Source organism: Chelonus insularis, unplaced genomic scaffold (genome assembly GCF_013357705.1).
Source record: "Chelonus insularis isolate UGA/USDA-ARS -01 unplaced genomic scaffold, ASM1335770v1 contig_337_pilon, whole genome shotgun sequence".
Lineage (NCBI taxonomy): Eukaryota > Metazoa > Arthropoda > Insecta > Hymenoptera > Braconidae > Chelonus > Chelonus insularis.
This window is the reverse complement of record NW_023276503.1, coordinates 1-143,234: the sequence shown is the minus strand read 5'-3', so window position 1 is coordinate 143,234 and position 143,234 is coordinate 1. Positions and strand designations below refer to the sequence as shown.

Here is a 143,234-nt window from a genome sequence, read left to right as displayed (position 1 = left end):
ATAATAATAAGACTTAGTTTAATTAGAAATTAGAACTTTATTTATCAATGAATATATTATTGAACCGTAATAGACGACCAACTTGAATCAAGTGAAGAGCACGACGAGAGACGTTAGCCGAAAGGCTACGGGGGAAACCGATTAGGGCCGAACACTCGTACAGGCCCTATACACTCAAATATGTCGGAGACGCTGATTTCCAACACTCCCTCCCGTCTTCACATATTTGCGTCAAGTCTCAAATCTCAAATACAAAATATGATATGTTTACAAATATATATGAACTTTTTAACAATAACAAACTTAAATCCAGTTATAGGAACAGATTCAGTCTTTTGGTTCCTTGCTTTGGCAATTGGTCGTCTCATTAACTTCTGTTTCTCCTCTCGTTTAACTCTCATTCTTTAGATTGATCAGATCCATTACCTGTAATTAAAACAAATTAATTTTCAAATGGTTTCAGTCGTTACATTCGTCACTCAGTATTGTCACTCGTCTTGTTCAACACAATTTCTGTCAGTCGTTTAAAAGTCCCATAGGGAAGAGGTTTAGTAAATAGATCTGCTATTTGATTCCTTGAAGGAATCCAGCCTATTTTAATGAAGTTTCTTTCTACACACTCTTTCACATAGTGTTCTCTCACTTCAGTCATATGTCTCAGCTTATTTCCACCACTCGTCTGTGCACTCGCCTCAGCTGCTTTGTTGTCACACCATAGTTGCATTGGAGTAAATGATTGATCCAAGATTATTTTAAGAGAATTGTTCATAGCAATCAACTCTTGACTTGCTTCGCTCATCGCAACGTATTCTGCCTGACAAGTCGATAGTGCTACATAATTTTGTTTATGAGACTTCCAGGCTATTGTATCTCCATACAGTTGTATTAAAAATCCACTCGTTGTGATGGAGCCTTTGCAATCAGCAAAGCTAGCATCCGAATACGCTCTTAGATCATCCTGATTAGACAAATAATTCAGTCCTACATCCGTCGTTCCTTTTAAATATCTAAACACTCGTTTCACCATTTTCCAGTCATTATCCACTGGATTTATTTGATGTCTACTTAGCACATTGACTGCATAAGCTATATCTGGTCGTGTTGCACCAGCCAGATACAATAGACTTCCAACAGCTTCTCTATACGGAATATTTTCATTCGTTTTTGTCACTCGTAGCAGCTCTGGATCCTCACTCTCTTCTCTAAGCTTTCGTTCTCTGTTGGCCGCCTGTGTTGTAATCATAGGAGTTTTCTGTGGATGTGATTCTGAAAAATTAAATCTCTTCAGTATCTTCTCTATGTACCGTTTTTGATTCAGGACCAATATTTTATTTTTCCTATCTCTCGTTATACCAATACCCAAAAATTCTTTTGGTACACCTAAATCTGTCATTTTAAATTCACTTTTTAATCGTTCTTTCACTTCTTTCAGTTTATTCTCATCATTACTTGCAACTAAAATATCATCAACGTACAACAGTAAAATCAAAAACTTCTTATTATTCCGCCAGGTAAACAAACATGGTTCTTCATTGCAATTAATCAGGCCTATACCTAGAGCTACTTCTGTAAACCTTTTGTTCCAACGTTTTGGACTTATTTTCAAACCATATAACGCTCGTTTTAGTTTGCATACTTTCTCTCGTCTGTCGGTATCACTTATTTCAATTCCATCAGGTATTTCCATGAAAATTTCCTCATCAATCGTCCCATTGAGGAAAGCAGTTTGCACATCTAGCTGACAAACTTCCAGATCATATTTATTTATAATGGCCAGCACAGCTCGAACTAGTGGTAGTCTGGACACCGGAGCATAAGTCTCTTTCAGCTCGTAGACGTTTCTGTCTTTGAACCCTCGTATAACCAGTCTTGCCTTGTGTCTTATTTCACCATCATCCTTTACTTTCCTTTTAAATACCCATCGAGAATCAATTATATTCGCTCGTTTACCATCACTCGTTAGTTTTGGTCGATCAATGATTTCCCACACGTTATTTTCCGACATTGATTTCAACTCATTATCTACTGCTTCTTTCCAGTAAATAGATTCACTCGATGACATGGCTTGTCTGTAGGTAGCAGGATCCTCATTTATTCTTGCCAGCATTGCACAATACATTTCATCTTCTAGGTTTTCTATTTTTCTATCATAGTCGTCATTTAGTTTAGATGTAAACATAATTTTACCTTCAATTTCTCTATCACTCATGCTTAATTCACTCTGCCCATTATTATTTGTTATTATGTTATCACTCGTCACATTCGTGTCTGTTATTACAGGATTTTTCCTAGGTCTTCCTCTTTTTCTTTTTATTGGAATCTCTCCCTCCGTTTTTAACTTATCAGTACATTCGTTTATATTTTCAGAGAATTCCACAAACCATTTGTCTTTTTCTGTTTTCCACTCTTCAATTGGCCAGTTTCTAATGCTGTCTTTACCGTATTTGTCGCCATAAACCAATTTCTCGTTAAATCGCACATCTCTGCTCTCGTAAAATTTTCCTTCTTCAGGTTTTAAAAATTGGTACCCAGTGGGAGTATAGCCAACTAACACCACTCGTCTTCCTTCGAAACGGAACTTTGGTCCAGTCTTCCGTTGAACTTTAATGTAGGCAATACAGCCAAAACGTTTAAGTTGGTTTATATCAAAATTATGATTTGGTGCAAATCTACTCATAGGAGTTATCATGTCATTTGCTTTATGAGGGGTCCTATTATAGGCATAGACAGCTGCACTCAAAGCCAAATCCCACATGTTCTCGGGTAATTTTGCATCATACATGTAGGCTCGCACCTTCTTCTGTATAGTCTGATTAAACCGCTCTGCAACACCGTTATGTTCAGGGGTATCAGGACTAGAGACCTGTAACTCTGCACCTAATTTATTTAAAACCTCTGTCGTATAACCACCTTTAAATTCAGTTCCCTGGTCAGAGCGTAAATAGCACACTTTGGCATCTTTTCCAAGCAGATTTCGCGCACTCTTCACAAATGCTTCAAAGCAAGCACCCGTATCACTCTTAACTTTCATCGCATATGCCATTGCCAATCGCGAATAGTCATCAATGAATACAGATATAAATTTGTATCCTTTAGGATGAGAAGGTGGACTAATTGGTCCCATCGTATCTGAATGTATAATCTCCAGTGGAGCATTCGCTCGTCTACGCACTGTTTTAAATGGCAACTTGTTTATTTTAGAAACCATACAGATCTCACAATCCATGATCGATTGATCGAACACGATCTTCTGAAGCTCTTTATTCTCGGGTAATTTTCTTTGCAATGCCTTTAAATAATTTACTGAAGCATGCCCCAGCCTGACGTGCCATAACATTGCTTTGTCATAATTTGTTTTATTATTACACTCGTTTAATGGAGATTCAATATCTGTTGTTTCTGTTACTGGCAATTCATTTGGATCGTTAATTTTCCTATCCCATATGGTTGTTTCAAAGTTAAAGTTTTGATACATTTTATTTTTCATGTTTACATTCTGATCATCAGTGATACTTGACTCAGTGTATCCAGTCAGAGTATTACTATTGGTCTTCCTTTCTCTGTCTTCAGTCTGTACTTTGTTCTCCCATTCGTTCACTCGTACCTCTTCACACGCTTCCACTCGTTTGTTTTCACCCGTTTTCTCTTGCCTGCTCTCAATCGTTTCCACTCTTTCTGTACCGTCTATCGTCTCATCTGTTGTTTTTGATTTCTTTGCTCTCGTACACTCATTATCATTTTCGCTCATATCTGTTCGGTTAATAAAATTTTCCTCAGCACTCGTTTTGTCTTCTGTCGCAATGTTTCGCCACATACATCTTGCTTCATTTACAGTTGTTTTGTAATCACTCGTCAAGTCAGCTAAAATATATTTGTTAGATCTTTCGCATATATTACTCTCGTTTCCAGCCGTATCTCGATTGATTTCCAGTTCAATAATCCAATAGGGTTTATTATAAACACCTGTAATGAATAGCTCATTCGAGACTGGATCAAATATATTTATCCTTTTCTTATCTAAATATATTGCTAATCCCATTTCAGCGAATTTTCTCAGGGACATAAGATTATCAGAAAGAGCCTCCGCAAATATAACGTTATCAATTTTCATAACTTTGTTATTGTCCAGGATTACTTCAACCTGGCCTACTCCCTCCGTTCTCAGGTCCGCTGAAGGATTTTTATTAGCACATTTTATTGTACCGTAGTCTTTTACGTCCAGGGTCTTAAAAATTATTCTAGAATTTGTGAGATGTTCTGTCGCACCTGAGTCGGCTAAGAACTTGGCTACTAATCTACCTTCGTTATTTACTCTTTCTCTATCATCATTATACTCGTGTAAAATATCATCGTTTCTTAACTTAGAGTTAATATCAGCCAAGAATGACTTACCCTTTGCAGTATCAGCTGATTTCTTATTCCCATCATTATTTGATTTGGGCTGTTTGAAGTTCTTATTAACATATTTGTAGCCACCTCGACCTTTATTTTGATTGAATCTGCCTCTCTTGTAATTATAACCTCTCGTATTATCGTCATTTCTCCTTTTCAATGTCTGTCGTCTGTCGTTAATCTGTCCAGATTTTTGTAAGTTTTTATTGTAATTATACCTGCCATTACCTCTTTTATAAACTCGACCACTCGTAGATCCTTGCTTCTTTAGTCTTTCCTGTCTTTGAGGACACTCGTCAGCCTTATGGTTTGTGAACTTATTACACTCGTAACATTTCACAACACCTGTTCCTTTTCGGGGGCAATCATAACTGATATGACCAAAATCAGAGCACTCATAACATCTCGCACTCGTACCTTTCTTAACTGTCATTGCTGCTCTGGTCTCTCCTGATTTTGTCTGATTTCGATTTGCCTCTGCCTGCATCAAAAACATTTTCAGACTCTCATAATCTAAACCCTTACCAGTCCCACTCACTCTTATAAACTCAACAGCTTGAACCGAAGGAACCGTGGTCATAATAGCATTATAAAATGTGTCGCGTTTTTCCTCCTCAGAAAAGGTCGCAGTGTCTGAGATATTCCCATAATCGCGTATGCAGTTTTCAAACCTTTCACAAAACTCAGAAGCACTCTCTTTATCTGGTGAATACTGCATGGTGTGAAAATTCCTTCTAATCATACTAGTAGTTAAATTCACCTCATATCGTTTTAATTCTTTTATTTTATTTAGTATTTCGACAGGATCTTTTAAATGAGCTACCTTTGTGTGATAGTATGACTCTAAACGATTTATGAGAATATCACGCACTTTGAATTTATGTTTTGTCAAAGTATTTGCATCATAATTTTTAGTCGGTTTTTCACTCGTGTCAATTACATACAATAGTTCAAGCGATCTCAATTCTGAAGAAAAATAATCGTAAAAGTATTCAAATTTCGTTTGATTAGTTAATTTGTAATCACGGCGCGTACCCACATCTTTACTTATTATCTCATACTTTATTGCATCTTTAACATCATCAGCTCTAACGTATCTGTCGTCATTCTGTCTTACATTGCTATTTAAATTGTGACCACTCGGTTCTCCCAGATTGATGTCTGAGCTTCTGTTCTGGGTCATGCAACTCACATCAGGTTCACACTCTTTTACCTGTTTTATATTACACTCGATTTTCTCTACTTGTTTACCCAGATCACTCATATTTTGTCGGTTACGACATAACTCTTCCATAATTTCTGATTGCCTTTTCTCCATGCTTTTCATAGTTTCAGTTAAGCTAGCCAACATTTTGGACTGCTGCAACAGCATATTGTCCATGGCATTGAAGCAAGGTATCCAGGCAGTCGCCTTTTCGTCAGTCTTTTGTTTAGTTTCTGTATTTGTGTCATCTAAACAATTTTTATTGTCAGATTTATTCAATAGTTTAGGAACGTTAAATTTCTTTAGAGATATTTTTACCGGTTTTGTCTCAATTATTTTAGGTAGACCTTTACCTTTTGTCTCAGTGGCCAACTGAGTTATATTATCTCCTTCTACATTATGAATCATAGCTCTCGTTGTGTTGACACTCCTCTTATAACTAGTTCCGTCATATCTAGTTCCCTCGTCACTCTTTCCGTCGTCACCACTACTGTCGTCATTCGTTCTGTCGTTACTGATTCTCTCGTCACTCTTTCCGTCGTCACCACTACTGTCGTCATTCGTTCTGTCGTTGCTGATTCTCGTAGCCAACCATTGTTCCTCTACAGGATCAACTATTTCCTGTTTCTTTACAGTACTCGGCAGCACAGCTTTCACACCCTGTTTCTTACATTTGTCCAGCCATACTTCTAGCGCTTTCAACTCCTCTTTGGTAACAAATGTTTTAGCTGCAATATATTGAGAAAGAATAAAAATCTGACATTTGGCAGGATTTTAAATCATGTCGTTAGCTGGATCCACCGAACACAAGTTTCTCCAGACTAAGACGAGCAAGTATACATTTACCCGAACACAAGGTTACACATATACAAACTCTACTCTCATACATAGTAGCCAAATGCACGGCACTCAACCACCAAGCATGAGTAATTTGATTTTAATGGTTTAAAAATTATTATTTAGAATGTCTTCAGACATTCATAGGTCTTTTATTATTCGTGCTTTAAATATGCACAGTTACTCGAGATTTTTAATAATTAAATTTACGATGCATCTTAATTATAATTTCATTTGTATAGCTATACATATTTTCTTGGAAATATTTCAAAAATAAAATAAAATACCCTTCGCTCACCTGCTTTGTACTCAACACTCGTCTGAGTTTTTAGTGAAATATAATTTTCATGCAGGGATAACTCAATTTCCTCATTTGGGTGGTTTGCTTTAAGCATAAACACACCCTCCAGCTTGACCATAACATTTTCAAATGTCATGTTATCAAGCATTTCATTTAACGTGTCTATTTCAAGAGCTGTAGGAATGAAAAGAATTGTTAGTTTACATGCAAACATATATTTTATAGTTGATCAACTTTTATTTAATTTAGTGTAGCGAGAATTTGGCCCGTAGTTCGAGACAAAGAGCCAGTAATGCGTCTTTCATTTGTTTGTTTATTATTATTTTTTTTTTCATCTACATTCCTTCGCTCGTTGTCTAGCACTCGTTTTCCCGTTCAACTGTCTGATCATGCGCACAACTCGTCAATTGTCGTCACAATGGACTCTCAAATTCCCGCCAAGCCAAACCTCGCCGCACGATCGTGCTTAGTTTCTAATTTATTTGTACTTAATCATGATTTTATTTTTATACTAGGCCTAGATTTTAAATAACCTTTATTCAGTAAAATGAACAATGATTTCTTTGTTTTAGCTAAACATTGGACACTCGTTGACTATTTTCCAAACCGTGTCATCACTCGTCAAACCGCCTTTCATTTAATAATGTATACATTAATTTTCTTGTTCATTTTACTTTAAAAGAATTGATACTAACTCGACGACACTGTCGATCCTTCTTTGTCTTTGTTTTCAGCCATTGAAACTGCAAGTCTTCTTTGTTAGATTTTCCAAAATCACTTACACGTTTCTCTATACTACACCTTTTATAATTTAACAAACACTTTATTAATCTGCTCAGTGAAAGCGAGCTCTGGGCCCATAACCTGTTAGAGGTTATGTGGATTTAAACAATAATAATAAGACTTAGTTTAATTAGAAATTAGAACTTTATTTATCAATGAATATATTATTGAACCGTAATAGACGACCAACTTGAATCAAGTGAAGAGCACGACGAGAGACGTTAGCCGAAAGGCTACGGGGGAAACCGATTAGGGCCGAACACTCGTACAGGCCCTATACACTCAAATATGTCGGAGACGCTGATTTCCAACATAAATATTTTAAATAATTTTTTTTTATATATTAAAAAATTCAATTCTTACTTGTAAGGCAAGTTTTCGATATTAAAAATAAAATTATAGTTAGATTCCTTTGTATAATGTACTTCAATACGAAAAGTCCAATCAATGGTAACGAAAATTTCTAATAAAATTAAAAATAATGATTATATATAAGAATACTTTATAGCATAAATCTGGCTTTTTAGTCTAAGAAAACCGTTGATTTTGAAACTCAAAAGTTTATTCAACATCAAGAAATAATTACAAATGCACTCATATAGCTACTTGAAAATTATTCTATTCCTACTCTCTCCTTTTCTTTAATAACGAATGAAAGCTCATTTCCATTTTACCATGATAATTTTAATAAGATTGACTTCAGCTCTAAATTTGCGAGTAAGCAAAGCTCTCTTGCTCATTTATGATTAAAATATAATGAAAACAGCGTTTCTATGCACAAAAGTAATATGATATTGTAGACAGTTGCATATAAACGAAAATAAGAAAAATGAAGATATTTTTCACATTTAATTTTAGCACAGTTCGTTTCTCTTAAATTCTTTTTGTATTTATTTATTTATTTATTTATTTATTATTATTATCATAGTACTTTTTATTTGTCTTTCAAATAAACTAAAATGAGGTGTATGTAAAAAAAGCGACTATATCAGTAGTGTTCACACTCTCGAAGCTTACGTAAAAGGACTGCGGATTTTCACACAAAGGGGATGAGTTCGTTTCGTGCAAACAATTCCACGTCGGCGTCGTTTGGTTTGAAAATGTAGATATATACCGACAACGTGAACACGACGACTAAACGAATAGGGTTGAGTTGCTGTCACTATATACACAACACAGGTGTCGAAAAAAAAAAAAAAACTTTCTTTAATTTTTTTATACAATAAAATAAAAGTTTCAAGTTATTTCAATTGTTTTTAATTAAACACCCGGATGTATTAATACTACTGGAATTTTTTTTCTCAGTAATATTATTGTAGTGGATATTATTACTGTTAAAAAATACAATAGAGTATTTTATATTAACTGATTTTTTTTATTATTTTCTTATTAAATTATTTAAACTATTTTCCTCGCTAAAATAAGACGTATCTGAAAGCACATCAAATTTTTATTATGAATGATAAGATAAACATTAAATAATATTTATTTATAATTAATATGATATTTTAATTATAAACATGGAATGTTAACTAAAAATAAATCTTCTTTTTTATGAACGTAAATAAAAAAATCAGTTTGAATTTATTAAAAAGAAAAATTAATTATTTAATTAATTTTGCACATTTTTTGCTTAATTACACTCGACAATTTACTTATAATCTTATGTAAATTATACAAGAAAAATTAATTTCCTCTTTTTTTTTAACAAATTACATTTTACAAGCATTATAACACAGGATTTATTATTATTATTATTTTAAACATGGCCCACTTAAGGGTTAAGACACTTTGTCTGACATGGCACTTATAATTATTTATTTAATGGGTAGTTCTAAATTGTTATCAAATAATTCAATTACACTATGGTATACCATAGCAAAATATGGCCAAGTCATCGGTGGCCATATTTCATAGCTACTCGGGTATATTAATTTTTAATAAATATATTCATAACATAATAATAAATTCCAACAATTGGTAGTTGCACAGCAGACTACAAAAATCGAACATAAATAGGTACGATTCCAAAGGTTCACCATTAAAATAATTTTATTGATTCGTACTCCAAGTATGAGCCACCTCTTTTATAGATATTAAGTATTCCGGATATAATCATCACTCTTATCCTGGAAATACATTAATAATTAAACAGTTAATAAAACTGACGATCTATAAAATTATTATCAAAAGAGTCATCATGGAGTTCTAATCCAAAAGAACATTTATTTGATAGAGAAGTGTTTTAATTTATTATAGTACTTTCGAGGTAGTATCAAAGTGATAATCATCATTGCTATTTTTTTTTCTTCACTGACTTTTTTAGTTTACACACATTGTTATCCTCAATTTTTAGCTCACACAAAATTCTGAGTTTATTTAAACCAAGCAATGTTTAGTGTAGAATTGTTGTAGCTTAAAAAAATTATGGAAATGTCTTGAGGATATGTGTAAATCATCCAGATGCTTTTCTTTTATGTGCAGCAAAGTAACTTTCAGAATTTAGAGATACAACTTTACATGACTACTCTTGCAGAAATATTATAAGAATATTGTAGAGAGACTAGAAAATGCTCGTGGTTCATGCATATAAAAGATGTATGACTGGACTACTTCGATTCTATCGAAATAAATCCAAATATTTTCCACGAAAATAAATTTTGTTATAAAATATATCATTGTTAAACCTTTTTTTTATTGTATCGATGATGAAATGCTTTTGAAAAAAAAAAAAAATCAGAAGTGAAAAAAAAATAGTTGTCTGTGATGTATTATCTCCTTTGTGTGAAGAATTTACCAGTGAAAATGTTTAAAAGCTCAGAAAACTGAATAAGAATCTCTACGAGATCGTGTAAAGTGGATAAGAATAGTTTTTGTTACGTTTGTAGAAACTTTGAGATATTGAGGAGAAGAGTAAAAGCTATTACGTGGAGTAAAAGTTTGAGTTTTTTTGAAATGCAATAATTTCCACTCCATAACATTCTTTTATAAAATTCACTTTGCCATCACACCTCACAATTGAGTTCATATTGCTTATTGTTACGATATTACAATCAATTTACTTTCAGTCAATCACTCTAAAAATAATGTCTATAAATGCAAACATTTGTTAAAATATATTTTAAATTAAAAAAGTTTGGTCTAGGTGTGACCCGGAAGGTCTACATGATTAACTTTCCGGTGACAAGTAACAAAATATTGGAAAAACACATGAATTGTAAAAATTGGTTAGTTTGACTTTTTTTATTCTGTGCAAAAACAACTTGGCTGATTTCTACTCAAAATTTAATCAGTTTTAAGTTACATAGTAATGCATTAAATAAAACTAATCCCATGTCAAGATTATCATTTGTTCGCTAATAATTTATAAAATATTTTATTTAATTAATTGCTTATTAAATATTATATTCAATTAATTATTTATTTAGGAAAAATATTCATTTATTTAATCCTACAATAATTATATTCACTTAATACTACAATTTTTTTGTACATCAGTAAGGATCCACCCCAATTTCAAAGTAACAAAAATTTTTAACGTCTTATTTGGTTTTAAGTTTATATAAATAGACTATTCATGTCGGGGGAAGCCATTTGTAATAATTATTTATAATAAAAAAATTTTTTTTTTAAATATTTTTTCAATTTAGCAATCTTTTATTAACAAATTTTCAGAAGCTCCATTTGGACATGGGTTTATTTTTAAGTTATAACATTGGTTTTTGTTATAAATAATCATGAAAACTGGCTTTCTCCATCATATATTTTCCGGTCATTGGTAGTAAAAAATGTGCCTATCGTTAAAAAAATTTCTGGACTGAAATTGGGATGGAGTCCTACTAATGCAAAATTACCAAAAATATGGATAATATTTTAAATGACAAAACCAAATCTTAAAATAAAGCAAAGAAAATCGTCATGTCAACTTCAAAATTCCAATGAATGATTCCTTAAAGTTGAGTTTAATAGTTGAGTGTAACAACTGACCCTTAATGTCATAATTAGAGTTTAGTTAGCCAAGTAAAGTGCTAAAGCTATTCCCGAACAAGCTTCTACAAGCTGCTACACTCCATCGAATGATGAGCATTCCTTTAGTTTGTGCTTTAGAACTATACGCAAGTTCAGTCATTGTGCCAGGAAAAAGGTGCTCGTGCGGAAAAAGACCGGGTATATTAAAGGGTTAGACTGGTTAGAGAGGGTACGAAGGAAGCACTAGAGTGGCAGAAGAGCAGTGAGTGTTACCTTATGCATACCAATAAGCATTAGAAGACATGGTCCTACCATCTTGTTCGTATGTTACCAACTTTCTCAGTATACTTATTATAAAGACTCTTGTGAATGTACTGTAATTAACTAAGCTCTATACTTTAGGGTGAGCTTTACACTCCTGTGAATTCCATTTGCAAAATTCAACCAAAGAATTTAAATGATTTATTTAGAGAAAAACATTCATTTTACAAACACTGAAAATTTCTATAGAAGTATAGTTTTGAAGTGTTTTATTTCAATACACTTCAAGTGTTTTAAAATAACATCACAAATTTGTGAATATTTATTTATTTATGAATATTTATTAAATAAGTGTTGTTATTTTAAAACACTTTTAATGTATTGGAATAAAACACTACAATTTGTAGTAAAGAGTTGGAATTTTTTACTCACACTTCATTGATTTAATTGAATTAAATTTATTTGTTAATATCTTGAATTAATGTTGGATATTGATGAGTATTTTTTATAATTGCCAATATATTTAGATAAATAATGTTATTTATTGGATCTCTCTAATTGAAATAATTAGCTTGTAATAAATATATTTAATACAGATAATCCAGGAGCTGTTTTATATTGATAATACTCACCGATATTTATTGCCAATTAGTGAAAGAAGAATCAGAACGATAAATTAAACTCATTTACTGTTTTACGTTCATGTATATTGTGTGAGAAAATTTACATTGAAATAATCATTTAATGTAATCGTTTAATGCTTTTTATACATTACTTCAACTTCTCTAACTTGTTGCTGTATAAAATGAGCTTACTGAAAATCTAAATGTGTTGTATAACATATAATTTCAACACATTTATCTGTATCGTTTCTATCTAAGTACATTAGTCTCTTTTTACTGATCCATAACCGTACAAAAAATCTATATCCTTATAATTTACTTATAGTATGTGAGCTGTAGACATTTCTTATAGCATTCTAGAATACGATAGAGTTTTTGCTTTAACTTATCCTCAGGCAAGGAAAATTATCGTATGTGGTGTTAGTTAATTACAGATTGGTGTTTCTCATTATGATAATGGGCTTTTGAAAATATACAATCAAGGTAAAAACATTATTTGGTAGGAATCACTGCTAATTAACTGTATTCTAATATACATCAAAATAATATTTCATACTTTATATTTAAAAAATAGTAGAATTTTATTTTTTTTAATGAAAAAAATTCTTTTCTATTCTGTAAAATGAAAAATGATTTTACAACCCTAGAATCGCAATCCTTTTTTTAGAGCTATTGAGTGTACATTAGGTTGAATACACCCCTATGCTATGTTCTCAAGCTTTAATATCTCAGAATCCATGGCATTTTTTAAAATTTATCAAGGGACATTTTTTGTAGCTAAGAGGATATTTTTTGTAATGAAATTACTTTTGGGTTGAAAAAAATCCTCTTTTATAACAATCTGGACTCTCATTAATTATATTTTTCTCCACAATTTTTTAAATTCTATTATTATTATTATTATTATTATTATTATTATTATTATTATTATCATCTTGCGATTCGTCAGAGGTGTCTGGCCAGGGATCCCAGGGCTCCGACCCACCTGGGGCCTGACCAGACGGAATTATCCTGCAGGCACCTGACTCCCTCAGGTTTGAGGGTGAGCCGGGGCTGCAGCCGTTCAGTCATTTGTTACAGTCGTCTCAGGATTCGGAGAGAACCAAGGATGACCGCTTTCTGCATACGAGCCGCGAGAATCTCAGCCGGACTACGGCAGACTGGTATTGTTCGAAGCTCTGTCAGAAAGCGGTCCCTCATCCCTCCGAGGGCGCCAATCACCAGGACTATCACGTGCGCTGTGTTTTTTTAGGCCGTAAGAGGGACGGCGGAGGTTGTACAGAAATTTGTGCCTAATAACTTGTGTGCCACTTTGTGTGATGAGATTGATTACTACCGGATGTACGCTCAATACCAAGATCTAGCGTTAGAGAGTAGAGACTAGAGACCCGCACCTAATCTCTAGTACCTAACCTCTTAGTACCTAATCTAAAAGTGGATTTCTGAATTAATTATTGATGATTTTATATTTTTTTTATTTTTTATTTTTTTATTATTATTATTATTATTATTATTATTATTATTATTATTATTATTATTATTATTATTATTATTATTATTATTATGAGTATTATTAAATAAATAATTTTATAACAATATAATTATTTTAAATAATTAATAAAAATGAGCTAAAAAATCCAAAGTTGGTTTGAGAAATTGAATTCCAAACTCACGAGTTAGGATTTGAAATACTTTATGTGTGCCATCAGGATTAAAAGAATTGAATTATATTTGTATACAAGGATTTTCCAAATAAATTAACATTAACTAAACAGACACCTATAACAAAGCTTCTTTACATTCCAGGTAATCCTGATGCCTCATAGCCACACAGATCCAGGATGGTTGAAAACGTTTGAACAATATTTCCACAGTTCAACTCGTGGTATCCTGAACAACATGGTGGCAAAGCTTCAACAGTGGCCCAATATGACGTTTATTTGGAGCGAAGTTTCCTTCCTATCTCTGTGGTGGGAAAGGTAAGAACACAATATCGAGATTTTTTTATATCAACAAACTATTATCAACAATAATGTCACTGAACTGATTACCAAAGTGAGTTAGAATTTAGAGGCATACAACGTCGTGACAATTTACAGTTCAGTTTATCGCATCCGTTCGTTCGCTCGTTCTCTTGCAATCTCCGTAAAGTAACTGAGTGTTTTATCCGCGAGCGAAATTGCAGTTCAGAGTACCAACGAACGTATCGCAAAAGGGATTGTCATGAAAAGAACCATTAAGAGAACCTCTGGTATAAAATGTGAATCCAGATACTAAGAACAACGACGAAGAAAACGAAAATATAAAAAATATATATATAATAAAGTATGATAAGGCCACAAAATTCTCTCTTGTGATATTGGCACTTCTACAAGATCATGTTAAGACACCGTCGACTCTAGTGACGTTAAAGAAAAAGCAGACGTTAGAATTGTCGTGTTGAATAGCAATAAACAGCTTGAGTACAAAAGACCGGATAAGATAAATAAAACGAGTTTTCTAGTGTGTTGAAAGTGATCCTTCTTTAGTTTCATTTTTTGCTAAAATCTTTAAAAAAAGGTTTTAAAAAAAAATGCAAGATATTGTTTTTTTTTTGCTCAAACGTCTGTTATAGACATAGAATATTAAATAAAATCTCGTATTAAAATCGACCTTTTTATTGAAAAAGTTTAATAAAATTCTCCAGGTGAAATCTATTGTACTGATTATAATTAGAATTTCATTAAATTTCATACTGTCTGAGGTTCGACATTGGTTTTACTGTGAAATGATAAAATAGAACTCAGGAATATTTGTTTTTCCTTTAAACGAATATTATTGTTGAGTATTATCTGAATATAATATCCCCCAAGCACAATGAGCTTCAAGTACTTAAGCCAAATTAGCTTTAAAGCTTGAACAATTGTTCAGTATTCATAATTCATTTATTGTTTTTATATTTCATTATTTTCATTTTCATCAACAATAATACTGTTAACAAAAATTATTTGCAATAAATCAATCAATTTTCAACATAAATTATATTATTTTCATCATAATAAATATATTTTCATAAAATTGAAGTAAATAACAACCTAAAAAGTAGCATTAAAGAAATGACAACATATTTTTCTACTCAAAAAAAAAAAAGTTTAAATTTCCATGGAGCTATGGAGCTATTGCAGTACTTGCACAAGCTAAAAATATTTATCTTAAAATATATTAAAATGTATAAAAACTCCATTGCTCTGAATTGCTCATAAATTTGTTGACAATCTTATTTAACTTGACTTTATATATGAGATTGTATAAAAAAAAGAAAATAGATGACAAGAAAAAATATAATAGGGTATGGTGGTGAAATGTGGTTGATGGATCTTGTCTGTTTATTGGTTCCAGTGCTCACCCAACAAAGAAAGCAGTGGTTAAACGTCTGGTAAAGGAGGGTCGCCTCGAAATGACCACTGGTGGCTGGGTGATGACAGATGAGGCAACATCTCACATTTACGCGATGCTTGACCAACTCATAGAAGGTAAGCCTCATTTATCTATCTACCATTTTGAAATGTATCATGAACTTTAAACAACAACACGTTCACCAAAGAAAATTTTTTCAATAAATTATATTGAAAGAAAATCTCTAACTGACGAAGCAGTATTTTATTTTCATTCCTTAATATCATGTCAATTTGGGAAAAATTAAAAAAGAAAATGTGAAAAAACTTAGTTACTTTGTGATCTCCATTATTTTCTAAAGTACTTCTGACAATTTGATGCTATTGACATCCTAATGAAGAAAATCGATCGCTTGTCGTTGTGGAAAATTCCAGAATGTTCAAAATACCAGAATGATCGAACGGTGTTTACCTTGTCACTTGTCAGTGGATAAATGTGGAGTTACAACAGAGGAAAAGGTAATATAAGAAGAAAAAAAAAGGAAACAAGAGGATAGAAAAATACGTAGGTAAATACTTTCGACTTTCCAAACCCTTCTCATATATTTCATCGTTGGAGTTTCTATGACTAAAATTCACCTTATTTTCTTCCTGAACACGAATAAAAGAATAGTTCCTTTTTTATTGATATATAGAGGTAAATCGAGGAAGAAGAGTCGAAGTTTTATTGGATTGGTTTATTGATCTTCTTTAGATAGAAAATTAAATTGAAATGACATGTCAGAAGTCTATTTGTTTCATTTTTTCGTATTATTAAATTTTTTAAATTACTCTTGTCAAGGAAATTTTACATTTCTATAATTTAATTGTGAATTATCATATCAACATTGAAGAAGTTGCTTTAAAATCTAGATTATTTGTAGATATATAGACTATCTAATTTAATTTCAATTATTGGATGATTAATTTTATTTAACATTGACAAGATAGAAGAACGTAAGATAATTATGCAAAAGTAGAACTCCTGGTGACGTACAGGCTTCCTAGACTTTTTTGTGCTAGATTTAGAGGGCTAAAACCGTCTTATCGACTTATACAAGATTAGGAACGAAAAGGGAAAGAGTCACTTTTTTTTAATCTTAATCGTTTTATCATTGTTATTGATCCTTTTGACTTGGGATAGTTTTAAAATAATTTTCATCATGTTGATGCTACTGAAAAAAGATTTTATCAAGTAAATTACTCACTTTATTAAAATTACTCATTAAAAGGTTAATTATTACTCTAATTGATCATTCAAGCACTTAATTTAAATATATCCATATAGTAATTAAGTTAATATTTACTCCATACTTGGAAATATTTGTTTAATTCAAATTTAATCAAATATTTACCTGATGAGTCTTTTTTTCAATATGTCAATCTCCACATCCATCAAAAAAATTTTTTTTTAATGAATATTTAAATGTACACAAACTAATCAAGTTTATTTCATCACTCATTTTTTGCTGATTACATCAATTTTTTGGAAAATATATTTCATTTTATGTTAACTTAAACTTTATCATCAAAGAAATGTGTTACAAGTTGAAAGCCACTTTGGTTCATCGAATTTAAAAACTATTGAAGCTTGTTCAATATTTCTAATGAAAATGTCTCTCTCTCTTTCTCTCTCTCTCTCTCTATCTGCAACTACTATCAAATGTAAAAACTTTTTCTTTTTCACTTTGCTAAACTTTGATGCAATTTTTTAGCTTCAATCAATCTCAATTATTCAAGACAAAATTTTCTATAAAATTGGTACGAAAAGGTTTTTGTAAACATAAAAGCATATAAAAAAGTTCATTTCATCATGTTGAAAAATTATCAATATTTGATAGAATTTATTATCAGGCATGGCAGTTGGAAATCAAAGCTACAACCAAAACGAGAGGGTGAGAGGTAGGCCTGGCTTATAGCATTCGTATCGTCTGGTGCTTGCATACATCTGCAATTATAATGTAATCAGGCGAACTTGGGATTATTCTGTTGCCTCGTTGGCAGCAATTCTCGTTGCACAATTTGGAACTAGCTGGCCAATGAGCTACCCACGTTATGTGCCACCTGACACTTGGTATAGTTGTTTTCCTTTCCAAGTATCATCTCTTCTGAAGTAGGGCTGTATTCACTGAGTCAAAAATTCAGTATAATACAATATGACGGTTGAATTAGATACCACGAGTTTGGTGGTGGAGCTTTTTTGTGAGATTTTTTTTTTATCAAATTTTATGATATGAAATTTGTAAGAGTGAAGGAAACCAACGGATGTAAAAGAATATTACAATTGTTAGCCATTCCAGCAGAATACAGCTATAAAGAGAGATAAAAAAATAAGCTGGAATTAGTAAAGGTAAAAAGTTTCCATTTTTTTTACGGTTATATAGATTTTAACTGAAACTCGGAATAATTTTGATTATTATTAACAATTTAAAAAAGTTTTTATATTTAATTTGATTAAATATTAACAGATTTTCGACAATTGTGTAAACTGACTATCTATTCTTTATGCAATCCAACGGATGTATCTACTTCTTATTAAAGTTTAGCATATTTTTTGTATTGATTATTATAAAGTAGCAGAGAAACGACAAGTGCAGAGAGACTATCGTGATCATTAAAGATTCAGTTGCAAGAACATGAATAAAAAAAAGGCATAAAAATGTAAAAAAATAAATAAAATTTATAAATGGAAAAAGGAAACGTTCGTTTCTAGCGACAAAATATATCCATCCGGTAGTCCTCAAAGAATTCATATCGAATGCAATTCGAGGCTAATGGCAGAGAATCCAAGGCTTCAGACACTCTCATCCAATCCCTCTTTCCACATCTCTTTCTTCTTTGACTATACTTCACATAGCCTCATTTGCATTGAAATACACGTGTATTATGAATGTATCTTTGTAAATTTTCTCGGCCTATTTTCAAAAGTCAAATATATATCAAAACGAATAATCTACATTTTGACAGATTAAGCGCATGCCTATATAAAATCTTCATTCACTGTCCTGCAGGCTTCATATTACTTCACAAAGACTTCCATTACTATGTAAATATACTCTCTAAATTTCCTTTGGCAAATAATGGAATTAACTTAACGTTTATCTTTCTGTAACAGTAAATTAATTACAACGGACCTAGCTATTTTTACTTTTGTATCTGTGGATGAAGGTTTAATATGAAAATTCAATTTTACATGATATAAATAGATAATAATGAGAAATAAGAATCGTTTAAATTGTTTTAAATTTTTATTTATTTCTATTTTTTCATTACATGTAGCTTCAATTACCATTCTAATTATTATTACTTACCTTTTTTACTCCAAAAATAGAGATCTCGAGTCGAAATATAATACCTAGTTTCATCCTGCTTTTATTGGTTTCAATTTAATTTTATTTGAGATTCAAGTAATTTCATTCTAATAAAAACATTATTATTCATAATTATTCATTTTATTTTAACACTCATTTGGCTCTTCATTAGCATTATTATCATAAGCATTAAAATCATATATATTTTTAAAAAAAAGTCTGACTGTAATGAGAGTTATAATATTGACCATGTTCATATTTGAAAGAGCAGTTTCATTTAATTCATTATTAAGTTGTAAAAAATCATTTAAAACAATTCAATTTTCAATAAATATAATTGTTGGAAAATTAATTCATTATATAAATCGTGACCTTATTTCAATTATTTCTAAAAGTACTACTAAATATAAGCAAATCAATTTATAAAGTTGAGATCAGGCTATTCTGTCTAGCCTAGAAGGATAAAAATAGTATTAGGATTAAAAGGTTAAAAGTAGATCTTATCATCCTAATTTTTATCTACTCAAAGAATGAAATATAATAATATCAGGATAAAAAGGATGAATCTAGGATAGGAATGATATGAAAAGAATAAATTTAGGTATTATATTTTGACTTGGGTACATAAAGAAAAACATTTTATTTATCAACTTCTTTTCTTTTCTTTTTCTTATCATTTCAAACTCCAAAGAATAATAGTTTTTTTTTCTCACAAAAGGCATTGAGAAAATTTGAATTTTTTTTACTATTCTGCCGGAAGCGGTTTCTTTTTTCCAAGGAAATTGCAACACAGAGCTCTGCTAATTAGGCTTGAAGCTTATAATCTAGAGCTGAAGATAATTTTTTTCTTATAATCATTTCTCCTAAATGAATATTTCTAAAATAAATTTTCAAGTATACTTCTGTAAATGGTAGGTATGTGTGTATGTCATGACTTAGTATGAGGGTGTTGGCGTTAACAATATCTCAAGAGCAGCTCTACGAATTTCATTTAAAGCCCAGTCACCTCTAGACCACTCGAACCCAACGATTGAAGCCTTGTTGAGTGGAATTGCTCTAATTGTATTCGAGATGTTATCATCAAAGCTTTGATGATCATGTACAGCAAAACTTCGTTTGACAATGTCTCGACAGTGATGGGAGAACAGTTTTGGTCAATAATCAGTTTATTGATATATCTTGAAGCAGTTTGATGTTAATGAAATTTTAATCAAAATCTATTGTTTCAATACAATAAGGCCATGTTGAAAATATTTATCAGAAAGTATTCTCTAGATATTTTGCTCCAATTCCTGTGGGTTCAATAACTTATAACTTATTTTTAGTGAATTTAGTTTATTAGAACTAAGATTTTAAACTGTCTTAAAGTATTTGAAATAAGTCAGACTAGAAAGCTTCCAAAGTTCACATGAAATTCAAATAACTCTTTAATGCTTTTTGATGTATTTTGTATGCAAGCTTTTAGAGCTTTTTATATTTTATAAACAACATTTGTGACTTGTGGCTTCTATAAAATACTTTTTATTGAATTTATTTTTTTTTTAATGTTTCCAAGTTCTGAATGTAGATATTGAGGTAAATATTATAGTGGGTAACCCTATCTCTATTAGTAATTGCAGTAATTATAGAATGAATAGATAGGATAGAGACCCCTCGAGGCTGTAGGATAAGATGGATCAATATCATGAGACAACATCTTTTGAGTTAAACTTCTATTCTTTTATACAAAGTTGACATAAAAGAGAGTTCTAAATATAACAAACGTCATTTTTATAAAATTTATATATCTTTTTAAAAAAATCATAAATGACATTTGCCTTATTTTTTTTTTTGTTTTTTGTTATCATCTCATGAATTAATGAGATTGAAATATTTTTCGAAAAAAGTAGAAAGAGAGCTCTCATCATCGTGAGCTTAAACAAAAAATTAAATTACTTTTGTAAATTTAAAAATTCTTCTCATATTTTTATGCCATAATCTGATGAAAAAAAATCACTGAACATGCAGGAAGATAATAAATACATTAAACAATTATTCGCTTCATTACAAAGCAAGAAAAATTTAATTAATTAATTTTTTTTTTCATCTAAATAACATTTAATTGTCAGAATATATTGAATACTACGAAATAAAAAATTAAATTATTGTTTTACCTCAAAAATAAAATTACACACTACATTTACTTATATCTATATATCTGCTAATATCTCATGTTCTCCAAGCGATTTAGATGCGATTAATTAAGCGGAGTGAATTGAAAAAAAAAAACTCCTTCTTTTACCTCTTCCTCACCGGAATGAACTTAATTAAGCACGAGTGCGTTATTCATTTGTCTTCCGCAAATGTTCTTTTTGTCTTCTCTTATTTTACTTTTTCTTCTCGTTTTCGAAAAGAATGAAATATAAATCCTAGCGACAAAGCTTTGCTGAGCAGCATTACCTACGGCCAGCTTGTCTAAGGACAAAATTTATCACTTTACTATTCTACTTGAAAAGCTGATTTTTTTTTTCTTATTTTATTGTTTTCTTTCATTTCATCGTAAATAAAATTAGCTGAAAAATTTTACACCTACATGAATGATTAATTCTTGGAACTACAAATTAAAACATACTTGAAAATATTTTCCAAGGCATTTTTTTTTGTAATTTTTTTGTTTTTTTTAATTGCATATAGATGATGGTAATCTAGCTGGATCGATCTTCAAGTAATTAAATTTTCTATCGTGTTGTTGGGAAGCCCAATTTCTAGTTTGTGATCAGCACAAGCTCATAAATTCACATGAATCGAAGCCCCTCATAGTATATCTATCTCGAAGAAAGCATGAACGAAATGAGACCATAGTACCAGTTGGTTTTACGAGCAAAAAAACGTCCAACAAACCTTAGAGAGAAAGATATGAGCAAGGGTAAATGGTGTCTGCGTCTCTTTATTGGAGATTGTAGTTATCCCTGATGCTGCTTCAATAGAACTATTTTATGTCTCTCGCTTAATCAGAAGCTAGCTATGTTTTAGAGTAAAAAAGTGCAAGGAAAGACACTCTCCTCCTAAATCTTTCGACAGAGAAAAATTTTTATTGGCTTTTTCACTTTGTTAAGTGGTCTTGGTGCTGGTGCTTCTCCTATTTCTTCATCTAATTAAAAGATATTACCTTGATTCAGTTGTAACTTGGATCATGTCAAATATTTCATTAGAAAAGATGATTTAATAATAAAAATCAATCTTCTAAGATAAAAAATACTCTAAAAGATTGAAGAATAATTTTTTCTCACATTTAAACAATAGTATTTTTTTAAATAAATATAATTATTTATGCAAGTCCAAGAATACTTTTGAGTAGTTGTAATAAATAATTATTAAATAGCACAAAAATATTTTATATCCAAGGGAATCATTGAAAAAAATCAATAATAATTGATATGTTATTTTTTATCGACTTTTTATCAACAATAAAAAAAGATCCTCTCTTAATATTTCATCTCATATCCTCTATTCAACCCTCAGATAATTAATTTAATCGATTAAAGCAGTGTTCCCTCGCCGAAAAGAGATTTTTTTTTAATTTCAAAAGAAAAAAAAATTTTTTAATATTCAAAAGCACTGTAATAACGTTGATAATCAAGCAAATAACGTCGAAAATTCTAATTTCATATCACATTTGAAAGATAATCTTATGCGAGCGAGACAATCAAGTAATTTAATCTCAGGAGTATAGACATCAGTACTTGGAAACCCTTCTCGTCTGAGCCACAATGATCCCCAACTGGGCTAGGATTAGCATAATTTAGAGGGTTGCGTAACTGCGGAATGTAATAGCCTGCATTCTGATATAACCGACATTGATTACGCACCGTCGACAAATCAGCTAGGCAACCAGAACGAACATTATATACTGCGTATGTTGAATACAACCTATGGATATTACGATCAATGGGGACATCGTCAATTTTAGGAATTAAATGATCCAAACTACAACGGTTCAATGTATTGCGAATGGTTTATATCATGATTAGATCGATTTGGTCGTTTTCCTCACAGCAACAGAAATGTTTCGGCATCAAGATGACGATGAATTGTTTCCGTACAGCCGATAGATATCATTTGTTCCGAATAATATTACGCTTATAGCCTGGTAGCGAATAAGAACATTCAGGAGTGAAGGAAAAGGAAGTCAAAGGGTAGAAGCTGCTTGGAATAAAGCGCTTGAGACGAAACGATCGATCAGGAAGACGTTCGTGCAACAGACCGCGAAATGGGAACTCAAGATCAGTAATAAAGGAATACCATGCTTTAGACAAGAGCTCTCGATAACAGCAGACATATAAGAGATAATAGAGGAGATCATGTATGGATTTGGAAAGACAGAAAATGTTAATAATAAGCCAACTTGCTTGAGAAATAACATTGAGGGTGATAAAACAATTACATCTGCCTCTAGTTAAGTACATGATCAATTCGTAACCTCTAAACATTCATTACATTTATTAATGAGATTTTATTTAAATTTGCTGCATTTTGTTTATTTACTTAAAAAAAGTGTACATTTAATAATTGTTTCACATTTTAAATCATGATTAAAAAAAAAAAAATGATAATGTAAATAAAAGTAGAAGATAAATTTCAGCATTATTTGTTATATTAAGTAAATATGGTACATAGTTTAATTGGTCAATATAAATGATTACTGAAGAAATTAGTTAAATATACTGTTGGTAAAATGTACTCATTTCACATTTGATATTTAAACCATCGAAAAATTATTTAACTGAATAAACTGTTTGACGATCGTATTTTTGCATGTGCATAAAACATGCGAATAAATAGGAATGTACAACGATTCACCAATTAATCAGATATTTAGAGAGAGAGAGAAAAATTATTTACTTTTTTTAAGCAAATATGTAATAAAAGAATTGAATTGTTTATAGATTTATTCTACAGACGTTTAAAGAGAATTGTGAGCCATTTAATTTTCTAAAAACTTAAAAATAGATAACATCTAAAGAATTCCAATATGTCATTCTTTTTAGTATCAGGAAGAAATCGCTTGAAAAACTATTCGTGCGTTCAACGACCTCGACCTTGTGTTTTGAATTTTCTATGTATCAATGAATTGTAGCAATACGATGTAAATACTTGGAATAATCTTCAATAACTTTATACTTGCAATTTTTTAAACCTATTGTTGATGTTTTTTATCGCTTTCTCTCTGTCGCAATATCTTCTTATCTGCTATTTACATTCTTATTTTATTCTTTACTTCCTCTTTCTACTTTTACTTTCATCAGTTCGATAAAAATAAATTCTTTTTTTATCGAATTCGATCTACTTTTCTTTTAATATTTAAATATCGTGAATCTTTTTAAGTGTTTTCAATAAATGTTGACTTTTGATAAATATATAAATAATTTTAAATATTTATTTAAATGAGAATAAGACATTTGAATAATTAATTTGGATTGAAAATTATATGATGAAGATGCAGAGATAATTGAAAAAAAAAAAGAAAAATGGTTTGTATAAATTTTAATTGTTTTTTAATTAATATTCATTTGGTCGCATATTGATTATCTATTATGATATGATATTAGCTGTAATGAAGTGATTAATGCATACAATGATATAAAAATTGAAAGCAATTTTATAGGTAATTGATTAGAGAATTATAGTTGAAATTATTATTCAAAGCAATTAAACTTTTTTAATTATTCTCACGTCACATTAATCAACGCTTAACGAAACTCATCTTCATTGTAAGTATTTTATTGATTGCAGAAAAAAATTTGAACTGATAAATCAACTCTAGTATTTTTATTTCGTATCACAAATGCAATTATAATAAGATGTCCATCTTTAACGAGATCAATTACTGCTTATGATTGTTTTAAATAGATTATGACTACTGAAGAAGGTTCCCGTATAAAAAATTTCATTCCCCAAAGGTTCCCTGACGTTCCCCAGAGTTCCACGAGGGAAACGATGGGGGAGGACATTTTTTTTTTTTCGAAAATTTACTCTCCCCCTCCGAACGTACATTAAATGTTTTCTATTTGCGGAAATAAATATGGATAATGAAATTAATGAAATAATGATATATTGGCGAAAGACTGTACGATATGAAAATGAGCATAACTTCTGTACTAATTATGCTATGGGGTTGATCGAGGGCTCATATGAATGATCTAGACGACAGGAAAACAGTCGATATGAATAAAATGATAAATAGTGTAAAATTTATGCTAAAATTCGAGAGAGTTCCCGTTTTACCCCATTTTAGGGGTGAAGAAATTAATTTTTTATATTTTTGACCTGATTCCGCATTTCTACTCATTGAGACGAAGAGAATGAGTGGTCCAACTTGCAAATCGGACAACTTTGATTTTTCACCCCGAAAAAATGGCAAGTGGTACCCCTTTCCATTTTTTTTGGCCAAAAAATAAAAGTACTCCGATTTTCAAGTTTGACCACTCATTCTCTTCGTCTTGATGCGTAGAAATGCGGAATCGGGGCACCGCCCAAGAAAATCCACGTTAACACCCTTAAACAGGGGTAAAACTGGATACAAATTACGAATCATCATCCCCTTGACTTTAAACCCTTATAACTCATGAACGGACAATCCAATAACTGTTTTTAAGGACGTTTTGGAAACCTTAAAATCTCAGCTATCTGACAAAATCCATAGATTTATTTAAAAAAATTTCCTTCACCCTTAAAATCGCTAAAATATAAAAAAAAGTCACATTTTTATGGGGGTTTGCCTACTTCTTTGGCAATTTTGAGGGTGAAATAAATTTTTTAAACGTTTTTTATGGATCTGCATCTGTAGCTAAGATTCTGAACTTTCTAAAAACCCCTCAAAAATCATTATTCGGTAACTTGTTCAAGAGTTATAGCGGTTCAAATTCAAAAAGTAGATGATTTTTTACCTTTAGTTCAACTTTCAACCTTTATAACTCTTGAACAAGTCATCGAATAATGATTTTCAAGGGAACTATGGAAAGTTCAGAATCTTAGCTAAAGATACATATCCATAAAAAACGTTTAAAAAATTATTTCACCCTCAAAATTGCCAAAGAAGTAGGCAAACCCCCATAAAAATCTGATTTTTTTTCATATTTTAGTGATTTTAAGGGTGAAGGAAATTTTTTACAATAAATCTATGGATTTTGTCAGACAGCTCAGATTTTTAGGTTTCCAAAACGTCCTTAAAAACAGTTATTGGATTGTCCGTTCATGAGTTATAAGGGTTTAAAGTCAAGGGGATGATGATTCGTAATTTGTATCCAGTTTTACCCCTGTTTAAGGGTGTTAACGTGGATTTCCTTGGGCGGTGCCCCGATTCCGCATTTCTACGCATCAAGACGAAGAGAATGAGTGGTCAAACTTGAAAATCGGAGTACTTTTATTTTTTGGCCAAAAAAAATGGAAAGGGGTACCACTTGCCATTTTTTCGGGTCGAAAAATCAAAGTTGTCCAATTTGCAAGTTTGACCACTCATCCTCTTCGTCTCAATGAGTAGAAATGCGGAATCAGGTCAAAAATATAAAAAATTAATTTCTTCACCCCTAAAATGGGGTAAAACGGGAACTCTCTCGAATTTTAGCATAAATTTTGCACTATTTATCATTTTATTTATATCGACTGTTTTCCTGTCGTCTAGATCTTTCATTTGAGCCCTCGATCAACCCCATAGCATAATTAGTATAGAAGTTATGCTCATTTTCATATCGTACAGTTTTTCGCCAATATATCATTATTTCATTAATTTCATTATCCATTTTTATTTCTGCAAGTAGAAAACATTTAATGTACGTTTACAGTAAAATTGAAATAAAAAAAAATTTTGTTCCCCAAATATTCCCTATAGTCCGACGAGAGAAACAAAATTTTTCTGTAAGGGCTGTTATTAACAAGATCATCAAATATCTATGCTTTTCATATTTATATAAATTCTATCTAAACTTCTTCAACAAATTCTCTGCTTAAGAATTATGTTGAAAATATTCCCAGATCCTTACCAACTATTAATTAAAAATGTAAGAGAAATTTATTAAACAAAGAATTCACAATAAAAAGTTTTAATACCTCCTTCTTCTTTTTACAATGTAAACTTTTTCAAATATTAAAAATCCTCAAAGAACAATCGCATTAATAATCAAACACAAGCGGATTATTTTCGGACAAAAACCAAAGTTGACACAAAATTATACTCTTCATCGAAAATGTTACTTTGCTTCACAGCTTTCCAATTTTCGAATGAATTCAGTCTATATAATATCTGTAACTTACTTAATGCATTACAAACTTTCTATTATTTTCATCCCCCCCCAACACCATTTAATTTAAAATAATAGTAAAGTAGATTAAACATTGGTAACAACTGTTAACAATTTTCTACCACTGTCAGCCCGCATTACAACCAGTTCTGACATCAGTTATATCTAAAGATTATGAAATTACTCGAGTTTACATCTGAGTACATTCTTTGTCTTCGTAATTGGACATTTATAGTCGACTTTACCTATTTTGCACTAAACTATCTAAAACCAGTAGAAACTTTGTTAATGATTACATCTTCTTGTATATATTATAATAAACATTATTTTAAATTTATATGCATGTCATGTGCTATTAATTAGTGTTTAAATAGCTTCTGGAATTGTTTACTTTCCTCAAGTATTAACATACTTATCTGGTATTTTTACTGTAAAAAAAAAACATTTGATGAAGAGATAGAAGTTATCAAACTTTCTTATATCAAAATTCTAGGTTACTTTGACTTTAATATCATGTATTTTATGACTTTAATGTTTAAGTTACTGCTGGAGATGAAAGTCTTTTTATATTATAGAGATCCGACATGGAGAAAATAGCAGAGTCAAATGCGAAACAGAGTAAAATTATCTTGTAATGAAGTAATGCTAAAGTACTAGAATTTTTTATTTGATAATTCCCTTTTGCGGGTGGATAATATGATATTTTTTTTTGGCGAATTCCATTTCTTTTTGCAAATTTAACTTTTTGTGAAGCAAATATTATTTTTATGACTTTTAGAATGAATTCCATTTAACTATTTTCGTAAATCAGTAAAGGAAACCTTTGATATGGCTAAAAATAATTTTTATGATAAAAAAATCGATTGGTTGTATGAACATTCTCATTCAATAGAATTGTTTTGGGGATATTTTTGCACCAAAAGCCACAGTGAATTTAATCATAAAACCTGAAAGAAAAAAAATAGAAGGTGAAAAATTGTTAGGTTTGAAACCCTGAGGGTTGAGCAATTAATTATTTGTTTGTAAAATGCTTCGTTTTTTTTTTCTCTCTCATCTTTTCTACGTTTTCCAATTCAATTCAAAAAATAATCAATAAAGTCAATGGATTGAAATTTTTCCAAAGTTTCATCGATAATAAATTTCTGAAGAGAGCCTGGAGTAAAATGTCATTGTCTATCGACCATAAAGTTAAATCCGAAGGTCAGGAAATTGTCGTTCTGTTCATAATTTATTGACGACAGACTGTAGAGTAAAGAAAAATAGGGTGAAAAATAATAAAAAAAAAATGGTAGGAAATGTGGAAAGAGGAACAAGTGAGTTAGTCACAACTCGACGATTATCGATTGACGATTGAAGTGGTGGACATGGGTACACCACACGACAAAGTGATTTGTCCTCTTCTCACTTGACCACCATTGAATTTTTCTCTCTTGGTTTATTTTCTTTTCTTCCTTGACTCCATTTGACATCAATACCCACAAAGGAATCAATTGGTAATCCATCAAAAGATGAGAATTTTTTAACAAGTATGATAGGATTATGTTTGAGATCATTTAAATGTCCATTAAATCACTGACATAAAAAGACAATCTAGATGTTTACTTAAATGAATATTGATGTATTGCTCATCTGCAAAATGTCATCATAATTCTCCTATCTCATTTCTCCTTTGTCTCTCTCAATCCTTTGTTGTTATTTTCTGAATAAAAATAATAATCCTTCTTTTATGTTATCAATTCAAAATGAATTCTAATTAAAATAACTTTTTATTGTTATCGAATGGAGAGAATAAATATGAATTACTCATTAAAAGGGAAAAAAAAATAGTAGAAAAAACTTAAATGCATGGTAGTGACACTATTTTTATCCTTTCAACTACTGCACTCCTGTGAGATAATAAATTTAAAATTGGTATGAGCTTTTTATATAACCCAATCTCTTTTTTATACATTCTTTCTTTATTTTCCTGTTATTTTCTAAATCTTTCGTTGACTTTTGCTAGTTTTCTAGCATCCAAGTTACATTTATATTATGTAATTTCATCGTTTATCACAATACAGATGAATGATAAATAATTTTAAATTTAGACTCGAGAGATTTAACTCGTGCATAAAATACAATAAAAATAAAAGAAAAACAGTATAAGATATATTGTATAACAACATACCTATTTTATTTATCTATAAATAATAACTGATGAGAAAAATTTATTTAGAATAATGAATAAAAAAAAAAATACATCCTTTAAGATAAATTTAAATTTTTATAAAATATCAAAACAATGTTTATTGTTTATTAAATAAAAAACAATTATTACCAATTTCTATAAATCCTATAAAATTCATAGAATATATTTCAACAATGTCACACAAAAACTTATTGTTTGTATTGTATAAGGATTTATTTCTGCAGATTTATATAAACAATGATTGTGAAATGAAAAATGTTGACTGAAAAAAATTTTTTTTTCTATTTATCAATTGATTGGTGTTGAACACAATAGACTCAATAACTAAACTGCTGTTAAATAAAACGAAATGTTAAAAAAATTATTCGAAAAAAAACATGAATAAATAAGCAATGAATTTATTGGAATATTCAAGTCAAATTAAATAAAAAAACAAACAACGATTAAATTACTTGAGGGCGATTATATGACTATTAAATAACCACAAAAATAGCCTAAAGCTGATAAAGATAGAATTATATTCAAAATTTTACAATAAATATACACTTTGATCACTGTAAATTTTGGTGTTTTATTTTAAAACATTAAAAGTGTTTTAATACGACGAATTAACACTTAAAAACTTTTTAAAATCTAGACAATGTTAATGAAATTGGTGACGTCATATTAAGGTAGATCGATCGAGATTAATGTTTTCTTAGGATTTTTTTTTTACTGCATTAAAACGGAAGATTATTAGAAAATAAAACGTTTATTTAAATAAAAAAAATCGATTCACCGTTTAGAACTCGAGTTATTTGAAATCAAAGTTCACTCTTCTCTCCATTTAAACCAATAATTAATAATTAACTACAATATTAGGTTTTTTAACTTTCATTCAAAAACGGTTCTTTCAATTTTCGTAAAAAAAATTATATAATGTAAATACATTTATAACAAATATTCTGTCAAAAAAAAAATTAAGTTTTATCGTACCGTTCCTAAAAGAATAAGTTATTATTAATAATTTTAGTCTAAACATTCATATAAAATAGGCATTAACCTTCTTTTTTGAATCTTTTTTATAATAGAAGACAAATTAATAAAGATGCAGAGAGCTAGTGTGTATACTTCATAAAAAAAATTAATTTTATTTCAAAGGGCCCTGGGTCTTTTTTTTATACGGCCCGGAGCGAATGAACTACCGTAAAACACTTTAAATGTTTTAAAATAAAACACTAAAATTTACAGTGAATTGTATTGATGATATTTTGGACTGCTAATGAATAAGTTAAAAAGTATTTTAGGTGAGAAAAAAATATTTATTTGATAGGAATGTAGTATTTATTTGCAGCAACAAACTCTCATGCTGAATACAGTGGATAGAAAAAAAAATAAGCTCCATCGAATGAAGCTTGTTATTATTATTCACAGAGAATGAACTCTGTAGCAAATTGAAAATTTGTCGAAATTCAAGGGAAGAGAGCGAGAGGCTTTCTCACGATTTTCCTAGCTGAGAACATCAGTACCCAAGAGCTCTCTCAGCCAAAGCGGCGAAATCTAATTAGAACGTCCCGCTGAATTACTATCGTTGGACAATGTACCGCAACCTGGTAAATGTGGAGGTCGTGGTGAGTGAAGATGGAGAGAAAGATAGAGAGGGGTCATAGTAAGAGAACGAACGTTAGCTTACAGTCTGGAACTCGTGGATTTCCGAAGTGGGTAACCTCAAGAATGATAATTTGTTCTATGAAATGCGAGCGATGTAACTTGTGTACAACCACATACTTCACCTTTTCTTCAACCCTTGATAAGACTCTTAAAAGCAATTAACTTCGTCAAATGTTTTACACATTGGTTATTGATAATGATATTGTGTTGATTTAATTATTCAGACTACATTTGAAGTAATTTTCAATTATGATAAAATAAATACATTTTTTTTTCAACAAAAGAAATCATTCATTTCTTACTTAAATAAAAATAATTTTTAATTAATTGTAATTTTAAAAAATTAATTCTACGAAAAAAAATAAAATTGTAAGATATTTCAAATTAATATGAGCTTAATAAATAAATATATTTAAATGAATCATTTTTTTTTATATAATTAAGGTTTAAATCCTATTGATATTTTTTAATATTTTTTTTTTAGATTAAATAACTGATTCATGAATATTGTAAAATATAATTTTATTATATAAAATATAAAATTTGATAATCCATAGTTAACTACATCTGTCCTAGTTTGAATAAAAAAAATATTAAATGCTTTGAAAATTTAATGAAGAATTAATTCAAAACTAACTCTTCTATCATATGATAAATTCAATTAATAATAAATTAATCTCGATTTTCATGAAATATTATCTATAATTATTGAAATACGAATAAAGAATATGCAGAGATTTCAATTGCACCATTGATACTGGAAACAGATCCTGTGAAAATAATTCATACATCGCAATTTCAACTAGATAATTTTCCAACACTCTTCAGAACAAAGCACAGCATTGAAAACATCATCTTTCCTCTGAAGATTAAATTACTTTTTGTGATCAATATACAATTCATCATAGACTGAGGAAGGAATTTCATCTTGTATATTAGGTTGACAATATTACATCCAAATAGTTGATAAATTAAGAATCCCAATGGTTTGGAAGGCTTTTAGTAATTACTACAAATCTGAAATAGATGCTCAAATGCTTGATCCAAAGTGATAGTCTATTGAAATTCCTAAAGAAGGGATCGATGTACACAAGTACTTGTGAGTACCCGTATAGAGCATCGGCAACTTTGTGGCACGAGAGATCTGGATTAACTTGGTGAATTCCAGAAGAGAACCATTGATAAATAGCAAGCGATTACGCCATGTTGACCCTAACCACGTATTGAAACCTAAATTCCATTGAGGTCAAGATATCAAAGTACTTGCAAGTATTAAGATAATTATATCTCATTTATCAATTGTTAATAAAATTTCATCTAGCATTCTATCTCTAGCAGCTTTGCCATTTAATAAATATGCCAAAAATAAATGAATCTTTGATGCTGGTGTTTTAATCAAGCAGCATTCTAGCAACTGGTATAAAGTGTTTTATTATTGATGAAATAAATGTAGAACACTTTTTATTGATCAACTTGATTTTTTATTAAAAATTGGGGTTGAAACTTGATAGTAAATACATGAATTTTTTATTTATTTAATATTAATAGGTAACAATTGTTTATCTTGTATCAGACACTTCATATTCAAGATGTTGGTGGGGAAACTGTGAGATAGTAAATGATGGAGAGAAAATAAAAGCAGATAAAAAAAAATAGTGTAAAAGAGAAATAAATATTTTAAGTAAACTTTATTTAGTAAAGTGAGTGCAAGAGTGGCTCAAAGTGCAAGTGTAAGTGTTGTTCGAGTTTGATGTAAAAAAAAAGAATTCTTGAAAAAAGATAATTTCTAAAATGGAAGATGAATCTTCAAATCCATCTAAATAGACCTAAATTAACTAATTTCATAAATCAACAATTTTAAAATAAATTAAACAAAAAAATGAGCATTTTTTTTTTCATACTTCACTCAAGTTCGTAATTCATTTAAGTATAATTTTAAAATTTTTTATCATATTAAATTAAAATTCATAATATATTTAAACTAATTTTAAAATTTTTATTAAGGTTAATATTCCAATTTTTTACTCATGATCTAATTGCAGCTGAGTAAACTTCATTTTTAGATAAAAAGTTTAATTTTTTTTTATATAAATATTTGAAAAATAGAAATAGTTCTCAAATTTTCCAGTTATTTAATGGAATTATTGAATAAAAAGTATGTAGACGAAAGATAATATTATTATTAAAGAATAAATATTTATTAAACGAAAATAAAGGCATGAACGAAAATGGGAACGTTGACCTTAATTAATGTACACTGTACAGTAGGATTATAAAATAATTAAAAATCAAAGAAATCTAAAAAATAAATTTCAAAATGAATGAAATATATATTTAAAGGGATTTAAGTCAATTAAATGAGCAAGTTTTGTCAGATGGATTACACATATCGATTCGCAGTTGATCCTCATGGAATTTTAGTTTAATCTTAGTTACGATCATACGATCTTACTGACACGCGAAACCACCGTGAGGTTGCATCGACCTAGAACGTCTTTAATTCAGAGGCCAATGGATTAAACTATCCCGAAGCGTACATCTAGGTAACAGTTGCAAAACTTTGAAGGCGATGAACATTGAAGTAGATTAAGAGATTACTGTCTTCTTAGAGTTTTCAAAAACATCTAAACACCAAATATACGAAATCTGTTATTATGTATCATACGATACTGGATTTTATTTATTTATTTATTTATTTATTTATAACTTGATAAATCAAAATAAAGATGGACTCCATTCAATCTTTATCATCTTTATGAAGTAAATATTAATCCATCATAAATTCATGTTCATTGGAAACATATTATGAATGGTGATCATCATAGAGCTGACATACATTTGATAATAATAAATTCATGTTGAATTTACATTCGAAATTACATTTTGCTAAAAAATTCTGAAAGGAAGTTATTTTCTTTCAGTACACATATTGATCCTTATGCATTTTATATTTTAGCTTACGTAAGAAATATGCTAAGGAATGAAGAGTTTGTAAAGTTTCTTGTAATAAAAAAAGATTTTTCAAATAAAGATAAATCATGCAGAACTAAGGAGAAATTTTTTTATGGATCACATTATATCTCTTTCAGATTATAATTGAACTTCTAGATTTAATATTATTAATTTTTGATAGATGAATTGGAATATTTAATTTATTTATGAACCCGTATAAAAAGATTTTAGCTCCCTACTCCGAAGGTACTTTGAATGTTTTTTAGTTGCAGAAACAAATATGGATAATGAAATTGATGGAATAATGATATATTGGCGAAAAACTGTACGATATGAAAATGAGCATAACTTCTATACTAATTATGCTATGGGGTTGATCGAGGGCTCATATGAATGATCTAGACGACAGGAAAACAGTCGATATGAATAAAATGATAAATAGTGCAAAATTTATGCTAAAATTCGAGAGAGTTCCCGTTTTACCCCATTTTAGGGGTGAAGAAATTAATTTTTTATATTTTTGACCTGATTCCGCATTTCTACTCATTGAGACGAAGAGGATGAGTGGTCCAACTTGCAAATCGGACAACTTTGATTTTTCACCCCGAAAAAATGGCAAGTGGTACCCCTTTCCATTTTTTTTGGCCAAAAAATAAAAGTACTCCGATTTTCAAGTTTGACCACTCATTCTCTTCGTCTTGATGCGTAGAAATGCGGAATCGGGGCACCGCCCAAGAAAATCCACGTTAACACCCTTAAACAGGGGTAAAACTGGATACAAATTACGAATCATCATCTCCTTGACTTTAAACCCTTATAACTCATGAACGGACGGTCAAATAACTGTTTTTAAGGACGTTTTGGAAACCTAAAAATCTGAGCTATCTGACAAAATCCGTAAATTTATTGTAAAAAATTTCCATCACCCTTAAAATCACTAAAATATGAAAAAAAATCAGATTTTTATGGGGGTTTACCTACTTCTTTGGCAATTTTGAGGATGAAATAAATTTTTTAAACGTTTTTTATGGATATGCATCTTTAGCTAAGATTTTGAACTTTTAAATGACCTCTAAAAAATCATTATTCGATGACTTGTTTAAGAGTTATAGTGGTTCAAAGTCGAAGAGTGCATGATTTTTTACTCTTACTTCGACTTTGACCCCTGTTTAAGGGTGTTAACGTGGATTTTCTTGGGCGGTGCCCCGATTCCGCATTTCTACGCATCAAGACGAAGAGAATGAGTGGTCAAACTTGAAAATCGGAGTACTTTTATTTTTTGGCCAAAAAAAATGGAAAGGGGTACCACTTGCCATTTTTTCGGGTCGAAAAATCAAAGTTGTCCGATTTGCAAGTTTGACCACTCATTCTCTTCGTCTCAATGAGTAGAAATGCGGAATCAGGTCAAAAATATAAAAAATTAATTTCTTCACCCCTAAAATGGGGTAAAACGGGAACTCCCTCGAATTTTAGCATAAATTTTGCACTACTTATAATTTCATTCATATCGACTGTTTTTCTGTCGTCTAGATCATTCATATGAGCCCTCGATCAACCCCATAGCATAATTAGTATAGAAGTTATGCTCATTTTCATATCGTACAGTTTTTCGCCAATATATCATTATTCCATCAATTTCATTATCCATATTTGTTTCTGCAACTAAAAAACATTCAAAGTACCTTCGGAGTAGGGAGCTAAAATTATTTTCCTCGGGAACCTTAAAATATCTTCAATGAGGTTTTTTTTACATTGAAACAATTATTTTTTTTAAAAAAATTTTTTAGATTCAATTGAATATGGAATTTAAGCAAAAAATTATCAAGATACAAATAATTTGATGTTAATAAATAAAATAAATTTTATATCTAAATTTATATGTAAATCCTAGATTAAAACATAAATGAAAAATCATTCCTATTATTGAAGTTCTATAGTCGAGAAATAGTTATTTGAAAACTTCTTGGTTTGTTGAAATGAATCGAGTCACGACTGTTATCGTACAAATATTTGTAGTAAAATAGTGAATTCTCTTGGTGAAATAATAAAAAAAATATATGAATAAAAAATAGAAAAAATGTTGATTATGATTTCCGGACAATTTCCTGAAAAAACTCGATTTTTCCGATAAGCTGCGACGGTTGGTTGGGTAGTGTTCATTGATGAGAAACAGAGAGCAGAGTAGGAACGAATGAAACCCAGGCTGTCGTTGAACCTCGGATAATGGAACACGTCTCTCGATCCGTGATAATTGGTTATCGATTGACAGCCGGCACAAACCGTTCTCGATAATCCCAGAGATGCGAATGTATCAAAAGGATCGGGCACAACATTTTATAAGTGTATAGATATATGAATACTTTCAATAACTAAAGAGAGAAACAAGTGGTATGATCTAAAAAAAAGGAAAGAAGAAAGGAAAGGCTTATCGATGATCCATTAAAACATAAAGCACATGAAATATTAGAAATATAAAGAAGGAAAAAATTAATCAATTTTTTATTGGAAATTGTGAAATACTACTTCAGCTAGATGAATGCGTAATCCAATGATTTATAGGTTTTTTCATCATATATCAGTTTTAATCTCAATCCGGTTTTTATCTATGAAGTTAAAAAATATTGTTTTTTTTTTTACTAAGCGTGCATGCCAATAAAATAATGAATTGTAACGGCAATATTGTTTTTATCAAAAGATGTTTATCCAGTGATTGAAATTATCAAGTCTATTTATCCAATTTAAATAGCTTTCTATGTCAATGTTTTTGATGATGAACAGGAATACAACCTAACAATTCTTTCATTTATGTGCAAATTTGTTTTAGGAATGAATAAGATATTTTTATATTCAAATAATGAAAATTTAATCACAAATCTTGAGTATCAATTTTCCAACAATCAGTTTAAATGATTGCAATTAAGTTAATTAAGTGTATATTTTTCTTACAGGTCATCAGTGGTTAAAATCAAACTTGGGAGTTACTCCGGAGTCCGGATGGTCAGTAGATCCCTTTGGGCATGGCAGTACGATAGCATATCTTCTAAAAGCCTCCGGTCTATCTGGAACAATAATTCAAAGGATTCACTACGCTTGGAAGCAGTGGTTTGCCAAGAAACAATACGGAGATTTTATCTGGCTACAACCGTGGGATCAAATTGGAGCACACGACATGCTGACACATAATCAACCATTTGATATCTACAACATCAAGCACTCTTGTGGTCCACATCCCCATGTCTGCTTGAACTTTGACTTCCGGAAGATTCGAGGTGAATATACTGAGTACTCTGTTCGTGCAGTCGACATTACGCCTAACAATGTCAAACAGATGGCTGAATTGCTACTTGAACAATATTCACGAACTGGCTCTCTATTCACTCACAATGTCGTACTCATGCCACTCGGTGATGACTTCAGGTACGACCATCCTGTCGAGTGGGATCAACAATACACCAATTACAAGATTCTCGTCGACTATATAAATAGCCGTAAGGATGAATATAATGCTGAAATAGTATTTGGAACTCCAAAAGACTATTTCCGAGAGATTGAAAAAAGGATGACAAAATTTCCAACATTGAAGGGTGACTTTTTTGTATACTCTGACATCTTCAGTGAAGGTAGGCCAGCATATTGGAGTGGATATTTCACAACTCGGCCATACATGAAAATTTTAGATCGTGAACTTGAGGCGAATTTGCGGTCTGCTGAAATTCTTTACACAATCGCTCTAAATGTTGCTCGACAAAGTGGAAATGATATTAAACTTTATGAAACTTATTTTGAAAAGTTAGTAAAAGCACGACGAAATCTTGGTCTCTTTCAACATCATGATGCAATCACTGGTACTTCAAAATCTTTTGTGATGAAAGATTATGCATTAAAATTATTCGAGTCAATATCAGATATGAGTAGTCTGCAGAGTTTTGCTATCCAGTCACTGACGGAGTCTTCAGCGAAAACAAATTCCATCTATGTATTACCTGAATCTGATAGAGACAGTTTTGAGAAACTTCCAAAGAAGATTCCAATCACGGTGAATAGCCGTGAATCTCGGAAAGTAATACTCTTCAATCCTCTTGCACAACCACGACAAGAAGTCATCAGTTTGAAAGTTAATTCTCACAAAGTCCGGGTTTTAGATCCTCAAAAAAATCCAGTACCTTATCAAATAGCACCAGTGATGAATGCCACAAGTATAACTCATGACGTGTATGTTTTACTCTTTGTGGCAAACCTCAAGCCCTTAGCGATTGCAACTTATCATGTGGAACAGGTGGACAAAGTTCCAACAGAAGCGATTTCAACCGTTTATTGCAACAGGTGTGGAAAGGACAACGTCTTTCCGATAAAATCAATGCCATCAAGTGACATTCAGCTGGAGAATCATCGAATGAAGCTGTTGATCGATGGACAAACGGGATTATTGAAGCGAGTAACCAAAAAGTCAACTGGAAAAGTCATGCAATGTAATTTACAGTTTGCTGCTTATGCCTCTGCACAATTTCATAGCGGAGCATACCTTTTTATGCCCGACCCAAACCTCAGAGACACTGACAAAGACATTCTCGATGCTTATACACCTCATCAGAAAATTTATATTGTCTCTAGTAGTTTGAGTTCACGATTAACTGTGGAATATGGAAAGCTATTAACTCACCACATCACAATATTCCATCATGATGGACCTTTAGCAGAGGCAATTTACATTAGAAACGTGATTGATTTTGAAACACCACCTAAAAATAGGGAAACTGAAATGTTCATGAGAATACAAACAGATATACTTAATGGAGATCCTCCAGAATTTTACACTGACCTAAATGGTCATCAAATGTTGAAGAGAACCAAAATAGAGAGAATTGGAATTGAGGGTAATTATTATCCAATTACAACCATGGCTTATATCGAAGATAATGCTCATCGATTAACTCTCTTAGTAAATCATGCTCAGGGAGCTGCTAGTTATCAACCAGGATGGCTTGAAGTAATGCTCGATCGAAGAACTTTATATGACGATTCAAGAGGAATGGGTGAGGGTCTTTTGGATAATCGGAAAACAATTTTAAAGCATTGGCTCTTATTAGAAGATATTACTGACGAAAAGGATGAATATTCAAAGCCTTCATTATTTGCTAATCACTTGAGCAATGCTTTGAATTATCCTATTAATATTTTTGTCGTTGATAAAACAGAAAGTGATGTGAAAATAACTCCAGAAGTGAAATTACTTAGTCAAAGTTTTCCATGTGATTTACATCTATTAAATTTGAGAACTAATCATGATCAAAAACTTCCTCATTTCCCTGTAAGTAGTGCTCTTATGGTTCTTCACAGACAAGGATATAGCTGTTCAGTTGGTGCGGAAATTACACTCAAACATTGTCCATTAAGTGAACGACCTAATTTAGGAACATATTTTTATAAATTAGGTAAAGTGAATGTTACGAAAATGTCACTTACAGGAACTATTGTTAAAAAACATTTAAAAGATGGATTGCAAAATATTAATCCAATGCCCATGGAAATTGAGACTTACAATGTTCAATTTGTGAAGTGATTGACTTATGCTAGTGATAATTAATAATAACAATAATAATTGATAAATGAATTTGATAACTAATTAATTGAATATTAAACTAAGAAACAAAATGACTGATTAATTTGGCAAATGAATTAGCAAAGAGTGCGAAAACTAACGATTGATGTATAAGTTCAATTATGAATGAGATCGTCTCAGATACTTCTTTTCTAGTTGATTTAATTAAATATCAAAGAGTTGAAATATATATTTCCATATTTAATGAAAATTGACGAAGAAAGAATTTTATTGTTCAATTAGTAATACGTTCATTATCAGTTAAATCATTCAATGAATTTTAATTAATGGATTGAAAATTTGAATGTTTAAAATTTGAGCAATAATTAATAATGACGTGGAATATTAATTTTCTGAAAATCTGGGACGACTGCACTTGCAAAATTGAAATTATAAAAAATTAATTTATGAATTGTTGAAAGAATTTATGTATATTTGAAATTTTTATTTCAAATTTCTATATAATGTTATTTTAAATAATTTCATTAACGATCAAAAATTGTAATTGAAAACAAATATTTAAAAGTTAATAATTAAAAAAGTAAGTATTGATGAAATGACAACTATAATAATAAGGAAATGTTTAAATATTAAAAATAATTGGAAAATCTCGGGGCAATAGCAAAAAAAGACTTAATTATAAAAAATAAAAATAGTTAAAAAAAAAAATTAATTAATTAAGAATATAGAAACATAAAAAAAAAAATAAATAATTAATATTTAATAAGTTGAGTAAAATCGATTAAAATTATCCTAACATTCTCTCATAAAAAACAATTAAATTTTACCTATTTTCATATTTCCAATGGCCTTCAACGACTCCATTTATCTTGCAATTAGGATCATGCAGCTTTTACGCAATTAAAGTTAAAGTAGAATTTTTCAATGTCATCATGTAGAAAAAAAATTATTCTGATCATACATAAAGAATTAATGAATTTAATAAAATTTGTATAAATTTCACATACACAACCACACCTATTTCTGCATTCTTAAACCAAGATAAATTATACAAAAACAAATTTTTGTATTCATTTAAAGTGACGACGTTCACAATGTTCTTCCAATTTTGATGTAAACGCGAAGGACCTTTTGTAAAGTGCATTTCAGAAGGATAATAATTGTAAATAATAAAATAATAGTTCAATTGAATGCTGATGAGTGAATAAATGTTTATAATTTTTTCAAAAACAATTAGCATTTAATTTATTCCAACGCAATTTTAGAAAAAATTCAATTCTTCGGATTGACAAATAATTGTTTTATTGACTAATGATTCAATGAAACAATTTAGTATAAGTAAAATAAATCCATTATAATTGTACTCAATCATGATTGTTTATTCTGTACTTTAATACATTTGTACTCTTATTTGTAATTATTAAATGAAGATGATAACACTATTTAATTATTGAGAATACAAAAGATGTTATTACTGTTGAATCAAGCACTGTATATCAAAAAGTAAATTTATTACAGATTAAAATCAATTACAGAGAGATTTGATGTTTTAAATAAACGACGTAAAGCTATTAATATTGAAAACGAACATATTACGTAGTTTGCTAACTACATTTTGCCAATACAGGACAGCAAATGAATAAGTGTGTACCCCGTAAAATACATGAACCGAGTTTGTAAAAATTTATGAACTGTCGATCCTGCACCTGTATTGTGTTGTTCGATTGTACGTTGATTCAAATTTCAGACAATGTATTTCCACGTTACGGTTATTTTATTTTCAAACTAATACTCTCATATATTTCACTATCTACTATATAATTCATTTTTCGCTTACATAACTTATTACATTTCTTTTTTAAATTCATTTTTGAAAGTTCAAACGATACGAGTGTTTAAAATATTGCAGATATTTTAATATATATTATAGAACAGTCTTTGTATAATAAATAATGTATTATATTAAATGTTTGTGCTCTTTAGAAAAGTCTGAGAGATTGAGTGAATCAGAGAGATATATTATATATAAAACAAATATATATATAAATGATTATAAATATATAAATAGTTATAAATACAAAAAATTATATATAAAATGTACACTTGGAGAAATATATGAATATATTGTAATTTTAACTGTTTGCAATTATGCATAGCAGTCAATAAATTACAATTTATGATTTATATTTATAATTCATTCTTAAATAACATTTTTGGGTCTTTTGTGTTCTTTTTTTTTTTAAATTATTTTATATTCTCTCATCGATTAATTAAATTAATTATTCATTTAATTGTCATTTTTCGATCATTGTATGTCAATTATCATCAATGTAATTATAATTCATACATTAATGTCAGTAAAATGATAATAAAAATCATTTTTAAGCATAACATCATCTATCTTAAATCATTTTATTAACAAAAAATTTTCGGAGCATAATAGATCCACGAATGTCATTTGGAGGTTCTAAAATAAAGGGTATCGTTGAAGAAATAAAGTAATTAATCAACATTGATTGAGTTCGATGTAACACCATATTTATTAAATAAAACTATCAAATCGTATTTTACACATTTGATTATAAATTACTTTTATCAATTTATTTTATAAAAATGATATTTATTTTTATGTTTCATCAATGATCTTAGTATGATTTCTAGAATTATTGATAACTATCAAATGTTAATAGATAAATAATTTGATCAAAGTGTCTCGATCAACTTTATAATTAATGTTTCAACATGGATTACTACCGAAAGCTGATGATATTATCGATGATCTAATTATAACTCTGTAACAAGCTGTCGTCAATTTCAAACACCATGTTTCTGACAAGTCTCGAGTCCCTTTTCCTATAGCGATTAACGTCCTTGTACGCAACGATATCGAGTTCGTCGAAGCTTAATTGAATTTGGAATAAGCTCGTATCTGCGAGTGAGATGGTAAGTACCACTGGCAATGAGGTTAAACGCTGTGTGCTATAAACGATAATTAAATTATATCTATCTCACTCTCTCGATCTAGTTCTCGATTACTTGAATGTACTCTATCGTTAAAGAACCATTATGTTTATATCAAGAATTAACTTAATTCCATAATAAACTATCTTTTTACCTGCTATCAAGGCTCTTATGAAATAGTAATGAAATTTACCTTTGATGATATTAGCTAATAAAGATAGAAAGGAATATCTGCAATATACCAATATCGACTGTTCGTTCTTCCAGATAATTCAATAAAAACGCCCTTATATGATCAATAATATTTTATGATTGCATTTCATACAATATAATTGACGCATGTTCCTTTCTGTCGATTTGCAATTGAAATGAAAAATTGATTCATGATAGAATTCAAATTATTCCAATATGTTAACATCTGGCAATCATGATTTTTCGTAAAAATATAGCTAAAATAAAAATGATTATAAATGTGATTCCAAAAGATATATCTATTTTTTTTTTCAAAACGAACTGGAAATGGATAATATTAATTCTTTGATAAATTTCCTAGACATACAATTTATTTCAATTTATTGTAACACTTGTCGACATTAGTTATAATGATAGTAATTTAGAGAGAGAGTTAGAATGAATTGATACACCAGGGTCCGATAATACATCAGTTATATTTCAGAATGTACTAACAACTAGGAATTCTTTTTTGCGTTGAAATAACGACTCTGAGGGTGCTATTTATTGGTCTCATTGGGATCTTATTTCAAAACAAAAACTTCATTATAATTTTTTTTTTTTCAAATGATTATTTTACTAAAATCTATTAACTTATCTCTGAACATTATTGAAATTAAATTAAACATCTTGTTTCTAACTAGTTTATAGAATTTTAGCAAACTGTACCAACCTATTATGAACTCTAACTACAAGCCATGTAAAATCTTGCTAATTAATTAATTTAATCTTTCCACCAAAATATCAGTGGAAAGTATCAATAACATTGTATGATACCAATGTACAATGTTCATTGAACGTCTACGGTTCTCTCAATATAACTCAAACGATATATTGTGCTATAATACCTACATACTGGCCAATATGTCGTATATTGCGTATATAACTGGTAAACAAATCTTGATCGATTTAGTATGTAGCATGAATGTTCAATATATTCACTTGACGATCAATGCCATTGTACATTGTCAAATATTGTGCAATGTTATTGAGCACGTGTATGATAGAGTTTACCATAGTAATTCTTCAATGATCAAAGTCAAAAGCAAAAGTGGTCTTGAATAAAAATTTAATCACTACCACACTTAATTAATTTTTCGTTATTAAAATTTTTTAACAACTTTTTTTAAAGTCATAACTGGAAATTTTCGATTCAATGCTTTTTTTCCATTTTTGTTATTGCAATATGTATAAGGATGTTCAAAAACATGAGATATGGAGATTTAAATGACTGTGTTGATAAATATAGAAAGTTTAAAGGCTATTACTGACGTCTTTTTGGTATTAATGAGCTCATTTGTTTGCTGATTGTGTACACAATACCTGAAAAAGTGAATGATAAAAACTATCTATTTTTTGATTTATTAATTGGTTTCATAAATAGTCTAGTAGGAATCTAGAATTAATCTATTAGTAATGTTAGTTTAATGAAAATAAATATATCCATTGCAACTTTGATGAATATTCAACATTTTTAATTATAATTAAAGAAAAAAATAAATTATTCGATTACAAATTTTAATGATAAAATGTCTATAGTTTTTTCAAGTTTTAAATAAAATTATGTATTTGAATAATTTTGAATAAAATCCTCTGGATAATTTTCATCTCTAATTTATATTTAAACTTCCCATTAACAATGTTTAAAGTACTTTCATTGAATTAAAAAATAATTCTTGTAATTGAAAGTATTATCATGACAAAATGATAAAATAAAAATGTAAAGCGAGTTATAAAAAATTGAATAAACTCTAAATATTCGTTTTACAGAACAAAATGTTGTCTCATTAGCTTTTTAATTTTAGATATCATTTTCATTTATTTCCCACGAATATTCTTTCATTTTTTTTTATCTATTTATTTATTCTCATACAGAAATATGTATTCATTGACGTCGATAAAATTATTAAATCTCATAAACTGAACATAAAATATTCAGTTATACTCAATTGAGAGATGTAAACTTTCTGATACCTGTTATCACATGCAGAAGAAAGTTCATTTCAGCCAGTTATCAAACGTATGTCGCCATCTGAACATTAGCAATCCAACTCTATTTGGGTTGATGTAATTTTGTAACTGTTTTATGCTCGATCATCAATAAAGTTACAATCAAACATAAATTCTAATTTCCAAGGCCAACTGGATCTTTGAATTACAAGCATCACTCATATCAAGATTGAGAATATGGCTAAAGAATATATCATTTCATACTTGTACCAATGAGCAGAAAAGCACTTTTCTAGACTAATAATGACTAACAATTAATAAAAATTACTTCAATTATACATAATAATCGTGCAATTGGAAACATGATTTACAGAAACAATCAATTAATCGAAGCATTTCGAATGAAAATTGAAAATAAAAATTAACATTAACATATCCGGCTAGTAATGAAACTGATAATCTATTTAATGATGGAGATATTTTCTGCTTGAATAAAAACAAAATAATTCATTCTTATAAGCAATAAAATTTTCATCAAAAACCATAGTATAATTAATTTTTTGTATTTTTGTAATTTACCTTGTGAAATTTATTTGTCTGAATAATTAATTTTTTTTGTTTTCTAGAAAAGTTCATATGCGTCGAAAATCTTTGACCTGTGATATGACTTTGGCAATTTATGATCATCTATTTCAATTCATTACATTATTCGTATAATTAAAATTCTATCTATGAAGTTAAGTAATAAGAAAAAATTAGAAAACAATGTATAAAAATTTTCACATAGACACGTGTTAAGAAATTCTACTAAAACATTATTTTATCATCACTACATCTTTTATTATAATAATATTACTTGGATTTTTTTTTTATAAACTCTAAACTTTTAATTATATCTATCATACAAATAATAACTATGTAAATTTTTCTATTCAGAATTAATAAATTGAACAAAATATTTTGAATAAAAAAAAACAATCTTATTATATTGATTAAATTAGCAACTAAAAAGATTACAGGAAATTCAACTTAATATTGCTTATCTCTTATTTCGAAATCTTATATTATTTTTAATATAATTTACGCTTGTATTTATTTATTAATTGTAAGATAATTTAACTCCAGAAACATTATAACTTATTGATAAATTAAATTATTTTTATACTATATGGATACATGTATGAATGATGAATATGTATAATTATAAATTTAATAAAAAATAAAATTAATCAATGTAATTATATTTCAACTAAATTATCTTAATCACACAATAAACATGAATATTCATGCTAAAAAAAATGTATAAATATGATTGAATAATCAATCATCTTTAATAATTAATTGATAACATAAAATGTAATCACAAATTTGATATTATTGTATTATGATTTTTCTGTTCATTATTATATCTATGAAATGAAGAATGATTTTTACTTGCTTCTTCTTCGACGTAATTGAACGTATAAATTACAAGGAAATTGAAGAAATGATTGAAGTCATTTACTTTGATAATAAAACAAAATTGTAGGAATATCAATGTCATCTCAAAAAGCTTGTTATCTCCATTGACATTGAATTGAAAAAGAGATATGTGAAACATCTACATTCTAGATAATAGTAGTAAACATTATTATTCAATTCAAGTTTTATCGATGACTTGGGAATAGCGATAAGAGTACTTATCGATACAAATTTTAAACAACTTTTTTCTGACAGTCTTCCTGACGTCATTCCTTTTACTACTTATTCTTATCATTCAACCAAATGGTTCCAACTCATTTGCATGACAATTATGTATATCCAATAATGATTCGAATTTTTTTTTTTTTTTGTTTACTCAACCGAGTAGAGAAAAAGTTGGAATTATTTTCAATGTAATTCAACACTTTCGAATAATTAAGTTAGTAACATAGTTGATAGCAAAAAAAAAAAAACCAACTATAAGTTGACGTACTTAAAATGGACACACTTTGAATGTATTTTATGTGACTTTGGAGTAGCTAGACTGTTTAGAATAATTAATGATAATATATACAATAGTTTAATAAAGCATGATTAAAGTTTAAGCATTTCCACGAATAAAATTATACACTAGACATTTGAAATAGACATTAAAGACATTGAAAAAATTTGACTGATTGACTTCAGAGAAAATTGAATAGGAAATTTAGTTATCTGTATATTATTAGTTCACTTTTTCTATCTTTAAATTAAATGTTTCGTTTTTTTAATGAGCAAAACAGTAGCCATAATTTACACAAAGTATATGTTACTTTTTTTAATGTTATTAACAATTTGTTACTTATAATTTATTCATAAGCAAAAAAAGTTATCCTTGAACTCATAGACAAAAAATTATGAATTGACAATTATTTGAAATTAATTTTAATAAAATTAACAAAAAAATAACAATGAATACTAAATTCAATCTATTAGTTATTATAAAAAATGTATCACAAAAACATAATAATTGACGATTTCAATTCAATTAAATGACTCACAACATAATATGCTTTGATACTCTGAATGTACAAAGTAATGTATACAGAATATTACATCATGATTTTGAAAAAAATACTCACCAAATTACATAAAACAAAAATAAAAATAGAAAATAATTAGAATTTTAATTTTAAAATGTCAGTGTCATTAATAATAAATAATAAATTGCTTATCTTTAACGAAAGAAAAAAAAAGAAAAAAAAAGAGAAAAAATTTGATTATGTAGTTGAATTACTACCACGTGTATGCGCATTCCACATGACAACTAAGTAATGACAAGTGAAACGTGAAACATTTGCACACTTTGCGATTGGCTGAGTAGCGAAGGCTCGGCCTAAGCATTTAAAAATAATTCAATGATCGCCTGTAGCACTCTCACAAGTTAAATTGAAACCGGCCAGTGCACTCATGAATCGTCACATGCTGTGTTTCATTATTAATAACATCGCCGGCACATTGACGATGTAACGTGTGCGTTTGTTGCGAGTGTTCAGTCCACGCGTTCGTAACGGAGCAGTTGTGAATTATATTTAATTACACGAAATAAAAAATATTATTTCAACAACAATAAAAACAGTTAAAGATCACCGTATGCTTACGAACACGTGTAGCTGGTTTAATGATACCAACTTTCATTCTATTGTGAATACATTTGGTGTAAAATTCAATAAGAAGTGGGACAAATTGCACTGCACTGCAGACATAACCTAAAAATTTATATTACGACGAAAATCAACGTAAGTTAGTGCGTCGAAAGCAAGTTATTTTAGTGATTTCAAGTGTTCTACAATTAATATTCACTTATATATATATCAAGTAACAATAATCCATTTTCAACAGTTGTTTTAACAGCGAAAATAATCAATTAAAGTTGTCGAGTTGAGAATGAAGTGGCAAGAATTCGAAATACAATCAACTTATCAATTGATTGAATGCTCAACCAATCTTATGATTGTAATTGTATATTAGCTGTCGATGACCTTGTCGCTAATTTTATATATTCGTGATTTGCTTTAGGGTCATCTGTTATTTCTTGTTTCTTCGTACATATTACGTCGTCCATGTTTACCATGTCCATTGCCTGTTTACATGTCTTAGTAATTCTGTGATGAAACCCGGTAGTTGTTTGTGAATAAATTGCAAATTTATTCAACGTATTATATCACAATCTCAAATATACATTCAACATAAGTGCATGATTATATTTTATGCAACTACGTCAGAATATAATATTTAAACAAAATGTTCATCATCTTGGTATTTTTCTATTGTTAATTAATATTTTTTATTAATTATGACAAGTTTGATAATGTGAAATTTTGGTAAAATTTTCAGCAATTGTCGATTTATTTCAGGTAAAAAAATACGTGAGGCTGGATAGAACGAGAAATGTTAGCTAAGTGGCCGTGAGGCGAAATGTCCCGAAGCCTGCCAGATAGAGTGGCAGGGCTATATTATGCCCATGGCCTTTTCTGTTCATCTCATCCAATTGCAGTTCTTTCTCTAGCAATTACTGTCATTTTACTATGTTGGTATGTTACTGTCAGATTATTTAATTGTTAATCAATCAAAATTAATCACTGAATTCTTCAATTACCAAATGTAATCATTATCTAACTGTGTTTTCAGCATTATTTTTGTTATTAGAAATTAATTTAATATTTATTTATTAAATTTTATTCAATGATTAATAAAATTATCATTATTAATGCTGTAGGAAACTAATTTTGGATATTTTACCATTATTTATTTACAGTTATCCTTTGGTAAATTTGCCAATGCCTGGCAATGTACCAAAATTTGTAATAAATCAGACTGTTGTGCCTTCAAATGGTTCGGAAAGTCCAGCACTATATATACAACAGGTAACCCTGAGAGTTGGAGTAGTTCCTTGGGCAGAGGATTTAACACTCGCTGATGCATTCAGGGGACCGTTATACGAAGTGTTTAATTTATTAGAAATTATTCAGAATTATCAAGACCCTGAAACGTACGTAATATTTACACATTCATAATTTAATGAATCATACTAATTTCCGCTTTTATGAATCTTTAATTAACTTGTTCATGCTGTAGGTCACAATCACTTGGTCAAGTATGTCTTCATGTGGAAGCTATAAAAAAAGAAAATTCAAAAAAATCAGAAATTTTGCCTGAATATAATTGTTTAGTTCTATCTCCTGCTAATGTATGGCAACAAAGTATTGAAATGTTTAATCGTGACAATGATCTCATAGGAAAAATCTTCTCTTATCAGGTAATAATTATCTCAGTGATTAATGTTTTTTCTAAAATCAGTTAATATTTCTCTTAGAAAAAAAGTAATATCTGATGATTGTTTCTGTTTATAGAATCTTCAAAAAGGTAAAATAAGTCTTGCCGAAATCGTTTTTGGAATGAATTTAAAAGAAACAGGAGTTAGAAGATATCCTGTTCGTGTTCGGCAAAGGATTTTACAATATGCAGTGACTGTATTTCTGAAAGAATATAATCCTAGGTAAATGAAATATTAAATCAATAGAATTTTTATAATAAAATATCTATGGCAATGTTTCTATCTAGAATATATGTTCTCAAGAAATATTCATTAGACTAAATAAATGATACATTTTTTATATTTTTTCAGGTTCATTAATGGACTTAAAAATCGTCTGACAACATTTTATTCTCTCCATCAACCGCAAGACACAAATACCACAAGTACAATTCCGACAGACGAAACATTACATATATTTTATCCTGGTGAATTCAACTACAATGACTTTTTCCCTCTTATGATGACGTTCGTTGCTTTATTTTTTTACATGTATTTTTCAGTCAGAAAAATAGAACTGATTAAGTCTAAGATCGGAGTAGCATTTAGTGCTACATTCGCTGTGATATCATCACTTTCAATGACCGTTGGAATATGTTTTTTTTTTGGATTAACATTAAGTCTAAGTGGCAAAGATGTTTTTCCGTATCTAGTAGTAATTGTTGGATTAGAAAATGTACTGATATTGACAAAAAGTGTCGTAAGTACACCAGCACACTTGGATGTAAAAATCCGTGTTGCTCAGGGATTATCTAAAGAAGGGTGGTCTATAACGAAAAATTTACTTACTGAAGTCACCATCCTTACAATAGGATTATTTACGTTTGTACCTGCAATTCAAGAATTTTGTATCTTTGCTATTGTTGGTCTTTTGAATGATTTTTTTCTGCAAATGGTATTTTTTTCAACAATTCTAGCAGTAGACATTCGAAGAACTGAATTTTCTAGCGATAGTTCCAAGTTTCATTTTACAAACGTGCCGTCAATGCGAAAGCAACACTTTTCTCCTACAATTCCTAGTAAAAAACCAAATATATTTCGATCGAAATCACATCCCAGATTGAATGGTATGACAATGGGACCAACAAATGTCATAGCACCAACGTCACAAAATACCTATACATTGGTAAAAATTCCAAAACGACTCAGATTAGTTCACTTCTGGGCGAGAACACGAATTTTCCAACGTGCTTTTATGGTATGGATGGTCGTATGGATTAGCATGATCATTTATAATTCTGGCATTATTGAACATTTAATCCACTTGAGTGATACATTGAAAACGGATTCTGAAATGTACGGATATACAGTTGACAGGCCGAGGACATTGAAGAGTTATGTTGATTTGAAGACAACAAAATTTATATCACCACAAGTGACATCCACATCAACAAATATGCCAAATGTGCTAAAGGAACAGGTTCATACCATAAATAATGTAGCGGAAGAATTGAATAAATTGAAACCTGTCGATTTTCCACCATGGAATCGTCTATCTTTGTATCATTGGTCATCAATACTCGCCATGTATAATATTTCTATTGCTGGACAACATATAACGATCCTTCCGACAATAAAAATTGCACATGCGGTTAGTCCTCAGGTAGCTCGGCAACTTAGTAATCCCAATGATGTGCAACAATTCCAATGGCAGAGTTTGGCTACCGCTGCTCTTGATCCATTAGATTTTTCAGGTTTGTATTAATATTCTCTTGAATCAAATTTAACTATCCATCAACTATTTAATCGAATGGAAGTAATTTAAAGGATCTTTTTAATAATTTATTCTATGCTAATGACATTAGTAAAAAAATATTCTCTTATTGAAAATAATTATCTTTGAATTATTTTAATTAGCATATTTACTTTTAAATTTCAGACATAGAAGTGCCAACAAGGTCAGAGAGCCGTGGATTTAATACAGACGCTCCATTCGTGCCATCTAGTCCCATGGAAATATTCTTAGCAGCCGTGCTCTGTTTAATCAGCGTCATCGTCGTTGCTTACACAATGGTCGTGTTATACCGGTGCATTTGTACCAGGAATTATGCAGAGTGGCGAGCAAGCTGGCATCAACAAGAGAAGACACAGGACTCATCAACGCAGTTAGTTCTAGAAGCTTTGCCTCTAGTTTTAGAAGGCCACTCACAAGAAATTGAATGCCTTGCAACAGATGGAAACACGATAGCCAGTACTTGCTTAGCAGGACATATTAAAATTTGGGATTCAACTACCGGAGATATGTTAGCTCACATAGATAGAAAAAAATTCTTCAGCAGCCCCAAGAGAGATTTAATTAATACGACTCCGGACCCTGATGAGTTAATGTCTGATTATGAAAGTGGATCTCCACCATCTAGAGGTGAAATTGATGCTACCAACTCATTTGGTTTATTTTCTACATCACCAGCAAATCAACAGAAATCATCACCAGGATCTAACAATTATCAACGAATGGAGCAATCAAAAAAACGGTTTTCTATCAATTCATTAGACTATGATTATCAAATCAATGAATATTCAAATGAAAGAAGAAAATTATCGATAAAAAATTCCAACTATACCTTTGATTTTCCTGATTTACGTCCATTGATCAACACCAAGTTTTCTGCATCTACTTATGTTCCTAAACAAATGAGTTTCGAAAATGGTTTTGATTTTGGAAACGATTATAAGAAACTTTTTGATCAGTATGCTAAAAATTCCGATGATATTCACAAGTGTGAAAGCAGTGAATATTTGAATAGAAGCTCAGGAAGATTAAATAATCATGATCTCACAGATAGTGCCAACTCTTTGAATACTAACAGAACTTTACAATCCAATATTGCACCAATATGGTGTGTAGATTATCAAGAGAATATTTTAGTTGTTGGATGTGCTAATGGCGTTCTCGAATTTTGGGAAGGTACTACAGGTAGCTTTAAATGCTTTTTTGATGATGGCTCGGGCTTGGGTATATCTGCAGTGAAATTAGTTTATAATAGAGTTATAGCAGCCAAGTTAAATGGTTCTGTAGACTTTTTAGAATTAGAACGACATAGTGAAGGTCATCAAATTGGATGGGGTTTTACATCGGGTCGAAGGACCCATGTAAGAACTGGTAGTGCTGGTTCTCCAATGGATATAAATAATTTACCACCAGCAAAAGAAGACTTACGTTGCATTAAAAAAGGCTCTCACCGAGCACACCAACAAGCAATTACTGTTCTCGACAGCGAAGGTGGTCGAGTATTAACTGGAAGTCAAGATCATACTCTTAAGGTCTTTAGATTAGAAGATCAACTTCCACTTTATACTTTACATGGTCATTGTGGACCAATATCATGCCTATTTATCGATAGAATAAGTCCGATGACATCTGGCAGTGGTTCTCAAGATGGTCTACTGTGCGTTTGGGATTTATTAAATGGTATGTAAAATTTTTTAATTTTAAATAGATTCACTACATTCATTTTTATCTTAAAATTGTTTTAAAAGTTGAATTCATTCATTAAAAACAATCAATTGAAATAAATATAAATAGGGTTCACTGTTCAATTGTATTAATAAACATAATTAATTGCGACCTTTTAAATTTAAATTTTATGTATTCATGTTAGTAATAGTTAAATTTATTCATTTTTCATTCAGGTACATGTGTATACAGTATACAAGCACATGATGGAGCAATAGCTGCAATTACGTGTTCTGCATCATACGTTATCAGCATTGGCACGGATGAAAGACTTTGTGTTTGGGAACGTTTTCAGGGACATCTTTTACACACTTTACCTGCACATCGAGCTGCTTACAGTTTACAATTAGTCATGCTAACACATCAACTACTCATTACAAGCAATCAGGTATGCTATTTTTATTATTCATGAATACCTAAACATCTGCAGAATCATATATCATTTTTTTTTTTTCAATTTTAAGTTTGAAAGAATTATCTGAAATTTCTTCTTAAACTAGATACAATTTATTTTATTGAACTCATCATTATTCTAATCAATTTCAAATTAATTAATTAAGAAATTAATCCTGAAATTAATAATTAATAATTTCTTTACCAGGGTTCTTTAGTTGTTTGGGATGTGAGAACTGGTGAACCTATGAGGGAAGTGCGATTAGGACATAAAGACAGTTGTGTCTATGTGAAACAGATGCTTGCATTAAGGGATAGCATTGTCTGTGACTTTGGTCGACAATTGTGTATTGTTAGATTTCCACTAGTTTCTGATAAATTAGACTGAACTCATTATTTATCTATTATTATGTATATAGTGAATATCAATCAAATTTTTTTATTCTACGTGACTATATATCTTAACAAAAAAAATAGTTACTTGACGAGAAATCTTTCATCGTAAACTCATGTTAAAATGAATGCCACATTTTTTGACTTGTTATTTTTCATCATAAATCAGACATCATTATAAGCACTGAAGTTTTTCACAACATTATCATTTTTTCGCGTACAGTTAATGAGTTATGGCGAGATGATTAATTTATACTCGTCGAATGGCTGTGCTACAATCTTTCAACACGTAGAAAGTTATTTGAAGAAACAAAAGTTGAAAATAATATTTGTATATAGTGATGAATTTACTTGACACAATGAGGCTGGTTATAACGTTTATAAAAATCTTTTAAGTAAATTAACAAAATCAATTTAATAACTAATGACTAATAGTTAATCTATCATTATATTTTTAAATAGTCTATTTGATAAATTACAATATTCAGAATACTATATATTATTTCAAAATTATTTTCGTTGTATAGGTTTAAAGAAAAAAAAATTATCGTTCACCTATTGAAATATATACATTTATAGAAACGGTGCAATTGGACTAACAAACATTAAAATTGTCCTGCAATGTTTTGAGTGCCTTCATTACGTCCATCATAATTGTCCTTAGCTTTATCAATGAATCATATTCGATGAATGAGGATGTATAAAAAGTAGAAGAACTATGTAATATAATTGTGAACTATTAAACTATTTTATTCGTTATCCTCACATCAGATAAATTGAATATATCTCGATGGTGTATCAATTAATAGCATTATCAATTAATCAAAATTTATTAACCATTAATCATGTTAAAAATGATATTATAATATCTGTTATATAAAAGTCCTTTCATAGATTTTTCTACGACAAGAAAAAATTTGTACGTTTAGTTTATAATATAAATTTTATGAATAAATTTTTTATTATAATTAAAATACATAGTTAAATTATATAAAATAATTATTGACATGTTTTTATATTTATTCTAACGTAATTAAAATTTTTATTTTCGACAGAACGTATTCTGCTAAATAGAAAATTTGTGAAAGGAATTATAGAATAATGAAATTTTTTTATCTGAATAATATAGCTTTCATTGGTCTAAATAATAATATTTATTTTTTATAAATATAGAAATCATTATTAACTAGCAGTAATGATAATTTTAATTACTATAAGTCTTATTGAAGTATTTATCAAAGTATAAGACTTAACTATTCTTTAAATTGTCAAATTTATGGCATATATTTTTATATATCAATTCTTTATTCTAATTGATAACAATTTACAGTACTAAAATAAATTTATAAAGTCTTGAAATATTTAGACATCATGATAATTGTGTCATTAATCGATATACCAATGAATTACTTTTAGAATGTTCAGAATTGCTAGGTAACCAATAAAATAGAAATTTATTTTTTGAATAATTATGTATGCAATAAGGAAAATTGCTTTTGATAATATTTAGTCATAATAATCAATTGACAGTTCATTATTGATCCATTAATCAGCATGTAAACATCCAAACCACATGACTTTTATATTTATTATTTAATAATAAATTATGATCAGATAAAAAAATTTACTGCAGACTTTTGTTATGATTAATTTTTATTTTAGCAATAGTTCATTAATCACCATATTTTTTACCATAATATATTTGTGATATTAATATACTCGGAAATCATTCTTAGTGATTAGAAAAATCATCGCGGCTATCATCATTTAATGGATTATTTATCATCACTTTACGATTGGTTGTGATTAATATGATGTTAGAATATCGAGGTAATTGTGAATAAAATATTAATTGTTTAAGAATCAATCATTAATTTCTGATACTATTTTATTAGTTTTCTCATTACATGTAAAGTTTCGATGACAATCTTTTTCTACAACTGTAGTATTAGAGATAGAAAGTAAATTTAAAATGTGTGTTAATTTCTAATATACAGATATTTTTTTTTTCTATTTAAATTTAAAATTCAGAGACTTATACTTTCCACAAGTATAATAAAATAGTACTCGGATGAATTATATATATATATTTCCTTGACACATTTACACAGTTTTTTTAAAATCACAATACTGTTATCCGAGGTATTATTTACATGGATTAATCATCCAAGACAATTAATCAGTCATTAATTATCTTATTTCCACTTTTCGATTTATATTATCCTACAATTATAGACTAATTTTATTTACCTTAGAAATTATTGAATAATTTTTAAAGTACTTTTTGCTCTCATGTAAAAAGAAGACTAAACCGAGTTAACTCGAGCTACTAAACAATTGAGATAATTTAAGGACTAATAATTATCGCTATTTGTAAGTTCAAACATGTTAAAACTGAACACATATTGTTATTAATTGTTATGTATATTATTGAATAATTTTATAGTATAAGTTGTCATACGTTCACAAATTTTTTAATCGGTACTTGGAAGAAAAGGATTTTTATTTCTTACTAATCTATTGGAAATAATCCAAATAAATAATACTTTAAGATGTTTAATTATTCAAAAATCTTATATACAATTGACTCTTTGCATAGTCATATCTGCATATTGTAAATTTATTTAATTTCATGTATAAAAAAAAAGGATTTTTTAAGTTCTTTTATCTTATGAGTTACAAGAACGAAAGAGAAATTAATAATTATTATTATTAATTACTAAATACTTTGTAAAAATTATAGATATTAATTACAGAAGATTTTTCACAGGTACTACTAGTTTTAAAAAATATTTTTCTTCAACTTTGAAAAAGAAATAAAATTTTTCTCCAAGTACAGCTCCAGAACAAGCTCTAAAGAGTTCTGAATAAATAAAATAATTAATTTAATTTTGTTCTCAAGGATAATTTTTTCAGGAAAATGCTCTGTGTATTTAGCTGATACATTTATTTATATCTTCTGGCTTACTTTTTTTTAGATAAAATCATCATTGAAACATTTATTTAATACCAAAATCAAATAAAAGGTACAATCTTATCAAATATTATTACTCAATATATTTAAATATAATTTTGTATGATACTTTAATGTAATTTTTTAGCAGGAAAATAAAAATGGTGAAGTGATCTTAAACACTTTGGAAGATTTACTTTCATGGATTATGACTTGATAAAGCAGAAGAAAATATTTTTATTAGTCTGCTAAGATCATTACAGATTTCACTGATTGATGGATTAGTTGACAAGATTAAGAGCAGAGCAATAAGATTTCGCACTTTACGTGGCAGTGAAAAATGTGGTTCGAAATGATGAATAGAAAAATACAAAAACAGAATTGGTAAATAAAAGAAGGAGGTGGGATCATCAACAAGTTGGAGGGAGAGACTGAAAGTACAAATGCCCGTGGCTTTGGTTGTACAACCAGCAACATAATAGTTATACACAAGTGTGTATTCTGGTTTGCAATAATAAAATCGGTTCTGTGCTGACGACAAAAACATTAAATATACAGACATTGTGGAGATGTCGCATAATAGTCGCGAGATCATCACGAGTCTACATGTGCTTTGGGAATGTACCGGTAACAATTACACTCTTTTGTGTCTCTAGCATATGAAAGGGATATTAACTGATGTAACTAACCCAAGACTTTAAGTTTAAAACAGTTTTAATTTAAAAACTCTACAAGAATTATTTTTTAATTGAAAGTGAGTTTTAATTAATTTCATCATGACTCAGGACCTTCCAGAAGTTGAAGCAAGGTGAGAATATGTTAAATAAGTACTCCAATAAATGAAAAAGTAAACATCTTACTAAGTTTCAAATTTTTTTATGAAAAATGGATATATTTCATTTATAAATCATTTAGAAAATAATCTTGCCGGAAAAAAATAATTATGATTTATCAAGTGTTTTATTTGATAATTATTGATAATTTATTGCTCGATTTATTATTGATGCAAAATGAAAGTGTTATGACAACGAAAAACAGTAAAAAATGTATTTTTATAACAAACATAGGGAAAGTGGCGTTTATTGATTGAAAATAAAATCACATAAGAGTCAAAGTATCAAAATAATTAGTTATTTATGGTGTAATACTTTGGCCAGTGAAAGTCTTACTTTATTAGTATTTGTCATGTGTTCATATTGTATATACATACTAACACGTAACTATTTTCAGGTCATCTTGAGTGTCGTGATTCAGATATATACTTAAAATTGAATAAGAGCGGAAATTCAATTGTACCTGCGTGTTACACATATTACATGAGAGAGTATTTAGGATAAGTTTAATTGATTTATACTTGAGTTTAAAAAGTTATTTAGTAAAAATGCCTTTGAATTCGTTATCAGCACTTTAAATGTTTATTATGTTCAGAGAAAAGTTTTTTTTTTCAATCATAAATAAACAAATGATTCCTGCACATTTTTAATCATGGATGTAAAAATATTTTTATTCAACAATGAACTTGATTTTTCAGAAGTAATTTTTTCTACGACGCTTAGAAAGTCATTAAATTTACTTACGAGAAATTAAAATTCACTGCTGAACAGAAATATTTTTACTTCTTAGTTTGAAAACATGCACGAGTACTTTTTAACTTTTTAACTTATAATAAGAAAAAGATTCTCTCTTTATAAAGAACCTTTATGCAAAAATATTTAGATAAAAATGACGGGAACATTTTATGGTAAAATTAGTCTAATTAATGATCTTTTGTTTAACACGATAATAATTATATCTGTATGACAATCACGATAAATAACAACAGGTATTGCTCACAATGTAAAAGAATACTTCACTTACATATGACGTCAGAAAAAAAAATTGAATTCTTTTAGTAAAAAAATTTTTTTGTCATTTTATATTGAGCGATTATTCAGCTATAAATTGGCATAGAGCATTTAATGTTTCAATAACGAGTCGCATCACTTCAGAACATGAACACAACATTATTTACTATCTAATAAATTTCGATTGCAATAAAATAACGCTTTTAATACATGTACTGAAGAAAATTACCATAAATAACTTTCATTTTAATTTTATGCAATGCACAAATACTAGTAATTTTCTCTTCAATTAATTGACTATTCATTTATCCAAGTCTAATAAATTTCCGTGCAACTAAAGATCATTTTTTAAAAATAATTAATTATTAAAATATTTCTTTTTATTACTCTGTTTTTTTATTTGAATATAATATAACACATAATATTTGTCATTGGAATTTTTAATATGCTTTTTAATAAGTTTAACTGAAAAAAATTAGATAATTGTAACGATGACAGTGTATGAACATAATGGATATTTTGTAAAAATTGAAAACATTGTAGTAATTGTTATTCGTGTTATGGAACATAATTACTTTACCGTTTTATATAGTAGAATAAGATGATTATAGTGAATTTATTGCTTCGATGAATTCTTGAGGAATAATCGCCATTACGAGTATTGTCAATTATATTTTATTATAACATCCTTAATTTAGTTCTATGATGTTTATAATAATTTGACCTTCTTTTATTTTATAAACTTATTAAATATCATTATACAAAATTTATTGAATATTCATGATTTTAGTAGAATTGAAAAAAAATATATTTTATAAAAGTATTTAAAAGTATTCGTAAATTTAATAAAAGACTAAATTTGCACGCTCATCAAGTACAAAATTCTCATTTAAATATTCAATTTTTATTTGCAAAAATTATACAAAATAGAAAAGATAGGATGAATTTTTAATGTAATTCTTTGTATTGGACTCGAGGAATATACATTTTTCTCATTATTACCCCTCATTTGCATATTAATGATGCTGATACTCATTATCACTGTTTCAATATTTTTATTCTTCGATATCGCAAACTCATATACCCCCTAAAGCTTATACATTATCATAAAAAAACGAAAAAATTGTCAGAGCAAAGATAAATGTTTTTGAAATTCAAGTAGAATTCAATTAATGAGTAAATTAGTACAGAAAAATATTTAAATATTATATTATTATTTATGAATAAATAAAGTTTCAATTTTTTTTTGTATGTTAGATCTTGAATTAAAAAGGCTCCATTGAGATAATTTTAATTTTAGATTTTGAATCATCATTTAATTGTTCTGATCATGAAACAGATAAAAATTGAATAACAATTAAATTACTATTCTTTTTAATTATCATATTCTAAATGGTTGTGCAACTTGATGTGCTAAATATTTCATTAATACAAAAAATTCATAAATGTCCTGGTATTTTATAATTTCATTCTGTATATAGAAGGTAACTTGATCTAATTAGCTAATAACAAAATGATAATTGAAATCTAGATCTAATTATATCGAAGAAAAGATTTAAAAAAAAAAAAAAACTAATCTTGAGGAAAACTTTAATACTACCAATTATAAAACAATAATCATTATTTAATTGAACTCAGGCTAATAGTAATGTTCTCGATCAAGTTCATTGACTACAATTACGTCCAGGAGAAAAGCAAGAGTTTCATTTGCTGATGGAAATCCCTGACATAATTTATATCCTTAGAATTTAAAAAAAAATTTCTAACGTCATTTTCATGAGGAAAATTATTCAAATCTTTACATTATTGATTTTTAATAATTTTAAATAAACTATTTCAATAATTAAATTATGTATAAGAAAATGTCAATAAGAATCTTCTCGATCAAGATGATACATAATACAACCTAAACCGGTTATATACGTCACACGTCGTGATTAGTTGAACCATTAAATAATATTTTTATTAATAAAAGTCCAGTTATCAAATTGACAATTTCGTGCATCATAGTGACAGAATGGGATTAAATGTATGAAAAAATAAGAAGAAAATTCTATATTTTTATAGTATGTTGTGTGGAATAAAACGTGAATTCATAATGAGAAAAACATAAATCCTCTTATAAGATTAATCTCATTTTATTTTGCACTGCCTTTCTCTGATAATCAAGATTACTCAAAGCTTTCAGTATTTTCATAAACGATACTGACGTTGAAAAACAATATTAATATTCTTTGTATATACAGTCAATTAATTATTTAAATTCATTATAAGAATTTTTTGTTATGGAATTTTCCACTCTTTAATATTTACCTTTTTTTTTAAATTGTAATATCATAATCCAAGTATCAATTTACTTTCATTTTTTAGAAAATTTATCACTGAATATATTATTATGATATCATTGTAATAATAATGTATATAATAATTATCATATTTAATATTAAATTCACCAGCATGCTTGAAGAAATCAGATCAATTTAAATCTTGACGTTTATTTGAAATGAGAAGAGGTATTTTGCTCACTGACTTATGCATCTGACTCCAAGCAGTCAATTTTCTAGAAGCAGCCCTTTCTATCTTAAAATGCTCTACAAGGCCTCAATACGTCTAGTCTCTTCTGCTTACTGCCATAATCTCCTATGTAGGTGAAGGCAAAACTTGAGAATAAGTAAAGTGAATGGAAATTTTAAATCGAAATAAAAATTAGGTAATAGAGAGCATTAGACCACTGAGATGTTCTGGTATCATAAAAGTTTATCGGTTATTGTATTTCAAGTAAAAGTATTACCTAACTCATTCCCATAATATTGTATATAGCCATAATTATAGATATTATATTATAAGGAAGAAAATCTATAGATAATTGAGATTGATAATAAAAAAGAATGATTAATAATTTTCAGGATTGGAAAAATAAACTCGTCGTTAGATACAAATGGTTACTCAACAGAAAAGAAGGAAGTTTCTAAACTAAGAGTAGCATTCCCACAAGTATGTGCAGTAAGTGCAAAAAATCTTCTTCTTTTGACTTTTGGAACAACTTTGGGTTTCTCAACAATCCTTTTACCAGCTTTGCAAAAAGAAAATCCAGATGTAGCAGTAACTCGTGAAGAAATTACGTGGATCAGTAAGTTTTCCCACAGATCTTCTTATAAATCTATTCTTCAAGTTTTTTCTTCTTAACTTTTTATTTCTAAAATCAAAAATTCAATAAACTTTTAAAATTTGACTTCCAGGTAGCATCAACTTATTTATGGTGCCTCTAGGATGTATAATAAGTGGACCAATTTCTCATTACCTAGGACGAAAGCGAACAATGCTAATAGCAAACATCCCCTTTATCACTGCCTGGATAATATTATACTTTGCCACCTCGGCACCATACATCTTCATGGCTCTAGCTTTGACAGGCCTAACAGGTGGTCTTTGCGAAGCTCCAGTGTTGACGTATGTTGCTGAAGTGACGCAACCACACCTTCGTGGAATGCTTTCTGCGACCGCGTCGATGGCCGTGATCGTTGGTGTTTTTACACAACTATTAACTGGCAGTCTTACGGACTGGAGGACAGTTGCATTAATTAATTTGACCTATCCTGTCATGTGTTTTGTTGCTCTCTGTATGATGCCGGAAAGTCCTTACTGGCTAGCAGGTAATTTATTATGCATTAATTCCTAGAAAGTAGTATTTAAAATAGTGTTAAAAGTACTTATTGAACCAACTTTCTTTTTCTTTTTTTTTATTCACATTTTTTTTTGCTGACATTGACTTGAATAATTTATTAGCATGGTTTAAAAAACATTCTTGTATAAATTAAACTAAAAAGAATATAATTTATGTCAACATTTCTAAACATTGATTCTTAAAACTCTCTACGACTATTTCTAACTATTGATAATTAATAAATGAACTAATTACCGATGAATATTTTAGGAAAAGATCGTCTAGAAGATGCAGAAAAATCATTATGCTGGCTAAGAGGATGGGTAAAACCGTCTCAAGTTCGTGAAGAATTTGCAACAGTCTGTCAAGTAGTGAAACGACCACTTGATAATGAAGAAAAACAAAGCTGCTGGAGGATATTCGGGAAAAAGACATTTATATCTCCCTTTATTCTCGTAAGCTTATCATTTTTTGTCGCAACATTTGGTGGTACAGCAACTCTTCAAACATTTGCCGTCTACATCTTTGCTCGCATGGAAGCACCGTTGAACAAGTACACAGCAACTGTATTCCTTGGCATTGCTGAAATTATTGGTACAGCAGTTTGTGTGTTTGCTATTCACTTTACGGGAAAACGGAAGATTACCTTTGCATCAATTAGTGGAACAGGAGTTTGTTTTCTTGGCAGTGCAGTTTATGGTTATCTCATACAATTTGAATTCATTGACGGTGTTAATTATACTTGGATTCCAACTGCTCTCCTCATTGGTGCAGCATTTTTCTCACACATGGGAATTAAATTACTTCCTTGGATACTATGTGGAGAAGTGTTTCCTTCGAAGGTAAATTTAACACACAATTATTATTTTTTTTTTCACTATTTAAAATACTTTGAATACATAAGACTGGTTCCTATTAAATGCTTTCAAAAATTACCTCTATTTTACTTATTCTCAATGTTGTAGATGATTATCATCCTTTTTTTAAAATTAAATATCTTCTACGTAATTACATTAATATTTTCTCAGCTAAATTGTTGGTAATATGTAAGTTTCAAATCAGTTTTTATGTCTAAATTGCTCAAAGAATTTATTAAAATGTTTTGAAATAAAGGCTGCAGCAAAAAAGCTATAATAATAAGCAACAATCAACTGTCACATAAATCATTGTATAAAGGCGTGATTTTAATTTAATTTTCTCATAAAAATGTTAGGCAAGTTGCTTTTCTGTTAAACTCGTGAATACTAATGTCACAAATATCATAGATAAAAATAAAACTAATTTTATTATCTAAACTATGATTTATCATGTTTTCTCAACATTTTCATTTTAACTGTTGAATTATAATTTTTTTTTTCTTTTAAATATATATTTGTAATAATAAACAAAATGATATTTTGATATTAATAGGGTCGAAGCACAGCTACTGGAGCGGCAGCTACAACAGCTTACATCTTTTCATCAGTTGCCAACAAAATATTCCTCTACATGGTAGATTTGATGAGTCTCTTAGGCACGTTCCTCTTTTACGCCAGTGTTAATATTGCTGGGTATATTGCTCTTTACTACTTACTACCCGAAACTGAGGGAAGAACACTCAAAGAGATTGAGGACCACTATGCGGGTATTCAAAGTCTGAATAGCAAGCCGAATAAAGACAAGTCGGTGTCTAAAGAGAAATGGGCTGCTTCAAATCCTGGTTTGGTTGTAGACGATTATGAGAGTAAACTCTAGTTATTTGATGCAACTGTAAACTAATTATATTTGTGAGTGTCTCAGTTTCTCATTACAGTCCAAGTTAACTTCTCTGAAGACATTTCAATTAATGTTTTAAAGAAGCTAAATATAATTGGCAAAAATTGTACATTATATTTTTAGAGAATAGTTAATTTTTTAAAATATACTTCTACGATTTTAAAATAAGTTATATTTTTACTTGTTAATGTATCTTATTTTTTTATAAAATGTTTATTTTATTGACGAATTTTTTATATTCATTTAAATTTAAAATAACAAATCACATAATTATTCATTCGTTTTATTACTGGAACAAATTGTCAAGACTCTCCTAACTGTTAATATATAAAAAAAAACCATAAACTCTCTGTGATTCAAAAGAATATTATTAAATATCTTTTTTATACTAATTATCAAATTTATTTTTATATCTTTACATAGTTATTTTGTTCATTATAGTTATGTATTATTTAAAATTATTTTTATTATTGATGGTATTAATTTTATCATTGAAATGTTTTGTTCTATTAGTAGAAAGTTTTTTATTATAAAGCAAAGTTGAATGTTTTTTAGGTGAAGGATTGAAAAATTTTGAAACCAATTTTAAGAAACTTTTGTGGCGTAAAAAGTATAATATTCGAAGGACTTTTCGTGGTATTCTTGGAATCATTACTTGTTTTGATGTAGATTGTGTGGTATTGAATTTAGTCCTTCTTTTTTGTGTATCTGCTCTCAAGGTGTATTTTCCTTTTGCTTTTTTTACACTATAATCATTATTTATACTTGCATTAATTTATGAATAAAATAAAAATTCAATCATATTATTGATAGTTGTAAATATTATTAATAACTGATAAATAATATTTGAATTTATTTTCTTTCGTTAAATCTTATATACTCACGTATCTTTTAACTTTAAAACTTTAGGTTTTTCTACTAATTTTGTAACTTTTATTATCTCTTCTATTCGGTTTATTTCTTGTAACTGGTTATGAGTATTTTTCTCTTCATCAATTAATTTTTGTGAACAGTTATTATTACCTTCTTGAGCCATTTTTAATAGTAATGATAATCAGATACTCGTAAATACAATAACACTGGAATTAAATTTTAAAAAGCAGCGATAAATCGTATGAGTTAAATTTTAAATTTCATTTAAATGATAAAATGAATTCAAATATATACATATTTAATAATTTTTTCAAAATAAAAATAAGAGAGCTACATTCCTACATTCAAGTATTTCGCGGGATTGTGGGAATGTGATGCGCCATCTGCAGATTTGCGGCTGATGTAAATAATGAACCTAACCTCAGCTTTTAGACAAACATCTAAACAAATCGCATACGTTGCGTTTTTATTTGACCAAATAAATAGTTAAATATTCATTTTATGATTTGTAAATTGTTATAAATTATTAATAGTGATAAGAAATCCAAAATGGAACAATTACAAACTGCTTTGATTGCCACAAAAGTTTTACGATCAAGCGTTGGCCAAGTGTTTGAATCCCTTGCTAATGGAATAAGAGCAGATCATGGTGAAGAAAATAAAGAATCCAAATATTTATGTGAGCTCCAAGAACTCTTAACTGCTGTGAATGTAAATTTAAGGTAATTTATTATTTTAATAATTTTACCGTACCAATTTTTGGCATCAATTGGTCATAACTCATTGGTTTATATTGTATTGAACACCAACATCCATGTATTAATAAGTAAAAATGACTAAAACATAGCATTATTATTGATTCTTATTTTCCCAGAGAGGTTGAACAAGCTGTAAGTACTTTGAACCCGCCGCCAGGACCATTTAATTTAGCAAACACAACTTACTTAAGTCAAGAAACTACTCAAGATCGACAAGCTCTGTATAGCACTTTAGTAAACAGTCACAAGTGGACCGATAGAATTCATGAATACAGTCACATAATTCAAACTCTTCTCGGTCAGAATTCTTTAAAAAGATCTTACATAAATACTAGTAGATCGAAGAGAGGACGTATCCAAACTAGTACCCATAATGTTTCGCCTCAGTAAGCTTTTTACCATTTTCTGCTGTCTAAAAAAAATTTTCAATCATTTAGACAAAACTTCATTTATTGTTTTTAGGCAAGTTGATTCTATGATAGCTACTTTAGATCGTCTCTACAATGAAATGACTGTAACAGTATCTCGTCCTTTCGCTACCAATCCTGTTTTGCAAGTAACACTCGGCCACGTTTTAAAAGGAGCAATTGCATTTAAGGGATTAATGGTCGAGTGGGTAATCGTGAAAGGATATGGTGAGACGATGGATCTCTGGACAGAGTCAAGACATAAAGTATTTCGTAAAGTAACTGAAAACGCTCACGCTGCTATGCTGCATTTTCACTCACCTGCACTACCTGAATTAGCAGTGAGATCTTTCATGGTAAGTGTATAATAAATAATTGAATTGTCAATTAAATTTTTATTTCATGTTATAAGTAAAATTGAGTAAGAATAAAGCAAATGAATTATTCGTAATTGTCTGTGGAATTTTACAGACGTGGTTTGGGAGTTTTCATAATTTATTCAGTGAGCCTTGTAAAAGATGTGGACTACATTTACATAGTGCACTACCACCCACTTGGCGAGACTTTCGTACCTTAGAGGCATATCATCAAGAATGCAAACCTTGAAAATTACTGATTTAATTATGAATTACGATATGTCATGGGGAAGATTAATAAGTTGTGGAATTAAAAGTCCATTAATGGTAAATATTGTAAAATAATTTTCACGCTCTAATATATCAAAAAAGATTGATGTTAATATCAAAATGGAGCTTTCTATAAATAAATGAATTAATTTATAATGAAAAATAAAAATGATTTTATAACAAAAAAAGTTTGATTATATTTCTATTTTGTTTTTAGATAGAATTTAATAAAAATATGAGTTCTTAAAAATATATGTGAATCAAAGGATATAGTTGATGAATTTTTGTCAAATGTATTTATCCTTTAATGTATCTTTATTCATTGAATAACAAAATTGACGATAGTATAAAGTTGAAGGGTCGGAGATTCTCCAAGGAAATTAGCATAGATTCTAACGTGTTTAACAGATGATTCTACTGATTAATATAGAAAGTTATTTCGGTACAATTGTGAATTGTATTTCAAAATGTCTCTCGGAAGTTGGTCCACAGAACTTCCTTCAAAAACATGTATAGAATCCAAGTTTTTCTTTCATTATTTATATTTGTGACCTTATTAATTGATTAACTATTATATTAAGTGTTTCAGATATTAAATAATGATTTCGATTCAATTTTCACTTTGCACTGTACACAATTGAATCTAATAATTAGCAATCTATCAGCGCATTTCTTTAATTAATCTTTAATTTGATAATCACAGAGCTTTATATGGATTGAAAATGTATCTAGTTCAATTGTATAAACTCTTTGTGTTATATTAAATTATCTAATAATATGCAAAAGAGTTCGTTAAAGCTGTCAACATTTTATTTACACGATTGTTCATCTAAAATATTTTATCTCTTAACCATTATATACTTTCTTAATTCTAACAATTTATAATTAAATTTAAACTCATTTATAAAGATGATTAATTATGAACATAACCATTGTCTTCGACAAAATGGTCAAATAAATTTGTGTTTAACTTTGGAGTTCAGAAAATTGATAAATTCGATGAATTAAACAAATTGATTACAATTTTTCATTGTTTTGTTACAAGTATTTTATTTGAATTTAAATGCATACAAATGGTTAAGAGTGAGTTAATTGGGTATTGTTAAAGTTGATAGAGATATAGAAAAAACTCTATAACATGGATAACGTTTTATAACATTTAATGTTACAATTAAATGATTACTTATATGATTTAGCAAATATTAATTATTCTATTGTTCTGGCAAACAGATAACGGCGTTATGATTTGCTATAAACAATAATAAAACTAAAAGCGCACAACAGAAACATTTTCATTCTTAATATAATAGCTCTGTAATTGTTTAACTTGTAATAATAATTAATCCTAAATATCAATACCATTATTATTCTGCCCTTTATCATTTTTTTTTTATCATTTTAGTTATCATTAATAACTAAGTGAATTTAGTTTTACATAATACTCATAATTAATAATGTTATTATTATTATATTAATTAATATTATTATTTATCATGTAAATATGACTATAAGTACATTAACATAACTGTACACATTCACATTTGGAATATTTGGCGCTTTTAATTCAAGCGCAAGTCATTTGAATGGCAGTGAACTTATATATTTGACAATTATTTTTATTGTGATCACTTGCTTAATGAACTGATCGAAATTTCTTAAGGCTCTATCTAGAAATGTGTCAATGTATATTTCATATATCAATCATTGACGCAAATGCCTATTTTTTTTTTAATTTTATTTATGCAATTATTGCTTATTTAGTCATTTTTATCTAATCCGTGTGTACATAAAGTACGGTACATACCTAAGAAAGAGTGCCATTCCGACTTAATTGTTTTTGGTTTATTTATATTAATAGTTTTTATTAAACTTTAATAGTTTATTAATTAATGTTATTATTTCTAGTTTTATTATTACTTTAAGTATTATTATTACAATTAATAATTAATACCTTTGATACGAATTTTAATTTACATTTCTTGCCCAGGCTTTCATCTGTTTTATTTTTTTTGTCGAATATTTTTCTTCTATTAAATAGACAACACTATTATTATACAGTGAGTGTTTATTAAAAAACTCATCAATTTTTTGTCCATAATAATTTTTGTTTAAAATCATTTATAATTTGTATTTATTTTTTTTTTTATAATTACTTTTTCAATTATCATTTAAACTGGTTTATTTAAAAAATTTAGAATTGTGAAATTTAAAGAATAAAACTCCTAGATATTTGCTGTTCATCAAGCCTTTGCTAGAAAAGAGTCTCTATATGATTATAAATGAAATGAAATACTTCATCATTAGTCTGAGCTCAAACATACCCATTCATAGTTGAAGAATATATACTTAATATCATTCATTTTTAAATAGTTTTTTTTATTGATGAATAATTATTTCTTTTTCTCGATTATCCTGGAATGGATATGCTAGCAGTATGTTGTTTGCTGTTGGTTCCTTTATACAATTCAATTTAGTGATTTTTATTGAATATATTTTCATTCATTTTCATCATTTAAATAATATTTATAATTAGACATTTTGCACTTTTGACATTTGCTTAGCAATATTAGCAAGTCATTAAAATTTATCTGTAAATTACATGCCAGCATCTTGTATTTATGTTACCTTTTTCTACGATCTATATCTCTAGTCTAAATAGCTGATAATTTTTTTCGTGTTTTGTATAATATTTTAATAACATAAAGAAATCTACTTTTTAGCATATTTAATTTCTTTTTAATTTAAAAATCCAATAGAATGTTTATTGCTTCATTCTCAAGGTAAATATTCTTTAATCAACATTTTTTCATCTCTCGTTTATGTATATCAGTAACTCATCATTTAACTGGTTTAATTAATTATTTAATAAAATTTAAAATAATTAATTAATAGACTTTTAATACATCTTATGTATTTTCTGATCATAAAGATAATAAGAAATATCAGTTTCTAAATAAAATCTTCATTCCTCTATCGATCCTTAGTATCTCGAGTACATAAATACAAGAATGTCAAAGTGCATCGAAATTGACATTCAAATCAATAAAACTGTACTATATTACCCTTTGGTTATTGATATGACATTTTTAAATATTTATCTCTCTACTTATATTAAATTCCATTTCCAATATTTTAATCAATATTATTACGCATAATTTTTATCCTAAATTATTAATAACATATTAATACTGTTGATAGAGATTTTTTTTTTAAAGTTTCATTAAAAACATTCAATAGTATTATGACCTTTTATAAAGATCAACTCTCACTAATGAAGATAAAATTTATCACATAAATTACAATCAATTCACAAATATTTAAAAACACTTTCTATAACTGAATTTATATCCAATTGTATATTTAATCAATTTCAAAACCTAACAAATGGCAATATCAAGTTGAATGAATTTTTGCTATGCCATTGAGTAATATAGTACATTTATACACATCATTACTACGACAGTGTGTTTGGGTATGGCAATATTCAATTAAAATTAAGTATACAATTATATACAATTATGTACATATAATGGAAGGTTTACCAGTCGTTGATGTTAATTAATCAAAGCCTCAGCATACATTTTTTGTTCTTCATTCAACTTGTAAAAATTATTAACACGAATGAATGAAATCAGTTAGAACAGATTTATATTTCATTATTATTATATCATATAACCGTGATTATATGAATATATGAGCAATTTTCTTTCAATCCTTTAACCACTCTCTAACATACTTGAAAACCTTCCGTTACACCCACAAAATCACACTAACCCTTCACCAGTCTTTATAACACATTTATCTACGAGTTCACTGATAATCACGAGTCTTGGTAGGAATTGAATCCTGCACTCATCAATTAATTCACTATTATTTAACTCTTACATAGGATAAAATTTAATTGTCAATTTTTATTTACTTCAGTGATACGAGCTTCACAGACTGAATTATTTTTGATGAATTTAATCAACGTTTTATATAAACTTGAACACTCTTGGAGAGATTTAAAATGTATCTTCTTATGATGGAAGAGTGGAAGAAAAGTTGAAGCTCATTTCCTATTTAAGAACTGATACTTGGTCGCCTTCTATCAACTTCCTGCTGCAAGTCTTGATTCCAGTGGATATTAGTTGCATTAGTAGCACGACGAATACTATTTCTTAAGAAAGTAGCGCAGGCTTTGCCACGCTGCGTTATTATTTCATAGAGATGATTCTCCAACGTGAGGCTATTTGTACTCAATAGCAATGGGATTGGTGTACTCATTATTATGAAGTTCCCAATATTAAGAGGAGTTTCCCATTGTCAGACACCGCTGTTCGGAAAGCGTGGCGGGGGAAGCGGGGGCGGTGCCCTCTCCGGTTGAGCGGGAGCGATGGAAGAGCGTTCTGATCCAGCTGCAAACACAACTGTTGGAATTTATTAATACATTTACCCTTCATTGTATACCTCTTTCGATTTTTCATTTTCTTTTTTTTCAATATTTACAGCCAATACTTGATTAAAATAACTGCCAAGAGAAAGATTTATGCTCAAACTATCTCATATTTACTACAACATGGATCTATAAGAGGATGAATACGCCAATTTTTACATCATCAATTGATTTTTTTTTTTCTCAGATTCCGAGGAGATAAGAATTTTTAATAACTTTTATTGGCTGTGAATTTATTAAATCATTTATTGCTAGAGGGAAAATTGTATTCAGTGATTTATGCATTAAAGCTCGTGAACATGACAAAATTGCATTTATTTAAAAACGTGAGACAAATTCATGAGATTTTTGTACTTAAAAAAAAAGAGTTAGATATCATTGATTTATTAGGTAACTTTGTTTAACTTTGAAAATCATCTTGGAATGTCTTGTTAGACAATTATGGAATGTCTGACCAAAGTCTGATATTACTACTTGACATTTCTACTTGGGAAACCCAGTAAAAATTCTTCAGATAAAATTTTACTGGGTTACCACATGAATTTTTGCTGTGAGTTTCTTAGGAAAAATTCAGTACATTTTTCAGCAAAATTTACTGTATTTCTCAGTGAATTTTATTAAGTTCTAAACAATTTACATTTATAAAATTTACTAAGTAATACAGTACATTTTTAAATATAATATTTAGTAATATTTTCTTAATAAATAAATGTCATTCTTCTGAATTCATGTAAAAATGTATTGCACTGAATTTTAATTAAGAAATACAGTAAAATTTACTGGGAAATGCATCAAAAAATTCATCTTGTAATCCAATAAAATTTTCATCTAAGAATTTTTACTGAAAGACTCAGGTAAAATTCACTAGGACGTTTAGTAAAATTTAAATAAATTTTTTGTTCATTGTTGACTGCAGTTAAACTAATTATACATTTTCAATTCCAATTGAAATCAATGAAAGGATATTGTTCCTCTAAATGAGTTCATAAATTATAATTATAAATAATTGAACAAAAAGTTTGTTAATTACATCAAGAGTCATTGACGTACTCAACCCCATCTAATTACTTAAGTTTCTACATTTTAATAAAAAAATTGAAAAAAAAGATCAATTATTAATCAAGATAAAAGTAATGTAAACATTCAAAATAGTGATTATTCGATATTTGTTAATAATGTTATAATAACAATTTATACAAATTACGTAAATATTTATATTACCGAAGAATAAAAGAGTAAAGCGTATAAGAGATTTTATAATTAACTAGTCGGTGTATTTGCTATAAATTATACTCATTAGGGATTTATTAATATTAATGTATTCATGCGCATCCATGCGTTGGTGTTACAATTTGAATGACCTGGATAAATTGATATAAATAACGCATATATAATTCAACAGTACACACAAGTTTTAAAAAAAACTTAATTCTCACACGTACTATTATCTACATGAGTTTTATTTAGTAAAATAATTCTTGCCATTCAAAATAATTAACTTTTTTTATGCTGTTTTTTTAATTTTGTGTATAAATACATTAAAAGGCTTGGATTTACGTGAAGAGTTTTTTTTTAATTTTATTCAATTAAAAACTACTACAGAGGCCAGTGTTTATCGTGTAAGTAGTGATATAGTACACAAGAAAAATTAATGTAAAGTGGGAAATATTTATGAATTAAGTTATATCTTTCACTGAATAATTATGATTGTGGATTGCGTATAAATGATGTAATGATCTGGTGAAAAATGAAATGATATTAATGATAGATTGGTGAATAAATTAAAATAATTGTTTCTTTTTTTTTCTAAATCAGTTAATGAAAAATGAAAATTATTTTTTTATCTACTTATTATTTTCATTCTCTACGCCGAACGTAATTTGAATGTTTTCTACTTGAAAAAACAAATATACATAATAAAATGATGATATACGAGCATAAATCGGTTTTCTGCTAATAACTCAGGATCTATCAGGCCTATATAGAAAATAAGGATATCAATGAATTTGTGAGAATGGGATCTTTTTATTGCACTGGTTAAAATTACAGATGGTGCAAAATTTATGCTAAAATTCGAGGGAGTTCCCGTTTTACCCCATTTTAGGGGTGAAGAAATTAATTTTTTATATTTTTGACCTGATTCCGCATTTCTACTCATTGAGACGAAGAGAATGAGTGGTCAAACTTGCAAATCGGACAACTTTGATTTTTCGACCCGAAAAAATGGCAAGTGGTACCCCTTTCCATTTTTTTTGGCCAAAAAATAAAAGTACTCCGATTTTCAAGTTTGACCACTCATTCTCTTCGTCTTGATGCGTAGAAATGCGGAATCGGGGCACCGCCCAAGGAAATCCACGTTAACACCCTTAAACAGGGGTAAAACTGGATACAAATTACGAATCATCATCCCCTTGGCTTTAAACCCTTATAACTCATGAACGGACGGTCAAATAACTGTTTTTAAGGACGTTTTGGAAACCTAAAAATCTGAACTATCTGACAAAATCCATAGATTTATTAGAAAAAATTTCTTTCACCCTTAAAATCGCTAAAATATGAAAAAAAATCAGATTTTTATGGGGGTTTGCCTACTTCTTTGGCAATTTTGAGGGTGAAATAAATTTTTGAAACGTTTTTTATGGATATGTATCTTTAGCTAAGATTCTGAACTTTATAGAGACCCCTTGAAAATCATTATTCGATGACTTGTTTAGGAGTTACAGCGGTTCAAAGTCGTAGAGTGGATAGTTTTTTACCCTTACTTCGACTTTGAACCGCTGTAACTCCTAAACAAGTCATCGAATAATGATTTTCAAGGGGTCTCTATAAAGTTCAGAATCTTAGCTAAAGATACATATCCATAAAAAACGTTTCAAAAATTTATTTCACCCTCAAAATTGCCAAAGAAGTAGGCAAACCCCCATAAAAATCTGATTTTTTTTCATATTTTAGCGATTTTAAGGGTGAAAGAAATTTTTTCTAATAAATCTATGGATTTTGTCAGATAGTTCAGATTTTTAGGTTTCCAAAACGTCCTTAAAAACAGTTATTTGACCGTCCGTTCATGAGTTATAAGGGTTTAAAGCCAAGGGGATGATGATTCGTAATTTGTATCCAGTTTTACCCCTGTTTAAGGGTGTTAACGTGGATTTCCTTGGGCGGTGCCCCGATTCCGCATTTCTACGCATCAAGACGAAGAGAATGAGTGGTCAAACTTGAAAATCGGAGTACTTTTATTTTTTGGCCAAAAAAAATGGAAAGGGGTACCACTTGCCATTTTTTCGGGTCGAAAAATCAAAGTTGTCCGATTTGCAAGTTTGACCACTCATTCTCTTCGTCTCAATGAGTAGAAATGCGGAATCAGGTCAAAAATATAAAAAATTAATTTCTTCACCCCTAAAATGGGGTAAAACGGGAACTCCCTCGAATTTTAGCATAAATTTTGCACCATCTGTAATTTTAACCAGTGCAATAAAAAGATCCCATTCTCACAAATTCATTGATATCCTTATTTTCTATATAGGCCTGATAGATCCTGAGTTATTAGCAGAAAACCGATTTATGCTCATATATCATTATTCTCTCAATTTTTTTATACGCGAACAGTCCAGTAATGCAAATAAATGTTTGATTGTATCCAAATAATCGAAAACAAAAAAATTAAATATCATGATTACAATTGTTAATACGTTTATATGTAATACCACAGGCCTGCATAGCTTTTCCAAAAGTATTTATTTTTAAATACATATTAATAAAAATAAAAGCGACAATAAATTTCTCTATGCAGATCTGTACATTTATAAAACCAAGTGAGTAATGAGATGAATGATTCGAATGATAAGATATATATTATCCAAGCAAAAACATAATCATTGCAATAAATAATCATGAATTACAGTGAAACTACGAATGAATAAATTCACGACATTTAAAGATAATAAGGTAGCATGCATAAGTGTAGGAAAAAGAGGATTTGCAACTTGTAACAAACGATTCCTCAAAGCTTCCAGACCGCAGACTGCAGCTGTTTTAGTAGGATTTACAGGCTCTGAGGATTTTTTTTATCCTCGTGAACGCGTGAGAAGATTTTCTAATAAATTTTTTCATTAGATGAAAAAGTTAATATTGAAATAGTGCTAAGTGAATAATAAAATCACGTCTTTCGTGAGTTGCCTATTTATAGAAAGGTCATTTGATAATATTTGCTGTAATATACAAACGCATATGCGTGTTATTTTAAATAAATTGTGTGGTGCGTATATCGCTTGTAGGACGGAGCGTAGAAAAGCCACTTTATCACTCAATTGACTATCCAATTTGCCAATAATTGAATAGTGCTCCATCATCTAGCCTAGCATCCACTTTCCCTAAAGTAAACTCGTTCAAAGGCGTGCTATCTACTGTGTCACTGCGTGTCACAAATTTGAATCCGCCTTGATATATTACTGTTTACATAGTGAATTTTTATAACTTGATCTTACCGATTTTTTATGGGGCATTCAATCATTTATTAGTTGACAAAAACTCCTAATATGTATTGTCCTTGAAGAGAGAAATGCAATCTAGAATTTAAGACTAAATCAGAGTTATTCCTGTTGCATTGGATTTCTTTTTTGTTCATGTGCTTCTTTTTTGATTTTTCATTAATCTCCACTGAAAATCACATCATTACCAACCAAAGTCCAACCACTTCCTTCAAACTATTCGAACCTAGTTATCATTTAGCTTTTATCACCAATTCATCATTATTATATGTTTAAAGTACTATTTCTGATGTTTCTAATTATATTTCAATATTTGACAGTGCTATAGTACATTTGACACAACTCAAACAATACAGATTAATATTTATTCGACGTTAATTGACCCATATCTAGCTTAATTGTTGGTTCAACTTATATCAAGTAAATGATATTATAGTTAAAATTATTTTCAAATATTTCATTATTACTATAAATTCCTGTACATCATGGTAAATAATAAATTAGGGTGAATTTTTATTTGATTTTATTTTTTAATACTTCAAATTAATGTTGTTATTTTACACACAGCAGTATGATAAAGAAGATAGAAATCTACATAGAATTTCAGAAAAAAAATTCATACCTTCATCACTTTCAATTTTATCTCTGAGTAATACTTTTTTTTCTAATTTAATAAAAAGATTCAATGCAAATATGAATTTATTATTTTCCCTCTGATTCTAGTCACAAGATATGTAACTCAATATGTAATTTTTCTGTGGAGATAGAAAAATAATTCAATAAATCTGATTTAGCATACCACGAAGAGAAGTAGAAAAGAATCGAGGTAGCATGTTGCTTTTATTCATTTGCTCTTGGATTCTTTAGTTTTACAGAATAAATTGAAATAGTGGTAGATAGTATAGTAGATGAAATAAAATAGGGTATTGAGATCATTTTACAGCTACAGCCAGGTCTGAGGAATTGTTTGCCTTGTTGCTGGAATTTTTGATAGTGACAGGTGTTGATGAAACGACTGATGTCGGACAGGTTGACAGGCCTTACATGAATCAGGATGTGGCTTCTCCTCGGCAACCATCAGGGCTGCACTCTCGGCTGGTGGTATGTGTCCCTCTAACGCATTCGTACAGTTTAGCATGCTCCTGTAAAACACCACACGCCACTTGTCCAAATTTTCACTTCTTAAATTGTATTACCATTCTATTTTAGTTTAGGATTTAACTTCATTCATTCGTTTACATTATTCAATCCCTTTTAGTTATTGCACTCTTTTATCCAAAATTTACATTCATGACATGCATTTTTTACTCCTAAATGACAGTGATGAACTGCATGAACACGATGAGTAGTTTTTTTTATTCAGACTTCGTCAATAATTTTATGTCAACCTAATTTTATTCCATTTCACAGTTTCTATTGAATTTAACACATTCACTGGCCTGTGTAGTAGAGATAAGAGACAAAATAATAGAAAATTTTGTCAATGATTTAGAGGATTTTATATTCAATCATTAATTGATATTGAATTGATTAATGATCAATGAATGACTCGGTAAATCTACTAGTAATTTATAGTGAAAAAAATTACCAGTTGGTTAATGATTGAGTACTAATTAGTGATAGATTATCAATATTTAGAATCGTCAAGAGAATAGGCATAAAAAATGCACTTTTATATATACAAAATCAAATGATTATTTAAAAAAAAAAAATAATAGATAAAATAAATAATGTCAGTTGATGGTGATGCCGAAATATTCAAATTAAGAAATGAATTATTTATTATGCAATGATGTTTGATAGATGATATAAATGTGTGGTAGTTTTTAATGATAAATAGAATATTTGAATAAACTTGATAAAGTTGGTAATAATGAATGACAAACAATTTATGTCCATGCGTAAATAATTTTTCTTTAACACTTTGATAAATAATTTTACTCAGAAATGGTTAAAAAAATCCTCTAATGAAATTATGGCTTATCAGAGACGTGAATATTGGTGGCAGTAGTGGCATCAGTTAGAACAGTCTCCTTGCTAGAGTTTGTCGTGAGCTCTTCTTCCCTGTAATATATGTATAACAACGTTACATGGCCATTTCACTTCCCTAAATTGGCTTCAATTTGTGATTTCATTTAATTTCACGTTTCATCAACGTCCCGCTTGCATTTTATTTAATTTTAGAATGAACAACAATTTGTCAAGCTTTTTATTTATATGATCCCACATTTAATTTATTTGAAAATTTATTGGAATTCTTGATTAAAAATATGACTGTAAAAATCATGATAATTATTAATAATCTCAATAATTGAAAATGCAGAAAATTATTTATATGTTAATTATGAATTTCCTGTAAATGTACACTGCATATTCAATTGATTAATTATGTTAATTATCAACAGCTAAGCGTTAATAAATTCTTGAATGTTTCGGCAAAACCTTTCATACTAAATTTACCAATATTCACAATATTTATACACACTGATATACATTTAATTATAGACATTGAGGGTTTCATTACTGTTTTAAATTTAAATCATCCTAAAATTTCAATAAACTTCTCATCAATTTTTTTTTCATTAAAAATAATCTGTATATATCGTTTTAACTCCTCCTATTATTTTTATGGCAACAATATTGATCTAAATGCGTTAATTTAGTCATAAAGCAGTTATTCAATACAACAGTCAGACATTTGAAAATAACTAGAAGTACAAGCTCATTCAGAAACGATCAAAAGTGCTTTCAAACATAGTAAATGGATAAATTTACTGAGAATGAACTACAACAAACCTATCAATTCAATCAAAATGATGAAATCAAATGATTGTCACCATCACATCACTTTGATTTCATCATTTGGACTAAATTGATTAGTCCATTTTACAATTCTCAAGCTACATAAGCGACTTTATCATAATTCATATTATTCCATAAACTCTTCTTCTTTTCTATCAAATTTTAAACTTATAGATATTTTTAATTATGAATTATCTTCATAAAACAATGTAAAATAATGCTATTCTAAATACATTGATCAATTATTCAAGCATTTTTCCATGCAATCTTTTGTAGCAGATCATAATAAATCATTACTAGTGATAACTATGTATTAAATAATAAAAAAGTAGTACATGAACACCATTAGTTGTTAACATTAATTTTATTTTATAAACTAAAGTAGGAGCATGCGATAAAATGGTAGACTCCAACAGTAGGAAGTGTTCGGGGCTCTTATGTTATAAATTGAGATAATATATTATATTACATATAACTTGTTGTGAACATTCTACTACTAACTAACTTTAAATCACACAATAGCCCTGAGTAACTTTGCAGAAACTGTGAAATGTATCTTCACGTTAAGAAGAAATAGACATATTTTAATGATAGTCGTTCATGCAGCTATGAAGAATGTTCAACTTCCAATTAGCTTTTGCTAGTCTAAGATTATTGTTGTAGCATTTCAACTAGTAGACATGAGAAAAAATAATTCCACATGCTTTTTCTTAGACAATTAATTCATCTAAACCATTATTAAATCATTTTTTGCTTCAAAGCATTGAGGTTGATGGATTATCAAGTTTTTAAATATCTTTTTTTTATTAAAAAATAGCAGAAATCATTACTCAGAGGGTTGGAATCAAGAAAAAGTGTTAAAAAAAAAACTATACAGCCGTTAAAAAAGTCTAAGGAACACTTCATATGTCGTTGTAACCATGCAGGAAAATATATTATATATAAAAGAATCCATTAATTGAAATAAAAAGCCACCGACGCAAAAAACACAATTTATTGTTTCCAGTAACTCACCCATAAAGTCGGCTGTCTCGCAAGCTGCTCCTGTTCAGAGTAACACAGATAGAAAGCATAATTACGACAACAATAATGTACAATTTGTCGTAAGAATAGATTATTACATCTCTAATTAATTGAGAAAATTAAATTAATAAATGAATTATAATAAATCATAAACAAAAGTTGGTAATTTGAAATAATAGTTTATTTTCTGAACAACAAAATTACATTAATAATTAAATAATTTTTAATAATAGTTAATCAATTAAACATATAATAAACAAAAATTATAATTAAATAATTTCATTCAAAATTAACATGTTATTATAAATAATTAAAATTTAAGTGTAAATAAAAATATCTGTGTTTAACTATAATTTTTAATAAAATATTAATAGATTTTTATTTTTAAAATAATGTAAAAATCAAATATTTCGATGCTAATGAATTAAGATAAATAAATTTAAATTTATCTGAGTTTGAAAAAATATAAAAATGCTACATGATTCCTCATACAATCAAGATAGAAATATTTTATTTAAATTTGATGCTATAGTAATTTTTTGTGCAAAAATATTGATATTCATTGTGACTTTTTTAAGTGTTTAATAAAAATTAAATATGTATATTTAATTATAGAAGATATGCAATCTGATAACATTTATACAAATGAATATAACAATCGATAAAATAAGTATTTCCATAAATAATAGTAAAATTTTGTGAATCATTTCAAATGTTTATTAATATTATTTCTCTAATGTCAACCACTGGTGCAAATTCTATCAATAATACCACACTATTTTTTTCTTAATTTCAAAATAATCTTTAGAATTTCAATGACTAATTCTAATTTAAGTTTTTAATTCAATTGATCAATTTACTTTACACGTATTCCAAATGTAAAAACTTTTTTAACATAATCAATCATCTCATGATCAGAATGATGTTAATAAGCTTCATAATGGAAAAATAAAAGTATCAAATTGATGATATGGGTAGAAAATTTAGCTGTAACATCTCAAATATTAAAAATATTAAAATGAATTACAACGATATTATTATTGCTTTGTTATTCAAGATAAATAAATAGAAAATTTTTCAACAATTTAATCACGACAGACAAGATAATATAGAGATGTACGTCATGTAAGCGCTATTTTATCACAGAATATATCATACAACAAGTATCGTACATATGGCTTTCAAATTTAATTCAAATGAAAATTGTATTGTAGACCGCATTACTCATACGCTCATGATACACGGGTGAATAATTTATATGTAAGCTATATAGTTATGGGATTCTCTGCATGCAATTGTTCCATAATACAGCTCAAGTTCTACTCATCTAAATTCGGTTCAATTGTCTCTCATCTTGCTAAACCAAACTTTAAGTGCGTGATTTAAGTTTATAATGTTAATAGAGAAACTTAAGAAATTATCGGTCTTGCATTGTACTAGTGTATTTACCGGGTTGCACATTTATTCGTTTCTTATCCTCATACCTGTCATGACTATGCCTGAATAGAACTAAGATCTCCTCAAAGGTTTTATTCTTCGTCTCTGGCACCTTTTTGTATGTGAAGATCCAGAAAATCGCTAGGAATGCACTGAATGGCAGGAATGTATAGTTATCAAGGCAACTCTGTAACAAATATTACAAAAAATTTTATTATCTATTTCACTCCATTTTTATCGTAAAATTTAAATTCCAATTCTTTCGTTTTATCATTCTTAAGAAGCTTACATCTTTAAGTACTCAAAAGCCTATTGTGTACCAAGTAAAAATTTCAATGAAATATCACAATGATATTGAATTTTGTTATCTTTTCTATTTTATTGGAATCTTTGAAAATATTTTTATAATGAACTTTCTTGTTTATCATCTTTAAATTTGAAAACAATCTGCTGGCACATCAAAAGTGGACAAGAATGATGGTTAAATCAGTTAGGACCAATTAAAGTTTGAACGAAAAAATACAAATCAAGATGATTACTAGCCTCATAGTCCAGCACCTTACTGCTGAGCTATGAATTCATTTTATTTATCATGAATATGGTTGAATTATATTCACTGAGAGAAAATTATTAACAGATCTGAAAGAAATGATTGTTGGTGATTAAATATTTGCTTGATAGAGTAGAAAAGACTGGAACAAGTCAAGAATACTAGAAAAATGGAGATAAAGCTTAAAGATTACTTATTACAAGTCAAAATTCATTCATTACTATTAGGTTAGAGGCTTACTCTACTAATTTAATAAAAACAATATATATTGATGTGTAAAAAAAATTATTCATGTTCAGAAAAGTGATTTAGTATAGTATTCAATGAATTTCATTCAAGTATTTAGAGTCAAAAAAATCTAGTCTATTTATTAATAGAAAACTTCAGTTCAATCAAACGTAGTTGATTGAATAGTAATATCACTAATGAACAAACTTAGTGATTTGTTCAATACAGAATTTTTACCTGAAAAAAAATCTAGATTCATTTGTCAAAATGTAATAAAGAATTTGGAATTACAATCTCTGTACTCTAATTAACAGGTTATTTTAATATTAGATTAATATATTAGTTTGTGTTGGGCTAATAAATTAAATTAGAACAAAAATAGTCAAGCTTACCATCATACTCGGAAAACCAATTCCAACAACGAAGTTAGCTAACCAATTAACAAGGACTGCAATCGACATGGCAGCTGGTCGTGGACCTTGGGAAAATAATTCAGCCGTGATCATCCAAGGTATTGAGCCTGGACCCACAGCAAAGAATACCACGAAACTCAATGTCGCCACGACTGAGAGGTAAGACATCCAATCAATCATTTCCTGTACGTAATTGAAAAACTCCTATCAGGGCGTAGTATTAAGTTCATCTTTCCTGAGCAGCTGGAGGAGCCTCAGGATAAAAATGAATTTTTTTTTTTCATAAACATAAATAAAATTATTTGCCATGCACGTGCGGCTCAACCCTGCACTTTAGTGTCATGTGTAAAGAAGAAAAATTTTTTGACTTGTGAATTATATGTTGAATTATTCATTATATATATTTCTAATATTAGGTGCTTTATAGCTTCAGCGTTTTTATTTAAATAAGCAGTGTGTGTCAAGTTTTAGCATCTTCTCGTATTTCTGAGTTGAGGGAAAATGAGGAAAAATGATTTATAAACAAAATGGAAATTTTTTTTTTATTTAAAGAGTTATTTTTTATGGAGTGACAAAAATGATGATTAATTTTTTTTAGTAGTTGATCTATTTTTAAAAAGTATCACAATGAACTGAATTAAACTAATGTTTGTTCTAAAGTTATAACTAAATTTAAATGATCAATAAACATCGACATGAACATACTGATAGCTTTGATATTGATTTTACCAACAAATTCCGTGGAATTTATTCTAAATAATTCGTGAGATAAAAAACACTATATATTAGCATTAAAAATCTACATGTATTCATCAAATAATTATCTATCTTTTTTTTTTTTACAACAATAAGTTGTTAATTTTAAATAGTTTATATGAGAAAGCTAGGAAAGGATGTTATTTTCTAAAATTTTAATTTTGTCTACAAAATAACTTCAGTATGATAGGATAGTGATGTAATGTAAGTTAATTGACCTCATACGATATTTTAATGCTCCAGATAAGAGATGAAAATTCTCAAAGTATCGTAATAAACAGTATCTCAATAAATTTGATCAATTTTAAATGAATAATAATAATAAAAAAAAAACCCCTTTAGAAGCTCTTACTTTTTATATTACATATTCAATAGAAATAAAAGTACTTGAAAGTCAAGTTTATGCAAGCATTAGAGGAAGCTATTGAAGCTTTTCAATGACTGTAAAAAGTATTAGAGAGATTCGTAAGACTGTAAAGAGTAACAGGTTTGAGCGTATATAATTAAAATAAAATTTTTTTAAAAAAAATGAAATATTTAAATGAGAATGAATTGAATGAATTTAATTCTCCTCCAGACTGTCACGAAAGAGGTCGTTATGATTGAAGGGAGAAGGAAAGTGGGAATGCAAAATTATCCAACAATAAAAACAAATAAACATGCAAATTGTGTTATCGTTTTGCTGCATCAGCAAAGCCAATAATTATGGTGTAATGACTGACTGTATTGTAGTGAAATGAGAGAAAAAATTTTTTTTGTTCTATTTAAATGTGAAAAAAAAGCGCATGCGGGTTGAAGGAGATTGGAGTCTTACGTTCTAGATGATATATTATGCTATAAGATTACGTTATATTGACGTTTACATATAGCAGTGATATATAATATCCTCACAGTCGGTGCAGTGCCCCACTCCAGCTGGGAACAAAGCATTTTGAAGTACCTTGCACTCGGGTGCGTTGTGTTGAAGCATACGAAGAGATCGGTATTTACAGCTTTTAGCTTTTATTATATAGGTCAGAGCTTTCGATAATGCTTCTTTCAAGTTTCATAAAAGAATCATATCGAATTCTTTAGCTTATTTTACTCTTCATACATACAAATATGTATGTGTGTATATAATTTAACACAATAGTTCAGATCGTTATTTTTTAACGACTTTATAATATAAGTACAGTAAAGTCTACATTAAGTGGTTGAAAGTTTAACATCCTATTGATCAAAGTTGATATGATATATATTGTATGCAGAATTATTTTTCCTGAAATATGAGTTGATATGTCAGTATTATTCTGAGAAGCTATACGATTTCAATATAACCATTTGTCTGTGAATCTTTTATGATTATTTGGAAAAAAAAATAATTGAGTAATATGAGAAAGAAACATTCTTTCAAATTAGATTTCAAAGTTTTTCTTTTCTCTTCAGTATCCATTAAGTGTCTAGTACTATTTTTATGTTATTACTCTCCATAGAGATATTGAATAATTAATTATAAATCTAATAATGTTATATGAACTTTTTTTTTCTATTTGACCCATTTAAGAAATTTTTCTCATCTTCTAACTGATCTTTTTTTTTCAGAATCATTCTTCAAATGAATATTATTTGTCATTATCTAAGGTATTTTCTAGTGAAAGTATTATTCATGTAAAGGTAATTTTGAGTTCTTTAATATTTATAGAATAATGAAAATCTATTTTTATGAATATTTGAGGAAGATGCTAATACAAAAGTTTTTTAATATGTACATTAATTATAAATGAACGATTTTTAAAGATTTCATTAAAAAGATTTCTATTCAATTTTTTAATACGAGTTAGAAGCTCTTGAAAACTTTATAGAAACTGTAATTTAATGTAAACTTTACTGCTTTATTATAAATGTAAAGAATAAAGTTGAGGAAATTTCTTTATAGAGAAAAAGACTTACCTTTATGAGAAACGAAATTGTGATGAATATGGAGAATATGAACATTCCACCGAGACCCCATAGATGAAGAGTCCTTCTTCCTGTTCGGTCCATCAAGGGAATTGATATTAATGTCATAGCAACCATTATTGTACCGATACCAATTGTAGCATACTTGGCACTCTCTTGTGATAATCCGGCACTTTGGAATAGATTTGTTGAGTAGTAAAATACCTACAATATTAAATAAAACATTTAAAAAAGTCCAATGATAAACGATCAATTGAAAGAATAAGAGTTATTTTGGTCTAGTAGTCAAGCCATTTGATAATAAATTGATTATACAATCAAAAATAATATTTATCAACTTACTTTAATAGAAAAAAATAAATTGAGTTTATGATAAAATTAAAAATATAAAAGAGTAAAGCAATTGTTTTAGAAGTTATAGATAGAGTAAATTTAATTGAAATGAAGGAAGAGTAGAAAGGATGCCTGTGCTAAATAACCGAGAACTAGACGATCCATAAAAATAACCCTATTCATAGCTTTTTATGAGTTATTTTTATCAGATAATTGCGTTTAGGGGTTATTTATATCGGACATTTTTTCCAGCACTAAGACTGAAAGAGTTTTTTAAAATAAAAATTGTAGTATGACATTTGAAAAATATTTTTAACAAATTCTAAAAATAAAAAAAAAATTGGTCACATTCAATTATTATCATCATGATGATTAAATTTCTTCATGAAAAATGAACAAAAATGATTTTGATCTCCAGTTAGCTTCGAATTAATCAAGTTTGATTTTCTCTGAAAGATAAGCTATGCCAACATCAACGTTGATGTTTTGAAATAATAATTAAGTAGAACTAATTCATCAATATTATCAATATTATTGATGTTCTATATGTAGAAGATGTGCTCTATAATAATATTCAATTAATATCGGGGAAGCCTGCAATAACTAACCCCTTTTGTACATCAATAAAACAGATTATGATTATTGTGGATTATGGTATTTAACTATGTAGTAGTATATGCTATCACAAGAGAATAGTGATATTGAAATGAAGATTTACGTTAGAGAACTTACTGCATTGATGCCTGAAAGTTGCTGTGAGAGTTGCATAACCACACCAATAACAAGAGGAGCCCTCAAGGTTGGACTACATACAAGTTCACCCATTGAAATCGTCGACTCAGCCTGTTGAGCTCGTTCTTCCGCTCTCATTTCCTCTATGTCCTCTTCTACCTGATTACTAGCTCTCAATCTTCTTAAGGCCCTACGAGCTTCCTCTTCCCACTGCTTTGTAATAAGTAAATATCTGCAGAGAACAAGCAAAGATAGTGTCTGTAATATGATAGTAGACAGTATATAGGATAGTACTTGAGATAAGATGCTTATGATGGTATTTCAGAGCTATATTGAGTTTAGACAGTTCTCTTGTCGTTTACCTTGGGGATTCTGGACAAATTGGTAACAGCAGCAGCTGGGCTATAGCTGGGATGATAGCTAAACCCAATAGAACAGGCCAGCGATCATTCGTACCGAGGATCTGCTCGATGCCCAGCACCTGGGAGATCAGGAGGCCCACCGTAACAGCGAGCTGGTTCACCGTGCCCAAGCCACCTCTCAGATTTAATGGTGCTATTTCCGATATGTACATGGGAACCAACGATGTATTTAAGCCGCAATTGATACCGATTATAAATCGTCCCAGAAACAGCATCTCGTACGCATAGGCTGCTTTTGTGAAACCCATCAAACATGCTCCCACGATTCCCAGCACGTTGTTCAACAGCAAGCCCCCTTTTCTGATGACAATCAAAGTTCAATCATTAGACATACATCTTCAACATCATGGTAGTTAATTATTTGTAATTTCATTTAGAAAAATTTTAATATATTATTCCTTTTTTATGTTTTAATTGTAACGTAATGAGGTGTGATTTCTATAAACCTGCTATTCTTGTATTCAATGTCAAACAAAAAAATCAATTGTCAATGTTTCTAGAGAGTAAATGGACCATTTGTGGTCACTTTAGTTACTACGCAGTTTGCGGTTATACATAGATAAATTATGATATATGAGGTACACTGAAGTCATTCACATTGCTCTCATTAATTATTATTATTATCATCATTATTATTAATGACGATAACAATTTGTACTTATTTTAAATAACGGTAATATAGTAGCCACAAATAGTAAATATTAACGTTTCACTAAATAAACTTGTCAAATTCATACTGAAAAAAAACTCAAAATATATTCTTGACATTTTCATAGTTTTAAATTTTTGAAACAATAAAAATAATTACGTGATGGAAATTTATTTAAATTTCAATATAGAATAATTGTTCAATTATTTGTTTTTTATTGATTTCATTCAAAAACTTGAATTTAAAATATGAATATTTTTTAATAGAATTTTTATCACAATATTCCCTGCGTTACGATGAATTGTAGTTTGATTGATCTCTTACCTGCCAAATCTGTTGGCAATGATACCTCCACTGAATCCACCGAGCATTCCACCAATTGCAAATATGCTAACTGCTATGGAGTACAATCTATCAACAGCTCTCTCTGACATATCTTTTCCATATCTGTTTTTATAAACGTCCTTCATAAAATTTGCAATATTCTGAAAACGACATTTATAATGTAGTGATTTACATTTATTATATTTTATGTGAAATATATTTCGTATTATGGAAAAATAAAAATATAATATATTATTGAAAATGTCAAGTATTTACCCCTTGAGGTGCATTTATTACTCCTGTATTGTAGCCAAATTGTAACATTCCAAGCACTGCAGCGAAAATTGCATATGCTAAGAAGAATGTTAACCCCTGGAAATAAATGTCATTTTTATAAATCCATCAATACTTTGAAATATTAAATGAAATTTACAAATAAAATATGTCATTCCTGAATATATTGAAGGAAAACATTTACCTGGTTGTAGGAAATTAAAAAAAAAAAAAATTAATTAAGTTCTTTTACGTTTAATAGAATTTTTATTAAATCTTATCTTGACCTTGAATATTCCAAATAGGATTATTATTTTATAATTGTTATCTAAAGAATATTTATGGTCAAAAATGTTCTTAAGCCAATCAAACATTGTTTAAACAATATAGAATATCTTATCAACATCTCAAAGGTTTAGACAAAAATTAGATAATTTCTAACACAACGTTGTTGCTTTTAAGATAAAAAAGAAGTAAAAAATATATATTTTTACAGTGGCACATGATTTTTAGTAATTGGATGAAAATGAAGAATTGGAGATGAATGGAGAACAAAGTTTTATTCAATTGGATGATGTATGCTTGATAAAATTCATGAATTATCTCAAGAGCAACCCATTGTAATACTTTAGCACATAGTTTTGTAAGAATTTTAAATAATTCTATTGAAACATATTTCCCTTTTATAGTGAATAAGTTTGCTATATATTTGAAACATAAAAAATAGTGTAAAAAATATAGCACAATTATTTCAAGATGAATGATGAAATAAAAGAAATGTAAATTGTACGTTTATAAAACCATTTGTGAGATGATATTTATTATTCGTGAGTGTAAAAAATATTGTAGGAACGTAAAAATACAGTTAAAGAAATTATTCTGTTAAGAATTATTTAATGATAACGTGAAAATAAAATAGCAAAAAAATGAAAAAAAAAATTTATTGAATACAATCAGATGAAATACAAAAAATACAAATTTACATAAATAACATAACATAACATAAAGTGATAACTTTAAAAAAAATATATTTCTCTACAAATAAAAATGTCATAAAAACTTAAAATACTGATTACATAAATATTTCTGTGGATTATATAAAAAATACAATGAGTGTCAGGTTGGTCTTAACGAAAATACAAATATAAAACTAAACAAGAATTGAATCGAATAAATTTGAGGATAAACTAAAGAATAAAATATTGAAAGGTGTAATACAAAAATAAGAATTGTAAAAGTGACATTTATGATATCAAACCTGCTCCAGAAGCCTAAGTTTTCGTCGATGGGTATTCTCTTCTAGTCTGTCCACGTATTCTCGTAATTCTTCAATTTCCTCCTTCACCTGCTGCACAGTGTCTAGCTCATGCTGTAGAATACACGTGACAAGAACAATATTCTTTTTACTTTGGCTAGTCATGACTCATGTACACATTGGTAGCAGTAATGCCCAGTAAATGGGCTATGCATGACCAATTATATTGGATAGAACTTACTGCCAAGGGAATTAACAGTACCAGAATCATACCTTTATCGCAACCATGTCTCGTTTGACTTCGCTGACTTCGCTCTGACACGACTCGACGCTTTTAGTAAGCTCCTGCAGCTGTGTTCGTATTTCACAAAGAGCTACCGTCGTCTCCAACTGACGGTCACCCCGTTGCTGAAGCTCATCCAGCTTGGCACTCAAGTTCATACTCATCACGCTGACCTGTTTCTGCAGACTGTGACATACACATTAGCACCAATGAATCTGTGCCCTTATACTTATCTAAACAACACGACATGGCAACACACTGATGCCAGACCAAGTCCAGCTATGAGCTAGTCCCTATAACAGCCGTCCAACTACCTTTACCGCGAAACTGCCGAGCCTTTTGCTCCATCAAGTGTAATACTCTCTCGCATATTAACACTTATTTCGCTTATTCATTCATTCATTCTTATTTTCTTTCTTATTTTTTTTTCTACATCTATTCTCCGTTACTTTTTCGACTTTTTTCTCTTTAATTCAGCTAAGTGCACTCAGCTCGGCAGCAGCAAAATTTTCACGATCACATATCTGTTTATATCACATAAGACAACATAGACAATGCGACTAATAAAGCGTGTGTTCTAAAATTTCTCTCTTGTAGTGGTGAAAGTGTTTATTGAATTATTTTTATTCTACTGTTTATATTAAATTGTGCAATTTAATTTCAAATTCATTGTTATATTATTTTTCAGTTTTATAATACTTTTTTTTTTTCGATAAGGAATTATAAATGTATTAGGTATTTGATTTAATTACTTGGAATTGAATGGAATTTTTAAAATACTTTAACTGACAAATAAATCGATAAAAATAGAATAATTATCTTCGAGTGAGCATTTTGTGAATAAACACGATGCAGGTAGTGCTCTTCACATGATAAAGAGTCATTAAAGGTGATAAAATTCTAAGAGGATAATTGACTGACAAGACAACTGATAAGCAGACTTGTAAAGTATTTACATGAAAGTATTTCAAACACTTTCTTTTTGAATAAAGTTTTGAATTGAAAAATAATTTATTTTTAACGAGATAAGATGGATGAAAGAGTTGCTCATAAATTTTTTAAATGTCAAAGTAATCTAAAAGTAAGTAAAAATAAAATTATTATTTAATAAACTACATTTTGCTTATGTGCCTATGATCAATTAATATATATTGAAATACTTTTTTCTGCTATTATGAATTATTTGAGAGTAAAATAAATGTATTAATAGTAGATTTCAACTGAAATAATTCAAATAAGTAGAAAAGTGAATTAATTTGAAGATAAAAGTTTTAAAATCATTCGATTGGATAAATAAATTAAACAAGAATGTGAAAAATAATTGATTTTTATTAACTCTAACGTGATAAATAATAAAAAAATTATCAATTCATAAAGATTAAATTTGAAATAGCTTCAAAGTAATTGAATTAAAGTTACGCTGATGAAGTTAAATTAAAATATTCAGTTATTTTAATTCATGAAATTTATCCCTTAAAGGATCATTTAATTTCATTATTTCATCCTAAAAAATTCCATAAATATTTTTTCTATTATCTATTATAAAAAAGCTATCTGATGAAAAAATTATTTTAATTTTAAAAATGATGATGATAAATTTTGAGAGTAATGACTATCACCCTGATATAGAACAAAATGTACTGAAATGCTTTCATAAAATATGAATTACAAGCCTGTCGATAAAATAGAATAAATCAAATGTAGCGATACGTGAATAGTAAATTAGCTAAAATGTAACATAATATATAACAAACGAATAAGGAATGTTGTAAATAAACCGCATTGCGTTGAGAGTGAGAGAGATGTGAATAAATGAATAAACATGAATATGATTCTCGGAGTATGTAATAAAATACAGAGACAGATATGTAATATATTTAGAGAGCAAGAGATAGAGAGAAAGAGTTAGATCAGTGACGATGTCGTTTTATGTACCTGGGAGATAGGGAGACCATGGCTGTGTTCCGAAACTACAGTAGCCTTCTATACTCCTCCCAAACCTTTTTCACTTCCTCTTCAGATTCACTCGCTTTCAATTCTCGTCTTTTTCAATTCTCGACTTGCAACACGTACTGCGTTACTTTGATCGTCAGCGCGCGTAATCACTCGGCGCAATCAGATTATTTTCTTACGCCTCGTTAAATGTCTCGATCAGTCGCCAAAATGGGTCCAACCTGCCAACGAAGCTGGGGCTGGTCCGCGACTCGCGTTCCACCTTTTAGCACTCTGTAAGCTTTACCTAGTTTAGGAAACACAGTCGTGGTTCAGTATATAAGATGATTGATGGCGTCGATCGCACACGAAATGACCAGTCGAGGGCGATTACTTACTCCAATAATGTCTTTTCTTCTTTTATTTTTTTTTTTTTTTAACAATCATTTAGTCATCGTTCTCGTCTCGTCATTGTCTATTTTTTATGCGACGCGCCGCCAGCTTACTCACCCCTGCCTATAGATTCCCGCGTCCACGAGCGAGCTTGAAATTCAAATGGACCCCATCACTTGATGCGCACGCGGATGATGGTAGATTGGCCAAAAATAATTGACAAAAATCAGCATGACCTCATGAATGATTACGGACGAACGTATTAATGAATTTTTCCTATTCAGTTTTGATTTCTGATATTTATTTGTTAGCCAAATTATGGTTTATTAATTGCCTTTATAAATAATTGTGTTTTAATTGAAAAATAAACTTTAGTTTCTAGTTAATAAATTGCATTAGTTATTGGAGATTTGTTTAACTTTCAACTTTTACATAACAAAAATTTTTACCTGCTCATTGATGTTTAGAGAAAGATTGGATAATATGAGACTAATGAATATAAATTTTATTTTAAAAATCATTGTTATAATTATCACCAGAGACTTTATAAAAGTTTTAAAAATGAAATCAGATCATCTGTCTTTTATGTTATAGTTTATTTTTATTTTCAAACATATAATTTTATCATGGTGTATCAGATTATTTTTAATCACGTTCTAGGGAAAAGTTGATAGAAATTGGATATATTATTAAATTTAACAATAGAAGTGGAAATTTTTTTATAAATAATCGAATATAAAAGAATAATAATTGATGTTAAAATATTTAATGAATAAAATTATCAATAAGTTTATCTATTCACATCAACCCCATGAAATATTGAAATTTATGATGGTACCAGTGTAGAAGTGTCAAAATATTGTACACCAAATAATACATTTATTGATACAATTAATTAATTTCATGTGGAGGATATTTTAAGGACTGACAAGCAAATATTCCACTGTTTTACTTTATTAAATTATGATTATTTAAAAAAGAAAAAAAACAATAATTATCTAAAATCAAAATAAATTCAGACATTCTATTGTTCTGCCTAATTTTCCTAAGCAAATAATTAATAAAATCAAGATGTTTTTTTTTATCATACTTTCTTTTAATGTTATCTTTTTATGAGTCATATAATTAAGTTATCTAATAAAAAAATTCTTCTCTCAACTAGAAGAAAGTAAATGTTAAAACATTTCTAGTTTCAGTCAGTTTTTTTTTTATGGATGTTAATGAGGTGATATTACTCTTCACAATGACAAGTCATTCAATTGAAGTAAATTATCTTATAATTTTTTATATGATATGATAAAACGTTCAAAGTTTGAAACAGAAACTTCAAAATCACGAGACTGCTTGTAAGTAATCCAATTAAATCGCATTTGCTTTTTCCTTTATTCAAGAAATCTGATAAAGTTATAATGCTTTCTTGGTCATCATCACTTTTCTGTTCTCCCTTTCGTGAAATAACATCAACCTCATCTTGTACCAATTTTAATCCGATTTTAAACAAGTATTTAAACAAATTAATGAATAATCGATTGTAGTTTAAGTAGTTACTCTAGTCTTATTATTTATGATAATGTCTTATGCATTGATAAGCTCATGAAGTGCATCATGAAGCAAGTTTTTAATTTAGTTTTTTAAGCATTTAAATTGATGATTGATTTTTTAATTGAATTATTGAATAAATAGTGAAATGGAAAAATTCATTTAAACGAACGACCATGAGGGACATGATTAGATAAAAATGAATATAAGCAATCAGTGGTAAGCCTGCGAGCGTCGCAGCCAAAGAATTAAAGAGTAAAATAAAATAAAAAACATACCATGTTTATCACACGAAAGTGTATACTAATACGAATAATTATGAATTAAGTATACATAGTGTTAACTATTATGTACAACAAATGGAATCTAAAGTGTGTGATTCATGTATTTAATGATGGATGGCATTGCCGGAGAAGCCTTGCATTGCATTTATTTTCATATAAATGTTGATAACAAACAAAATAATGAGTAACATATAGAACAAATACTGCTGAATATGTAGCTGAGAAATGAATTGAATTATTTTCAAGATATTTTTTCTAAAAACTTTATCAACTTTTTCTTTAGTTTATTGATTACTTTTTAATCCATGTGTATACACTTTTAGAATAGTTATTTCATTTTATATTATAATTATTATTGTTAATTTAATAAATAAAATTCCAAATAATTTATAAATTTGTTGCTTTCTTAAATTAAAACAATGTCGTGTTGGAGAAAAGTAGAACTCGTCTTTGACAGATACCAGTGATCTTTTTGGTAGATTGGCACAGTTGGAAAAATGTTGTGCTATTATATTTATAATTTATTGATGATTTGATATTATTATTGATGTTGGAATAGTTCGAATAATATTTCTACAATAAAAATAAACTGAACGAATGTGAACTGTTATCAGCAATTGAATCAATAGATATTTTCAAATGTATTCTCTACAGAGGTCTATAATTTTACGGATTATTAATCTTCAGTAGTTCATACAATAGAAAAAGAGAATAAAATCGATTGGTCCGTTTAAAAGTGAATGAATAAAAAAAAATTCCCCAATTTACAACACACACCTAAAAATTCAAACTTTCTCATAAAAAGATTCAAATTAATAAAGTTTTCGTATGAAAAAATTCTAAGAACACTTCAACTTTAGAAATTTCCTAACACAAACACAAACCCAATAATCTACGTAAACTAGGATTCACTGATCAATATTTGTGATATAAAAAAAAGCAACATTTTTACAGTCCAGATAATTTTTACTCCAAAATTATCAACAAGTAATAAAAAGATAAAATAAAAATTCTCCATGACCTTTAACTGATATCATAATTATTAGAATATTACTAGATAATAAAAATCCAAACGAGCTATAAATTAAATATTTATGACATAAAATCCTTCATAAATTGAAATTCAATATTTACCCCTGTCAATTTTAGCCCCTATTTTCCCTACACAATCGTTCGGTTTACTTCGCACCATAAATAAATAATTTATGTGGTTTCCAACTATTTTATAATCTTTCTTTCTAAAAATAATCCAGCATCACATCAAAAGACTAAAAATGAATGACAAACATTAGAATACTAATCCTAGATAAAAAAGATCATCAAGTGGTCTTTCCCATCAACAACTGGAACACAAAATTTTCAACTGTGCAGACAATCATTGTTGAGGGTAAAAGAAATATAAGAAATCGAAGGGGAAGAAATGGTTAAAAGGAGGACGTACCTTACGAGCAACTCCCTGAGAGTAGCTTCATCGTCCTCCTGTATTTCTTCCTGCGTCTCATCACTGAATACACCGCGTGGAAAGTGATGTCTAGGTGCAGGTCTTGATCCAGGACGCCGCACACTGCTGGTGTAGTGATGAAAGTGAGGGTAATGGGCGTGAATTCGCCCGCTCGTCAGCTTAAAAGAGGCAGAAGCCTCGAATGGGGCGCCGACAGACTCCCCATAAAATCCTCGCGCGACATAGTGTTCCTCCACCCTGCTGCTAAGAGGATCACGCAGGTGCGCTGGTGCTGCTGACTGCGTGTATTGATGAGGATGATGATGACGTGGTTGCGCCTGTGGCGGTTTTTTCTCTTTTGCTTCTTCACGTGGACGACGACCAGTACTTGCACTACGTTTTAATGTTTCTTCCTCTTCACGACTATTCGTCCTCTTCGGTCGCTCACGATTACTCGTTCCTGAACCTACACTTCGACGTTCTGGTTCTACTGGCGCTGGAACACCTGATATCTCTTCATATAGACACTCCAAATCCGCATCCGCCTGAACTGCCGCACTCCACAGTTGATTTATTGGTTTGAAGCCGCGTGAATCGGCCATCGTATATGCTAATGTTATAAATAACACCCCATTGGTCACACAGAATTTCTCTTTTTAGTTTGTTTGATTTTCTTTTTGAAAATCAACTTTCAAAAAATTACGAAAATAAATTGTAACTCCATTTAAACGTACTCGTAATTACGTGCGGGATAAATTTATCCAGATTTCTATTTAGAGTTATTTATTGCTGAATAATGTGGAAATAAAATTAAATAAAACACTTAATTGCATCTGAATGTAAATACAATGTAAATTATCGTGGATTTAATTGGTGAAGATTTTATTGCTATCAGTTATTGAACTGATAAAATAATTTAAATAATTTTATTGATTTAATCATTAATAGTGATTAAAAAAAATGGTTCAGTTAGATTGGATGAAAGTTAAGAAAAATAATAAAATAAAAATGTAACATCAGTAATTAACTCGCCTAAAATCGATTAATTGAAAATGCTACGAATCAATGTGTTTCCACTAATTCTCATTGATTCAAGATAGAAGCGTGGTAGGTTTTTTCTACCTCATACTATTGATTACAATAACATGTTTTATTTTTATTTTTTTTACTCTGTAAACTCAAATCAATTAACTAGCATAAAAATTCCTATCATGTCTGCTGCTTTAAAAATATATTGAATACAATTTGTTTAACTATTGGAACAAGAAATTTTTTAGCTTTTCAAGCTGATAAAAACACTCACGAGGGATAATTCAACTTTTTTTTAAATGTTCCATGACAGAATAAAATTTTTAAAATAAAATTTTCCAGCAGAAATGTTCACTTTTTCAGACCATTTCTTTCCAAGTAGTGAGCTTGTATCACTGTAGCCCAAGTTTTTTTGCTTTAAAAAAATACTTGTTAACTTCCTAAGTAATTTAAAGTTTCTTAATTTATAACATACTTAATTAAAACATTTTATAAATAAATAATAAAAATAAAATAGTTTATTTCTGACTAGGAATTGAACTTTGTAGAACTAAAATCCCTCAAAGTCAATATTGCAGATCTTTGGGTATGAAACTATGTAAACTAATGTTATTACAGGCCGTATGATGTTATCTTAATTAATCCACAATAACTGAACTCACTGCAACACATTTCGAATTTACATAACTAATTAAATAAATTTTAGCTTCATGTTGGGAACAAAAATAATGAAACTTTGTCTACTCTTATGTAACTAGTTTTATATACTTATTATTGATGAGTAAATATTAATAAAAGATTATAAAATTCTTTGATAATAGAGCCTGATATAATGAAGCCAATTATAATTTATAAATATCATCTTTATTATTCAAGCCATTAAACAACAGTGACTTTGAAATATTTATCTGTCATGATAATAATCTTGAAATTTTATTCTTTTATGTAATGAAACTAGTTATCAGTGAACTTAGAAGACTTGGCTACATATGATACATGTGCTCATATCCAAATTAATGTACAGTCTCATTAATGCAAGAACCTGTAACTTATTCATGTGAGTCTTCACTCTTGAGTATTTATGCATTATATCAAAATACATGAACTCTCAACCACACCCTTACTCAAATTATGTCACCATGTAGCTCAAGAGTTTGACAATCCAAGTTAGAAGAAAGTTAAATTAATGTTAAATTATTTCATGAGTTATTTTTCAATGCATTTAAGAATGGAATGAAAAATATTGTTGAGCTCAAAATTCTAAAAGATGCTAATTCACTTAGTTGATATGCATTATAGAGATTTCCAATCATTTGAATATATTTTGAGGATAAAAATGGACGTTTTTTGATTGATTATTGCATCAAGGTTGAATTTGAACAGTTGTAAAAGTGTCTTATAATTTAAAAAGACACTCAATAAATAAAACTCAAACATTGATGGCATTGATTATCAGGACCAGGGTGAATATGTGAAATGGACAAATTTGAAAAGTTTATTTAACGAATGGTGGGCAATCTTCATGAGCAAGGTAATGAATCATCAATAGGTTTTTATTTTTAGATCACAAAGTGATTTTGCATGGGTTTGATTGCCATGAATTAATTACTTAGCACGTGGTTATCAGCAACACAACCTGTTTTAATTATGCAGCTTGAAACATGGATAGTTTGAAGGGAAATTAGAGAGAAAGAATTAATTTTAATTGAGATTCTGATTTTGGATGAAGCATGATGAAATTTACAGCTGCGATAACCACAAAGTTGAGATCCGTGTTGGAGTCTGGTAATTTTTAATTTGGTGACTTTTTTTTTAATCAGTAGTTTTTACTTCATCAAAGCAGTAATTGTAAAGTTTATCTGCGATTAAATAAAATAAAATCAATAGGAATACTTCTCTCACATTGAAAACAGTTTTAAAACTTTTCACTTTTTACATATAAAACAAAAACACTTGGTTACTTAAAAATAAAATTATTAAAATAATTATTATTTATAAATAATAAAAAAACCTTCAATTTTTTTCACTAAAATATGAAGATGTATAGAACCAGTTATTCACAACGAGATATAAATGAAAGGTCGTTTAAAAATAAAAGCCAATGGTTAAAAAAAAATAACAACGACTCACCTTAAAAAATGAACAATCCATTGTGGTAGGTTATCACAAACTGTCTGGCAACACTCGTGTAGCCTTTGACTTTCGTCGTTGATAGGCTCTTTTGTGACGTTCAATGAGCACTCACGACGCTCATGCGTCTCATGAAAAAGTTGTTCGGTAGTTCAACTCTCCTTCAGTCGTAACAATGAGCTGAAATTCCAAATAGTTTTGGTAAATGTACGTATTTCGAATTGAAAAGTACAATAATAATCTTTATTGTTCCATGTTCTATTCTTTTCTCAATTTCTAACTTTACATCAGCCAAAGGTAAAGGGTTTTATTGTGTATTTTATTCATCATGGAAAATAATTTAATCTAGAATGACCTGTAATATTCAATGTTTCTTCTTTCAAAGTTTCAGCTATTGTTTCTCTTTTAATGCTCACCATTAATCTGTGAAGTTATTGTTTAAGCTATTAAGATTTTCTATTATATGTTGGTAATAATTATACTGTGTACGTAACATCTTCAAGATTTATTGGGATAAAATACCCCAGAGAATGTAATGTTATTTATACCAAGTCTACCTTGACACTGGAAATAATCGTTATTGGATAAAGATTATAGGCACTGTATAAATAGTGGCATTGATGATGTAACAGTTAAATTGCCAGTAATTTCTAGTTAATTCAATAATAGTTTATCAAAAAAATTTACAATGAATGAAATTTGTATTCTATGACCAATAATAATTCATGAAAATAATCAGTGAAATTATTAAAGGTAACTAGAAAAAATAAATGATTTTCTTTTTGCTAAATGAATCTCAACAGAAAATCATCAGACCCCATGCTTCTCTATTCTTATATTCCTGTCTAATTAAAAAAACTGTACCACCATAGAAAGATTATAATATGAATTTTTTTCTTGTCTAGTGCCCTTTTCTGTATTATCTAAGAAATTGTTGAGGAATTAAAAAAAGAAGCTCTCCTTAAATAAAAAATATATTACAAGACATGGCTATTGTTCAACGATTACTAACTAAGAGGTGTACAAATATAAAGCTAAAGTCAACGAACTGGAATTGAAACATTGTCGCAGTATAATTTAGCCTTTGACTAATCTCAAGCTTCTTATGAATTGAAACTTACTTCCTTGAAACTGAGGTGAGAGTAATTTTAAGAAATAGCTTCATTATTTTTATTTGAATAATTACTTTTGAATTGCTGATATTTTAATAGACAACTTCTCTTGATTCTCATATCCCTCTACAACTATTTCATCAAGAATCATGAAAAAGAAAATAGAGAAAAGGTTCTCTGTTTGTTCTTTAAATGAGATAGAAAATTTTTATGTTTGCAGTAATGTTGGAGAATATATTTTTTTGAAATTAAAAATTATATGATGTTGACTGGTATGTAAGTTTGAAATTTATTCAGAAAATAGACAAATTAATATCCAAAAGTATTATCTAATAAATTAAATTGGGTAGTAGTTTGAACAGAAATCATTTTAAATTGAGATCTAGCTCAGAGATCCAAATAAATTGGTTTTAAGCTGAATCCATATTTGAAATTCCATGCTTCTTCAATATTTGGTTTGTATCAGGATGTCCTGGATGATAGCTAATGAGTTATTTAAATTGTAACTGAGTCGAAGGTGTGATTTTTTAAAAATTATCTAAAATATATCTTGATTTATTTTTCTTTTGTAATCAGTAATTGATTTATCTGGTGCAGAGAACATTGCTAAAATGGAATACGAAATTAAAAAAAATGAAAATTTAATGAGAATTCAGTGAATGAAAGCATTCTGGGAAAAACACTTGATGTTATTGTTTGTCAGTGTATCTTAAGTAAGTCAACTATTGCGAAAAGTGTGACTATAAAAAAACATTTGTTTTGTTTTCCTGAGGATAAAAACAATAAAAGTAGAAGAATTTTTGTGCTCATCAGCAGCAAAGCAATGAATGTTATATGCGGGCTATTTTAGGGAAAAATATCAAGAGGGAAATGTTGATAGTCAGAGTTGAAGCTCGAGAACATTTTAAATGTGGAAGATAAGTCGCACCAAAACAGAGATGATCCCCGGCGGTGCTGTGACCCGAAGTGAAAACGGATGACACGAAACAAACAAAAAGAAACAACAGAGTATTATCAAAACCGGCAGTTTTCCGTGCACAATCGTACTGCTTTTCCGCCTGTCCGTCAGAACGTTACAAATCGTTTTTTTTTTTTAGACATTTGTTTCTATTTTCATCATACGTTTTGTATTCACATGAATCAACGAAAATTTTCATCTATGCTACGATTTAATATTTAGTGCGGTTGTTTACTCCATATGTTCACTTCTGAATAAATATTAATATAAATTGTATGAAAAAAATTTTTACATCTTTTTTTAGCTTGTTATTTAACTTTCTTTACAGTCAATATCATCTTTATTCTTCTCTTCCAATAGATTTTTCGAAAAACAATTTCCTTGCTAGATTAAAGACTTTTGAAAATATTTTGTTTACAAGAAATTCAATTATTGATAAAAATAAAAACAATGTAGTACTTTTATAAAAATTAATTTCTGTTTTTTTATCAAAATGATTTTAATGATGTTCTAAATATTTTTTGTATCACACAATTAACCCAATTAAAAACTCCAAATCCACAAGAAATTCAAATATTATTTAATAATAACGATAATGACGAATAAAAATTTATGTTTATGTGTATTGTTTTTTTTAAAAGATTGTAAATAATAAAAATGAGTATTAATATTATGTCAGTGAAGTAATAAGTAAAAGTACTTGAAGGATAAAAATATAATAAAATGCATTTGTTAATTAAACCTGAAAGGTAAAGAGGCATTCATAATAACTGGAAAATGTTAATGTATGTCGTACGTACGTGGATGGTATTTAAATAGAAATGTTCATTAGATAATCTAAAGTACATCTTAAGTTTAGATGCGAACTTTTTAGTATGTAAGTAAGTATGTAATAAGATTAAATCTATACGAGAATTAGTCATAAATATAAGTATAAAGTATAAATGTTTTACATTAAATTTAAACGTTAAATGAATATCAAATATTTATCTCAAAAATGGAGTAACAAAGATTGTACTCAATTTCCTGGATCCTCATATGAGCTTTTTAATGATGTGATAATGAGTTGAAGAAACATTTTTATCATTATTACTTTTGTCGAAAAAATTCATCAACATCAAAGTGAATAGAATATGAAAGCTCTGATGGATAACGTGAATTAAAGTACACGAGAATACTGGAACGTGTTGAATATAGAATTTTTCATCTATTAAAATTAGATAACCATTTTTTGTTGTCCGCACACTCAGCAGATTTAGAAATAAGAGATCAATATAAGCAAATGCCTCTTCGTATATGCAGCGTCAACAATACAGATGCAACACTGCAAATCTCGATTTTCAAACAAGTTTTGTTACTACACATCTAAGTGTATTAAAAATGATGTTACCCATTCAATAAACATTGTAGTTATTTCTAACACATTTAGAGATTTGCAGTGTTGTCATTAGAAATTTTTTTTAATTAATTAACAAAATGAAAAATCTATTATTAATTATAGAAACATTCTGCTTATGAAATTAATTGTTATCAACAATATTTGGCAGTTGGAGTAATAAAAAAATTATAAGTAATCTTATTTAGTCCATAATAAGCAATATCCACTATGACATTTAGAGTATGAGAATTAATGAGCATTTTCAATTATTTATAACAATAAAATATTGTTATCGACTTTATTTAGCGACTGGATATACAAAAAATAAACAATACTTTTACTCTATCGATAATAAACAAATTTTACTAAAAAAAATTTCGTTTAACGAGAATGAACAAATTTGGAGTAAACTCTAGAACCGGAGGCATAGTAAGTATTCTCAATTGTTTATCATAACTAAATAATTCTATAGACTTTGTTTAACGATTAAAGTAACTGATAATTTATTCAATTCAATTTTAATAAAAAATATTTTTTTAACAAATGTCACATGTTGGGGATGTTTTAAATTAATAATCAAAATTGCAAAAAGCTGCAAAAATTCATTAGAATATTTTTTTACAGTTTATTTTATTATTCATATTATATTGTATCTAGTTGAATATTTAAATAAGTCAAAAGAACATTTTAAAGTAAAAATGTAACTAAAAAAAAAAGAAGAAAGAATTAATAATCCCAAAAAAGTTGGCTAATTGAAGAATTAAAACTTTAATACATATAACAGCAGCAGAAGAAAAAGGAAGAGTTTATAAAACCTACTTGTTCTCTAAAATAGTGCAAGCATTATTCTGATTACGAGTTGGATTAGTTGATAAAGAAAATGTTTGAATTCATACCGAGTTTCTTAGCATTTCTTGTGCGAATTTCGGTTGGAAGTGAAATAGTGAACAAACTGGTGCGTAAGAGAAACTTATAAGATGACAGTAACAGAAGTGAGAGAATGAAAGAAGCTGCGAGGGAGCAGGGGAAACAGGATAAAGAAAGAAAGAAGGTAACATGTATATAGATTTGTATAAAATAGACAAAGATAGCTCGTGCCAAGTCTGTTGAGCACACTCTACTCAGAGAATGTCGACTGAAACCTTCATTTGCGCCTGTTTCCGTGTTAATCAACTTCGTAATAATTGTCGCATTGAATATTCATATTTAACATTAAAAAGATAGAATAACGAATAGTACTTCATTAGAACTTTACTTTTTCATCTCACTAAAAGGAAATGAAAATTATTTTTTCTCTTTTTTTATCACTTATTGTTGGACTAAACGAAAATTATCTTCACCAATGTTATCACTGTAATTAGGTTTTACTGATAAAATGTCGGTCATAAAACCGTTATTTTCAAGTGAGATGTTAAAAGTGTGAAATATCGTTTAATTTAAACTGAAATATGATACTTAAGAACGGATTAAGTGTTGAAATAGTTCCAATTCGTAAGAATATCACTTGATGATTGATAATTTGATTATAAATTTCCGGCTTTGAAATTAAATTAGTCTAATCAACGCAGAAGGATTTACTCCATTTGTTCTCAGGCAATTTTCAGTGTTCCATTGTGAATAAATTTCTCATAGAGCATAGAAAAAACGTGCCCAAAAATGGAAACAGACTTTTCATTTTTTTTCATGCATTTTTGTGTTCTCATGTATCGGAGTGAGACAGCACTATAGACAGCATCGTGTGTTAGAAAAGGACGTAACTATTTAAAATGAAAGCAATGCACTTCTTATGGAAGAAGCCTAGTTTTTAATAACTTATTATTTGTTTATTACAATAGAAAAGATAGGATATTATCTATTTGCTTTTTTTTTATATGTGTGTCATATCAATTTAAATTGTTATTACATTTATATTATCATTGAAGATAATTCATGAATTTGATATGAAGTTTAAAAAAACCTAATGGGTTTTAAGTGGGTATTAATTTTATAAATTCTCGATGAATTATTAATATGAAGTGAAAAAAAAAAACAATTTTTGTAGTCAACAAACTTGTTTATCAACTGTAGAATAAAAATGACGTCTTAATAATAATGATATTCTTGATGAACATGACGAGTTTAGTTGTAGTTGATGCATGAGAAGTAAATTGATAGTTGAAGAATTTTGTGATAAATGTTTGAATTATAAATTGTTACATGAATGAATCATTTAACTGAATACTCGACTTTGTACTAAAAAGTATTTATTGCAGTCATATCTGTATTAACAATAAATTCAATTACTGTGGTAATAAAATATAGTTGTGGATGTTATAACACAGTTGTAGAGGCTATTATATTAGTAATAAAGGATCTATATAGTTTTTAGTGTTCGAGTGGAAGTATTTATTTAACTGCAAGAGTTATTACGAGTTGTAAATTAATATTAATCTTCAAGATTATTTATTTGAATGGTCTACACCTGAATTTTTTAATGAAAAATAAATGTAGTTTCTAAAATAAATTTCCATCAAAAGTCTTAAAAAAAACTGTATGATCATAAAAAGAATCATTTTATGCTAAATGAACTTTTAAATCAGTTGGTAGATTCATCTTTTGATTAAAAAAAGAAATTTCACTGACCAAAAACATCAGACAATACGTTATCTTTAGGTTAGGAATAGTTGTTTGAGAATATTTAAGTATAAAATGTAAGTCCATATGTTCAAAACTAATTAATAATAAATTCGCGATACTAAATAATATTATTTTAACAATAATTAAAATAAATATTCAATTAATTGTTGAACAACAATGAGTGTCCTTTTGATCAAAGTTACAAAAATGACCATATAAGTTGATAATTACTTACAAATGAAAGAATAATTATATGACCATTTTCAATGAGAATGTTGAAAATTGTCAATAATAAAATCCTTCAACTCGTAGCACACTTAGATATAATATTGAAACCATTCACTGAACCACTGACACCATTAACCAATAATGAGGCACTTTTTGTAGCAAAGTGAAAACGTAAAAATCACCAGTTACAAATTCTAGAACAGTTAGAGTTGGCAGATAAAATAAATTGTAATTTTCTTGTGACATTTAATCACTAGAAATCTTGAGGAATCACTCATGTCTGACAAGTGCAGCCGCATCTACTATACTAAACGTCGAGCAAGGCTGAAGTGAATAGAGACTGAAAAATCAGATTCACGATCCCCTACTACTTCTCCATATCACTGACTACCTATTCATAGGTATATCAACCAGGTAGCAGTCACGTTGATGTAATTACAAAAGGTGAATGGCCCAGTTATTTACAGATTGACATATGTTAACTGCAGACTATGGTCATGGCCTCATGATTGATGATATTTTAAACGATATTTGTGATAACGATAAACATAAGAGGATTATTTATTCAATAATGAATGGACAATAGAATGTAGGATAAATGTATGTCTGGCAATTATAATTCCATTACTTTGCCATCAATGACGTTGTTTTTCCTTGTCGTGATCCGGATTCTCATTTGCTGTGTCATGAGTAACATGGGTAATCTCTATCTAACACTAGAATCAAGAAGAAAAAAAATTTGCTCTACAGGAAAATTAATTCTTCAGTGTGATGTAACTATTACTTATACCATTTTTCCAATTATTTTCTTGAAATTATTTTCAACAAACAATAAAATTGCTTTGAATAATTAAATATTTATTTAATAATGATGCAATTATTTTTATAAAAAATAAAGAATAATTATTTTTAAAGCTTGGAAAATTTTTAGACTTGGATGAAGATGAATTAATTGAAGAATAATTGTAATTAAATTTTGAAAAGTAAAATAAAGTCAACTGATGATAAAAAAAAATTTCCACATAGATAACAAGTGATATGAATAAAATATGTAAAATCTTTTTATGTAGATAATTGATAAGAGAAAAAAAGTGAATAAATTTTTTTATTAGCAAGAAAATGCATAAATTATAAAAGAGCCAATTCAAGTTTCTGGTGGACCCAGAGAGACAATTCATTTCCACGAGTATCCATTTGGGTATTAGAAGATTTATTACTCGAGAACTCAAGAAGGAGATTCTCGATAAAAATACTTCACATACTGCAAGGAGATGAAGAAGGAAAGAGAGAAAAAAAAGCTTGCTATTGTTGATGGTATTTTTCGCCGTCGTATTTTCTACTTTTTCATGCGAAAGAATATACTGTCAAATGCAAAGAGAACATTTATCTTGTCTGTGTATTAAAACAAAATATATCATTAATCTAAAAGTTGTCGAGAAAATAAAAAATAAAAACAAAATAAAGGTATGTGTACATAAATGTAGTGTTTTAAAGCAAGTAAAAATATTGTTAGACCACTCTTCTCTCTTTTGGATGACAGCAGGTGCAGGAGAGACCGCAGAAACCACGCGTATTTCCATAAGTGACGGTCCCATACCCACGTAACGACTGCTGTGCCATGCAAACTAAAACCCAGGCCACATAAAGACGTTCCCAAAGGGCGTAAAAGCTAAGCAAAGAGTTGATGTTGCTGGAGAAAATATTCTCCGGGCGCTATTATGTATTAACGATGTTCATAAGTTATGTTATACATGACACAGCTCATTAAAGTAGAGCAACATGCTGTCTACATCTAGAGCATAGACTTATAGCAAGTCTATAATACGATGCTGACTTGAAAACTTGCTATAAATTTTATAGACATCTATAAATGTTTTCGGTAATCCTAGAACATCGTGACCGTTGATGGACATCGAGACATGAGGATCATGCAGTTAAGACCTTTGGGATTCAAGGGAAACTTCTTGCCGCACACTAACTCCCTAAGTTTAATCTCGACTGGGATTTTGAGATCGATAACGTCGACTAGAAGAGCTCCAACGTCGCTGCGACGCCTCTCGAGGGTGAGAAAGAGTGTGAGAGTGTGTGGGCTATATGCGCGCGCATATAAGTGTGTGTGTCTACAAGTATAGATGTATAGGGGTGTTGTTTAGACTGTTAATGCTCAGCAAATCTTTATAACAACTTTGAAAGAATTTTTTTGTTGATACTAGAGTGACAGTTACTAAGAACAATAATTAAGTCATTAATCATGAGGGACAAGTTGAGAAAACCGGGATACAGCCATTTTCATCACGTCTATAAGTACAAGGACAAAAAAACCTGTTCAAAATGATCCTCTTGAGGAATGATTGAAATTTATGTTATAATATAGAATTTATTATGTGGAAATCATTTTTCATATATAACGAGCTTGTCTACCTAATGATATGGTGAAAAAAAATTTTGTTATTCATCCGGGTTTCATTGATAATCATATTTTTTTTTATGAGAGCTCAATAACAAATCAGTTAAAGTGTACTTATATTGTCAGGGGAATTTTTTTAAATGAGTAATTACATTAATTGCAATATATATTTACTAAAACTGATATTTATTTAGTTATATTTTTATATTTTATTCCTTGCAGTTACAGATTTTTCTTGCAGTCATCAAAGAGACTACTTCAGAGACACATTTACAATTTATTACTAAAATAAAATGGATATTTTTTCTATTTATCATTACCTACTTTGCTATTTTTGTAAAATAATTGCCATTTTTCTATCTTCATTTATTACATTGCAACGATAATAATCGATAGAAAATGCACTGAATATGATCCATTAAAACTTAATAGAAATTTTTACATTGAAATATATGAAAATAGATACTAAGTATACCTTTGTGGCTGTGTCACTATAATTATAGCTATCTTATTTCTATGAATGTAGTTAAAAAATATTTTTATTTATGCATCTAAACAGGTATAATAATAATAATGATAATAATAATAAAATAAGTTGATAAATGATTATTGTGAAAACTGACACAATACTAATAAAAAAAATTTTAAATGCCTCGATGAAATTTTCCATGTCAACTTTTTTGTTCGTGAAAGCAATGTATGAATAGATAAAAATATTTATTGAAACATAGATTGAAATTTTATAAGAAGGATTATAGATGGAATTAAATTTTTCAGAGACATTTAAATTGGAGTGACAATCATTTTAAGTTCAACAGATAGATTTTTCGTATAAAACATTTGAGTTGGGTGACAAAAATTTATTGATCATTAAATTGATAGCTTCTCCATGTCAAAAATGTGCTTTATGACATATTTTTTATTCATGACATGTATCTGTGCAATTAAAATATTTTACATTTAATTCATGATATTTTTAAAGCAGTTTGATTATTTTTAAAAATAACAATCAACAGAAATTAAAAATGTCTACTTTTAAAAAATCAAAAATTTTTGTGATATATTTTTAAATAAATTTAAATATTACTTATTTCGTTGCCAGTTATTTTTTGTTTTTAAATATTTTTTAAGAATAAAATGTTTTATTAATTTGTCATAATATAATAGTAAATTTATTAATATCTTTGTAACAGGATTAAATTGAGCATAATTTAATTTTTTGTAAAAATCAGTAGTGTACCTCAATAATTGGTCGTCCAACCCTTCATTTAATAATAGTATGTAATAAAAGAATACCAAATAATAATTCACTCCATCAAATTTGAATATTTTACGAAATATAGTTATTATTTGTTAAAACTATATTGCTTTGCAATCAAGGATAATCTAATAACTGGTGAAAAAAATAATGAAAAAATGGTGGGAGGTATGACGTCGGTTACTCTCAATTTCACGGTAATCGTCGCAGAAACCGTTGCACCGTTTAATTGGTCGACGATTAAACGTTATATTTTTTTTTTTTGTTGCATGTGCTAAAAATTATTCACTTGTTTACAAAAGATCTCAGAAATTTTTTTGCATACACTAAACAAATACGTATTTATAGTTAAATTATGTTTTCATGCATAAATAATAAATGGGCATATCTAGAATGCAAATATTTTCCAAGTATTTGACTGTAGTTTTTTTTGAAAAAAAAATAAATAAATTCATATACAACTGCAAAAAGAATAAATAGTTCAAATTAGCTGGATTAAAAAAACTATGTAATGAAAAAATGTAATATTAAAATTTTTTAAAATAAGTAACGTTATATAGTGAATGTAGAATTTATTTATGTAATTTTATTTATCAAGTACTCAAAAAGCTACATGACGGTAATTAGAAAATTATGCGAATTTAATTCATCTTTTGACAATGTCTCAAAAATACAATTAAAAGAGAGAGAAAACTCGTTTGCACATGGAATTTAATGATGTTTTTAATTAATTAAAAAAATTAAAAAGAAAAAAACAAAATCAAAATTCTCTGAACAATTATAGATATATTTTCTCACTAATTAAATATTTTTATTATTCTATTGCTGAATAAAATAAAAAAAGCATTTTTTCTAACGATTGAAGAAATCTAATAAAGATAAAAGAAATTTACAGAATCCTTACATGAATTTCGTGCACGTCAAGAGCACTTTAATACATTATGCTAATGTCGATGTTGAGTTTGGAGTGATTTTATCGTAACAGATGCGGATGATGCTTTATTGATGGATGTTGTTGAAGAGTGACAACAACAGGAGACTTGAACGAGTTATACCTAGCCCTAGATATATTCACTTAACATGTGTAGACACTTCTATATACTGTAAGATAAGAAGATAAGATAAGAAGAAAACCAAGTAAACCCTGAGTAAAGAGTAATGGTGTGGATTAATGTGAGAGCTTCGAAAATCAATTATTTTCAAGCTAGTCCCAATGGAGAGTTTATCTCGGGTGCGGTCGAGTTGTTATATACATATATATATATGTACAGATATATATATATATATATATAGATGAAGTGTGCAAGAAACACTTCAAATCTCTATAAGCAGAGTGGTTTATGTGTGAATGCACCTACATGCAAGGAGGTAATTACATTAGTTGACCTAAACGAGCTTCTAAACTCTGCATACTAATTCCACTTGCATGCTTGAGTCTGCCCCATTGTAGCCAAATAACTCCCAGCACTTTCTGCACTACTACTTCTTCAAGTACCAAAGATTCTTTATCGTTTGGTGCAGTGTAATCATGCGGCCCAGACAATGAAAGACAATGAGGAATCAAGAAGAATCAAAATCATTGAAGAAGTGTTGATTGCCAATTGACCTTGAAAAATAAATATTGATATTTTTATCCAGTTTTACATCAACCTTTCAATTTCACACAGAGATATAATTCACTCTAATCAGTTCCAGTAAATTCATACATTTTATACCTTTTAATCATGACTCTTTTTTTTTTTTTATTTCAAATAAATTATGATTATTTTTTCTACAAATAATGACTCAACACTTTTTCTGAAAGCATCAATAGTAGGGAAGTTATTTTGTGAAATGCTTGGAGTTGATGGTATCCTACATCTAAGTCTAGGTTGAAAATGAAGATGTAAGAATTGAGGAAGTTTATATTTTAATGAAGAACTTCATTGAAATAATATTAAAGAGGTTTTTAGAATCTTGGAAGATATTTAAAGATATGAAAAAAAAAATTTTTTTTAATTAAAAATAATGAATAAAGTTGACCAAAAACAAAAAAAAAAAGGTAACTTAAGTGATATAAGTGCAGTTATGAGACTCCATTTTCTAATTAAGAATATTTACCATATTGCTAATGAATTTAAGTTAAAATCCCATTATATTTCTAACAATAACCATAAAATAATTTCTCATTAAACATTTTCTATACGCAATACGCTTTGAAAAAGCTGTATCTTGGTGCATTAACTTGCAATTTCCAACTCAAGTATGATTAAATTACCATAACTTACGATGAATATACACTGGGTTATTTTAAATTTTATTAACTGAACTAAGTTATAATATAGATAACAAAAAAAACACACACTTTTACTATGAATTAATTCATTAATACTAAACTTAAATAAATAATAAATAAAAATGATAATAAGTTAAAATGAATTGAAAACAAAGTTATTCTAAGTAAGATAAAAAATAGAAAAAATAATAATTAATTATTCAATGGATGGTTGAGAGACTTTTTGCAACTAAAATAAAAATTAACGAAAAAAAGTTAAGTGATGTTGTGCAGAAAAGGGATGGGCAAAAGGTGGTGGCAGGTAAGAAGAATAATGGCTCCATCAAATTGGCTAAAGCGTTTAAAAAAAAAGAAGAAAGAAACAAATGTGGTATAATTTAATTCATCATTGAGACTTAACTCCAAAGAATCACTGAAATTAGCTATATAAGGGCACTAAAAAATTATTTTTACTTCAATGTTCTTAATAAAGATTTTTTTTTTTTAAATAAAGAAGTGTTACTTTACTTCTTGGAGTATCCTAATTTATTGTAGATACCTCATATTGCCCCGGTTTTCTCTATTACAGTATCAACGTTTTTGTTTCCTTGACATCAATCTAAAGAAATAATATATTTAGAAAATATTTTATTTAAATAAAAGAAATGATTTATTGCAAATTCATTAGTTAATTTGTTTCGTGCAGTAAGATATTATTAATTGATGGAAAATTCAAAAATAGCATTGGTTAACATCATTATCATATTCTGTTTTAATTAAAGTCATTTTCTAAATGATGCTAATTAATTCATGAACATACCTAAAATTACAAAAAAAAAATCAAAGTATTTGAAAGTTAAACTTGAATAATACTACATCATCATCATCACTTTTCGCATAATTATCTTAAATTTTCATCGCAGAGGAAATAGTATTTTGTTTAGCCATTTTCGTACGATAAAATTTAAAGCAAAATCTCTCGTGTTAGGAATATCTGAGAATTATTTAGTCTTCATAACCAGGACACTGCAGAATATTCAGAAGCTGCAATGAAAATAACCCGGAGATTTTGATACACTCAATTATTGCAGTTATTTTCCGGTCATTAGCACAATGGTGATTCTCATGGTCCTAAACTAGTGGTTCTCGTTACCGGAAGAAGCATGAGGGGACCAGAAAGTTGGTGGCTTTCATTAAGAGCTAGGGTATTGTGTTATAAATGTTATAATTTACTATACCTATTCTCACCAAACTGACCTCTCTTAAACTAATGAGTCTTTAATTTACAATATTCTACTGTGACTTACAAACTAACACCTTCGTGTTTCGCAAAATCAATTATTTCACAAGGTGGTGAGAATATATGTCGTATGTTAACATTTGTTTCTTCTGTCTTTCTCGTTCTTGCGTTTTACCTTCTCTATCACTCACTTTGATGCCTTACCCTTTGCAACCTCAAACTTCACATGAAATTCTCATGCCAAGGTAAATTCCCGGGTGCATGCAGCTAACTTTTGGTATCCCATTATACCCTTCGTATCAACTCATATTAAACATTGTCGAGATTGTCTTTTTGTCGATTAATTTTCTCCTCACTTGTTCTTTACTCAGAGAAAATTTACTGAGAAACTATAATAGGATGGTAATACTCCAACCAAGTCACTTCTACTAATAGCCAACAACTTTTACATTTTCATCCAGAACAATGAATCGATTAAGGGGAGAAACTCCAAATTACCGATAAGTCGAAACTAAAATTAAAACTTTATCAATTATTCATCATTCAATATCATTTTCTTATATCTACAGATAATTGAGATCAGAAATGTGATTGAAAAGAACTATTAATTTGTTCCTTTACTTCTATATTCTATTAAATGACTTTGCTTATAATATATCATTCTTTTTTTCACTAATGGAAACTTGATGGATTAATCAAATACATTTCTAGTATTATTAGACTCCAATGTTCATGCTTATTTACATGAAGGAATTGCTAATAAAATTAATAGTAGTATTTATAGTAATCCAATTTAGTTGATTCTCAGGTAGATAAAGAATTCAATTGAATTGAAATTTTTGTAATACAACAATAATGACTTTTATATTTTGCCTTAAGCACTTTACCCAACATAATTATTAAGAGATGAAGCTTCTACCCTAAAAGCATCCGGAAATTATATCGTTCAATTTTTATCCTTTGATAAAACTACAGCGGATCTAAAAGGAAGAAGTATACAAAAGTGTATTTTCTATGAGAAAATAATTCTTAAGATGAATATATTTTAATTAAATTGATTTAGCTATAACTTTACATGACCAAAATATTAATAATTAATGCCATCAACAATTCATTGAGCTTCTAGATGCTTAATATCTAAACTTGATGAATTATTTCTATGAAAGAGTGATAATCATTGATGATAGGCAGAAAATAGTAAATTAAATAACTATTAAAATTAAAATAATCCCATTTTTGTATGATTATTTAATATTTTATTCATTCAACTAAATTATTTTCCCTTCCAAATGAATATTCTAATCAAATAATTCATCTTTTTGATCTCATTGTAAATATTATTCATAAGAATAAACTTTGATGACTTATTGAAAGACTTATTGCCTAATACAAAAGAAGGTTCAGTAGATAAAAATTGAAATTCTTTCAAAAATTTCCTTCCCAAAAAATAAAAGTTTCTTCAAACTCTAGAACTAAAATCAATGCAAATCTTCGCTCATCTTAACGACAACAATCCTCATAACAATAAAAATAATACAAAATCAATACCAAGAATTTCAATGCTTTTATTATGTTACTCAAAAAAAAAGTCTCATTCATTTCTTGATATCAAAAAAGGGCCATTTAATGAAATGATAAAAGATAAATATTCTGTTGAAAGCTGCAACAGTTTATAAATATGTAATAAGTAAAAATGACAGCTGACACCAAGGTGCAATAAATTAATAGAGAACAAAATATTTTGAATAGTGTATTAACGAGAAAATGTCATAATAGAGAGGTCAGTGGATCACAGGATATATTTTTACCAATAATTGGTAATGTCAAAACGGAAATGAAACGACAGAGAGGTGTTCACAGCCACCCGAGGTCAATCAAACTCTGACGCGCACGTCGGGCAATCGGACTCCACCACTGCGTGGCACCAAAGCCACCAGTTTTGTCGCAGAGAACAGCTCAATTGTGTTGTCTTTTTCTTTCACTTGTCTCTCCCACTCTCGCTTACTAACTTTACTAGGGTTGTAAGGTAGTTCAATACGGATATTCCTATCAATATTTCCATAAATCACTGCCTCTTCAAAACCATTCTATAAATCTAAAGTTAGAAACCAGGTGTTTTCTGATAAATTTCACCATTTCTCTCTCATCCTTTATTTCTTTACTCTCTTTAAATATTCCAAATAATTAATTATTTATGTTTTAAATTATTTTTAACTCATTATGGGATTCTTTTTAAGTAATTAAAGCTTATTTAAAAATTTTACAACAATGTTAATAAATTTTTGAAGTTATTAATAAATTAAATTAACTATAAATATTAATTTGATGTTAATTAAAACAAAAAAACGAAGAAATAATTAGGGAAATTTTGATGATTTCATTCAAGTTGATTAATAATAATTTCATCTTTATTAATTAGCAAAATTATTTTTCACTTTATTACTAGGTCAATTGTCTCGAATTATTTATTTTTATTTTTCAAACATGTCAAAAGAATTATTCTCCACGGGCAGAGAGTTGAAATTTAATTAAAACCGTGTCTTAATTTAAAAATAAATTATAAGAAAAAAATATTTATATATATATAGTTAAAATTGAACGATCAGTAGAAAATGTGTAGAAGGCGTATCTAATGCAAAAAATACCTGGATTTCTTGAAACTCATGTCAATACTAAAAATAGATTTGAACAAAATATTGTTTAAATCCTCCAATTTTCCTATAATCTTATTAGATGAATTGCTGAAGAGTATCGAATGTTGGATTATATTTGGAAAAAGAATATAAAATTGGAAATAAAAGAAAGTCTAATCTTGACTGTTACTGTCGACAATTTGTCTAGGTTATCGATTGGTTTAGTGAACTCGTAACACTTCTGCTTGTGATTTCACGAGGCCTTTCGAAAGGAGATTGTAAGCAAAATGTGATTTTTATTCAGGATGTAATAAACATATAGTAAAAAAAAAAAAAAAACCATTCATAATAGAGAATAAGTTTAGAGGAAAAATAGATGAGTACAGAACAACACCCAATTCGCCCTCTGGATCGAGTTCACTAGATCCTGATGTACGTCACAAGCTCAAGCACTTAATATTTCACATAAATAGAAATAATTCATGGAATTCTTTACATAAAAGAAAGCAGTAAACCTCATTGTTGATAACATTAGATACCACTTGAATGATTATCAATAAAATAGACTATAAAACTCACTGAAATCTTGATCACAAAACTCACCCGATCGCTAGGATTTGATGTATTTCTCCAGGCTAACATTCCCGTGTAATCGAGGCCGTGGAAACGCTTCTAGTAATGACTTTGCAGGTTGTAGTGAAGGCAACGACGGCTGCCAGGGCAGTGACGAGGGCAGTAGTTACGTACGGAGCAACGCCAGCAACAACAACGGCACGAGTAACATCAGCAATGGTTATTAAGTTGTTCATGGCAGTGGTTAATGTTGCAGAAGGACCAGCAGTCCTCATGATGTCGTTGGGCAACATCTTCCATTGCCGCAGTTCACCAATAACTAGTTGTGATGTTGCACTAAGACACACCTCCGCCCTCCCGTTCCTGTGATGTACCTTATTATTTTGATCAGCTTTTGGACCTCTGACACTTGATATTCCTTCAGGACTATTCTCAGTTACACCAGACATTCTAACATCTTCACAAATATTTTATTTCGCAAGCTAAACATCCGAATGATCATTTATTTCCGTCAACTTGGAGTTTTTTATTGAATAAATATTGCTAAATAAAGGCTAATGGAAATGATGATTTGAAAGAAAACAAATGGAAATTAATTTAAATACTTGACATTGTGACGGATGATAAAGAAACTACTCATTCAATGCAATGGCCAGCACGTTCACCAGCACACACACGGTGAAGAGCACAGCACGGAAAGGCGGTGGTCCGTCAACTCGACCACTCTCTATTCTCTCTCTGTCTAGTTGACGTCCGGCTCGACGGTGGCGACGGCAGGAGACGCCCCAACGCGACGTTCTCTCTTCGACGTAGCGCGAACGACGACTCACCCCGCAATCCAACCACTCTCGGGCTCACTGGTTCAGTGCTGTGCTACCAACTTATACATTTAGGGTAACTGCAGCACCCCATGCGCGCGCCGTATTAACTTTATTTTGACTCTCTTTGTAGCGTACTGCTTCAATTGCTCAAATTATTTATTATTAACTTTTATATCTACTCTTTTTTTCAATTTTTTTTTTTTACAATATTTTTATATATTTTTAGCCAATGTAATGTTCAATTTTTCTTTTGGTACTGTGAGTTTAATTACAATTTACATGTGTGCTTTTTTCATTTAAATTTTGGAGTAATTGATAAAATGCAATTTTGTGATTACTCTGTTGTTATTTTGTTACTTATTTAAATAAAGCTTTGTTGAAATTATTGGTTCGGAAATTCATTTCATGTTATAATCAATTTTTTAATTAAAATAGTCTATAAAGATATTTTTTCTTCTAATTAAATGACATTGATGAGTGCATAAATTGTTATTGTTTTTATAAAAGAAAAAAATTTTCATTTTACAAAGAGGGTGCCTTTTACAAGAAATTGATGAAAAAAGTGAAACATTACATAAAGAAATCAAACACTGTATCAAGAATATACTTACTATTCAATTATTAATATTCATAGATCCTAAAGAAAGGAACGAAGGTCATATAGACGATCCAACAAATAAGTGGAAAGTTTATAATTACATATACAAGGTCGGTAGAAATGAATCAAATTACCGTTTTACCTTTAATTTGTTCTAAATAACAACCGACGTTCATTAAAAATAATTTTTATCAAAAATCCCTTAACTCAAAAGAGCTTTACTTCAAACTTACAAAAAAACAAAAAAAAAACAAAAACCTCTAGAATATATTTTTAATTAATCCTCTTAAAAATAATCAACGATTAAAAACGTGATTAGTTGATTTAAAAATAATTATAAATACAAAATAAAAATTGAGTGTAGAAAGATAATTCCATAGCCTATCAACACCAGTTCATAATAAAGAGGATATTAGCTAAACTAAATTTCCCTTAATTTAGTGAAATTACTAGCCTGGCAAAAATGACATAATTCTCACCGAAAAAAGCCTACTTATACTATCGATCAAAAACATTAACACAAAGCAAAGTCTCTTGACATTTTTATTCATGCCTGTATAATACTTCTGATCAAAATTTACAGTTTTTTATTGTTTGATGAGGTGGAAAGCAATCATTTAATGGAGTCAGCTGGGAAAGGGAATAAAATGATGAGAATTTAGCGAGAGACGCGGGCACAGAAGGGCCTTGGAGGTGGCCTGGAATGATCGGGCTCTTGGTGGTAAGGATGGCGGGGGGGTTAAAGAAGCCCTTGAAATCAATAGCCAGCCGGTACTGCCACCGCCAGTGCTACCACCACCTCCCTGATCCCGTACCTCATCCGTCGCGCACGGTCCAACCCTATACTCCACTGCTCTTGCTCTCTTTTCGTCGCATTCGCGTCCTCCCCACGACTACCCTCCTCCTCATCCCTCCTCTTACCCCTCACATTATTCCTCATCGTCGCGCTCTTTTTCTTTCTCTCTCGCTTGTTCGAATTTAATATTTATGTACATTCATCCGGAGTAACCTTTGCTATCGCCTCAGATCAGTCTGTTCAGTATCTACCTCAGATTCGAATATGTATCTGTTGCCGTATATATATCACTTTATCTTTTATATTTACATAAACTTCTTCATTGCATTCCTCTCTCTGCATTACTACTTAAAGTCTTCTAAATATTATTAACATTTTTTTATGCATTTGTAAACAGTCTTTTTTGCATTCTTTCATCGTTTTTATATCTGTATTTTTGTCGATTAAAAAATGTAAGGAATTCTTATCCACCCCTTGAGATATTCTTTGCCTTACTAATTTTTTTAAATACTTTGGAATATTTTTCCAGCACCTGGTGATTCTTTTATGCATAGTTGTTTTTTTTTTCCTTTCGGAATATTTCTCTTCTTTTTGCTTTAGAAAATATTATTTGGAAAATATACACTAGGATTTTCTTCTTCAATAAATTTTATTGCACATTTTAGGATGTTTTATGCGAGTAAAATGGTCTCGTTTAGTGTTTTTATTTCCCCAATTTACTTAGTAAATACACAATATCGAATTTTTGGTTTTTTAGAATTTTTTCACAATTCTTCTTCTCGTTTACTTTATTTCTCTTTACTCATCAGTTATTTTTTTTCTTGCAATTTACAAAAACCAATAAAAAATCTTTGGCAATATTTCTACTATAAAATTCTACGATATCCTGCGAATAAAGGAAACTTTACGTATATTCTTCCGCATATTCAAAAGCTCATAATATAAAAGAATCTTTATAAAAACAAACAAGAAAAATATTTCCAAAAATAAGAAAAAAAAATATTCAAAATATAATTAGGTCCTTTTGGAGAGCTTTTTTTTTTATCCTTTTTATTTTACATATGTACCATATGACTATATGACTTCTTGAAGCTTTTCAAAAACACCGAGATGCTCCGTTTACATGTTTGAAGCTTTGACATCTCACCGCCAAAAGTGAAAAAACTTTTGCTGCACAACAGTACATCCGTTTCGTATACGCAGTGAAACTCGAAAGAAGGCAAAAGCAAAGGAATAAAAAGAAATAGAGAGAAAAAGAAATGTAGAAAAAAAAGAGGAAGCACAAGAGAGATATAAAGTGAATGCTGTCGCTACCGACCAGCGCTGCAGTGCCATCCTCACATTATTCTCGAGCCCATACATACATCCCCTTACCCTCCTGCTTTCTTTCATTCGGATCATACACGCACGTACACGTATGTATAATGACGCAGGGCGCAAGGCCTGACGTTGACCTACTATTGAGGCACACATTCGTGATACAGAATTATCTTCTAAGAGCTCCGGAAAAATGGTGAATGGAAATTTTATTAGACTTTTTTTAAGCCGAGGAAAATTATATCTCTGGATCATAAACTGTTACAGAATAACAGAAAAATCATTTGATGCATAAAGAGATTTTTTTTTCTTTTCCTCATATTTGGGGGAGGGGGGGGGGAGTTTATTAAATATCAACTCCTAATTTATAATTTATTTCGTCATTAGCCACTTCTTTTGAATATTATTCAAAAAACATAACTGATTATTATAAAAATGTTTTAATCAAAAGAAAAAATTTATATATGAAAAAAAGAACTCAGCAATATTTTATGCAATCTTGCGTAAATAAAGCTTCTATATAATTTCTTGCCTCCCTTTAAATCGTGAAAAAAAAAAATATATTTCTGAAATGCTTGAGGGTTTTTTTTACCTTCATTAAATATTTCATTGAATACTTCTGCTTCTGAAATTAGGCTCTACAATAAAATTTACATTTTAAAAATAATTTTACCATACGAAACAGAATTAAGTAATAAATATTATTTTTTAATCTTCTACATCTTAATATTATCCTCTAAATATTTGATTATTATCTTCCAATATATTTTTTAGACAATTTTTATCAAATTTAACTAGTTAAAAAAATTCTTAAATAAAAAAAAAAGAAAAAATTACCACTACTTCACCCTTTGAAATTTTAAACATTGATCTCAAACAAGGTTACATTATAAAATGAAACATTATATTATCATAATCTAAACAAAGAAGAAAAAAAATCTATTGACTTTGAAGTTTCAAAAATTGAACTCGTCAATGTTGCAACATTGCAGAATAACAGTTAAATCATTTGATGACTCTTGAAAGCTCTTATTAAGAGCTTTTTTTTGTTCTTTCAATAACAAGCACACCAGTTTCCCTAGTATAAAAACCGCAATACTTGTAGATAATTAACGGAAGAAAAGGCAATGCGCGAGTTAACTGCAGCGATTCTTCGATTTAATCGAAGACATGACGTCATAGAGTCCTGCGGGCCTGACCTCGATTCAGATAAAATTTACTTCAAGTACGTTATTTACTCAAGATTGAGAAGTAAATATTAAACAAATATTTATAGACTATAAATTATTAAGATACTTTAAAGATACTATAATATTTAATCTTAGAAATATTGGCTTTTAAAATTTAACTTTATAATTAAATTTAAATAATTAATTTATTGAATCTTTTCAATAACATTTAACGCTTGCTTATGAGATTTATTAAAAAGTGCCCAAACAACCTGTATAATTTATTAAAGATCATAAATTAAATAAAAAAAAAAACGAACATTTACTGTAAGTAATATTCAAATATTGCTCTTTTTATAGTAAATCTCGTTGCTTATTCTTAAAATAATTCAAACATCTATATTGAATTATATTTTCACCTGATTTTTTTTTTATATTATTAATATTTTTTTGTCTAATGATAATATATTTTTTAATTTTACTTATGATTTATTTACACGTTTTACGTTCATATTCATTTAATGAAACATTTGAAGAGTAAATTTTTTTTATGAGTAATTTAATGGTGTAACTTATTTCTTCACTTTTTATTTTAATGAAAAGAGCATGATTTAAAAGGTAAATGCACTAAAAGTCGGTCGTTTAAGTTAGCTGCTGGAGAATTTTATTTCTGTAAATTTTATTATTTAATTAATGTAACAGTGCATCTTCAGTTTTAATGGAAATGCGTAATTGAAATAAAGAAACTTTTTAATATTGAGCTATATGATTGGAACAAAAATTATTAACAGAAAAATTTTTCAATATTATTTTGATATTGAAACTAACCACAAAGTTATACAATGTTGGTATTAAAATGTATTTTAGTTGAAATGTTGTAAAATGTTATGATAATTAATGAAAAAGTTTTTAATAATTATTATAAAATATTGTTGAAATAATGTAATGAATAATTTTCATTTTAAAATAGCTAAATCTAATTATTATGTTCTTTTAATTACCTGTGACAAAAAATTATAATCATAATTCATTAGTATTCATAGTGCTATTATTATATATTCGTGTAAAATTTTATAAAAATTATCATATCTACCGGGAAATTATAAAATTTATCTGTCTATATTTTTATTTTTACTCAAAACAAGCTTCTTTTGCAACCAGAAAAATATTTACTTTCTCAAAATATTTATGTTACTTCAATAAAAGTATCAAATAATTTTTACATGAATTACACTTGATAATTATTTAAACAATAATAAATTTTGTGCATAAAATGTTTTTAGAAACAAAATAACTTGAGTTCATTTATAAAAACCATGAAAATATTTTATAAAATAATACAGACCGATTTTAAATGCATTACCTTATCAATATCCTTGATAAGAGAAAAAAAGATAAAAAATAATTCCTTTTTTTTCACGGTTTGTACTAATTCAAAACTTGTACGTATGAAATAAGTAATTATCGAGATAAAGACCGTTAAAATGATATTAAATAGAATCACTAGTATAGACTTAAAAATAATGATTATTCACTGTCCTCAAGTCATTCGTGTTGTTACATACTGAACGTAGAACTTTGAAAATCGTTTGGTAGAATTATGCAATGATGATAAACAGAAAATTAAATGAACTAACGATAAGTATATAAGTACTTTGAAACCGAATAATGAGTAATAAATAACTGAGTATAAACAACAAAATAATGAATAAAAAGAATAAGTATTAAAGACTAGAAGGAATAATTGAACCAGCAAAATGTGATCATATTATAAACTATTGCGAATGATCAATTCAGTAAAAGGGAAAAATTTTTTCAGTTATAAAATAGATTTTTTAATTAAAATACAAATAATGTCGATTTTTAATCTAATTTATCAATAACAAATTATAAATCAATAATAATTCCTCTACGAAACAGAATAATGTGTCATTGACACAATTAATAGAAATATTTTATTTATCACTTTTGTTTCATAGATGAAATAATTTTATTTTACTTAATTTTATCAAATAAACTTAAATAAATAAAAGAAAAAGTATGATTAATTTAGAGCATATTTAAACTTTCATTCATTGATTACCGAAAATTAAAATAAAAAATAAAAAAAAATCTAGATAGCTCATTTATCAATCTGGTTCTTCCTTACTGCTCTACGTCATTTATAGACTTTTTATCGGTATCTTCTTTGTTCAGTTGATCAAATATTTTCTTTATGTACACTGTATGACGTTATGTTAAAAAAAAAAATACATATTGGGTTCCATTAATTTTTATCCTATTAAATATGAATATGAAATATTAACATGCATTTTTGCCTTTTTTTTTTTAAATTTCAGTATTTCAGTACAAATATTCATTAGAATACGTCGAAAACCTTATTTCAACAATAATAATATTAATAATGGAAATCATAATAATTAACACGATGTTTATTAATTGGCGAGATGATAGTATATAGGCGATTTCTTTTATAAAGCACGAGATTCTTAAATGAATTCTCTTTCACTTCTAAGCGATTTTATCTCTAGAACGAATGAAAAATCACCCAACGAATGAATGTAGTTATTACCTTCTCTTCCTTAAAAAACAATGTTTTTATAATTAAATGTATATAAATGAGAAAAGAAAACTATAAGTCGATTGTAAATTAAAAAAAAAGTTGTTTATAATTTTCGATCAACGATTTAAATTTAAAAATATAAAGTTTGACGATCAATCGATACTATTAACGAAGACCATTACTAGAAACATTGATAATCGTTATTTTATTATGCACAATTAAAGGACAACTCAAGTTATTGCGATTTATAGTGATGGCATCGAGTGACAGGAGAGAGAAGGCTAATTAAAATAGGATTAAGGGCTGTGCTGAGAGTGTACAGATGGACAAGAACTGCTCAGATCAATTTCCCCAGAAAATAACCGATTATCACCATAACAACAGCCGCGATCATAGTTGTAGGTGTCAAACTCATAGGTGGACTGCTGCGTTCCACTGGACCTGACGTCAATCGTCCTGTCGTCATGCCCTTGTCCATAGCGTTTTGATATTTCAATATTTCTTCCTACCAATATTAATATATTTTTTTAGCACAATTTATTGAGTCATCGATTGTTAAACACTAACAATTACTTATTATATCAAGTATTGAGCTATTAAATTTAATCAATAATTTCATTGACTTATAATAAATATCTATATCTGTTTACTACAATTAATTGAATGATAAAAATTTTATAAATACCTTCAGTTGGAGACATTCCTGCCTTAAATTACTCTCTTCTGCCCTCAATTGATTGACTTCTGCAGCTGCTTTCATTAGCTTTTCTTCTGATTCAGATAACTGTTGATAAAAAAAATATTATAAAATAAAATGATTAACTATTGCAGAAAAGTTCGTTAATTAATCATAAGTAATTTGTTTTACTGGTTTTAATGAATTTTATTATATTGTAAGGAGATCTTTATTACTTTAGATGAGGTCTTTGATGCATCTTCTATGGCTTTATTTTTGCCATTAGTCGTACTAGAATCAGATTTAGGAGCGTTAGGAACAGAATCCTTTCCCGATGCAGTGCTGCTAACTGGATTCTCAAATACACATTTCAATTTATACTCCATTATCAAATCCTCAGAAACATCTTTCCACTAGAATAAAAATAGATTATGATTAATTCAAGATATATATTTCAATGATTGAATACATTATAACACTATTAAAAAAATATATTATTTACCACTTCATTAGGAAAGTCATCAGGATCTACTTCAGACGCTAAAATCGTCTGAACCATAAACTTGTGTTTATTTTTTTCATTTGGATCAAAGTCATATGGCTGCAAGCACACTAAAAAATAATAATTAAAATTAATAATGATCGAAATAATACTCTAATTAATAGCATTCCAAAGATATTTTGTAATTCTTTTGAAATTTCTACTTAATTATTTATAAAATAAAGTTCATAGTAATTTATAAATAAATCTTAATAACTGACGTATAAATTGTAATCGCATTATTTTCTCATTTGCACTAGCTATTAATAATCTATGGCATATATTAAATTAATCGATAGTATAGAAAAATATCAGAATGTCCATTGTAATTTTCAAGTGATAAAAAATAACAGACGATAATAAACAACTCATACTCATTAATAAAAAACATAAATATCATGAGTACATGAACAGAAGCTTAACCTTAATAATTAAAATAAAAATAAAATTATACATCTCTTTCATTAATTCCGTGTTCCATGTTTCTATCATTTTATTTTAGAAATAAATGTTTTATTTTACAGTTGAATGATTTGTTTTTCTAAATAAATTAACTTATTTAAACTTTGAATACAGTTGTGAGTAAATATATGTAATTATTTCATACAATAATTATCCAACAAACCTGCAATTGCAGTGACTTCTTTGCCTTTTAGCACTCCACTATTTGGTCTGACGCAGTATCTTTTTGGAGCAGTAGTTTTTATTTTAAAATATACTTTATGATTTGTAGGATTGGTAAGTTTTATATACGACGTAACGTGTGTACCAGTAAAGGGACCTGTAAAAAATCATTAGTCAAAGCTACAAAAAATTACCATCACTAAGTTTTATTATTCATCCAAAACATAAATTAAACACAACATCTCCCTATGCAATCATCATTTTCTATTTGAGTGAATCTTGGTTAAGCTAAAAAATATTCAATTGTCTGATTACCACAACTATTCACTTGGAAATATTTTTGACCAAGTAATCTAAATTCCTACGTTGTCATTCTGTACAAAAACCAATTAACAGAGATGAAAACATAGGAGTTAGTGTTTACAATTGATTTATTATGATTATTAATCAAATGTTCAATGAATTTGTTTTAAAAATTAAAGCAACCAATGGTATAATAAAGACTCGTTGGATTATTTGTATCAAACTATTTGACAGCCTTGCCGGTCGGGTTAGGTTTGTAACTATGAGTTAATAGTAATAAATTTATGACAAGTAGACATTTTATCAACGATATATTAAGAAAATATTTTTCATCTAGACGATCTTACGTCATCTTGACAACGCATATTGCAAAACGATTTGGCGTTGTAAAAGCATATGAAAGAATAGGTTCGAATCGCCATGACATAGCGATGGATTATGAGAATGAGATCAAGTAAATGTAGTAGAGGTTAAGAAAATGATATCAAAGAATTCGTGAATTATTGAATATTGTGATTTATTTAGTGAGCTTACCCCTGAATCGGAGTTCACCCTGCGGCTCGATAATTAAAACCTGCTCCGGCTTCGTCATCTCGTCTTTACGTGGGCTGTCTCAAGAAATACGAGATCTTTGGTTATCACAAATAAAGAGATTGGAAATTTTCCTATATTAACTTTGATTATTTATTATAACACTCTGAAAATTTTAGAAATCACGTATTAGATCACGTATTAGAGCGTGTATTCTTCACAATTCCACTTTCTAGGATTCCGTTAAACTAATTCTGATTTTTAGCCTTCTTCTAAATACGCATGCGTCATGACGGAAATTATCAGAAGTTGTGCGTTACGTCACGAAACGCCATTACTGCAATAATCATATTCACAACTCAAAGTTTATGTCAATTTTTTGTTAATTATAAACAATTTTATTACATAATTGACCTTATTATTAAATTTTTCATTTAAATATTTTACCTAATCTCACATTCTTATGAGACAACTTGCAATTAATTATACTGGTTTTTTTTTAACAATTTCAATTTGCTTTGTCATTTTGTATCTTTTTTGCTAGTTCAACATACATTATTACCTAAAAAAATTTATGCTTTCTGTATCTTAAAATAATTTTCAAAAAAAAATCATATAAAAATTCATACATTCATAACGCAAATTAAATTTGCATTAATCATTCTCAAGAGGTTTTATTGGTTATTTTTCATCAAAGTATTCAATGCTCCAATAACTTAAACATGATTGGTTTATTTTGATCAAGAATTTGCAAATGGAAACCAATCAAAATTAAGGATTAACTAAGCACGTGTTGCCAGCATCCTTTGTCATATTCAAAGAATTAATAGCGTTGCTTAGTTAGTTTTCAACTCAAATAAACTCTTAGTTTGTAGTTTTTAACAAAATGAGTAATAATGAATATTTTCCTCATCCAAATTCGAACGTTGATGTCTATAGAAATATGTCAGCAGCAGATCGTTCACCTGTTCCTGATAAACATCTGCAGTTCATAACTGTTTACAATGGTATGATTAAGGTTATTTTTTACAAACAATCATCCAAATTATAGCAAATGAATTAATAATTATTTACACTTCAAGATTTGATTATTAATTTAATTATAGATAATTAATATGAACTTTTGTTTAACTATTATTACTACAAAATGGGTTGTCTACACAATACTTGATTTTAAAATGGAGAAATCAATTCTTTTTCTTTATAACATTGAATGACATTATAAAAAATGATCATATAAACAGTGTTTTAGATCATTATTGTACAAGTTATTATAAAAAAATAAAATATATTTAGACAAACAATTTTTTCTGTGACAAATTGCAAAAATTAGTTTTCCCTTTTATTGAAAAGTATTGATAAGTCATTCTGTGCTATTATTATAATTACTCTAAGTTGCGAGTAAAATTTATTAAAAGCTACTATAATATATTTCCTTACTGTTGATGTTATGCCAAAATTGCTTTTAAAACTGTATTGGAATTCTCATTCAACTCCTGGGTCGTCAATTCAACTTAATTGAATCTTTATTCTCATAAAAATAAATAAAGTTTACGTTTTTACAATAACAGAATATTTAAGATGATACTGAATTGAATTTCTTTCAGATGAAAAAGCTATTCTGGGCGCGAGTAATATGATTGATCGTTATTGGAGTGGTACAGTATGGTTTTTTAATGGATGTTCAAACTTTGACAGAAAAAATGCAACCATAGCAATGAGAACTGAGAGTGGAGTTTGTGATGCTGATTTCTTAGATAAAGATAGATTCGTAGTTACTGAAGATAGCGGAGTCATTCAGATCCTTGAAGTCGTTCAAGCTGCCGACACTATGATGCCAGAAATTCGTTATTTAAAATACGAATGTCAGCATGATGATGGAATAACTTCGTTAGCTATTTTTGATAATAAGACACATTTTGTCACTAGTGGATTAGATTACTGGTAATATATAGTTCTTTTTAAACGATTTTCAAAAAAGAATATAAATATTTATATGAATATAAAATTCATAACATAAAAACATCTTTTTATTTTTCAGTATAAAAGTATGGCATGCAGCAGAGCTTTTAGCAGAAAATTCTTTTTCATCCTGCCACACTGGAATTATAACCAGTGTAGATGTAATGCCTAAAAGTGATTCAGTATTTGCATCAACTTCGTTAGATTGTGATGCTCTTATTTGGGATATAAAACAATCTACTCCTGCAACCCGTATGAATCCACTTAATCAACTTTTTAAATTATTTTTATTCTGACTGCATTTTCTTATGATTTCGATATTTTTTATTCAACAATTCACTTCATTATTGATTTTACTTCAAACTTCTATATTTTTTTATTAGATCTACATAAAAAAAATGACAATGGTTTGACAGCCATTTCTTGGAATCCTAGTGATAGCCATTATGTAGCAATTGGTGCAGAAGATGGGAGTATTACTTTAATAGATCTACGATCACCAACTGCAGTTCTTTTTCAATCTACAGTATTTTCACGTCCAGTACATAAGTTAAAATATCATGCTAAACGGTAATTAAATAATAATGAAATTATTTTACCAAAAGAATTCGTTTCCTTTACAATTTTATGCAATGTATATTAATTGTAATTGATTAAATTATTTTTTTTTCATCTAGGAAAAATTTGTTAGCTGCTTGCAGTGATGATACAGTCGTTAAAGTTATAGATACATCTGAAAATTTGGATATAATATACGAAAATAATCAACACAGTGATTTTGTTCGTGGATTTGCATGGTTAAAAGATGAATTAATAACGTGTTCGTGGGATAATAGTGTATTAAAGCATACTTTATCAAAGTTATCTAAGTGAATTATTGACAAATATCAATTTCTCGAAAGAAAAACAGATTGATTCATTCCACTGAATTGTATTTTTATGTGAATATCCTTGAAAAAATTAACTATCGTTAAAAAAATTCCAAGTGTTAAAAAAAAAATTTATCAAATAACATACAGATTTAAGCTTGTACATTGATTGATTCAAGTGTTTAAATCTTCGTCAAAATATAAATTAACAATTAAATAGTATAGATACAAATAAATAAACACTATCTATTTGTAAAACCATTTAATCACTTTTAAATCAATTTAGTGAAATTATTCATATTTTTTTTAATTTTTATATGTTGATGAATTAGTATTAATAAATATTCCATCACCATTTGAACTTGTGGACATTTTCATTTTTTTTTATTAAGAATAATAAGTAAATTATGATCAAAATATTTGATCATTGTATCTAATTCTATAATCTTAGTTTGACAATTAAAAATAGGATTTTAACATATTACAGATTTATAGGAATATTATGCACTTGAACTCCAATAATAAGTCATATCGATAATAAATGTTTTAAAGGCATGAGATATTAATAATCAATATACTGAAGATGGTACAGTATTTCTGTAGATTATAATTAAAATCTACTCTAAATTGTAAATTTTAAGAGATATACAATAATTATAGTGAATGATCATTTAAAAATTCTAAATAATTTGAATAAATTTTCAAAAACACGACATATAATATATCAAGTTCTACTTTTTCCTAGTATCAAGGATAATATGATTTAAATTCTAAACATTAAGAATTTGTAAATAATCCCCAAAGTTCGTCACAAATATCTCACTATTTATTATGTTCCCAAGTTGTAATAAATTCTAATACACACACTATTCCATCGATTTGTATCCCCAATATTTTCTATTCTCACTCATTAACATGTTAACATAAAATGTAGAGTAAACAATTGGCAATTGGTTGTTTCTTTCATAAAATTATGATACAAAACTAATTGTTTAAGATAATTAACAATTATAGTCATTGCAAATGAAAACTTTTCAACAATTTCTAAAATTGAATTCTTCAAATCTATCTATTGTGTACATAGTTGGTATTCATGAATTTTAATTTAAATCTTTTTCTTGAGCATTTTAATATTGTTTTACTATGACCAAAAAAAGTCATTTTAAATCATTTTTACTTGTTTTATAATTTATACGCAGTCCCCTTCCCTCCTCAATATTAATATTAATACTTTGTCATTGATTCATAAAGATCAATTATAGGATCATATTATCTTATGATAATTTATTAAAATAATAATGAAATATTGTTTTTTCCTTTATATATAAATAATCTCTTTGCTTCATTGAATTTAATTATAAATTTTTAAAATTAAAAAAAATACAATAATAGAACAATAATTAACAATTTTATCGATTATATATATATATTTTCGTTTATAAAAAAAAAATAATTGTGTGTACATTATATGATCGAATTATAGTTATTAACAATTCATAAAATTTAATTAATGATTGTGAACATGATTCCATTGAAATAATATATAAAAGATGATGATTTTATCAATTTTTGTTTGCTTATGCGGAATGCATTATCGTTAAAACGATGGTACAGTCTTATTAGATGGGGAATTGAAAAAAAAATAGGAAGGATGGGGCTCACTATCTGCGTTTACATGTCACAATGATTATTATTATGTACAATTTATAATCCTTTTTTTTTCTTTTGACTGTGTAGATATTTTCAATCACAATCGATGAAGTATGCAATACTAACATTGCCATTTATTATCTTATTAAAATATAACTCATTGATGTATGATTATTCATACTTTATCATCTGTATTGATGGGTTTATTATGTTGTCGATATTTTTTTTTGTTCATACAACAGTGTCTGCAATTATAAATTTACTTCGTCCGTATGTAACAATTTCCTTCATCTATATTATCAAACTTCCACTTTTCAACTGGTATAAATTACTTCCAGCTGTTTTCTTGTTCATCAGCCGTAATATCACCATACTGCCAGATGTTACGATGATGAGTTTTTGCTTCTTTTTGTGCTTCCAGGTATTCCTATAACAATTAAAATTATTCGCTATGAATATTATTCTATTTTTTAATCTAATTCACATTAGTCTAAGGTGAAAATTTGAAATTATGGATAAAAAAAATTCATTTCCGTACTCTCACTTAATTTAATTGGATATTTTAAAAGATTCTCTACTTACCGCTTTCACAGCATTTCTTTTCTCTCTATTTACTAAAAGGTATCCATCAGTAACAAGCGCCTTAATTATATCTTCATTTGTAACAGGATCCACTAGAGTAGCTGCTAAGACTCCTGATTGAGATTTATACATGACACTCAATAATAAGGTTTTGTCTTCAACGTCTTCGTGAAGAGCCTGAAGTGCTGCTTTTTGATCGTCGACCTGTTTAAAATAAATATTCCATTAAAAATCTTCAATATTTATTGAATTTTATGAAAGTATGAAATATTTATAAAACATTTACGTACATCTTTAGGAAGAGCCACGAAAGCTGCCACAAATTCATGCGCAAAAGGCTTTTCATTAGTGAATTCAGAAGGTAAAGGAGCTACTTGTGTAACATTGACAACTTCTCGATTGCCATAATCAATGTAAAAAACACTTATGTTAGTGCCAGCAACTTTTTCTACTTTGGCACGATACCACATTCCATCACCACTGAATTTGGCAGCAACTAATTCACCACGTTTTGGATTAAAAGCACCAGGAAGTGGTGGATTGTCGGCAAGTTCTTGACGCAGTCGCGAAAGAAGCCCTTCCACTTGGCTTCTCTGATCGACATACTGAGCGTAGAAATGAAGATCATCTGTAATTTCAGCAATAACAACCTCACGAGCTTCAACTTTTCTTTCAATGATTTCGGTCTCTTCTTTAACCTCTTCAGTATCAGGTTCAACTTCAGGACGGTCCCAGATATTTAGTTTCTTGGCTTTAGCTCTTTCTTCAGCAGCTTTAAGAGTCTTGAGGTATTCACCGTGTTCAGTAAAGCTGGAAACTTCAGCTAAACCTTCTTCAACAAGTGCTACAGACATATTAACATTATCAACAAAAAGCCATCCAATAAATCCACTGCCTTTTGATTCCATGCCATCTACTTGAATTTCTACATCTTTTTGGAAAGTATTATCTTTCATAAAATTGTAGGCTTCTTCGCAGTATTTTTCACCTTCAATAGTTCCACCACCTGGTTTAGGTCTGGAACGTCTTGGTGCTTTTACTCCAGCAAGTAAGAATGTTATCAGACAATGTTCTTTCGGTAAGAAAAGCTTTAATCGTGAACCACTTGTGACGAATTCAACAACTGCTTTGATACCACGTGTCCTTTTTAATGCTGACAAATGGCACTTAGCTTTAGCAGCATCATTTGATAAATCAATAATTCTTTGCGGAGCGGTGTCTTTTTTTGCATGAAGACCATTTTGAGATTTTTCTGCTTTACTTTCAGCTGCTAAGAGTTCATTATAATGAAGAGGTCGCGCATCATCATTTTGTTTATATCTTACAACTGTGGCTAAACCTTTAGAAACCATAGCTTCTGCCACATTCACCTTTCCAATCATCACAGTACAACAGATTTTCTCTGGATACTGATCTTTAGCTGGTTGTGTATAATCTTCGATCACTTTGACTTGTTTTCGAATCAATTTTTTTCTCAAAAACTCACGAGCTTCATACATAAAAGGAATATCATACAAAGGTCTGAATTCTTTAGGTCTTGGCGTGTTTTTATCTTCTCCAGCTTTTTTCTCTCGCTGGGGTGGTCGAATGCTACTCAAAAAGATTTTCTTTGTCTCTCCGTTTTGCATTTTAACAACAAACGAATCGGCTCCAGTTATCTCTACAACCACAGCATTATATTCTTTCTGAGGAGCAGTTGGTTGCCAGTTTTGCCAGAGATGTAATTTTTTTTCTTTTGCTTCTTTTTCAGCCATATATAATTTATCAACTCCTGATTTCGTAAAGTTCATCGTCCAATCTACACATTTAGCAAATCCTTCACGTAACAAATGTTCAGCAATATTCCCAGCTGGATGTAAAATTGTTCCAACAAAATTGTTGTTATTTGTAGCTTCAAGAATAACTTCAACATCCCTTTGTAGGATTCTTGTTTCTACATAAAATTGAGCTTGTTTAGCGAACGGCTCTTCACTTTCAGGTCTCATTTGAGGACAACGGATACCAGATAACATCAAAGTAATGTGATAAAAATCAGGTAAAAGGAATGCTTTAACGGTGGAACCATCTCGAACATGTTCAATAATGGCTTTGACAGGTTTTCCACCGTATTTATCAACTAAAGCACGGGGATTATCAACTGCCCACTTGATATCTCGAATGTGCTTAGCAGATGGACTGCCTGACCATTTTCCTCTCCCTGCCGACTTTGCTGCATCCTCCAATTCTTGCAAACGGAGCTGAGCCGGACTTGGATTACGTACATTATCTCGTTTCACTGTCGCTAAGCCCTCAAATACCAAGAGCTCTGCTACATTTTCTCCATTTTTATCTATTAGAAAATACAATTATTTATTGAGTTTTTGTTTAAATTTCTATTGATTTCTTTTCATAAGTAAATAAAATAATGCCGTAAGTATTTATCGTACCTTTGCCTAACCACACAGATCCATAAACTTTCGTCGCACTCACAGATTTTTCTTCAGTAAAAACTACCTCTTGGGCAATTAATTTCTTTCGTAAGAATTCTCTGGCTTCCCAAGCCCAAGGTTCGTCTTTTACTTCATCACCACTGTAATTATAAATTAATTTTAATAAATATTTATTGATAAAATATAAATCCTTACAATAGTTATTCATAATAAATTTTTTTTATGACTTACTTGGTATTTCCTCGTCTTCCTAATTTTGGAGCATTGATGTTAGAAAGCGTAATGGTTTTTTCTGGTGGAGGTCCACCTCTCGGTACTCCTCTAATAGTGATTGTATCACCAGATACAATCTTTCAAAAAATAAATACACAATAAATAATTTTTAAATATCATTTAAATGTATGAATATGAATTTGATAAATACGTACTTATATTTATCTTATATCTATTAAATTCAGTAGAAAGAAAAAATAGTCAAAGAGAATTAAAATAACAGTTAATTACTATCCAGTACTTTCTAGGAAGATTTATGACATTATTTGAATTACCAACAAACTGTTTATGGTCAATTATGAAAATATCACAGTTATATTAATTTGATTAAGATAATATGAGAAAACATATTATAAGAATGATAGTTCTACGTTATCATTCATAATTTATGAAACTTTTAATAAATAACTTGAAAAAAAAATATCTCATTGAACATAGTATGATAATAAACAAAATAAATTATTTTTGGAGTAAAATGTATTATTATTATTATAAAATATTATTACATGAATGAAAAACTGTTACTAGAGTAAATAAAAATTTATGACAATATTGATTGAATTAAATCTTTAACATGAAAGTTTTGTTTAAATGCAATTGTATAAATACAAATAGAATGTGGCACGTGGCATTTGAAATATTATGACTGTACAATGTTATGAAAATATTTTGACACTCCAAAACTAAAATTTCAAATTTTTATAAAAAAATCAATGTATTCTTATCATCACATAATACTCATTTATTTTTAATAATATACAATTATTGATTTATATTATCTTTGGCGGATGAAGAGGTTAAAAATTATTTTAATGAGTATTAGGTTATCTTCAGTAACTTAATAATACATTAACTATCACCTTTGTAGAGATTTTTCATAATTAAAAAATGAATTATGTGAAGATACTGTATACATAAATATTTTTAAATAAAAATTTATTATTTTTTATTTCAAATTTAGTTATAAAAAATTGTTCAAGACATAAATGAAAACCATATGTCTACTTGATATTGCATGGCAGCTGGATGAATAATTAATAAATGAGAAAGAATCAAAATATTATAGTTATAAAATGTAATTGGCTGTATTAAAAAGTTTTAGTTAACAAATTCTATAATTAATAACACGCAAAGAAAAGAGGTTAAAAACACTTACCAATTTCACGATGCCGTATTTGGAATCATTGGTGGTGCTGGTACTCATGGTGACTATATAAATTCCAGACAAAACTCTCGCCAAAAAATGTATTAAAATAAGGACAATAGACTTGTATTAATCAAGTCCTTTATTCAGTGATTTTTTATTTATAAATGTTAAATGTATTTGAAGCAGCTTTCACGAATTACTCAAGAATAATTTGGCATGTTGGAGCACACAGAGGAACTCGATTCACAGTCACCACGTATTACAAAGGTAAGCACAAGCGCAATCTACACATAAGCATCACTGAACTCGAGGCTTTGCCACGATGGTGATGTGGCAACACGCGACACTTTGCCGGTCGATCGCCACGCGCTCTATTAAAAGTCTAATAAAAAATTCAAACGTGATATCTTTTTGATCAACTTCTTCATTATGACTTATTGATTCAAAATATTTCATATTATTTCAATTTATTTTTTTTCTTATAGTGAATTATTGATTTACAATACTTAGAAACAGAGTAAACAGACCATAAATATGCAATTTAATTTAGTGTTCCCATTTTTATATAAACACGGTTCACTTACGACAGCAGTTCAACGATAGAATACTTAGGTTCATAACATATTGAAAATGATTTATTTAAAATAAATAATAAAAATAATAATATAATTTATTTATTCATTAAAAAGTTCATCACTTTCCTATTTACACTAATTTTAATTTGATATCTTCGTTAATTGAAAATAAAAATATAAACAAATTATTTTTTTAATTTAAAGTAAACTTATAATAATATTTTATTTATAAAGCTACTTACCTCATTAAAATTCATTAAAAATATGTTTTTATAATCTCAGCTGCATTATTTATTAGTTGTAATTATTATATTACTCATAATTATAGAATTTAATTTTATATAACTATTAAGGATTATTAAAAAAGTAAAGGTTCAAAGGTATTTACTAAAGTTAATCTTTCCTTACTTTATTTCACTATTATTATTGATCATTTATTGGTTATTACTTATCTATATGTATAAATATACCTACGTATATATGTATAAATATACATACAATGGTCGATGCAGTGAAATTTTCCAAACTTCAGTATTTTATGTACAGATTAAATGAGCTATAAAGTTAATTAGTTAATTCATTAATGTTCGTGCGAAAAAAATTTTTTTTTAAGATGATGAATACTCAATTGATCAATGTAAATATTTGATAATAAAAATGAAAAAACACATACAACGATATCTTGTTTACCTAACTGGATATCTTCACCACATTATTTCATGACAAAGATAAAATATAACACGATTTCCGGTTTTTCGCACTACATTCCAACTTTCATTTCTGTTGAAATAAAAAAAAAAAAAAATGACGTGATTACGTTAGTTATCATTGAAATTATAAGAAAATTAATTAATAATCCTGCACAGAATCATAATTGTAAGACGGTTGATCATTACGATTCTCCGGGATTCGATATTTTTCTTCGACTTCATTATCATCCTCGTATTTCACTTGAGCAAAGTATGGCGTAGAGGAAGGATATGAATTGGTATAGTCAGGATAGTCTGCAAAAATAAATAATCTTCATTAATTATCATTGTTTTTAAACAATTCAAGAAATTAAACAAAATAAACAGAGAAAATAAAAATGAATTATTTTCGTTTAGAAAAGAATTATATGTTTAAATGATTTAATTTATAAATAATATTGTTATTTATAAAATTTGGATAAATAATAGAAATAACTCACCATCAATAGGTTCCTCTTTAACGCGAATTTCTTTAGTATCTTCATCTGGAATACGATCGCCACGATCTTTCCGATCTCTCCTTTCACGATCACGATCACGTTTGTCCCTTTTCCGTTCACGATCTCGATCACGATCGTTACTCCTAGACCGTCTACGTTTACGATCCCTATCTCTATCACGATCTCTTTCGCGGTCTCTTCGATCACGACTCCTTTCCTCTCTCTGAATTTCTTCAATCTCTGGATCCAAACCGCGGTCGCGACTACGTCTGCGTTTTCGATCGCGCGATCTACTGCGTGACCGTCTCTTTCTATCTCTTGATCTTCTGCGGTCCCTGTCAACACGATCACGATCACTGAAACAAAAATTAAATTACATAAAATAATGGCAACTTTTACTTTTAATCTGATCAGAATTTTTAGCAAACAAAAATATTTGATGAGAATCAAATATTAAAATTTTTAATTCATAATTAAAAAAAAAAAAGATATCTTACCGATCTCTATCAAGTCCACGTCCTGTAGCTTCTCTTTCTCGTTCTAGTCGATATCTTTCTCTTTCTCTTTCATTGTCTTCTCTACCAGAGTGTTTGATGTTGACATCAGGTCCTCCTCTTCGTGTACCACCCAGACCTCCACCAAGTCTTCTTGGCAGCCACCCTTTTACAGTTCTTGCACGTTCCACATCGACCAATACTCTGCGACCATCTATTTTCTTACCATCCGCATGTTTATATGCAGCTAAAATTACCAATGCAAAAATATATTTCCATTTTGCATGGCCACGAGTACCTAATTAGGACTCATTATATTGATAAAATTTAATATTAATTCTATTTTATATCGACGGAACTAGGTTTGAGTGGTAGCAAATTAACGTTAGATTGCTAATATCTATTTTCACGTGGAGGATTACGTTATTACAAGATAATTAATGTCACAATCAAATTAACTCCGATAGTATATTTATTATTCACATGATAATAAGTATTATTAATATTAATATTATTTATTGTTGAGAAAATTATGCTAAAAAAATGTATGAATTAAATCACGTATATTTTATTAAAGAGATTTTTTTTTTTAAAACTTCTATTCAAGTCCCCTGACAGATAAAATTCAATAATAAATAAATAATCGACACGGTATAACGTTTGATAATGATTTCAGTCATCTTACCCAATGACTGCCTTTTTTCAAAAGTTCTTCAGAATACTTTTAAGTTTATGGAGGTACCACACTACTTGGTTATCAATAATCAGTGTTTTCCTATTTATGTTTAACACTTTTTGTCAAAATCAATATATTTTATTTTTATCGATTATCAATATAAGTAAAAATAGTTATTACCTCGAAATAAAAAAGATAAAAAATAATAGAAAAAGATAATATTTACTTAACCATTCAATAAATAAATTTAAAAAATTAATTATTTTTTAAAATTCACATTCAATCAAAGAATTAAAATCATTTTGTTATCACTTATTTTTTTCGATCATTGAAATCAATTTAAATTAGTTTAGTGCTTGACTATCAATTTTATTAGATTACTTATCACTTGATATATAAAAATAAATATCAAACATTATTACAATATAATCTCAATTGACGTAAATAATGATAAAGTTGTTATTTAAATATTTGATTAAGAAATAAACTAATTCAATTCTACAAAAAGAATTAAAGATAAATATTAGCAAACTTCCATATATGATAACCAAATAAAAAGAACTTGTACCTGACTTAATTGAGAATATTGAGAATAGCAGATACAAAACATACCTACCGCGACTACTTACGTACGGAAGTTAACACAAAGCTTAGAGGAACTTTTAATTGTGAAATGAACTTGTAAGTAACTCGCGAGGATAGAGTAGACCACCGCGTACTATTCATTCATTGGAAAGATGCCCAGTCTTCATATGTTTGTTCAATCTCCAAAGAAGTATTGTATTTACCTGGTGCGCTTTTTTAATAATTTTTTTTTTTTTTTTACTTACAAACCACACCGAGCGCAATTTATTTATAATATTTTTTAAAATTTATTATTTGATTTTAAACTTTATATTTTAATTATAGTAATGAAATCAGTATTAAATGAACTTCTACGACGATACTAATTGCATAGAAAGAAATAACAAACAAATCATTCACTCATCACCCAATTCATCCATCTCATTCATACTGAGTTTACTTCAAATTCGATATTTTAAAAGTTTTTGATATTATTCTTACTATTTTTTAACGCGTAGAAATTATTTATGAAGAACAAATTAGTATTCTATATCGAAATTGATATTTTTCAGGACTTATTGATCAATATATTGATGAAGAATTGGCACCTATTCAATTCGATCGGTATGAGAACATTTAAAAACATAAATTACCAGAAACTTGTTATGCTAAATAGAATATGAAATTCATTAAATCATAAATTTCCTAAATCTTATAGAAATATTTTGTTTTGTATACTTCTATACTTACCACCGATAGTATAACTCTAAATGCAAAATGTTTGCATAAAAATGTCGAAATAATCTGATAAGAAATTAGAAAAGATTATACTATGAATGATGAACTCAATTAATAAATTATTAATGATCAATAAGAGAATGGTTCCATAGACTGATTCCCTGAACCTTAAACCCTCTAAAAGCCCACTAATCAATTTCAATGTAGAATGCTAACTTTATTATTATATCGCGACGTTAATAATCGTTAAAAAAAAGTAAATTATTTAAAAAATCGATAATCGCGACATGAAAACTCATTCAAACCGCATGTTGAAATAAATTTAACAAGATAAACAGGGTAAGTATATAGACTCTAGCAAACGTTGTTGTATGTTGGATCTTACCACACATACAAACCTATCATATCAGGCAGGTTCAGGGATTTTGCATGGAATAGTGAACGGCACTAGTTGCCGGCAGCGGCCGCCACGCTGTACCAAGAACAAGATAAAAACTGTATTAATCAAAACTGCCAATACTTTGATCAAGGTTCGTTTACCATTATATGCATTTAGAGTATTTCAGTATTGATATGCCTGCATAGATGTAATTAACAGGATTTCCGAGTATGTCGTTAATATAAAAGGAGTTCACTAACACTAATACACCCCCGCCCTGTTCTTATCGCTAACGTTAATGACGCCAAAACCAAATTCAATACTAAAGGGTCAATCAGACATTCTCCTTTTTCATATTTTTACTCATCCATGCTGTTCTACTTACAGTGCATGTCCCTTTCGTGTTCATATTCAATGAAAGCGTACCCTCTTGGCTTCAGATTTACAGTATTATGAATCACAACGATCTAGAATAAACAAAAAAATTCAATATAGACAAGTTTATTTTTAAATGTTTCAAATAAATTATGTAGCTACAGTCAACTAATTATAAATACCTTTTTAACTGGTCCGTATACTTCAAACTCACGTCTAAGTTTCGATTCAGATGTATCATAGTTCTGAAATTGATATCGACTTATTAAATTACTCGATCATTATTTATTGATAACTAATTCTAAGAATAGTTGAGTTTGCACTAATTATAAAACTAATAAACTGAATACTTACAATTCGAGCAACAAATAGTGTTTTAAATGGATCTGCTGTAACATTGGGAATTCCAGCCGGATCCCACACTGCGATTTCTTGCTCAAGTTTATATGCTACTTGTTCAGCTCGTTCTCTTCTACGTCTTTCTAATCGTTCTTCTCGAGTTTCAACACGAACTGGTGGAGGTGTGTCCTTAGGATCCTGTTTGACAATAGTAATAAATGATTAAATTATCAATAATTTAACAATAACTCAATAAACATATTACTGACGCATCCATAACCTCACAATTTAAAAAAAAAACTCCAATCGTAAAATGACAAAAAATATAACATGCAAATAGAGAATATGCTAGAAAATCATTACAAATAAGATTAATGAAGTGTAAATTTAATGTACAATCAATTTCATAGCAAAGAACAAGATTCTAACTTTTTAATAACATAAAAAACATTGAATAATTAATATATTTACTTCAAAGTATTTTAAAAATGCTCCGACGCCGATGTATCCTCCATTCTTCTTCTCATGTGGAAGTTTACTCACTGGAGGCAAATAAGGAATTGGATCCCGAGGAGCAAATAAAGCTAATAAATTAGGTGGCAAAAAGTGCGTCATTTTTACAATGTAATTAATTAATAACGACAATAAAATACATTGTAACCGGTAGAATGCACGTTACAAAATGGTGCTTTTGCCAGCTTGGAGAAGAGGTGCAGTCAAAACTGAGAATAAATTTTTCAAGATGGCAAACCACCATTTTTTTTACAATGCGCACACATCTAGAATATACAGGTAACGCCATCTGTAGATAGAACTATTGTATATTCGCGCGCAACTTGAAATTGAGTTAAATTTGCTCTTATTACCATTTCGTTACACTTGATAAAAATATTAAATTAATTAAAAAATAAATGGGAAAAACTTTATAGAAATCGAATTATTTCTAAAAAAGGACTTTGGATTTAGATTAAAAAATTAACCTTTTGTTTTATAAACTTTACTTTTATTTGAACTTTAACTATCTCAGATCATAAGATTTAATTACAAGTTTCAATAACAATCTTATTTTATTTTGAATTCTTTATTAAGTAAATGACATTGTTTCTAAATTCTTCACAGCAAATAGTACGCCAACATTATAAGATTTTACTTATCAAAAATATCTAAGAAATGATATATTTAATAACAATCCGTAGAAAAATAGTAAAATTATTATCACTAAAAAAATACTTCATTAGCAATAATACTGTGCAAACACTTTCATTAGGATCTTTTCTTTTTGGAAAAAGATTGGCCATCATAAAAAAGAGGCTGGTATTCAACTAATAATCGTTTTCCATATGGTATTTTCAAACTGTCTTGTTCCCGATTAATATAAACACTTTTATTGTCAGCAATGAAATCACTAATACGTCCATCCGTTGAAAAATCATGTGGTCGTGAAGGAACAGTATTAAGCATTATTTTCTCTGCTTCTTTAATACGATATTTTATTATATCTATATAACACTTAAATTTATTGTATTTATTCAGTCGTAAAATATTCATCACGTTTACATCTTTAGTATATGGAGCAATAGTTTCAAGACTTTGCGTTAAAACGTCATATAGTGTAATATCAGTATTGGAAATTGATTCTTGCTTCAGTTCTTGTATTTCTCGATAGCATTGATTCTCATAATTTCTCACATTAATGCTGTAGACATTCTCATCTTCATCATCAGAAAAATTATCACATTCTTGGTCATTTTGACAATTATTGAAATACACTAAATCATAATTGTATTCATTAATAGAGAAATTGGCACATTTTAGTTTGATAATCTGCTCTTGCAAAATATTACGAATTTTTTTATAAGAATTAATTTCGCGTTTGTAAAAGAATACTTTTTCACGTCCATGATAATAATGGCCATATTCTGTATTCTTCATGTTGTAACTGCGACGAAATTCTATAACAAGACGATGATCGTAAAGTTCTTCACGGAAATAGGAAATACGCCGTAATACATAATGAAGAGCAGTCAATTTATAATTGTTAACAGCATTAACATCAGCCCCATTAATAATCAGATCTCTAACCATATCTATATGTCCTCGATCAGCAGCAATATGAAGAGCAGTTTGTCCTGAACCATCAACAGTATTGATATCCAAATCTTTTTGGATTAGAAGCTCTAAAATGCTGAAATTATACTCAGCAAAAAAATGATACAATGGTTTTCTTTCTTCATAACTAACAAATGAACTTTTCTTTGCATCTAGGAGAGATTTTACACATTCCCAGTTCCTTGAAAATCTTTTGAGAGCTATATGTAAAGGAGTATCACCTCGGTTATCTTTACATTCCATGTCAGCTCCATTCTCCAGGAGTATATTAATTACTGAAACATTGCCTACCTCACAAGCCTCGAAGAGTGGACTTTTACCTTTTAGGTCTCGAACATTAATATCTCCTGTATATTGTAGTAGAAGTTTAAGTACTTCTGGAACCCATATTTCACCTCTCGTACATACAAAATGCAGAGGTGTTTTACCAAATTTGTCTGCTACATTGACTCCAGCATTATAATCCAGAAGGATTTGGATTTTTTTAATATTACCCTCATCACATGCAAAATGAAGAGGCACTAGACTATCTTTATTTATTTCGTTGACTTTCGCATTATATCTTAAAAGGATTTCAACAAATTTGGTATCAATAAAATATCGAGTTGCTAAATGGAGTGGAGTATCTCCATTAATGTTTTTATGTTGAACATTTGCATTATTGCTCAACAGAAGTTCAGTCATCTTAATATTACCATTATGGATAGCATGAAAGAGTAACGTTTCTTGATTGTCATCTGGAAAATTAATATTTATCCCTTTAGTTAGGAGTAATTTAGGTATTTTATTTTGAGTATCAGCAGTTGAAGTTGGTGATTCTTGAAAATTGGTAAAGAAGTTCAAGATAGTTGTTTGACCCACAGTAGTTGCATGTATCTTTAAACCATGATCCACCATTGTTTCAAGAACTGTTATCCATTTTTTTTTCACAACAGTATTGATGATTAAATCACAATTTGGATCATATTCTATCATTGCTCCTCGATCTACGAGTAAATTTGCTATAAATGGTTGGGAACTCTTCACTGTAGCAATCCATAAGGGTGTCACTCCATTTGGAATATGATTCCTTTTAAAGAAACTTTGGGCTGCATTTGACAATTCGTCGAAGAAAACTTTCAAGTTAACATCAGCTTGATACTTGATAAGTATTTGGACCACATCGACATAATTTTGCCAACAAGCAATATGTAAAAGCGAGAAGCCGCTATCTTCATTGATCATATTCACATCTATTCCAAGTTGTATAAAATTTTCAATCATTCTTGCATTTCCGATTTTAGCAGCCACGTAAGCAAAGTAATAAAATTCACTGTTTATTCTTCGCTTAAGATAGAAAATATATTCAAAAAGAGGTTCTACCAATCGATAGTTTTTTTTCTGGCTAGCATGATGTAATAGTATTTTTAGATCGTTTATGCTGTGAGTACCCTTGTTCAAAAGTAATTTAACAATCTCAACTTTTTGCAATTCAACTGCAAGGAAGATAGCTGTTTTGTCGCGATTATTCAAAGCATCAACATCAATGTTTTTATCAAGAAGTAATTCTATAATTTCTGTATCCTCGAAATAGATGACAGCCCAATGAAGTAAAGAACGGCCTCCTGCTTGGAGATTATAATCAATTTCAGGATGGTGTAAAATAAGACTACGAGCTGTTATCTTGTTCTTGCTTCTTATAGCTTGAACCAATTGATGGAACTTTTCGTCTGCAATTGCTTTTTTTGACTTCCAATCCGCACCGGTATTATTTGACATTTTGCTTCTTTGTTTAAACAATTAAGCGGTTAAGAACGATTCAATGAAACAAACCTTGTAACTTATGAAATTAATGGTTTACATTAAAAAATCAGCACGGTTGATCTGAAACCGTTAATTCCAGAGTAAATTAGGTTACGTTTTAGAAAATTTCAGTCGATGTTCAAATGATTTCTCCGACAGTCGATATAATAGTTTGATAACATGACCTAGTTGTTTTGTAACCACTGGTGATAATGGGGGGTCAACCGAAGGGTTTGAGGCTGAGCTAAAGTCAAAAAGTTATGCGGTGAGAGGTCGAAGCTCGATGTTAACTAAAATTAGATAGGTAACAGGAAAATCGTTCAAAGAATAATAATTTTCAGGGATGCACTAAAAAAAATAGAGCATTAGAGCACCAAGAAATTAACGAATTTTCGAATCATCTGTTCCACGCTAGCTAGAGCAAAAAAAATAAACCCATCCATCGCCATTTGAATTATCGAGAAGAGAAAGGCGAGTTCGAGCATAGGTGACCAAGCTAAACCGCAACTCTCCTCACATGTACTAAAACTAAATTGATCGACTCTTCAAATAAGATAAGACCAAAAAAAGCTATAATTTGAGCATAAATGCTCGGATCATAATTTTGACTACATCAA

At 28.8% G+C, this 143,234-nt stretch overlaps 10 protein-coding genes across 20 annotated transcripts; 5 read left to right on the top strand and 5 right to left on the bottom strand.

The window, feature by feature from the left end:
* Positions 1-9,382: 9,382 nt before the first annotated feature.
* Positions 9,383-41,351, top strand: alpha-Man-IIb (alpha-Mannosidase class II b). The gene is made up of 4 exons (XM_035082051.1): positions 9,383-9,442; positions 14,177-14,349; positions 15,749-15,882; positions 37,109-41,351. The coding sequence occupies exons 1-4, from the start codon at positions 9,383-9,385 to the stop codon at positions 39,718-39,720; spliced, it is 2,979 nt and encodes a 992-aa protein (XP_034937942.1). The 3' UTR covers positions 39,721-41,351.
* Positions 41,352-47,640: 6,289 nt separating this feature from the next.
* Positions 47,641-54,835, top strand: SCAP (SREBP cleavage activating protein). Of its 3 annotated transcripts, none has more exons than XM_035082040.1 (9): positions 47,641-48,101; positions 48,720-48,896; positions 49,121-49,354; positions 49,441-49,621; positions 49,716-49,861; positions 49,991-51,372; positions 51,558-53,090; positions 53,312-53,523; positions 53,737-54,835. In XM_035082040.1, the coding sequence occupies exons 2-9, from the start codon at positions 48,781-48,783 to the stop codon at positions 53,914-53,916; spliced, it is 3,984 nt and encodes a 1,327-aa protein (XP_034937931.1). In that variant the 5' UTR covers positions 47,641-48,101; positions 48,720-48,780; the 3' UTR covers positions 53,917-54,835. The 3 variants fall into 3 exon arrangements, with proteins under 3 accessions (XP_034937931.1, XP_034937932.1, XP_034937933.1); XM_035082041.1 differs by lacking the exon at positions 47,641-48,101 and adding an exon at positions 48,108-48,621; XM_035082042.1 differs by lacking the exon at positions 47,641-48,101 and adding an exon at positions 48,108-48,621 and having other exon boundaries at positions 48,700-48,896.
* A 2,255-nt stretch (positions 54,836-57,090) lies between these two features.
* LOC118066195 (facilitated trehalose transporter Tret1) lies at positions 57,091-64,461 on the top strand. Of its 3 annotated transcripts, none has more exons than XM_035082046.1 (5): positions 57,091-57,682; positions 61,625-61,848; positions 61,958-62,371; positions 62,653-63,224; positions 63,793-64,461. In XM_035082046.1, the coding sequence occupies exons 1-5, from the start codon at positions 57,651-57,653 to the stop codon at positions 64,114-64,116; spliced, it is 1,566 nt and encodes a 521-aa protein (XP_034937937.1). In that variant the 5' UTR covers positions 57,091-57,650; the 3' UTR covers positions 64,117-64,461. The 3 variants fall into 3 exon arrangements, with proteins under 3 accessions (XP_034937937.1, XP_034937938.1, XP_034937940.1); XM_035082047.1 differs by lacking the exon at positions 57,091-57,682 and adding an exon at positions 60,349-60,747 and having other exon boundaries at positions 63,793-64,116; XM_035082049.1 differs by lacking the exon at positions 57,091-57,682 and adding an exon at positions 61,057-61,362 and having other exon boundaries at positions 63,793-64,116.
* Positions 64,462-65,432: 971 nt separating this feature from the next.
* On the top strand, positions 65,433-66,947 carry MED27 (mediator complex subunit 27). The gene is made up of 4 exons (XM_035082038.1): positions 65,433-65,732; positions 65,885-66,154; positions 66,231-66,531; positions 66,647-66,947. The coding sequence occupies exons 1-4, from the start codon at positions 65,560-65,562 to the stop codon at positions 66,779-66,781; spliced, it is 879 nt and encodes a 292-aa protein (XP_034937929.1). The 5' UTR covers positions 65,433-65,559; the 3' UTR covers positions 66,782-66,947.
* Positions 66,948-69,619: 2,672 nt separating this feature from the next.
* On the bottom strand, positions 69,620-115,526 carry Glut1 (Glucose transporter 1). 7 transcript variants are annotated; one of them, XM_035082053.1, is made up of 15 exons: positions 114,577-115,526; positions 97,890-98,069; positions 94,731-95,340; positions 89,132-89,327; positions 88,862-88,972; positions 87,607-87,702; positions 87,331-87,491; positions 86,298-86,657; positions 85,936-86,167; positions 84,862-85,074; positions 82,156-82,380; positions 81,033-81,172; positions 79,540-79,569; positions 76,768-76,865; positions 69,620-71,210 (listed from the first exon to the last, which is right to left on the bottom strand). In XM_035082053.1, exons 3-15 carry the CDS (start codon positions 95,330-95,332, stop codon positions 71,107-71,109), a joined length of 2,568 nt encoding a protein of 855 aa, XP_034937944.1. In that variant the 5' UTR covers positions 95,333-95,340; positions 97,890-98,069; positions 114,577-115,526; the 3' UTR covers positions 69,620-71,106. The 7 variants fall into 7 exon arrangements, with proteins under 7 accessions (XP_034937944.1, XP_034937943.1, XP_034937945.1 ...); XM_035082052.1 differs by lacking the exon at positions 114,577-115,526 and adding an exon at positions 104,189-104,520; XM_035082054.1 differs by lacking the exon at positions 114,577-115,526 and adding an exon at positions 104,189-104,517 and having other exon boundaries at positions 82,156-82,359.
* Positions 115,527-121,698: 6,172 nt separating this feature from the next.
* Vap33 (VAMP-associated protein 33kDa) lies at positions 121,699-124,788 on the bottom strand. The gene is made up of 6 exons (XM_035082045.1): positions 124,489-124,788; positions 123,653-123,808; positions 122,989-123,098; positions 122,723-122,899; positions 122,496-122,594; positions 121,699-122,315 (listed from the first exon to the last, which is right to left on the bottom strand). Exons 1-6 carry the CDS (start codon positions 124,544-124,546, stop codon positions 122,148-122,150), a joined length of 768 nt encoding a protein of 255 aa, XP_034937936.1. The 5' UTR covers positions 124,547-124,788; the 3' UTR covers positions 121,699-122,147.
* A 458-nt stretch (positions 124,789-125,246) lies between these two features.
* On the top strand, positions 125,247-127,499 carry LOC118066191 (methylosome protein 50-like). The gene is made up of 5 exons (XM_035082043.1): positions 125,247-125,492; positions 126,093-126,429; positions 126,527-126,699; positions 126,831-127,017; positions 127,125-127,499. Exons 1-5 carry the CDS (start codon positions 125,372-125,374, stop codon positions 127,318-127,320), a joined length of 1,014 nt encoding a protein of 337 aa, XP_034937934.1. The 5' UTR covers positions 125,247-125,371; the 3' UTR covers positions 127,321-127,499.
* Positions 127,500-128,120: 621 nt separating this feature from the next.
* On the bottom strand, positions 128,121-133,718 carry Tudor-SN (Staphylococcal nuclease domain-containing protein 1). The gene is made up of 6 exons (XM_035082037.1): positions 133,407-133,718; positions 132,209-132,327; positions 131,975-132,117; positions 129,839-131,877; positions 129,549-129,752; positions 128,121-129,393 (listed from the first exon to the last, which is right to left on the bottom strand). Exons 1-6 carry the CDS (start codon positions 133,452-133,454, stop codon positions 129,295-129,297), a joined length of 2,652 nt encoding a protein of 883 aa, XP_034937928.1. The 5' UTR covers positions 133,455-133,718; the 3' UTR covers positions 128,121-129,294.
* Positions 133,719-134,758: 1,040 nt separating this feature from the next.
* snRNP-U1-70K (small ribonucleoprotein particle U1 subunit 70K) lies at positions 134,759-139,458 on the bottom strand. Its single transcript, XM_035082044.1, has 7 exons — positions 139,198-139,458; positions 138,742-138,924; positions 138,570-138,632; positions 138,398-138,479; positions 135,659-135,902; positions 135,162-135,517; positions 134,759-134,976 (listed from the first exon to the last, which is right to left on the bottom strand). Exons 1-7 carry the CDS (start codon positions 139,339-139,341, stop codon positions 134,822-134,824), a joined length of 1,227 nt encoding a protein of 408 aa, XP_034937935.1. The 5' UTR covers positions 139,342-139,458; the 3' UTR covers positions 134,759-134,821.
* A 308-nt stretch (positions 139,459-139,766) lies between these two features.
* On the bottom strand, positions 139,767-142,733 carry LOC118066196 (putative ankyrin repeat protein RF_0381). The gene has a single exon (XM_035082050.1). It carries the CDS (start codon positions 142,591-142,593, stop codon positions 139,990-139,992), a length of 2,604 nt encoding a protein of 867 aa, XP_034937941.1. The 5' UTR covers positions 142,594-142,733; the 3' UTR covers positions 139,767-139,989.
* Positions 142,734-143,234: the final 501 nt, after the last annotated feature.

Bases quoted from the DNA above. Each gene is read 5' to 3' on its own strand.
- alpha-Man-IIb (XM_035082051.1), top strand. From the start codon at position 9,383: ATGGTATACCATAGCAAAATATGGCCAAGTCATCGGTGGCCATATTTC. The intron at 14,350-15,748 runs GTAAGAACACAA...TATTGGTTCCAG, and splicing joins CTATCTCTGTGGTGGGAAAG to TGCTCACCCAACAAAGAAAG. The intron at 15,883-37,108 runs GTAAGCCTCATT...TTTTTCTTACAG, and splicing joins GCTTGACCAACTCATAGAAG to GTCATCAGTGGTTAAAATCA.
- SCAP (XM_035082040.1), top strand. From the start codon at position 48,781: ATGTCCCGAAGCCTGCCAGATAGAGTGGCAGGGCTATATTATGCCCAT. The intron at 48,897-49,120 runs GTATGTTACTGT...ATTTATTTACAG, and splicing joins ACTGTCATTTTACTATGTTG to TTATCCTTTGGTAAATTTGC. The intron at 53,524-53,736 runs GTATGCTATTTT...TTTCTTTACCAG, and splicing joins TACTCATTACAAGCAATCAG to GGTTCTTTAGTTGTTTGGGA.
- LOC118066195 (XM_035082046.1), top strand. From the start codon at position 57,651: ATGACTCAGGACCTTCCAGAAGTTGAAGCAAG. The intron at 57,683-61,624 runs GTGAGAATATGT...AATAATTTTCAG, and splicing joins CTTCCAGAAGTTGAAGCAAG to GATTGGAAAAATAAACTCGT. The intron at 61,849-61,957 runs GTAAGTTTTCCC...TTTGACTTCCAG, and splicing joins TGAAGAAATTACGTGGATCA to GTAGCATCAACTTATTTATG.
- MED27 (XM_035082038.1), top strand. From the start codon at position 65,560: ATGGAACAATTACAAACTGCTTTGATTGCCACAAAAGTTTTACGATCA. The intron at 66,155-66,230 runs GTAAGCTTTTTA...TATTGTTTTTAG, and splicing joins ACCCATAATGTTTCGCCTCA to GCAAGTTGATTCTATGATAG. The intron at 66,532-66,646 runs GTAAGTGTATAA...GGAATTTTACAG, and splicing joins TAGCAGTGAGATCTTTCATG to ACGTGGTTTGGGAGTTTTCA.
- Glut1 (XM_035082053.1), bottom strand. From the start codon at position 95,332: ATGGCCGATTCACGCGGCTTCAAACCAATAAATCAACTGTGGAGTGCG. The intron at 89,328-94,730 runs GTACGTCCTCCT...TGTATGTCACAG, and splicing joins CTCAGGGAGTTGCTCGTAAG to TCTGCAGAAACAGGTCAGCG. The intron at 79,570-81,032 runs GTATGAGGATAA...TACTCTGAACAG, and splicing joins TTCAGGCATAGTCATGACAG to GAGCAGCTTGCGAGACAGCC.
- Vap33 (XM_035082045.1), bottom strand. From the start codon at position 124,546: ATGACGAAGCCGGAGCAGGTTTTAATTATCGAGCCGCAGGGTGAACTC. The intron at 123,099-123,652 runs GTTTGTTGGATA...ATTATTTTTTAG, and splicing joins AGAAGTCACTGCAATTGCAG to TGTGCTTGCAGCCATATGAC. The intron at 122,900-122,988 runs GTAAATAATATA...TTTTTATTCTAG, and splicing joins ATGACTTTCCTAATGAAGTG to TGGAAAGATGTTTCTGAGGA.
- LOC118066191 (XM_035082043.1), top strand. From the start codon at position 125,372: ATGAGTAATAATGAATATTTTCCTCATCCAAATTCGAACGTTGATGTC. The intron at 126,700-126,830 runs GTATGAATCCAC...TTTTTTTATTAG, and splicing joins ACAATCTACTCCTGCAACCC to ATCTACATAAAAAAAATGAC. The intron at 127,018-127,124 runs GTAATTAAATAA...TTTTTCATCTAG, and splicing joins TTAAAATATCATGCTAAACG to GAAAAATTTGTTAGCTGCTT.
- Tudor-SN (XM_035082037.1), bottom strand. From the start codon at position 133,454: ATGAGTACCAGCACCACCAATGATTCCAAATACGGCATCGTGAAATTG. The intron at 131,878-131,974 runs GTACGATAAATA...ATTTTCTAATAG, and splicing joins ATCTGTGTGGTTAGGCAAAG to ATAAAAATGGAGAAAATGTA. The intron at 129,753-129,838 runs GTACGTAAATGT...TATTTTAAACAG, and splicing joins TCGTGGCTCTTCCTAAAGAT to GTCGACGATCAAAAAGCAGC.
- snRNP-U1-70K (XM_035082044.1), bottom strand. From the start codon at position 139,341: ATGACGCACTTTTTGCCACCTAATTTATTAGCTTTATTTGCTCCTCGG. The intron at 138,925-139,197 runs GTAAATATATTA...ATTGTCAAACAG, and splicing joins CATTTTTAAAATACTTTGAA to GATCCTAAGGACACACCTCC. The intron at 135,518-135,658 runs GTAAGATATCTT...TTTTTGTTTCAG, and splicing joins CGTGGACTTGATAGAGATCG to TGATCGTGATCGTGTTGACA.
- LOC118066196 (XM_035082050.1), bottom strand. From the start codon at position 142,593: ATGTCAAATAATACCGGTGCGGATTGGAAGTCAAAAAAAGCAATTGCA.